The 104,526-nt window shown below is 40.9% G+C and overlaps 1 protein-coding gene across 1 annotated transcript; it reads left to right on the forward strand.

Annotated features, from left to right (window-relative positions):
- Positions 1–3,997: 3,997 nt before the first annotated feature.
- SLC25A12 (solute carrier family 25 member 12) lies at positions 3,998–93,991 on the forward strand. The gene is made up of 18 exons (XM_072121735.1): positions 3,998–4,151; positions 7,307–7,354; positions 33,026–33,168; positions 36,028–36,143; positions 41,394–41,533; positions 43,463–43,609; positions 45,889–46,027; positions 46,439–46,532; positions 46,742–46,826; positions 55,933–56,017; positions 56,698–56,850; positions 70,834–70,886; positions 72,768–72,848; positions 84,795–84,935; positions 85,746–85,884; positions 91,190–91,348; positions 92,557–92,647; positions 93,337–93,991. The coding sequence occupies exons 1-18, from the start codon at positions 4,140–4,142 to the stop codon at positions 93,527–93,529; spliced, it is 2,019 nt and encodes a 672-aa protein (XP_071977836.1). The 5' UTR covers positions 3,998–4,139; the 3' UTR covers positions 93,530–93,991.
- Positions 93,992–104,526: the final 10,535 nt, after the last annotated feature.

Here is a 104,526-nt window from a genome sequence, read left to right on the forward strand (position 1 = left end):
ATATATGGATCCAAAACATGTGTCACCCTCTGTTTTTGGGTGATAATCATATCTTTGTGTCTTTGTATACTTTTGCAGTATGAACATGGGTTTAGCTGGCTATGCTGTTTTGGATTGATTAGTACCTCATCCGTATTAGCTCTGGTATTAGCTCTGGTTCACAGTTACTGAACCCACTGTGATTGAATCATCTGTCCCCTCTATTGTTTGAGTTCTGGTGCAATCACTATTGTGACCGAGTTCTGAGCCTCCTGCGTATCCCCTTTAGGGTGTTGGTTATAGTTATTCTTGGCTAGCTCCTCACCTTGTTTGAGGTCTTGTTCATTGTGTTTCTGGTATCCTGATCTGATATTCTGTATTTGTGATTTTGTGCTTTGATTGCACGCTCTGTTGTGACCTGGCTTGGCGACCATTCTTATTTGTTTGTATCATTTGGGCCTTTTTTAGGAGTTTTGCACTTGTCTGGCTTAGGGAGGGATGGTCGACCAGTTGTCCTGTACCACTTAGGGTACCCGGTACAGAACAACTGGTCAACATTCCCTCTCCACGCCACACAACTGTATAACAAGGAAATGGTGGGTTCGGCATCAGGGCTTACTGTCTCGACTGTGTTCTTGTACCTAGTCCCATAATTACAGAGGATTCCTATAGCTATATATTTGGAAAAGAAAAAGGAATTTATTTGCTATTGGCTATCTAGATGTACTAGAGGATGTGCAGCTACACATAAAAAATGTTTTTATTCAGCTTAAAGCTATGGTACACTTTGTCCTCTGACATTTGGAGCAAGACTGTGCATTAGAGGGACCCCAAGACATAATATTGCTTGAGTCCCCAGAATGGACAAATTTGCCCCAGACTCTAAGACTATATGGTATAAATAAAAAGTATAGTTCATCCTGCCAAAAAATGAGGATACCTAAAAAGTCAAGACACAAAAACTAATGATTTTCATTAGTTAAAAAAATGTGTTCAACAAGAAGAATGCTATATAAATTTGTTATCACCCAGGGCCGATTCTAGCATATTTGCTGCCTGAGGCGAATATTAAAATGCCTGTGTCTTTGCTTAGAACGGAGCGACGCAGCAGCCGGAAAGGCGCTGCATCGCTCCGCATATAAATCGCGCCTGTGTCTTAAAGAGACAGGCGCGATTTATTTAGCTGGTGGGCGATTCGGGTGTTAACGGGCGCCCGAATCGCCCACTTTAGAGCGTCGAATTTCGCCGCCACTTAACAGGGATCCGCATTCTGCCGCCTGAGGCGAGATTTTCATCAACAGATGCGGCCCTGTTATCACCATAATTCTACTCAATGACATAAATGGGATAATATGTTATTTATTCTGTTTGGTGAATGTTGCAAAAATGATAATGTATCATGTACATATTAATACAACTAGACTTTTACAAACAGTAAAACATTTACAACAGAAAACTGGAAATCTATACCAGCCCCAGCTGGAGTAATAATAAATCCTTATAGATTGTGGGAAATTGCTCTGGCAGAAGCTAAGCAGGAATCAGGGAAACAAACAGGTTATAGTCGAAATCAAGTGTTTTATTTGCACACTTCAGCCAAACATACATTCTGTCTTAGCATAGGCATAAACAAAAACAAAACCTACAAGTCTGATTTACCCAATAATAGATCCCTGTCTACACGTGCACCTGGCTGCCAGGCACCCGCTCTTGGTCAGCACTCAGTTACCTTTGCTGTATGACCATAGCCCAGCATTCAGACTCCCAGGTGATGCCTACCCTACTGATTCTGGCCTAAAGTATGTACCAGGCTCTAATAAGTCCTGTGACCTGCACCTGTGGGTGATACAAAAACCCAGAACTGAACCCTTGATGGAATAGGTGTCGCAATACCAGCCTACCCCTACTCCATAATAAGCAAGCCGAGTATGGGCTTTACAAAAGTGTCTGTGCTAGCTAAGTCAATATAGACAAAACAGACTATTCCTGCTCACTACATATCAGTGTTAACCACCTTTCATTTGCCTGTATGTCACATACCTGTCCTCCTAAACTACACCTGTCACTTTCTCACAATATATTTAGCACCATGATATTCCAACATAACATATTCCTATATTCCACCCTGGCATGAAGTAGCACATGTTCAGCTGGAGAGGCGGAGGGATGAGCACTGCTCACCCCTCCCCTCTCCATATGGATGCCTGGTGCCCTAACGCACTTACAGGAAAAGATAGAGCATGCTCTTTTTCCCGGCAATGGTATGGTATGATGACACACCATACCACGGCCGGGTATCGTAGGCGTCTATGGGGACGGATATTCAGCTGCATGTTGCCACAGAAACGCATATACGATTGGGCCGTGGCATGGTCCCATTTGCTTTGATTCCATCCCTGCAGAGGCTACTCCAGGTAATTTACATATTACTTTTAGGGTACAGTCACACGTACCGCTAGCGTTGCCTCAGCCCAATCTCATTAGCATTTCCAGTGAAACGCATGTGATTGCTTTCTGATCCCATGGGTTTTACTGCAAACGAAAATGCGTTCGGGGCGAGGCACACCCCCATTGCCCTAGCACTGCACATGTAAATGCCGCACAAACGGTACGTGTGACCGTACCCTTATAACATTTTTTAAAAGTAAGATTAGGTCTCAAGATTAGTCAAATAAAGATTAGGGCAGATGTAGGTACAGGCAGTCCCCGGGTTACGTACAAGATAGGTTCCGGAGGTTTGTTCTTAAGTTGAATTTGTATGTAAGTCGAAACTGTATATTTTATAATGGAAGTTTTAGACAATTTTTTTTCTTTTGCCCCAGTGACAATTGGAGTTTCAAAATTTTTGGTGTAATTGGACCAAGAATTATCAATAAAGCTTCATTACAGACACCTTACAGCTGATCATTGCAGTCTGGGACTATAGTAAAGCATCCAGAGAGCTTCACCAGAGGTCACATGGGGCAGAGGGGTCCGTCTGTAACTATGGGTTGTCTGTAAGTCGGGTGTCCTTAAGTAGGGGACCGCCTGTACAAGGAATATACCATCAGATCTACTTTTGATGGTGGATTCTTCATGATAGGTTTTCTTTAACGAGAGTCAAAGTTACATGCAGTTAGGGAATGTGAAAAGCCTGTTTGAAGAGAGGGGTTTTTAACGGGAAACTTGAAACTTTTGTAGAGAGCGTAAGTCAGCTCACTGCTAGTGATTTTCCTGGTGCCCAGTATACATCTGGGCCAAAGGACATCAGTATTGGTATCAGTCCAAGAAATGATCCCAGCACTCAGATCGAATATGATATATGGATCAATTTTATATTTTTTTATTTATATACGTCCCCCATACGTTCGTGTGAATGTAGCCTAAGGCCGGTTCCGCACTTGCGAGTGTGATACAATGAACTCGGATCACACTCGCAACGCATGCTGCTCGGATCGCATGGCCCGAACGCTGCACACCGGGACTGAACTGACATGCTGAGTTCAGTCCCGGTTTGCAGCGTTCGGGCCGTGCGATCCGAGCAGCATGCGTTGCGAGTGTGATGCGAGTTCATTGTATCACACTCGCAAGTGCGGAACCGGCCTTAGAGTTATCATTGCTGAAACCACAGATTCGCTGGATCTCAAAATGGACTTTCTTTCCGCATCGAGTATGATTAAAAAAATGTCCATTTTGAAACCTGATCCAAATTTCCTCATGCGAACTAATCCTTACGGTGCACGTATATATTTTACGCCAGAACGTATAGCGGCATCACAAAGGGTGCGCATTACAATCGGTGGAACCTGTGTTTGGTGACACGGCGTGATTCTAACATGTCCGTTTTAGTTGCATTTTCGCAGTACACGGATGAGATTCGTGACTTATCTCATCCACTCTAATGTTCCTGTGGCCATAACCTGTAGCCATGAGAAGTGTCAGTCAGCCTGAAGGAGATGTAACCCTAGCCCTGGTGTGACACAAGCACCGGCCTCTCCTCACCATAGGCACGTATAAATAAACTGGAGGAAGGGGGGAGCTTATAGACGAGCCGGGCATTGCCCGCTGACAGTGACGGGAGCTGGCAGCAGCAGAGGAGAAGGGCAGCCACAGCAGCCGCGCGCGCGCCCGAGCCGCCGGGAGCGCGCCCTCACCCGGCTCTGACATCACACAGCCTCAGCATGGCGCTCAAGGTGACTCCAGTAGCTCCTCTTATTATATAAAAGCTTCTCCATGCTTCGCCGTGTCCTCCTGACCCAGCTGAGACCTCCTCAAGTTGGAGATGCAATGCATGCCATGATGTCTTGTGCTGGGTGCTGGGTGCTGCCCGGGCCCTGCTACATCGCTGCTGCTGCTGCTTTGTACTGTCATGATCTGTGCTTGTATATTATTCTATGTGTCATACATGCCCATTACATGTTAGCAGAGGCTTGTACTTGATCTGTGTGATGCTGCCCTTATCTGTGTCACGTGATGTGTGACCTATAGATCCCATATAGATCCACATCCATCTAATAGGAACAATGTTACCATCCATCTTTATCCTGACTTGTACAAATATTTACTGACATGCATGCAAAACTGTCATATGTGTCCTGTGTGTGCGTTGTAAGATGTGTCCGTAAAACTACAGGTATCCAGAAAGAGTGGGGATAGAAGAGAAAGATGTGTCCTGTGTCACACAAGGACAGAGGTGGCTTTAAGGGGAACTCTGTTAGTTACGGAATTGTCTGGAATCCGATTGTTGCAGAATTTACAGGATATACAGCATATAACATAAGACGGATTTGTTATTTTCTGTTGTGATCTGTTATCATTGACTTGGAAAGTGGCCCTCAGATTTCGCTATCCTTCTTTATTTTTGGGACACTAGTTTAACTTTGTGCTTACATCTGTGTCAGGAACGGTGATTTTAGTAACACATATACAGGCAGTCCCCGGGTTACGTACACTATAGGTTCTGTAGGTTTGTTCTTAACTTGAATTTTTGTGTAAGTCGGACCCGTATACTTTATTATTTTTGGTCTGTGTGACAATTTGATGTTAAAAATGTTGGATTGTCATCAATATCAGACACCTTCAATAACTGTTATAGCTGTTTATTTTAGACTAGGGTTAAAATACAGTAAATTACCAATTACCATAGGTCCGTTTGTAGTTAGGGGTCGTCAGTAAGTGGGGTGTTCTTAAGTAGGGGACCGTCTGTATGTATGTATATATATATATATATATATATATATATATATATATTATATAATTTTTTTCGTTTTGTATAACCAGAAAAAAGATCTATTCTTGCATTGCACATGTGTGCAGAGCCTTAAAAAAATGCATATAGGGTCTAAACAACTGGTTGATGTAAAACCACAACTCCCAGCATGCCCTGACAGCCACAGACCGAATGTGCCATGCAACAGGCTGCAGGCTTTTGTAGTTGGTATTAGTCTTATATTATATGGTAGAGCATTCAAGAGAATTGGTGCAGCTTGGAAGAAGTTGTGAGACATGAGTGGATGTGGTTTGGATTGAAGGGGATTTCCATAACTATAGTAAACCTCCAAGGGAACACATACTTACTCCGCACAGGCCTCCACAGAATTTACTGGTACCATAGTGTAAAATATTAGTCTAAGGGCTCATTCACACAGATGTGTCATTATTGAGTCCCTTTTGTGTCAGTATTGCATCCTTAATTATTTTTTTCACACGTCCATATGGATTTAGTTTATCTGGGTTTTTTTTATGATTGCATTAGATGGCAAAACATCTGGCTTCCCAACATCATCTGAGAAAAAAACACAACACCCATGAATGTCATCTGTGTGATGTCCATTTTTTTTTTTTTTTGTGGACGCTCCTTGTCTGCAAATGTGAAAAAAAAAAAGTTCATTCTCCAGTATCTAGTATCCAAACTAGCCACATAGACAAGAAGGGGCTGTGAAAATCACAGATACTAAAGAAGAAAATGGATGTGTGAATGGGCCTAAGGCTGGTGGCACAGGTGCCATTTTGAACCCGTTTTTGGGCCATATTTAAGCAGTCCGTTAAAAAATGCATGCGTTTTTGACCGCTTTTACCAATTATCTTAATTAAAACAGGTCAAAATGGATGCATTTTCAAAAAACGCATGCGTTTTTCAACTGACTGCTTAAAAACAGCCCAAAAAACGGGTTGAAAATACCACATGTGCCGCCGGCCTAAGGCTGGTGACACACATGGCATTTTTGCGCTGTTTTTAGTTAGTGCGTTTTCAGATATTAAAAAACGTATGCGTTTTTGACAGGTTTCACCACGCATGCGTTTTTTTTCCGATCTGAAAACGCACTACTAAAAACGGCTTAAAAAAGCCACGTGATGCAACACCTCGCGTTTTTGGTCCATTTTTAAGCATGCGTTTTCAGTTCGTTTAAAAACGCATCAGTTTTTGACCGTTTTGTCCGTTTTCCCCAAATATCCTTATAGATAAACAGGTTGTAAGCGGCCAAACGCATGGTAAATGGTCAAAAACTAATGTGTTTTCAAAAACGGATACATTTTTAAACGGACTGAAAACTTGTGCTTAAAAACAGACCAAAAACACCATGTGTGGCATCACCCTTAGGGCGCATTCACAAGATGCGTTGCGTCACGTTTTTTTAATGTGTTTTTGACGCTTTCAAAAGGCTTCAGCCTTGATCAAATGCTAAGGTATTGCGTTTCCACTGCATTTGCTAAAACGCAATGTAACCTCAGCATGTGATCAAGGCTGAAGGCTTTCGAATGCATCAAAAACGCGTAAAAAAGCGTGACACAACGCATTGTGTGAACGCGCCCTGAGAGGTTGTTCACATCTTCATAGTTAAGTTCACAGCAGCATAACCATTACATTGCAGATACCTGACCCAATATCTTCCAAGGGTAGATGACTACACCCGATCTGCATCTGTAGTGAATTTTATTATGTATTTTGCTGAAAATTTCTCCCTTTCCATTTAGGGAGGAGAAATCCTCTGCAGGTCGGCAACAGAAAATTGTCACGCTGCATTTACCCTAATGGGTTCATTAGATTTCCTTTTTATTTCTTACATTTTTTTTTACTACTATTGTTTCTATTGTATGCAGTGGGGCCTCCATTGTATGAGATGTGCCTAGAGCTGTGGATAAGACAAGTGGGATTGTCATATTTTTGATTTAAACCCTACAATATGAATCAAAACCAAGGCCCAGCTCTCCCCGATCCATTGTAATGTGTCTCTACTCCATTGATTTATTTATTGGGGGGGGGGGGAGGGGGGTGATAAAGGGGAGAAAAAAAAAAAAAAAGCTGTGGAACACTCTCAAATCTCTAATTTCTTATTGTTTATTACAGTTTACCAAAAGGGCTGATCCCAATGAGTTGAAATCCATCTTCCTTAAGGTAAGGAAACGAATTGGGAATGAATTTTCACAATCATTAATAATATTATTGGAAATACTTTGTTATTGTCTGTAAATATTTGGACAATGTTTACACTAAATATAAGTTATAGGGGAGGAGATATAGGCTGGAAATAGAAGCTGTGTTACAGAGGAGTCATGTGTTTCCCATGTGCCATATGAACTTCATCTGCATGGAGACGTCTTTATATGAACAATGGCTGTAATAGTTTCCAGTGCTGACCATGGTGCTGGGACAAGGTTCACATGGGGCAGTGTGAACAACATATTTCACCCATACAATTCAAAAGAACCTCTCATACTTCCTGACTTGAGTAACAAATTATATTCCCCACAACTCCTAAGTATTTGTGTTATGCAGTTCCTCTGTTATTCCTCTTAGGGTGATGCCACACATGGTGTTTTTGGTCCATTTTTAAACATCCGTTTTCAGTCTGTTTTTGGCCTTTGTGTTTGGCTGCTTACAACCTATTTATCTATTAAGATAATTGGGAAAAACTGACTAAAAACGGACCAAAAACGCCATGTGAGGCATCACCCTTAGAAGTACATTTACAGCAGGGGTTTTGAGCTAGGGCTAAGTCCGGCGGCACAAGTTGCGTTTTGAACCAGTTTTTGGGCCGTTTTTAAGCAGTCCGTTAAAAAACTCATGCGTTTTTTGAAAACGCATGCGTTTTTGACAGGTTTTACCAAATATCTTAATTAAAACTGGTCAAAAATGCATGTGTTTTTTAACAGGCTGCTTAAAAAATGGCCCAAAAACGAGTTCAAAACGCCACGTGTGCCGCCGGCCTAAGTCCCTGGCCACACTTGCTCCTCTCCAGTCACTGCTGAGACAGTCCAATTGTGTGATAGATACTCTTTTGGCATGTCGAATGATTTATAAATATCTAGGAGGAATAACAGAAGGACAGTGCAGTACACACTATTAAAGGGAACCTGTCATCAGGAGACTTTTTGTGGCTCCTCCATGACCCCATAGAGAATAGTGTACACGCTGCCAAAGAGTTTTTAAAGTAAAACTTAGTAAAAGTTAGGTCAACGTTTACCTTTCTGTATGCAGAGCTGTGTCCCTAGTCCCATCCCAGCGGCCAATGAGAAGTGGTTTCGCCTCCACCCTCTGGAAACCGCCTTGCCATGCATCAAATTCAAATAAAAAAAACTTCCCATGTCCCCCATATCTCCTCCCCCCATTTTTGGACCATATTTACTTTGCTTTGTGCCTTTCCTCTTTTATTCCCATGAAAATATATAAATAAAGATGGGTTCAAATCACATTTTTGTGCATACGTTGGAAGGATACAATGGGCGGATTCTGCCGTCTCCTTACAATGTATGCCACAGACGTATCCCACTGTATGCCTATACGGTGAGATACGTCGCTGTAGGACCCCACCTCAAATGTGGGGAGGGGAGTGAACAACAGCAGCAACTGGTAATCTGCTGCTGCCGATGTACGGGGTGTTTCCCCAGTGATGTCATTGTCCTTACATGGACAGTGACATCACTGGGGTCCTAACTCCTGCTGATCGGATTATCAGCTCAGCGACTGGGGCTCCAGGATGCAATATGCTGCACCCGCTTCCCATAGGCTTGTATTGCCTATGCCGAGCACATACGTCGCTCAGCAGGAGGAATCAGGATGGAAAAACGTATTTTGCTATGACTTTCCATCCTGCCTTTTTTTACCAGAGCTTTCCCGATGTATTCGCTGAGCATTTAGAAAAGATGTAATGTGAACCCAGCCTTACTTAACAAGTGTGTGTTATGGGGGTATGTCTAAGGCTACATTCACACTGCCGCATGGGGGAACTATATACGGCCGATATACGTCCCCCATAGACAGCAATGGGCACACGTGCGGCACAGTACCACTCCGTACCCGGGAAAAAGATAGGACATGTGCGCCATACATTCCTATGGAGAGGGGCGGAGGTGAGCAGCGCTAATCCTCCTCCTCCTCTCCCTGCGCACTGCCATGTGCCCGCTGTGCTACCATACGCCCGGCACCGTCAGTGTGAATCTAGCCTAAGGCTACATTCACACGGACGTATGAAAACGGCCGTATCCGTACCGTTTTTTTTACGGATTACATACGGCCACATTCATTTCAATGGACAATACGTCTGACCATTTATATTGCCGTTGTTAACTCCGTTCCGTACCGTATACTGGCCGTATAAAAATATAGAGCATGTCCTATTTTTTCCCGTATTTCAGTTCCATATACCCTAGAAGTCTATGGGGACGTATAAAATACGGGTTACATACGTGCTGCATACGGATGAAAAACGTCACGTATATAAGGCCCGTAAATACGGGACTGGAGAAATCATACGGTCGTGTGAATGTAGCCTTAAACACTGTAAAATTGCTCACTGACTGACAGACTGTAGGCCGTAAGTCCATCCACAATGAGAATGCCCCGTTCTGAAAATTTCAGAAGTAAACTTGCTTGAGAATTGTGATATCATAAGAATTACATGTAATTACTGAGGCCGCACAAATTATGGCTAGCTAATAGCCCCCATACTGGTCTGTTGTGTATGTTCACATGGTGTAGTGAGCCCACCGTGTTTCACCGTACTGTGACAAAGCCGAGCGGCCATGCAGAAAAGTGACCCTCAGCTCCTATGGAAATCGTAGTCATGTGTATGAGGTCGAAAACGTACTTGTTAGGAGAAAGGACAAATTCTGTTAAATGTTAATCCATATAATAATAAAGTAGGCCTCATTGGTAACAAGTAATGCAGACCAGGGGCATAACTTGAGGGGGGTGCATAGGGTGCGGTCGCAACCTGGCCCAAGAGGCTTAGGGGGCCCATAAGGTCTCACTCTCCCATATGAGAAGACTAGTACTATAAAAAACATACATTATAGTCAGGGGGCCTGTCACAGACTTCGCACCAGGGCCCATCAGCTTCAAGTTACCCCACTGATGCAGACATAAAAAGCTGTTGTCAATAGCAACCTGTTAGCTCAAGGACTATATCCACTAACTTGAATACCTCCCCCCTATAGATCTATATATAGGTTGCTATGGCAACTTCCCAACCTTTATATCTCTACTGGTTACCATAGATGATTCCCAGTTGTATTGAAGGGAGAATTATGGGATTGGTTGCTATGGTAACAAGGCATTTCTGTTTTTTTCTGACATTTGGCCTAGACTCCAACTATCCATCAAAACTTAATGGCCTACATTTAATGTCTGTCTATGACATGAAAGTGCATTAAAGGGGGATCCATCAAGTACACAGACTGGAAGCAGACATTTTGTAGGATGAACCAATAATTGAGTTTTTTTTCTTGAGTTGCTGTTTCCTTTTGGTATTATAGGATAAAATTGTCTCTTGCGATTCTTTTTGTTATATCTGTCATATTTATATGCTAGTGATATACATTGGCCTTCAAGAAGACCTGTGGCCTGTATGTTGCTCAATGGATCAAGCAAAAAGCGTAAAACCTTAAAAAAGAAAAAAAACGTTAGGTCATCTGACATCATGTGGTTAGCCTTCAGAGGTTCCATAAAGGAAATCTCAAAAATCGAGCATGTATAAACCAGGGACACTTACTCATAGATCCAGGCACTGTGGTAATCTTCTTATATTTGTAATCCATGGCCTCCTTCTTTTTTAATATTATGCTGTTGAGCCAGAAAGGATCCCTCTGTTCACAGCTTCACAGGCTGTTATACTGTGTCACCCCCCCCCCCCCCTGCTTCCTCAGCACTCTCTGTAATCTCAAAAGCAGTGAGCACACAGTGGGGGTGGGGGGGAGTGCTTTTGTACAATGAAACAGCCTGTGAATCTGCAGCACAGAGGGGCTCTGGTAACACCCCCCAGGAGCCCTTCAGGCTCATTAGCTTAATTGTAATCACTGATTAACACGGGCACAGGGCCCGGATCTATGAGTAAGTTTCCCTGGTTTATCTTGCCGGATTTTGGTGGTAGATTTCCTTTAAAGGTAACCTTTCAGTAGATTTGGGGCCAAGAAGGGACTTCGAGTGACTTGAGTCCCCTTTGATTCCCTAATGCATGTGCACTGAGCATAGTGAAGCTGAGGTCAGTACACCTGACGTTACTGTGCATGCTCACAACATCAGGCGCATGCACAGTGAGTCAGGTTGGAAAAGCGCAATATGGTGGACTCAATTCTTCCATCACCCACCACCCTCACGAACTGGAATATCAGGAAACCGGTCACCGACACCGGTAAGGGTCCCTTAACCCCAGCGGTGTGATGTTAGTTTATGGGTCCGGAAACTCCTGACAGTTTCCCTTTAAGTAGATGAAAAAATAGTCCCAATCTCCCTCTACTATAGGCAGGAAGGGGATACAGAAGTGTTCACTTTTAAGAATTTTGCCTCTGAGTAAAATTATTAATTCATTTATTTTTGCATTGTCTTCTCTCTGTATAAATGCACAAATTTTTTATATATTTTGACATTCTAAATAAAGGGTAATGTTTTCTATTTCATTGTTGCATTGGTTATTTTCATGGCATCAGTCACACAGGTTTATTAAAACGATTTCATGTTGCAACATGTTATTAACCGGTTCCACCACTTTGATGGTACAGAGCGGTGCCGGCCCACATACCTAAGAAGTCTTATGCAACTTGACTCCCTGCCCGAGGCCTAACATCCTTAGAAGGAAGGACGTCTGAATGTTGTAGCCTTACTAAGATTTATTGCATATTAGCCAGACATTTCTCTACAGTAAATGGATACATATAACAATATATATAACTTTTACTTGTTTCAGTATATTGTATCCATCATATATCCACAGATAATGTTATATAATGTCTAAATAGTATGGACTGAGCTCAGTGCTAGAATCGCTTTTCATTGTTCTGTTTATAACGCTCGCAGCTTTTTTTGGCAGCAGTCTTTTGGTTCTGGATTAGTTTAAAGTTTCCACCGAAAGGACTTTTTGGAAATGTGTGTTATATGAATGAGTTGATGGATAGAAAGCTAGAAGATGAATAGATAAGAGACTATGTAATAAATGAAGTGGATGATCACCGGTCCTATTCTAGCCAGGTGTAAAATAGATATTGCAATATGCTAAGTGGATTTAATAATGGGAGAAATCTGTCTCTTTTTTGGTATTTGCAGGGGGCAGACTCCTGATGTCCCTGTCAATCAGCTGTTTAACCCCTTAACGACTGCCATACATAGATATACCATATATACTCGAATATAAGCCGAGGTTTTAAGCACAAATAATGTGCTGAAAACCCCAAACTCAGCTTATACTCAAGTTAAAAAAAAGAAATTCAAAACAATTCCAGCGCTCCCCGCAGGTCTTCTGTTCGATCCATCCATCAGCGGCAGGCCCGTGCGTCGCCACAGTTTCTGACGTCAGACACCGCCGCTGCAGTAGTTCTGTGTGTGGTGGCAGCCAGCACACACTCTGATGTCAGAGCTGTGCGCTGCACTGATCTGCCGCTGACAGATGGATCGAACAGAAGACCTGCAGGGCGGCGCCGGGAAGGTGAGTATTCGCTTAGTTTTTTTCTTAAAATGAAATTGGCAAACTGGGGCTTGGCTTTGCAACGGAGCAGGAGTTCTGGCTTTGCAACGGGGCAGGAGTTCTGGCTTTGCAACGGGGCAGGAGGTCTGGCTGTGCAACGGGGCAGGAGGTCTGGCTGCGCAACGGGGCAGGAGGTCTGGCTGCGCAACGGGGCAGGAGGTCTGGCTGCGCAACGGGGCAGGAGGTCTGGCTGCGCAACGGGGCAGGAGGTCTGGCTGTGCAACGGGGCAGGAGGTCTGGCTGTGCAACGGGGCAGGAGGTCTGGCTGTGCAACGGGGCAGGGAGTCTGGCTGTGCAACGGGGCAGGGGGTCTGGCTGTGCAACGGGGCAGGGGGTCTGGCTGTGCAACGGGGCAGGGGGTCTGGCTGTGCAACGAGGGAAGGGGGTCTGGCTGTGCAACGAGGGAAGGGGGTCTGGCTGTGCAACGGGGAAGGGGTCTGGCTGTGCAACGGGGAAGGGGTCTGGCTGTGCAACGGGGGAAGGGGGTCTGGCTGTGCAACGGGGGAAGGGGGTCTGGGGGGAATGCTGGCTGGCTATATACTGGGAGAGTTCTGCTTGGCTATCTACGGGTGGAAGGGACTGGCAGGCTATATACTGGGGGAATGCTGGCTAAATATATATCTGGGAAGTGGGCTGGCTAGATATTTACTGGGGGGAAGCTGTGTCCAATGTATTTCCCACCCTAGGTTTATACTCAAGTCAATAGGTTTTCCCAGTTTTTGTGGTAAAATTGGAGGTCTCGGCTTATACTCGAGTATATACGGTACATCCTGTTTGCATATGCCCCATGCTAAAAGGACATTTACAAACCTCTTGGCAGTGAAAACGGCTATTTCTCCTGAACCCTGACACAATTCTGGCATCATGTTAAACAATAACTTGAATATGATATATGGATTGTGTATGGATGCTTCATAGAACCAGAGATATCTACTCTTAAAGTTGTAGTAAAATAATAGATTTGTATATGCGCCTTTATATTTCTAAAACATCCGATAGTAACTTTAAGCGTGGATATCTCCGGTTCTGTGAAGCATCCATACAGAATATATCATATAAACAGGAGATTCTCCTGTTTAATATGACACCAGAAGTGTGTTTCTGGGTGCCAGGGTTCAGGAGATGTAACAGTTTCAAATGTTCCCCCCTTCAGCCTGTCAGCTGAAAGGAGAATGTAGAAATAGCTTACAGATTGCAGAATTGCAGAAGTACATGCACCCTCTGCAACTGTAGCTGAACTTGGGGAAGGTTGATGGAATGATGCTGTACATATTTATGACATATTTTGGTAAAAGTTTATTCAGTTTTACAACTTGGAAAAAAGGACAAAAAAGCATATTTTTCACATTTGTAGTCTTTTACTGGCTAATTTTATAAAGAATAAAATGTGTATTTAAAAAAACTACCCAAGTTAAATTCTCACATGTCAGGATAAAAATAAAGCAAATATTCTTTAGATATGTAAAGCATTTCTAAACATATCGTCATTTAAAGACGTGCAAAACAGAACTGCTAAAATTGACCTGGAGGTGCAGGCATCAATGACCATTAGTCACGAAGGGATTAAAGAAAACCTACCATCAAAATCATGTATGATGAACCAGGGACACTTACTCATAGATCTAGGCACCGTGACTGTGGTAGTCTTCTTATATTTGTTATGCATGGCTTCCATCCTTCTAAAATCTATTCTTAAAATTTTGCTAATAAATCTTAAGGGCTCCTGGGGGTGTTACCAAAGCACCTCTGTGCTGCAGCTTTATAGTGTCTCCACCCTCCTCTCCCTCAGCACCCCCTCCCTTTCCATTCACTGATCTAATCTCTCTGCAGTAGAGGAAGTTCAGCACACAGTGGGAGGGGGAGTTGCTCTTGTAAATCTATAGCGCGGAAGGGCACTGGTAACACCCCCAGGAACCCTTCTGACTCATTAGCATAATTGTAAATGTTTAATCTAGAAGGAAGGATGCCATAAATAACAAATATTAAATGACCCCCATACTGTTCCTAAGGGGACCTTTAATGGCTGTGTCTGCCACTGTATGGATGTGTTGTTATTTTAATAGAAATTCTGAACTTTGCATGGATCTCACATTGACATTTCAACTTAAAAAAAACAACATTTTACTATACAAATTTCTAAAAGAATGTATTATACATTTTAGTGTATGCGGCTTTTATTGAAGCAATGGTTGGAACATGACTGCAGAAACTGCGCCAAATGGACTTTTAATAATACATACAGATGTGCTGTGTGACCTGTTAGTTTTGGGTTCTGGGTGAGAGTGTGTTTGACATTTGAATAAATGGTCTTTAAATGACAGATTTTTTTTGTATATTTAGCATTTAAATGTCGTAACTCCTTGTAGGCCGCGGTTCATAGCGTTCAGTATCTTACGTAAGTGCCAGTTTTATCCGACAAAGTGATATAACCTTACTGACAATGTGTCAGACATACATAAAGGGAAATGAAGAGTAGAAATAGAAATATTTCAAGGGTGAAACACATGTACTGTACGGTTCCAAAATGGAACCTGATTGACATATAATGGCCCACATTTATTAAAGTGTCTGCACCAGTTTTCTGTCTGACTTTGCTCTGAAGAGAACATGCAAACTGCTTGTACATTTATTTATAAGTGTCTGCGCCAGTTTTCTGTACTTCGCATTGGCCACCAACGCAGACAAAGTCACACCTCTGGAACGACCTGATGGTACCACGCCGCAGCAAGTCCAACCTGCTTTGCGGCGGGCTCTGGAGAAAACAAGCTACCACATAGACTCCCAGGTGTTGGCTTAAAGGGAACCTACCACCCCAATTATACCTATAAAGGTAGAACGGGTGGTAGGTGGATGAATGGGACGTGAGGATAGCCCTTTTTAGTCTTTTAGAAAACTTTAATGCAGGCATATGTAATTTTTTATGCGGCTACTGGGGCGTGGAGTAGCCGGACATGAGGCTACTAGTCGCGGCTATTCCACACTCCAGTAGCCACATTACTCCGCATACCATGTAATCTTTGGCCCTCGTCCTAGTCCCCGGCGTTCTGCACATGCGCAGAAGGCCACAGATGCTGTGGGACTCGGACGAGGGCGCGCAGTTACGAGGAGCTGCTCGCCAAAGATTAAATGGTAGGCGGAGTATCGTGGCTACTGGGGCGTGGAGTAGCCGCGACTAGTAGCCTCATGTCCGGCTACTCCACGCTCCAGTAGCCGCATTAAAAAATTTACATATGCCTGCATTAAAGTTTTCTAAAAGACACCTGGGACGTGAGGATTAGCCCAAAAAAGGGCTATCCTCACGTCCAATTCATCCACCTACCATCCATTCTACCTTTATAGGTAGAATCGTGGTGGTAGGTTCCCTTTAAGTAGTCGTCCGCGGTGGTCCAGTGGGTCCACTACCCCTGGTTCCTGACAACAAAGAATAGAGAGGTCTGTAATTTTGTCTGTAAAAAGTTGATTTTTAGAAAGAAGGAGACCATGGATAACAAATATACCACAGTCTCTGTGCCTGGATCTATTAGTAAGTGTCCCTCATTTATCATGTTTGATTTGGATGGTATATATACTATAAATATACACACAGGAAGCTTTTCGCATTGTATTCACTAAACATTTCACTTACTACTACCACCTTCTTTAAAGCATAACTAAACAATTGAAGCATGTTTATATTGTAGACATTAATAGAACTTTATAATTTAGTTCAATAAGTAAAAAAGCTACTCTGTTCCCTTTTTTCTGCTTCTTTCTCCTGTAGTGAGCAGTGTATCTGAAGGCCATTAATGGTCCACCTTCTTTAGATAAATAAGGAGGTTAAAAATTAACTCTTTTCATACCTAGATAATACTTCCAGTGATAATTTAGCTGATTTAAACAAACGACTTTAATAGAGAAGAAAAGAGGACGCAGAGACATATTTCTACAGTAAAGTATATTACAGTTTACTATTATCTGCACTATTCATTTATTCAGTTTTATTAATAGTTTACTTACATTTTACATCCCTGAGATGTCACCTAAGGTCTCTTTTAGGTCTGTAGCTTAATTTGGATTAGTCAACAATATGTATGACAACTTTACAAATATGTATTTAAGAATATTGTGCAATAGGATAAAACATGACATTATGCTAACTCTATCCAGTTGTTGGTCAGTATGTACATCACCAGATTTTATGAGTCTTTTACCTTAGAATATTTAGTATTCTAGGATGAAACACACCTAAATAGAAGGAAATATATCATGTAGACAACTATTGTTCCGTCGGTTATATACACAGTAAACCATTGATTATATTCTGCTACACCTTTCTTCCCTGAGGCAGAGGTGTAACCGGAGGAACTAGCACACCCATGTATCTTACTTGATGGAACCCCTTATATCAATGGCAATTACATATAGTAATATGCCTCCAACTAGAACAGTGGTTCTCAACCTTTCTACTGCTGTGACCCCGCAATACAGTTCCTCGTGTTGCGGTGACCCCAAACCATATACAAGAATATTGTATTTGTGCCAAAAATGCAATAAAATCATGGCTCTGATGGCTTTAGGCGACCCCTGTGTTTTGATCGTTCGACCCCTGCCGGGGTCGCGACCCACAGGTTGAGAACCACTGAACTAGAATGATATTCTTACATAGTATCAGTGGTCATAATATGTGATTTATAAGATTTGAATGGGACTTATATAATGAAGACTTATGGAAGGGAATTGAATTTGTAGGAGAGCCTGATCACAACTGCTCTATTGCCATTAGGCACTATTCACATTTGGTACAGTTTATCACTGGGACTAAAAAAAAAACCTTCTCGAATCCACAGTTTTAAAATCCTAACAGTTATACATTACACCTCCATTATACCAGCCATATATTTATGTCTTTTTAATTATTAGAGATATTCCTAATGTATTATCAGGGTTAATTTACATATCCATATTATACAAATTATAGTGTTTGTTTTAACTTATGTGTTTAGTTTACTGGCCCCAGGTGGGGTAAAAACAATGACTTTACACTTTATACATGCCTCTGTATGATGCCGCCAGCCTCAGTGTGGTATACAGAGGTTCATTGCTGATGTCACATCAAAAGCTGTTCAACAGAGACTTTAGGTGACGGGAGCTGCTGTGTTCCACCAAACCGCTAGAGAAGGGAAATGCAGTTTTGTCCTTGTCCAGCACTGGTACTAAAATATAATTACCGATACCAGACAACCCTTTAAAAGTGAATACAATTTTAGCAAGCTCATGTATACGCTGCTGGGTTTTTTCTTGCAAAATTGACTTGAAGTGCACATAAGAACGAAGACTGGATTATAAAAACACTAGACAGGTCAGAGAATGTAAAATACAGAAGACAAAATGAACGCCAGAGTCTACAGAAGTCTATTGAAAGCAAGGAGAAATAGACTGCAAAACCTTTTATGAGATGTCAGAGTCTTGGCTAAGAAGCTGATTAGATGAATTCTGTGACATCCAGACAGGGCAGCAATATGAGTGGGGAGATTCTGTCCATTGCCACAGATTAACAATTTTCCACTACATAATCTCTGCAGTAAATTTTTGGTGGTTTTTTTTTAACCTAAAGTGGACAAGTGGCTTGTACTGCAGTAGTCTTTATATTATGCAGAACATGTCGATATGATTTTATTTATGACATTTTTTCTTCCCTGTTGGCCAAATGTAGGGTCCAAGCCCTCAATATCCATAACTTTATGTCAGAATAAATACACTATATGTATATATATTCTTTAGGGAAAATTGCAATCGCTTTTTATTCTTCTATATTAATATTTTCCGGATGACTCCTGATGGGGATTGTTCAGAACCGAGCGGTTTTGCTATTGTTTCTGTGCGTAGTTGAGCACAGACAATTGTATTCATCAGTCAGCGAGTGGTCTGAGCCTACATATAAGAAAGAACACACATGCAAAGTTGTTCACAAAAGAAAGATGCAGCTGAACCCGTACATTTTGTACAATAAAGCAGCCGCTGTTCTTTTATAGACATGAAACAAAGGAGATAGATTTTCAGATCGGAGCAGGTTAGTCATTCACATGGCAATATGCTGGAATCGGAGGCTCGTTCTCCAGTACTTAGAGTCGGAGAAGATGTTGTCAAGTGTTTGTCTAAGAACAAAAGGGAGTTTTTATGAGATGCACATGAGAAAATTAACATTTGGACAAACTGCTGCAATTAAGCACATGCACCAATTGTTCCCTTATTTGTACCAAGAATGAGTCTGCATGCTGTTGAGCTAATGATCCGGCGCTTACTCCAAGAGATTCCAGAGATTCTTCCATTAAAGGGACATAATTGAGAAAAGGGTTTATAATGTGTATTTGTATCTTATTCACTCCATTGATCATAACAATGTCTTTTCTGTAGCATTTTCAGGTCATTGTTTTGTATAAAACCATTCTGCAAAAATCCACTGAAATAATTTCAGAAATAAATAGAAATTGTCCTCAGTGACTATATGTAGCTGGCACAGAGATGTGTGGGTACAGTCAGTAGGCACAAGGTTTGAGAGAGTTTGAGAAATCGATTTGTGCAATTCTTTGGTTGTAGACAGATTTATCACATCCCAATTTTTTTAAAAATTTTGCAAAATTTTTAGGCATAAAATAAGCCGCTCACAAATGTATTGCGTTTCTATATGCACTTCAAATGCAATTGGGGGGGGGGGGGATTTAACAATGTGTCTCAAGTTTCTAGCTGGAAAACACTAGTCTTTTGCAGTGCCAGGTTTATCACTGTGATGATGAATTCTGGGGCAGTATAAGACTGCTTTAGACCAACTTTTAGTTTTAAATTGTGCGCCAGAATTTTGGGCGCACGGATGATTTCCCGCAAGCCACACCCCTTTCTAATGAGGCCACACCCATATCTTGGAGGCCTCGTCCCCTTAATCAGATGAGTCCGTAAAGTGCCAAAAAAGGTCTAAAAGCCTTGATAACTGTGGTGCAAGGCATTTTAGACAGTGTTGGCACCAGAATTGTGGCAAAAGTGCATTTATAAATCCCCCCCAATGTGTCAAAGTGATGTAAATGTTAGAAAGTTGTAGGCAAAAGCTTTGTGATAAGGACCTAAATGTTCTATTAAAACAACCTGGCACCTAGACTGTGTGCACCTTCCGTAGTTTCATAATTTTCATATTTTAATATAAAAAAAATTAAGCAAAATATAAACAGGGTCTAAATATCTAACTTGACCATTCCTATTTATAAATTTGTAAAACTATCTGGTGTTCAAAGGAGAATGACTATAGTGGGAACGGTCTCATTTACTTGTTCACATTGTATAACGGATCTGTAGGTCACAGCTCCTTGAGGTCATCACCTGTCAAAGGTCGATGACTTTGTTCTAAAGATAGAAAACAGTAGCGTCTTAAATGAAAAACTCCAGAAGAACTGGGTGCTACAGCTTTGTTCTGTTTTATCATATACCAAGGAAGGCGGACACAGTATAAGCACTAAATCAATTCTCTTTTTTTTAGTTTCTTAAGCTGAATATGAATACCACGGACACAAATATAAAGTGGCTGGGATTTATAAAAATCCGCTCCAGGAGCTGCGATAAAAACATGGAAGTTTCTGCTGCGGGTTTAGAATCTGCAGCATGTTAATTCTAATTATTGTTGTGGATAATGGAGTTCAACTTGAGATCGCCTCCCTCGCAACATCAAATTTGTGAGTTAACTCACCTTTGGTGAGTTAAAAACCTATAGGATAAGGGATAACAAGTTGATAAGGATTTGATTGTTGGGACCCTCACTGATCATCAGAATGGGACTCCAGCAATACAGAGAATGGAGGTACCACGTTAAGCATGCATCCCACTGCTCCAATCAGTAGTCTATATCTATGTTCAGCAATTTCCGGTACTCTCATACTGTTGAAGGGAACAGCAGGACACATGCTTGTCTTGCCGCTCCAACCTTTAGTGAGGGACCCGATTCTCCAGATTTCTGTGGGTCAATTCTCGTAATCGATGGGGGTCCCAACAATCGAACCCTCACTGATCAGCTTTTTATCCCCTTTCTTGTAGATGGAAGATAACTTGCACAAACACTCTAAAGTTAATATTTAGCGAGATGTACTACATTAGGTAAATTACAATGCTGGTAAATTTTTGCCTAATTTAGTGTTAACTTGCAGCACCCATAAATTGGCTAAGTTTATAGTTTTTCATATTTAAAGTGAAATCTACCACTAAATTAGTAAAATGAAACTACACATACTCTCCTATTGTCCTCTTCTCCTCGATCCTGGCGCTGTCCTTCTTTAAGCTTTACACGCCTGGATCAACTGAAAAAAAAAAGTTAGAAAAAAGCTGTGCCGATCGCGGGGGGAAGCAATTTCCAGCATGTCCGGCACGCCTTTCGCGTGACATCACCTCCCTCTCCAGGGGTAGATAGATACATCTCTGTCCCATGTTTGAGAGGGAGGTGACATTACATAGGAGGCGTGAATAATTAACAGACCGTAGCACCGGACACCGCATTGCGTCTTTTTTTTTCAGAGATCCCAGCATGTCAAGCTTCAAGAAGACCATCACCAGGATCAAGAAAGAGAGGATTATCGCTGAGTAGTAACATTTCACTTTATTTTAGTGGTAGATTTCCTTTAAGTAATATCATCCACCTACTACGCACCTTTAAACAAGTTTGAATTCAGATGTATGCACGAAGCAACCATGATCTAGCTGCAAAGACAGAAGCTAGCTCACGGCCGCCATAGACGTGCATAGATTGTCTGAGCAAAAGATATAGCAGGTCCTATTCCTGCCCTGATTTGCGGTGAGGCGGCTCAGCTCCCTATGGAGATAGGAGGGGTGAGGAGCACTCACCCTTCCCTTCTCATCAAGACTTTCGGCTCACAGAACACACACGTGTGCATGTAGCCTCAGACGTGAACTCAAGCAACGCAAACACAAGCACATGAAATTGTCTAACTCGATCAATGAACATGCTATAAGTTATGTACACCATGTACAATTTTCTTTTTATAGTAAAGCTTCCCCAATGCATAAGGTTGATTTCAGGTTAGGAATCATACATAATAATAATTTTCACACAAAATACATTTTATTTTTGGCAGACATGAAAAAATATCTTTAGAAATACTATTGATAATGAGGAGCAGGCAGCTAGGAAGGTCACATGAGCTTGTGTGTAGGACATTTCATGTCCGTGCTCTTAAAGGCCACACATTCCGGCCTAAATTTGGCTCTCCTTCTTGAAGGAGCTCTGTGTAGCGAAGCCTTGCCTTCCTCTGAACATAACTGGACATTATGTCCTTTTACCTCTGGCATTCTGGATTAAAAGTCTATGCCACAGTGGCAGAATCGTTTGTACAAAAATCCTCCTGAAATCACAAAGCACCTTTTACTCTGAGCCTTGATGTCTGTCTGGTTTCTGAGAAATATAAAAAAAAATATCTTACTTTGATTGTCACTGCTTGAAATTACACTGGAGATCAAAATTATAGAACGTTATATGATAACTTCATTTTTTCAGAAATAAAGTTATCTCCATGGATTTTTGTACATTCTTGATATTTAGGATATTGTGTGTTGTGTTTGATTTCCAGTGTATAAGAGTCTGGTTATGTAGGGTAAGTGATATATCTTACTGTACAGTGTCTAGTTATTTAAACATAGGATATATGATAGCAAGAACCTCACTGACCTGGTCCCACTGACCTTGGTTTGTAAGCGGATCCCAAATACTACAGGGAGGTCATTTACAAGAAGTTTCGTTTTAAGATGACTTAAGTACAGAGTATTACTTTAACCATTCATTACTTGACAAATCATATCATATTCATTAAAGCTTTCTTAAAGGGGTTGTTCACTTACAAATCACTGCTTAATTCCTCATAAGCTCTCTCGCTGTGTGTGGGAGTCGGGGCCCAGATGCTGGTTTTTTGTTACTTCAAGGATTAATTATACTGTTCCTTGATATTGATTGACTGTGTTAGAGGCTGTACATTCCCCAAAGATGCCATGATATTCTCCACACGTGGTTGTCCTAAAAGTTCAGAGGTTGTGGAAACCCTCTTTCAACTTATTTAGTGGAGAAAATGGAGACCGGATGTCAGCCGTGTTTCCCAGACTGGACATTGCCCTGCGACCCATAGTCCATGAAATATATCCAACATACCATCTATTTTCATGGACTAAATAAGTCTCTATTAATTGGCTATGTTGTTTTCGTCCATCTGCTCTCCAATTTTTTTTCTGAATATCGCATTAACCCACTATTTTAAAGGACATCTATCACCAGATCAAGGATTGAAAACCAAGCACACTGACATACTAGTATGTGCCTCCTCTGGCAGGATCTGCCCTTGTTTTTAAGAAAAAGGGGATTTAATTATGCAAATTAGCCTGAGGGGCTCCAGGCTCCATTAACTCCTATGAAGCCTGGACTCCCTCAGGCTCATTTGCATAATTGTAAAAGTCTTTTTTTTCTTAAAAGCTAGGGCATAAGCAGACTGATGCTTTTTATTTATTTAATAATTCACCACTTTTAAAGATATTTATATCTACCGTATATACTCGAGTATAAGCCGACCCGAGTATAAGCCAAGACCCCTAATTTTACCACAAAAAAAATGGGAAAACCTATTGACTCGAGTATAAGCCGAGGGTGTAGTATACAGCCAGCTAGCCCCCTGTAGTATACAGCCTGTCCCAAGTAGTATACAATCAGCCTGCCCCCATGAAGTATACAGCCTGCCCCCATGAAGTATACAGCCTACCCCCATGAAGTATACAGCCTGCCCCCATGAAGTATACAGCCTGCCCCAATGAAGTATACAGCCTGCCCCCATGAAGTATACAGCCTGCCCCCAAAAAGTATACAGCCTGCCCCCAAAAAGTATACAGCCTGCCCCAAAAAGTATACAGCCTGCCCTCAGTATAATAAAAAAATAAACTTAATACTCACCCTCCGACGATACTCACCTTTGATTTGAAGTGGCGGCTCCCGGTCCTCGGCGGCGGCTCCTGGTCCTGGGCGGCGGCTCCCGGTCCTCGGCGGCAGCTCCCGATCCATTGTGGCGGCTTCTCTCTTTGATCTTCACGTGCCGGCAGTCGCGTCCATGCGACTTGCCAGCGGGCGCACAGTGCGATGCGGTGGTGTCGCCGCTGATGACGTCATCAGCGGCGACACCGCTACATCATATTGTGCGCCCGCCGGCAAGTCGCATAGACGCGACTGCCGGCACGTGAAGATCGAAGAGAGAAGCCGCCGCAGAGGATCGGGAGCTGCCGCCGAGGACCAGGAGCCGCTGCCGAGGACCGGGAGCCGGAGGGTGAGTATTAATTTTATTTTTTTTATTAACTCGTGTATAAGCCGAGATTAGGTTTTTCAGCACATTTTTTGTGCTGAAAAACTCGGCTTATACACGAGTATATACGGTAACCAGTTTTGGGTGATAACCTGTATGGCCACCATTTCCACACTTGTGTCCCCTAGACTTCCCAGACTATTGAACTACACATCTGTCTATCTTCATTGTTTCTTTTTTTTACATTTTTTAGCATCTGGATGAGATCTATTAATATCACTTTTTTGCAACCAAATTCTGACAAAATCTGCAACATTTTCACTACATGTGAAAGTAGCAAAGCAATCAATGTCGGATTTTTCTATATTCTGTGAATGAAATTTGTTACATTACATCTAAAACTGAAGACGTCAGGTTTTTTCTTCATTCTGAGGATAGCATCACTTGTATAATGCGCTGTGTTGAATTTGTTCTTTGCTTCAGTCCCTTGTGTTGTGACCAGTTCTATACATCTATTATTTCTGATGTTGGACTTGTCACTTTGCTGAACATGTAACGCAATATGTTTGTGTTTGAAATTAACATGTAACTTGAGTTTCCCTTGTGTATTGTCAATTCACTGCAATACGGTGAATACAAGGTTTGGCTGAAGCATCGGCCTATCCCAATCACAGAGTTCCATTACTGGAAACTTACAAAGATTCTCTTTACCAGAGTAAGGAGGAGATTGTGTCCTTGGAGATATGAATAATTTATGTCCAGGCTTTATATAAAGCAAGTGTGGATCAGAACTGATCAGATTGCATCTCTTGACGGTGCAAACCAATGACCTCTCGAAAACAGAAGTTGTTTCAATGCAGCCAGGAAAAAGCTTTCTTTTGCTCATTCTTGTCATTCACGGAGTCTTGTGACTTGTGATCATTTTGATGGATGTCGACAGACTGCTCTGTGTAACACAAGATGCTTTCAGAAAGAGGAAAAAAAGAGTTGTGTTTCTTCTGTGTGCCTGGAAATTGAAAGATCTTTTGTAGATATACATACATTTACTGCATATATACAGGCAGTCCCCGGATTAGATACAAGATAGGTTCCGTAGGCTTGTTCTTAAGTTGAATTTGTATGTAAGTCGAAACTGTATATTTTATAATGGTAGATCCCGAAAAAAAAAATTTTTTGCCACAGTGACAATTGGAGATTCTAAATTTTTGGCTGTAATTGGACCAAGGATTATCAATACAGCTTCAATACAGACACCTTACAGCTGATTATTGCAGTTTGGGACTATACAAAAGCATCCAGAGAGCTTCACCAGAGGTCCCATTGGGTAGAGGGGTCTGTCTTTAACTAGGGGTCATCTGTAAGTCAGGTGTCCTTAAGTAGGGGACCGCCTGTACTATGATGTGGCTATTCTGATTAAATGAATAATCGTATTGATACATTGGAACAGATAATGGTTCAAAACTATTTAAAATAAATCAACTTATTGCTTACTATATAATAAAAACTCACATTCAGAAAAATCTGAAGATATTGTCTGTCATTTATGTGTGGCATATGATTGGAAATTCTGGAATATGGACAGGATTGGCACCATTCCTGAAAAAAAAGATACTGGACTATCGGCGTTAATAACAGGGGTCCAGTTTCCACCTGTAAAGGCAGTGTCTGACATGAGAACATCCAACTTACCAACGTCTCTTAGTTACAAGAACCTCTCCGACCCCTGTGACCTCTAATGAAGATCTCTGGATGCGGGTAGTTTATTGTACTTTAGCTCCAGGCTACAATGATCTATAAGCCCCAATGCAAATTCACTGATGAATGTGACTCATCAGATCATCACTTCTCACAGTAAGTTGTGCTGGGTCCTTTACATATAAATCCTATAGGTCATTGCCTCCTAGTTCCTAGGAGCGTAGCTAGGAGAGGCAGGGCCCTGAATGGGGCTCTCTACCCGCTTAAAAATATATATCAGTGGTGGCGAACCTATGGCACTGGTGCCAGAGGCGGCACTGGGAGCCCTCTCTGTGGGCACCCAGGCCATCACCACAGCATGAAGTTCACTATAAAAGACTCAAAGAATCTTCCTGAAGAATCTTCCTACAATGATAGATGAAATTTCCCTCCTTCTTTCAACTCCGTTGGTGTCTTTAGGAGGCTGAATGATTGAACATTGTCAAAGAACAAGGAGAAATAAATTACTGCTTAAATTGCTGCGCTGGCACTTTGCAATAAATAAGTGGCTTTTGGTTGAAGTTTGGGCACTCAGGCTCTAAAAGGTTAGCCATCACGATATATATATTACAGTCTTATATATACACACACACAAACACACATATATAAAGAGCATGTAAACATCACATAAACACACACATGCAGTGCCATATACAGACGTACAGCATATTAACACAAATGCAGTATACACACACCATATACACATCACATATACACAAACACACATATACAACATATATATTTCACATATATGTTATATGCATATTATGCTGCACAACATCCTCCATTCTTTGGTGTCAGATCAGATGACAGGGCCCCCTGAAACTGTTGGCCCCATGGCGGCTTCTACCACTGTAGTTATGCCTCTGCCTGGGGCTAAAGTGACTTACAGTAGCAGCATATAAAGAACTTCTTTGGCTAGACAAAAGTGTCATAAATGGTGTCCAGAGAATTTAAAGGGACAGAGAATGAGGTGACATCTGTACAAGCAGCAAAATAAAAGTTAGTGTTGTGCACATTGGGGCAGATTTACTTACTGTCACGATCCCCGAGGTGCGTTCTCCGACGAGGATGAAGTCTGGCGCGATTCTTCAAGATTGTGCGTCCATTTTCCTGCATGTGTCGCTTCCCCGCTGACATCCGCTGGAGTTCACCTTCTTCTTCTCGGTGCATGTAAGTGCATGGCTTGCGACACAATTTGAATTCTAAATCCCGCACTTAGTCCGAATCAGTCGGGTTGTCCGACGGCCCGCCCCCTGATTTGTGTCCCCTGTTAAATCGGAAATACTTGGGAAACCCGACGGAAATTCGGTGTGCGGACCCTTAGTAAATGTGCCCCATTGTCTATGCTATCCAAAGCATAGACCAAAAATATTTTGGTTGGAGTTCTTACCAAATACACCTTTTCCAACTTATATATGCATTCACTTTAAGAACAAATCTACCAAATGTATCTTTTTTTATAACCCTGGGACTGCCTTTGAGAGTTTGCATTATTCTTTTACTGAGATGTCTTTTATCCCCGCGCAGTGACATCACTATGTGCATGATAAGATACACTATGATAAGATAGTTTACTTTATTTCTTGTATTGTGATATCACTGATATTACTGATATAACTATCATCATCCCTGTGCTGTAACATCAGCGAGTAGATCAGCCAATTTGTGTGACATCACTGTGTGCCAGAGGCAGATTAAGACGGCCATGGGCCAGTGCTGTATGAATATTATAGCTCCTACAAGTCTGGAATTCACGTCCTACATATGGTACTAGAATTAGCTTCTTGGGGAATGGAGGATGTGTCACTACTTCCTGCTTTAAAGGGCACCTACCACCCCGATTCTACCTATAAAGGGCACCCACCTACCACCCTTCTACCTTTAAAACCGCCTGTATTATAATCCGATACTGTTGTGTGCCCTTTAACTGCAGGGACATCTGTGTCCATTCTTCCTATGTTGTGACACCATTATGTGCATTATAACTATAATGTGATGCCTATGTCCATTGCCCTGTGCTGTGAAGTTACTGTGTGTATTATAACTGTAGTGAGACATCTGTGTCCTATGTTCCTGTACTGTGACATCGTGTTTGCATTGTAACTGCACTGTGCCGATTGTCCCTATTTTTGTGACATCAATGTGCACATGCAAAATGTATGTTCACTATACTGTATTTATTATCCCATTACTATGAAATCACTTTGTGCATTAACCCTATACACTGTGATATCATAGGGATCTTTAACGATGTACTGTGACATCACTGTAACACCAGTGAGTGGATAAAACCCCTTCTGTGACATCACTGTGTTTATTCTTATACTCACACATCATTGTGCGCACTATAACATCTCTGGGCTCATTGTCCCACTTTGTGCATTAACCCTATACACTGTGATATCATAGGGATCTTTAACGATGTACTGCGACATCACTGTGTGAGTGGATAAAACCCCTTCTGTGACATCACTGTTTATTATACTCACACATCACTGTGCACACCATTACATCTCTGTTCTCATCGGGGCACATTTACTTACCCGGTCCCTGCACGATCCCCGATCCGAAATGTCCGACGAGGATGCAGTCTGCCGTGATTCACTACGAGCGTGCACCCGATATCCTGCATGTGTCGCTCCCCCACTCAGGTCCGCCGGAGTTCACCTTCTTCTTCCCGGTGCACGTAAGCTCGCGACAAAATTTGAAATGTTAAATCCCGCGTGTTGTCCGAATCCGTCTGATCGTCCGATGGCCCGCCCCCGGTTTAGTCTCGCCTGAATGCCGGTGCGTTTGCGTCAAAATCCTATCGCTCATGACAATCCCTAGTAGGAAACCTGACGGAAATGCGTCCGCGGGACCCTTAGTAAATAAGCCCCATTATTCCACAGCTGTGACATCACTGTGTGAAATATTCCTCACTATACTATCATTGTGTAAATTATTACTTTACGAAGAGGATAATTAAAGCTGTATATAGCTGGTGTAGGTGATAGACTCCCCTTAATAAGGTCATGTTCAGAAGTCCATGTGTTTGCTGTGTAGTGAAATTTTACTTTCTGGATTATCAGATGGCAGATTAAAAGAATATCACAATCCAGTAAGACTTATTTATAAAGACCTTAAAACTCACTAAAAGTGGGTGTTTGCTGTCCTTAGATGCCCTATAGCATGTTTGTGAGGTGTGAGCAGTCATGTACATTGGCACCGCCAGCAGAATATTGCAGGGCACGTGCTCCTTTTGTTTTGACAGTTTTCAGGCCACACGTCACCCAATACAAATTCCTGTCATTGACACATGGCACTCCCCGCTGTATGGCCATTTAGTGTAGCACATAATGTGACGGTGGAGGCTGAGTCATTCCTGTCGGTACCGGAGTTGGAGCCATCTGTGACACAGTCTACAGAAATAGAATGCGCCAGCAAATTGCTTGTACTCATGTTCAACCCACATTTTATTTTTTTTGTAATGAATGTTTATTACAGTAACTTTCTATAAAAAGGGACTTATTCTAGCCAAATAAAATGTATGATTATAAGAAGTATTCCAAGATTTCCTTTTTGATTTTTCTTTTACAATCAGAAGTACATCATTTCAGTTTGGCTCCATTTAAGTAAACAAGTTTTAAAGGGGTATTCCCACAAAGACTAAATACTTAAATAATACTGAGGATAACAAAAGAACATATTCAATAATTCAATATTATTAACAAAAAGCATTTCACAGATATAATTCCAACCTGTCTCCATCAGTCCTGGTGTTTATATTTTGGTTGTCCCTGGATACGACCATAAACTTCTGACGATGATTAGACAGATTCCTCTAGCTTCTCTAGTAGGGAGGGCCAGGAAATACTACCAGTAGCAGCGGGTAGAGGGGACAGCAGCAGTTTTGGACAAGATAAGCTATTGATCCGAGGGGAGGGGGATTTTATGTGTTTTATTCATTAGGTAAGGTAGCAGAGCTGAATGTGTCACATCCATCACAAGACTCTGATCTGTCTCATCTGTGTTTTTCTATGTGTCAGATATTAGAAACCTCAGAAGCTAAATGAAAGTCTAGCTAAACATTGGACACTGATAACACAGCATTTCATAGAACAGAGGAATCATGAAGTGTCTGCTTAGCTTGTGGCCACTCACAATGCTCAATTTTACACTGCTCCTATCACAACAATAAAACTCACTTAAACTGCAAGGGGTCAAAAATTATCTTTATTTTGTGATCCCAATTCCCAAAATGACATTTTGCACCTTACAAAAGCAGATGCTAAATTTCATATGGAATAACCGCAAGCCTAGAGTAGCCGCTAACACGCTATATGCGTCAAGAGAAAGAGGGGGCATGGGGGTCCCCAACTTGAAAAACTATCATAGAGCAATAGTAACACAACAGTTAAAAAAGTGGTGCACCTTAGATCACAATACTAGCTGGCCCAATATTGAGGCATATATGGTGGGTGACAGACCATTAAAGCATTTGTTAGTGGTGCAACTGGCAAAGCCAAGTGGGTTGGAGCAGGAAAATTGGGGCCCTTCGATTAACTCCTCATTAGAAGGTTGGAAAGAATTGGTAAAAGCAATGCAAAATGATTCCCCGTCCAAGGAAGTCCAAATTCTGCTGAGGGCGATGGAGTTTATGATTCCGAACATAAGATAAAGGCATAAACCATGTAGCAGACATATTCAATAAAAAAGAAGTTAAACCCTTTGAACAATTAAATTCTGAATATGATCTAGGGGTTAAAGAGAAATTTAGATATTTACAAGTTGCACATTGTGTCAAAAGTCTGGCCAAACAAACGGTAGACATCCCGATAGGCCTGGCCAACATGTTCTCAACAGAATCACCTTGTCCGAAATTAGACACAAGTTATCTGTATGAGATATTTCAGAAAGAAGCTAGTGACACATTATCCAGACCAGTAATGAGGTGGCAGGAAGACTTGGGGAGACAGATTCACACCAAAGAGTGGAAGACAGCAAGCATTTGGGCTAAAAAAGCCACAGCAAATGCTAATCTGATGGAAGTCCATCTAAAATGTGTCACTAGATGGTATCTTACCCCTGCCAGACTTTCACAAATATATCCTGACTCAACTGATAGATGTTGGAGATGCCAGAGAGAGAGGGGAACTATCTATCACATTTTCTGGTTATGCCCTGAATTAAAAAATTTCTGGATGGAAATATTCCAGCTATGTTCACAATTATCGAACACACAAGTCTCAAAAAACCCGGCAATGGCACTCCTGGGGTTGGATATCTGTAACATCCCCTATAAACATAGGAGACTAATAGGACATATTATCTTGACGGCAAAACTTATGATTACCAGACTCTGGAAATCTACTACCCCCCCCCCCCTAATATGAGAACTATATGAGACATTTTAGCAGAACATTGCGCATTTGAAAGATTATTCGCACTGAGAAATAAAAGAATCTCAGCATTTCATGAAACATGGGACCCTTGGCTTGTATTACACCCAAACCTGTCTTCGCTGGTTAAAGGGTTGAGCAAATAAGGAGAGAGCAGACGGATGACAATAGCAGGATGAGGGAAATAAGGGTCTTTTTATCACTCCGAAGTGGCACAACTGTTAACTGTCAAGCTTTAACTGTAGTCCAAATCTCTAGGGTATAAATTCACAGATGTAAATAGTACTTTGTGCTGAGCCTGTCATGTTAACTAAGTTTAAAGTTTGTAGTTTGTGGTTTCAATACATGAAAAAGCAAATATAAGTATCTCTACGTACCATGAGTGTTACAACACCACAATGGCATGAATCCGCATGGTATATACACACTGTGCACGAGGAAAAGCTGAAGTATAATGTGATTATATAATATGCAAGTGGTAAAATAAACTGTAAGAGTCGTGACAATTAATGTATTCATGTAAACACAATTGAATTGTACAGCACTGTGGTTATTGTACAACATGTTGTATCACTATATGCATGCTATGTTTTGTAAGAAAAAACCCAATAAAAATTTATACTTTAAAAAAAAAATTATCTTTATTTTGTAAACATCACTAGGGGATTAAAATTTGAGAATTTCTTTCATGGGCAAAGCCGTTTAAGTGCATTACCAAGCACAGACACTATACAGTGTATGTTGCTGTGCTGTAAAAGAGCCACATCACTAGGTCACATGTGCGCTGTTGTTCTATTTCTTTGTATAGGTCACTTTGTATATGATCACTCATCTCTATACTTACTTTTCTACCTGCGGCTTCCCGACAGACGACCAGAGACACTTGCGTGACGTGCGATGCCAGTGTGCACACACTATAACGTAATTGGCCGCGTCATACTGTGTGCCCATAGAAGTGCCTCTGGCGGTCTACCGGGAAGCCGCAGGTAGAAAAGTAGCGTCTGAGGTAAGTATACAGTTTTTCTTTTTAAGTTATTTCGCCTGCGGGCCAAGACCGTTCCATTATCTGGAACATCCAGATAATGAAGTGGCAGCACCTATACTCAACCTCTTATTCAAGATGCACGATGCATATTACGCACATATTTTCCACAATTCCGTGTGGTTTCTGATGCTTGCAGAATTGTTGCAGAATTACCTCTGGGTAAATTACGCAGCCATACCACTATATGTGAAGATAGCCTAAAGGTGGATATTACAGTAGCTGTGGAGTGTAAAGCCTTTCCCTTATGTTTAGGTTTTTTTTCTTGCAATTTATAAAATGACCTGATGTGTTTAATGGAATTATTGCTGATTCTGTATTCCTGTATTTACTGTACCTCTGTGTTGTGCCATTTCCTTATTATCGTCTGTAGTAAATGATGAGCAGTTCAGCAAGAGGATATAGAGCTGTCAGTGGCAGACTTTCTAGATTATCAGATGTGTTAGTAAAGTCAGCTTTAGATATACATAAGGGTCGTAGGAATCAAGTAGGAGTTACAGCAATGGTTATGGGAAAACTGTTTGGGGTGGGGGTCAGGGTGGATTGATAAATGACACTTTTTGATTTATTCAAGCACATTGCTGCTATAAGTATTGTGCACATATATCCCTTATATTTTGCTTACTATTTCTTTTTAACTCCTTTTAGTATGCCAGCGTTGAGCAAGATGGGGAACATTACATGACATCTTCTGACTTTGTGCAGAAGTACCTTGGACTGCACACTGAGCTGCACTTCAATCCCAAGACTGTGGAGCTCTTAGGAGGAGTTGCTGATCAGACCAAAGATGGGTGAGGTTTACATTTTAGGATGTGTGTTTATAGTAACTTTTTCTGTTCTTGTTGATTTTGTTGTTATTGTTCTTTTGATTTTGCATCTTTGTTGTCTTCACAATTTTAAAATAAAGTACAAAAGTCTACTGAACGTACACAGACAGAAACAGATATATTACATAAAGCATATCATATTCTTATATATCCATAGTCAAATGCACATTTTCACTTTTTGCTTGAGATGAGTCACATGGAGAAACTAAAGGGGCAGAAAACAACAAATGTGCCTGTACATTCAGTGCTATGAACCATGCTTCTGGTGTCATTTTAAAGATAGGGATCACGTCCCGTCTTCTCCATCCACGGAGTCAGACGTCCTACATACCTAAAATTAGGGGGCCTGGGGGGACAGATGTATACCGTCCCGATGAGATGTGCGGGAGCTTTAATTCCTTTTACTCCTCATTGTACGCGATAGACAGGCATACCCCATCTCGTAACTCTTCTACATTCATGACCCAAATAGAATCTCATATCAAGGACACTCGCTTGCCTACATTAGACGACGGGGTGGTGGATAATCTAGAACGGGATATTGACGGGGAAGAGGTGCTTGCAGTTATAAAAGATACGCCAACAGGGAAAAGTCCGGGCCCGGATGGCTTTACGCCAGCATTTTATAAGCAATTCAAAGACATCTTATCCCCGCTACTGGCCAAGGTATTCAATGCTGTCTCCATGCAGTCCGGACTCCCTGAGGCCGCTCTGGAGGCTCACATCAGTGTTTTGCCGAAACCGGGGAATGATTTGTCTATCCCAGCCAGTTATAGACCCATCTCCTTGATAAATGTTGATATTTAAAAAAAAAAAAGATAGGGATCACTGCACCAGAATCACAGTTTTTGATGTAGAGCCAGAGATGGGGGCAGTTAAAGACTTGGTCAGTAGTAATTTTTACTAAGGGTCACTCTTTCGATGGATTTTCTGAAGTTTTCGGGATTTGCGCCGCTGTGATGCACGCCATTGGATTGTGGCTTTCTTGCAACACAAAGGGGGGGTGTGGGTGTGGGGCGATCCGACTGATTCGGACTGAGCGGAGGGTTTAACTTTCAAATTGTGTTGAAAGATCAAGCACTTACATGCACCAGGAAGAAGAAGGTGAACTCCGGCGGACCTGAGGAAGCATCACATGCAGGATATCGGGCGCATGATCTTAGTGAATCACGGCAGAGTGCATTCTGGTCGGACAATGTACTTTTGGGGAACGCATCAGGACTGGTAAGTAAATGTGCCCCAATGTTTCTGTTTGGTGCAACCTAGGCGACCCGGACATATTGCCGAATTTGCAGCTCTACAGCCAATCGGAAATTGATGCCCCAAGATACTAGCCTTGGCTGTAATTGGCCAGCCATGGCTAGTTTCTAGGTATATCAGTTGGCTCGCCAATCCAGAAATATGTCCAGGTTGCTCTAAACATAACTGAACCCTGACCCCAAAAGGAAACTTGAGGTCCGCTCATCTCTAATGGTCAGGAATTAGATATTTATCAGCAGCCTGCAGTACCAAATATTTTTGAAACTGCCTGTATCTCTGGTCTGTGACCACAGTGAATGAAATTCTTATCTTTTAAATGACACCCAAATCCTGGTTCTAGGTACATTAGAGCCCAGGATAGGGACTTTTGAAGTAACGCTGTCCCTCCTGCTATTTGACGTGACTCATCTCAGGTAAAATGTGACTCTTTTTTAGATGATTATTATGTAGGTAAATGGGTGTTATTGATTTAGGGAATTCTTGAAAGGACATTCATACCCTACCTGAGCGTGCTGTTGTTTTACTGGCAAAAACACCTGGACAGGTTTCCTTTAAAGAACACCTATCACCAGGATAAAGCATTGTAAACCGAGCACACTGACATGCTGGTGTGTTTGCCCCCCGTCAGGATCTACTCTTCTTTAGGTTCATATGCCCTTGTTTTTAAGAAAAATGTATTTAAAATTATGCAAATGAGCCTGAGTGGCTCCTGTAACACCTATAGATGCTGGTGCCCCTCAGGTTCATTTACATATTTTTTAAAGCCTTAAAAAAACAGGGTGTAAGAAGCCAGGGGAAAAGTAGATCCTATCACAGGGGGCACACACTAGTATGTCAGTGTGCTTGGTTGACAATCCTTCATCCTGGTGGTAAAATTCCTTTAAATAATGCTAAACATGGCACTGAGTAGGTGTTACCATTAGGACAGCTATACTAAAGCGGACAACTGTATCTTCCCATTATGGTCTCAGTTGCTATAAATTTTTAGAGCATATTAAATATACATAAAATGAGACTCTACTGGTTACGCACTAGAACTAGAGAAAAGTTGGCATATGAAGAGATGACATACAGCGACCTCCATTTTTACGAAATTCACTCCGACTAAAATGTGTCCCGTTACAAAGATTTCACCAAATCTATTTGTACTTTCCTATTTCCCAGTATTGACAAAACGTGAATCCGTCTGCACTTTAGCGGCGCAGTCACAAAGCCATCAGTGTTTGAGCTTTGAGTCCACGCCATCAGATAGGCTCGCGAAGCGAAATGTAAATCGGAAATAAAAAGACTATGTTACCTGAGCGGTACATTAGCCTTTCAGCCCGTCTGCTTCCCCTGCTCAGAACTCCATCTGCTTAAATCTCTGTCAACACACGCAGGGTTTGACACTAGATAACACACTGCACTATGCATTAAGTCAAAAGTGAACAAGTACAGAGATTGCCAGCTAGATAATAACACAGTAAATGTTTACAGAATGTACCACTTTGTTAACTCGAGACCTCTGCTGCCTGTTCCCGCTCCCTTCCTTCTGACAAAGTGCATTTATTTTGTTATCCACAGGTTGATCTCTTTCCAAGAGTTTCTGGCTTTCGAGTCGGTGTTGTGTGCCCCTGATGCTATGTTCATTGTGGCTTATCAGTTATTTGATAAGAGCGGCACTGGAGAAGTAACATTCGGTAAGAACACATCAACGGCAAAGTCACACAACACAAAGAAACCGGCTTTTACGTGTATTAGGGAGGTGCATTTCCCATAGAGAATGAAATCTCCTTCTACAGGGGCTTGTGCGATTACAGTGTATTTCTATGGTCTCCTTATCAGAACACTAGCCCAAAGCCCAACTCAAATGCCAAATTTGTCTCTTACTTTTGTTTCATTGTAAGGCATGCAGACTCTGATTTTATTAGTGTAGGGGCATTATGGGTCAAGCATTCATTTATTTGAAGCAGGCAAAGACAGGGAGAAATATCTTGACATGAGATCTGCCTCTACCAGGATCAGCGGGTGCACCCGACTGGGTGCTGGGTAATAACATAGAGCTTTAGGCCAACGAGAAATGCCCATAGGCTCATCTTTGCCAACCCAGTGATTTCACTCTGTAGGTTGTTCAGTCAGTAGCACTTTCTATACCACCTGACGCTGATGTGGGAAATTGAAGTACCATCCACCACACATCCTAGAAGGTCTTAGTGCTCTGCCGATAAAAATAGATTTGGCTTTTTATTCTTGCTTAATAGCGTCCAGTGGTTCTACATTGTGTATGCTAAAGTTTGTGAATTTTGCGACATTTCTTTTTATATAACACATTTTCAAGAGCCCTAATCCAGGAAGGGATCATCCCTCTCTCATAAAATAGCCCCTGAAAAGAAAAATTAAAAGAAAAAATACAACTGACCTATTAAAGACACTTTGGGCAGTGCAGAAGCAGCATATTCCTCAATGGGACATGTCCTATTTTTTCACGGGGTACGGAGTGGTATGGTGCCGCACATGTGCTGCACCTTACCGCACCCGTAAGGCGCCGTGTGCCCATTGCCGTCTATGGGGGACGTATATTGGCCGTAAATACGTCGGCCATGCGGCAGTGTGAATGAAGCCTAAGTTGGCGATTAAAAAATTGTCAGCTTGATGGGTGCCGCGATTGCTCGCTGTGGACAACAAGCGGAGTTGTCACCGTTGATGAAACCTGGATTCATCATTACACACCAGAAACTAAGCAACAGTCAAAACAATGGATTTCTCCCGGTGAATCTGCTCCAAAGAAGTCGAAGAGGGTCCCATCAGCCAGAAAGGTCATGGCGACGATTTTTTGGGATGTGAACGGTGTCATCCTAATGGATTTTTTTAGAAAAAGGAAGAACGATCACTGGACAGCACTACAGTGAGTTATTGGACCGCTTTGACAAAAAATTTAAGGAGACGCGGCCGCATTTGGCGAAAAAGAAGGTGCTGTTTCAGTACGATAACGCACCAGCACGTTCATCCGGAGTTGTCGTCGGCAAACTGCATGATTGCATTATGAATTGCTGCCCTATTTTTTTGAGAGGTAAAAATAATGGCAGGAACGTTGGGAGAAGTGTATATTTCTAAAAGTAAAAATACATATTTTTTTAAATTCATAATTCATTTAGAACACGTGTACTTATTGAACTGCCCATCCTACACCAGGAGAGCTCATGGTATATGTGCTTTATGTATTCAAAGACAGTGGCAGATAGTGGAATCCTTATTGCCTCCGTCTGCACAGTATACTTCCATCCTGCTTCCTCCGAAGCAATGTATATGCTCGGTGGAGGCCAAAATAGCCTATGGAGGAAAGATGCAACCGTATTGCATCCATCTCCGGTCTCCTCTGAACGTATGCTCAGGGACTTCCCCATATATAAGGACAGTTACATTACTGTGGAAACACCCTTAACATCCAAAATCATGTTGGGAATCCAACATACAACATAGAGCTAAATCGAAATAGAGCCCTACAACATAGAGCTAAAACAAGTTTTAAACATAGGCGGTCATTTTAACTTTTTTCTCTATTGTGTTGCTAGTTTTTGCCTGTCTTTTTCATCTATGAGCACATTCTTTTATTATTTTCTGTTTTAGCTTGTGTTAAATTAGTCTATTTAGTTATCTTTTTTTTTTTTTAAATGTCGCACAAATGTCTTGAGTTTTTAATTATACAAACATAGTACATATCCACGTATAAGCTCAAATTTGAGACGATTTGAAAAGCTAAATATCATTCGTGACATTTAGCACATCTGGAATAGAAGATAAATGCGTCTTTCTGATGATAAACTAATGCCCGGCTTACTTCAGTATGCATTTCAAAAATTACCAAAAAAAGGTGCAAAAATGGCAATACGATAACAAAGTTGCAAAAAAGACAAAGAAAATGGAAGTAAAATAAAGATAAATGACCCCCATAGTCTTAATCTCAGCAGCGCCCCGGCTCATAGTTGTATCTTTTACCCTAAATTGATAGGTTTTGTCTGAGGAACTAAGGATACAGTTCCTAATATCAGTCCACTACATGTTTGCTGCTGTAATTGACTCATTATATGTTTATTATTTATCCTAAGGTTTTGTATGTTTTATTTGTTTGTCTGGTTCAGACTTTCCAGACTTCACCCCCAAGGCCCTGACATGACGACTGCTCTCCACTAATACTTTGACCTATGGTTGTGACTCTCACTGTACGTGGTATGCAAACCAAATCACATCCTATAATTTCTATAAAATTTGAAACTTAATTTTATTTTTGAATTGGAGTAATACCTGATGCAGATTAAAATGGTAACTTAAACAATCTGATGTAACAATCTTCATTTGTGGTTTATACAAAGTAAAGTAATTGTACGTGTCAATTACATGGTGCAAAAGATTTCCTAACCTTTCAACAAACTCTGCAAATATGGCTAGTCCAGTGTGAGTAAAACTTTTGGTCATTATAGATTGTATACTGTCTTCGTTTTCCAGCAGCTCCCATCTATGTAGTCTGTATCTCTAGCTGGTCATTGGAGACCTAGCTGCTGTAACTCACTGCTCCCCCTCCCCTCTCCAAAGAACTACTATGTAATTTGACACTTCAATGAGCCTCTGTCTGTCTTGCTATAAAGATGAAATTCAGCAGTGAAATGCAGATAAGAAGGGAAGGAAGGAGGATAATAAAAACCAAAATAAATGGATAAGAAAGCACTTTGCTCTATAATATATAACAATAGTTCCTGTGCTCACTTGTACTATACATTGACGCAAAGTTTGTTGAAAAGTCACTAATTATTTAAAGGATAAAAGCTAACATATGCGCCAACACCAGTTAGAGAATGCACCTGCATTCAGGTAACACTGTATGATTTCCTTGTCCCTGTATATAATGTATGAAATATAATTCATAATCACCGAATATATGGGGAGCTTTGTCATTGGCGGTCCTACTAAAGGAAACCTGTCACCAGATTTTACTCCATTAAATTACAACCCCCCTCCCCCTTAGGAAGGGGATGAATTGCCCTTTCTTAAATTCCCTCTTTTATGTGAAATCACGGACGTTTATAAAAAAAAAAAATAAAAAAATAAATCACATCCAAAATCATGTGAATATGAGCACAGAAGAGTCATGTTATCAGACATTTTTGGATGCTTACTGTATATACTTGAGGATAAGCCAAGTTTTTCAGCACAATTTTGTTCTGCTATGGACATATTAATGTGGGGGCCGTTCTATTGGACATTTTATCAATTGAGGCACTCTGCTATGGACATTTTATTAATTGGGAGTTCTCTGCTATGGACATTTTATTAATTGGGAGTTCTCTGCTATGGGCATTTTATTAATGAGGGGGCTCTATTATGGACATTTTATTAATTGGGGAGGGGGGCTTTGCTGTACATTTCATTAATGGGGGGGTTCTGCTAGGGCAGTGATGGAGAACCTTTTAGAGACCGAGTGCCCAAACTACTACCAAGACCAACTTATTTATCACAAAGTGCCAGCACAGAAATGTAATTAGTGATTTATACTCCCTGCTTTGTCACAGCTTTCATTCATGTCAGCACCCTGAGGACACCAATAAAGCAGAAAATAGGAGAAATTTGGATGATCATTGTAGCTTCCCTCTAGGATCCCGTAAAACAGGAAGAATTGTCAGGGCCAGAGCAGGAGCTACAATGATAAATCCAGATCTGTCCACACCTTCCTACTCCACCAGTAGTCCCAGATAGAGCTGTCACTTTAAAATAGCTCTGAGCGCTGCAAGTCCTGTGCTGTCTGGGACTGCAGGAAGATATCTGGAGTCCTCTCTGGTGATGGCCTGGGTGCCCACAGAAATGGCTCTGAGTGCCACCTCTGGCACCCGTGCCATAGGTTCGCCACCACTGTGCTCGAAGGTTAGGGTTATTGTATTAATGAGAGGCTCTGCTAGACATTTTGATGAGGGAATAATACTGGACATTTTATTAAAGAGTAGTGGCTGCATTTCCCACCCAAGGCTTATACTCAAGTCAATATGTTTCCCAGTTTTTTGTGGTAAATTAGGTGCATCCGCTATCAGATATCCGGGTCAACTTCTACTCGAGTATATAGAAGAAATATTTTTTTGTTTCATATTAAATATAAGAAACTGATCTATCATATTGCATTAGGCTTGTGGATCTGTGATCTACAGAACTGGCAAGTTGGAAATACAAGCTGCAGATAAAAATCTAGTTTTTGCCTAATTTTTAAATTTTCTAGATCGTAGAACCACAAACCGTATGCCATCAGAAAGATTAGATTCTTATATTTAATAAGATGCATGTTTCTAGATATTGTAAAACTGGATATAGGGGCGTCTGATGTCACACTCCCCATTCAGCCTCTAAAAGTAACTCTTCTTTGCTCATTTTCATATAACTTTAAAGGAGATATAGGTAAATGAGTGAGATTTCACATAAATGAGGCAATGCCAGAAAGGATGGTCCATACCCTACCTGAGAGGGTTCAAAGTTTAATGTAAAATCTGGTGAGAGTCCTTTTACGATAATGGAATGCCCACTTTGTGACTCCATATGGAGCTGCAGGGAGCATGTTCAGCAACTGCTTTATTGAACTGCCATACTTTCCTCCAATTATAGGCCACTAAAAGGACAGGTTGCAATGAGCAAAGCATAGATGATCTGGAAAGTGTTTTTAAAGACCCTTTGAGATTTGCGCTGTAAGGTTCTCTACAATTTGAAAACCTTTAAGAATTATGATTTATTATAAGGATTAACAGGGTAAATACCTAAAATGAATCTACATGGCTAGAATCCTGCAGTGTTACCATTAATCCCTGTATAATTAGCTGAGACCATGTGAAATTTTATCCCCATATCCTACACAATATCTGCTGGTGACCTTCCGGCTGTGAAGAGAAAATCTGATTTGCTCATTTATTTTTTTTAAGAGAATGTTAAGGAAATATTTGGACAAACCATCATTCATCACCATATCCCATTTAACTGGGATTGCGAGTTCATCAGACTTCACTTTGGGCACAACCGGAAAAAACAGCTTTCCTACTTAGAATTCACTGAATTCTTACAGGTAAGTTTTTTTTTTTTTTATGACAAAGTTGAAGGGGGATATTTTATTTCTAGAAGTTGTATTATTTAGTGTACACTTTTTAGGTGTTAAGTGATTTTTTTTTTTGTATTTTCTTTATAATAATGAAAAGCAAAGTATAAACTAACAAAGTGGAAAATGTATTAGGGAACAAAAAAGTTTAGATTATTTTTTTTTGCAGCCAGAAGCAATATTAGGCTCAGTTCACACCTTGTTCCACAGGTTCCGTCATCAAATAGTGGAAAAAAATAGAGCAGCAAGCCGCATCTTTTTCCCCTATTATAACAGAAGACATCCTTCCTTAAATGAGAGTCAAAGGGGAACGGAAAGTTAATAGGAGACTTAATATTTACCGTCTGTTCCTTGTTTCTGTTATGCCCTCATAAAAGTGTAATGGAAAACCCTTACACAGGTGTGATCTGAACCGTATTTGCACCTTTAAGAGAGTCTGAGGAACTTAGTTGCCCCTCCACTTCCATGGTGGTGTGTTCTCCATGAAACATAGATGATTTTATGGCGTGTGAATGGATGGGATAATTTGAGAAGGAGATGGGCACTACTACCTCCTTATAGGCCACACCTAAAAAAAACCCCAAATAATGCTAACATTACTACTGATTTATGTAAAGGTTAAATTCAAATCACTGAAAAAAATTCTGAAAATTTGATTTAATGTATAGGAATTATTGCACACATGCACCAGCATACATCATTATGACATCCCATTTCACTTGGGAAATATAAGCTAGATCTAAATTAAACATATGTACAGCAAAAGGGCATTTACAAAAAACTTCCTGAATAAATCAAGAGAGCTCTTATCTCAGCATGTGTTTAATATGACAGAACTTCATAAATGTAAATGACATCATCATTATTGTTCTGTCATATAACTATGATTTATAACTATGATTTAATGTGCCCCTTGTAGAGATCTTAATGCTGATTAAACTAAAAGCATAAACCATGTTAATTTTCACATTGTCAGAAACAACCATATTAAAGGGGTATTCACGTCTGGGCATTGACCTTTAATTTAAAGGGGTTGTCCAATCGTAGCAAGTTAGGCCCTACAAACTTGCATAGAGATGAATTGGGCAGCCCGCGCATGCGCGACCGGCTGCTCCGGTCATCTCTGGGTTAGATAGGCTACTCCGTACCCCCGTTCTCGTGATCCGGGGGGTCGCATCACTGAGACCCCCACCAATCAGTAAGTTAGGCCTGTGGACGGGACAACCCCTTTAATTCAATTGCTGTATACATACATTTCTTCAATTGGATGTTATTAAGAAAATGTACCTGTATGAAGATAATTTCCCATAAATGTAGTCCTATTTTCCCTTAGTAATGGAGGACAGCTGTCCTTGGATACGTCCACCGCTGCTGGAGAGATTGCTCAAAAAACCATGTCCCACAGCCGTCCTGTGGCTATGATCTCTTAATCCAAGTGGTTGGGAAGGGCTCAATACCAAATGTCTGGCCACTGGTGGAAGAGTGCTGTGGTTGTCTGCTATATTATTTATGGCTACATTTATGGGAAATTATCTTCACACGGGTATGTGTATGGCAAATAATTCAATTAAATGTGAATGCCCAGATGAGAATACCCCTTTAAGGAGCTTTTGTGATATTACCAGCCCATCTAAAGTACCAGTAATAAGGTCTCAAGAACATTGGATGAAGAAAATTATATAGAGATGCTTCAAAGGTGGCTCTATAGTCATGCACGGCTCTCCATGTTTCAGGATATTTTTCTTTATCAAAGGGTCGAATATATATATTTTTTTCTTCATATGATACCTTGTAGACATGGGAGTGTCTGTTTAGTTTAAGCATCTGAAAGATATCATGTTGGAGGACATGTTGATGGACAATAAGCTAATAATAACTTCATCTTCCTCTGAATTCTAGGAGCTGCAGCTTGAACATGCCCGACAGGCATTTGCTCTAAAGGACAAAAATAAATCTGGCTTGATAACCGCTTTGGACTTCAGCGATATTATGGCTACTATACGGTCACATATGCTTACACCTTTTGTAGAAGAAAATCTTGTCTCTGTAAGTAGAAGACGTCATCTTCAAAAACAAAACACAGCATTCACAAAAGTGGTTAATTAGTCTAAGAAAATGTGACCTAAAAAAGCTTAAAAACAAACATCAATGTTAATTGGCTTCTCTTTTAGTAAGTTGTGTATCTTTGTGATTTGTTAAACAGGTCAGATCCCACCACTTATATTACCTACAAGTGGTGGGACAAGGACTACAATCCTCGAAAAAATATAGCAACACAAGTAGATCCCACTATCTGCATGTACCAAATTGTACATTGATACCCTTCTACCACTACACATGTGCTGCTTGGTTCTGTCCTTTACTGATCATAACCTTTCTATACAAAACTATTAATTCCTCTAGTCCATGCACTTCCATCTTCAGTTGGGGACTTACCACAACATGGGTGGGATTTTTTTTTACCAGGTTGTTTGGTTTATTGTACAACTTTTTGAGACTTTTTTTTGTTTTGGTTGAGCAGTTGTGACAAAATAAGTCTCAAAATGTTGTTCAATAAACCATACAACCTGGTAAAAAATCCCACCTATGGTGTGGTGAGTCCCCAACTGAAGATGGAAGTGCATAGACCAGAGGAAAAAAAGATTTGTATAGGAAGGGTATGACCAGAAAGGATAGAACCAAATGGAGCAAAAAAAAAAGATTTCAAAAAGTAGTACAGGACACTAGCCAGTTTGTGATAAATCCATCTAAATGTACTACCGTATTTTTCGGACTATAAGGCGCACAAAAAATCCTTTGATTTTCTCAGAAATCAAAGCAGCGCCTCATAGTCCAGTGCACCTTATATATGAACCGTACTTACAGACAACAGCTGCCTTGAACTATGCACAGGTCTGCCATCTGCTGGTCATTCATCCTTATAATCAGGTGTGCCTTATAATCCGGTGCGCCTTATAATCCGGTGCGCCTTATATAGGAACCTAGATGTTTTAGCAGGCATTTATTGATGGTGCGCCTTATAATCCAGTGTGTCTTATAGTCCAAAAAATACGGTACATTGAAAGTGGCATGGCAAAAAGTTTATCTGGTTTAAAGGGGTTTGTTCATGAAAGTAGTCAAAGTAGTGGACGCATAGTGGTCCACTAGGTATGAACCATAATAAAGAACGACACTTCAAGAGCAGGGACCATTCTACCAGACTTGAGCTGGCCGAATATAGCGCGGGTAGTCGTTCATCTGTATAGTTGCTGTAAGAATATCCAGTTGTTTTCAAGTGATGCTGGTGCCGGTGATCTTATCCATGATAAGACAACTCCTTGGATCCAACAATACCTGGAACTGGTTGGTTCATGAGGCCTCTTCTATACCATGACTACCCAGTACTGCATTGAAAGTCTTGATCTTTGTTACTACCCCCCTGTAATCTAAAAACACTTTACAATTTAAGTATGGCTTCTTACTTACCGTATATACTTGAGTATAAGCTGAACCGAGTATAAGCCGAGGCCCCTAATTTTACCACAAAAACCTTGGAAAACCTATTGACTCGAGTATAAGCCGAGGGTGGGAAATGCATTATATAGCCTGCTGGACCCTGCCCCATAGTATATAGCCAGCACATGTCCCCCACTATATAGCCTGCCAGCCCATATCCCCCAGTATATAGCCAGCCCCCTGCCCCAGTATGTAGCCAGTCCCTTGCCCCAGTATATAGCCAGCCGCAGGGGAAGCCGGAAAGGTGAGTTTTGATATATTTTTTTACTCAAGTACTGTATAAGCCGAGTTTGGGTTTTCAGCACATTTTTTTTGTGCTGAAAAACTAGGCTTATACTCGAGTATATATGGTAAAAGTTTATTAGACTGTATTAAGGCCTCTTGCACATGATAAAGATTTACCGATTCGGTTTTCACAGATTCGTTTTTTTGCTTTTTGTGCACGGAAATTAACATCAGGTGCAGATCTGCATAAGTTAGTTAGTTTTCTACTTCAGAATTCCCTTCTAGTACAAAACCAGCATATAACACATTTATACGGATTTTGCTATGGATTTTATACCCTTGGCCAACCCCCGCTATGCCCTTGTAGCCATATATTCGAAACACTACCAGTAACAACAAGTAATCAGTGCATATTCCTGCCTTTATATTTAAGCAACACACTGAACTGAGAATAGAAAATTTAGTGTAACGTAACTATATGAAATATATTTGTAGAATTCTGTAAGGAGAATAAAAGGCTGAAACGGTTGGTCATACTTGTAACCACAGAAACCCTTTTTTGTTTTTGATCATCAATTTTTTTAATTTTTTTAATTTTTTTGCAGGCTGCAGGGGGAACAATCTCCCACCAAGTTAGCTTCTCCTACTTTAATGCTTTTAACTCTTTGCTCAATAACATGGAACTTGTACGAAAGATATACAGCACTTTAGCAGGATCAAGAAGAGACATGGAGGTCACAAAAGGTATTATAGTTTTCCATTCTTGCTTTCTTCCTCGTGTATTATTGTGGACCTCAAACTAGTAGTGAATACATGTTGTAAGTGTTGAATGTCCAGCAAAGAACACTGTTTTTAATCAAGATCACAATGGGTTAACATAATAAAAGAAACCGCAATAGCGGGAATCTTTTGTTGGAAGAGAACCATAATAATTTACTGTTTTGCCTATTCTGCAGTTACTAGATTGGTTCTTCCTTCATAGGGTTGTGGAGATTATGAATACATCACAACTTTACATATTGCGTAACCTCTATTAATGATTATTAATGTTCACTTGATAAATATGACATATAAAGTAGATTTTACAATACTAATATATTCCATTTAATAAAAATAGAGACCAATAATACTAAATGGTGTTCTTGTATTTTGTAGAGGAATTTGCTAATTCGGCAAACAAATTTGGACAGATCACTCCACTGGAAATTGACATTCTTTACCAACTCTCGGATTTATTCAATGCCACTGGGTAAGTGCTATGCTAATTTTCTCTTTCTAGAAATAGATAATGCAACCAGTGTTGTGAATGAAGTTCTACTATATTCAAAGATCGACTATGTACAAAGATCTTTTTTTATAATAAAAACGTAAAACCTTTATTACTCACCTTACTCAAAATTTTACCTGTGTGCAGTTTTGGAACAAATTATTTATATGCATTTTTTTTATTGTTTGCAGACGTCTGACACTTACAGATATTGAAAGAATAGCACCTTTAGAGGAAGGAGCGCTACCTTACAACCTGGCAGAACTGCAGAGACAGGTAGGTGGAGGCGCAGCAGCATCTAGCAATAAGAATATACCCAAATAAACACAAAGGCTACATTGTCACTGCAGTTTGGTGGACGTATATACGTCCAAGGTTTATACAGCGCATATAGACGGCAATGGGCGTTTTGTAGCCGGGAGAAAGATAGGACATGTTCTATCTTTCCCTGGAATACGGCGCAGTGCCCCATGTTTCTCTTTGGAGAGGGGAGGGGGTGAGCGCCGATGTGTTGCCGCCGTGTTACGGTACAAAATGCAAAACAAAAAAACAAAATTAAAAGGAAAAATTTTCATAATCCATCAGTCCATTGAATACATAATGATATTTCGATGGATGATTACGAAAAATCTGTCCCCATAAGTGAGAATGTTCCCACAAAGATAAAACAATCATTGGGTTTCCCGAGACCAGAACCTCCCATTATAAAATGTGCCCTGCATGGCTCATAAAATACTACACGATTTCTTGCGATTTCGATGGGTCGTTAAATGTGTAATATTTAAGTTGGGTTCTCCAAGTTATTTGATCTTTAGATTGGGAACATTCCCAATTTTTTTTCTTTTTTCAAAAAATGTATACTCTGATAAAAGATATCTTAATCTTTTAAGCTGCCAGCACCCCCCTTGCTGGCTAATGCCTCTCCTAAATGAAGTGCATACCTGCCAGTGCTCAGCGCTGCCGAAGTGTTAGGAACAGATGTTCAGGAAGTCGGGTTCTAGCTTATTTTGAAATTGCTCACAACCTGTCGCTCCAGGCTGGTGAATGTCACCGCACTGAAATTCGCAGGCCCACCAACAGAGACAAATGACACCACAATGTAATCTCATTCTTTCCCGCTCCCTTCTCTCCCTACATTTTACAAAAAGATTTTTATTATGATCAGGAAAAGTTATTTAAGGAATCCAAAGTAGGACATGAAGCATAGAGTGTTTTCAGGAGCAGAATGACTACAATGAAATTTTTTTCAGGCAGATTTTAAAGCAAGTTAGAACAGGTCTAGTGGAATTTATCAGGTTAGATAGTCTGAAGAATTTAATATTTAATGGAGATTTTGCTCTGAAAGGTTATCGTTAAGCATCTACATTATTAGCTCCTTCATGGTGTGATCTTTTTAATCAGGGAAGAGGCAAAAAAATTGGACAGATAGGCACCCACGAGGACCAGAATCTCTCCCCTAGGACTGGCTTTGGATCTGAAGAAGAGGGAAGGTTCTCCCTTAAAACGTGTAATCCTTTGTTCGAGAAATACATTTATGCATTTCTCTACTCGTTGGCGCCTATCTGTCCGTTTTTGACCCCGATGTACACATACTGGACTAAGTGTTCCGGGATTTAGGACTCCTTTATAATAACATTAACAGTTTCCTAAATAAGGTACATCCCTGCCCTTTGGGTATTGGGACACCAGCAGGCTATGATCATACTGATTCTATGGGACTGCAATTTTCTGTTTTTTTGTTTATTGTATTAGTTTGTTTTTTTTAAATTGTCCAACAACGAATAGTACTAAGGTTGATGAACAAAGTGAACTAAATGATTGCAGCTCGTTGCTTTTAAATAAGGGCGTCCCCACATGGTGCAACCTGGCCGCAAGCAGATACGGTTCATTGGCAACCTTACACATTTATAGCAAGTATAATGTGTAGCATATTGTGAGATGGTGCGGCCAAGTAACTAGCAGTATTTGCAGTTCCTTTGCACCAAGTCACAAGGCCTTAAAGGGCTTGTCCACTTTCAGCAAATAATTTATATTGTTTGCATAATAAAAAATTATACAATTTTCCTATATACCGTACTTTCAATTCTTCCCTGTTTTCTAGATCTCTGCTTGGTGCTCTACAGGAAGTGTCATTGTTTACTTCCTGTGGGCAAAGAACCTTCTATGGTCACGTGATTTCACACAGGTGTACGGCTCATTAGTATCACAAAGAGTAATCAGATCTGTGTGTTATAACATCACATGACCATGGACCAGAGTTTGTGCTGTTTGAAGAGATCTGAACCCATCAGTGACATTATGTGACTGCTGAGACATGTCCTCAACCGTTATCCACTGAGGCCAGTATTGGACTGTCAAGACAAGCAATGACTGGTGTCTCAATACTGAACTGGATTAAACTTTTTTTTATGTTAATTCCCCAAATAGGGCTCTTTAAATCTATTTTAATATGCTGGTGAACCCCTTTAAAAGCAGATTAAAAAATACATAACATCAATTTAAACTTATAGTATTTTTTTCCTCTGATACGATGTTCACGTATGGCGGTGTGGCGCACCTCGATGTGCTGTTTTGACATGTCGGAAGACTGACAGAATCACGTGGTTGTTGACTGTCTGATGCCTTCTATATATTGCCACTCTGAAAGGCGTTTATGAGACACCTGTTGGGGCACAAAAATTAGGTGTCTGAGCAAAGCCTGAGAGAGAATCCAGACTGATTAATGTCACAGCGGTGATTAATCAAACCTAATTACTGTATTCAAGAAGCAGAATTTCTAACTCCGTCCCCCCTTCTCCCCCATCTTCCCTGTACGGTTGATGGTAAAGATTAACTACGGTGAGGGCATAGTGAGGAAGTGCGGCCTAGCTGTGTCTCCTCTTCTGCTACAGTGGTTTCACTCTTGTCTTACCTCATATATAGACTTACTTCGGTCTCCAAATTTTTGTATTGCTTTACTCCAGGCACTCTGAGGCTGCGTTCACACATGGCATTTGAATTGTGTTAAGAGACACAATTCAAGGGCAGCATGGAGCCCTACAATGATGCTTGTATCAGTGGAAATGCATCTGCGAATAGGCAAGCCCCTGCACAGCAGCCTCTAGTGAGGCTTCAAAACGCAACGCAAACCCTGCCCTAGGGATTTATTACTAGACTGCCATGGGGAGTAATTTTCTCACTTGAGCATTGCCACGTGGAATTTACATTTAATCAACACCACATTTGTCAAAAAGGCATGCCTCTTGAAGAACTTGCTACATAATACAAACTTACCAACAACAAAAGACAAAACCGCCGTCTGAGGACCATGCTTCTGTGTGTTTGGCTGGACTGAAGGAGTGCTCCTCAAAGCCCCTGGTAGGCTGGTCCTTGGTAGAGTGCATCCAGCCTGTCTACTTCTAAACAGGAGTTCCTGAGTAAGGTTGATTACTACTAGTTGAGTACAATTGCTGAATAAAATGGCTATTGATAGGAAAAGTGGGTCTCTCTCTAGTGGGGTCCCTGACTAGATGAACCAGAGTTGGATTTACCTGTGCCATGGCAAGATCATCTTTCTCTGGAAGGATGGTGGCTTTGGCTACGTAGTATTTAGGGGCAGTGCATTAGTTATTTACTTCTTAGTTGCAGGAACCAGTTATTTTGGTGCAGCTGGAATTGGCCCCATGTATCCCCATCTATGGCAGGAAAAGAGAAAAAAAAACAACAAAGTCCAAAGTACCCCATTTTGAGGGTGGCATCATGGTTCCCATAATGCATTGATTCATTACAAATGGAAACCACGAACCAAGTGTAAACATAGTCTAGTCATGGCTACCCTTTCCAGGTTCTATTGAAGCGCCCAACAATATGTTACACAATCACAGGGTATGTGTACCCTCTTACAACTTTAATAATAATAATGATCTTTGTTTATAGATCACCATCATGTACCGTATTGATTTACAACTCAAAGGGGACATATACAAATAAAGTAAGACATTACAGATTAGACTATTTGTGCATGCGTTTTGTTTTTTTTTATACCTCGGGTACAACACATCCGTCAAGGGTAGCAAAGCTCCAATGCAGTCAATGGGAGGATGGTAAAACAGTCCCTTTAAATAAGAAATCCAGCTCTGCTACATCACAGTGGCAAGTTAGCTTGATCAGATGTCAGAATCTGACCACATGTGGCCAGCTGTATAACAAAGACATGACTGGAGTGTAATCAGGAAAGATAAATTTTAGTAATTTCTTCTTCATTGATGTAAGTCACCTGCCATATTTATTTATTTCCTCGTGTGACCTCTTTCCAGATGCTTTACATTATGATTTTTTTTGCGGTTTTAAAAGTCCACCGGCTCCACTGATCTACACCAAAATTCAGCTAACTAAACATTGTGTCTTATCTGCTACTATTAAATTGGACAAGAGACGTATCCTTCAAAGAAAATTACTGTATTTACCAGCATAGAAGTTTTAGCCAAGAAAGTGATTTCAGACAATGTAGAGTATAATCCTCCGGTTTCTGTGTGACTGGAGGAAGCTTACGAGGAAGGGAATTGTCTTTGAAAGGGATAAAGATAAACAGGTGTGCCTAAAACAGGGGATCCTCCTCAGAGATGAAGAAACCGGCACGTCTGCCTTAGCAGATCACCCTCACGAGTCACAGGCAGCCATAAGTCAGACTTCAAGAGACAGTCTTGCTTATTGTAGGATGTGCGGCTACAGATATTCTGCATTTTTTAATCTGCATTGTCTTTTAAGCCTTCAAAAATACTTCAAGGAATACTATAGCCCAAAACCAAAAACTGACTGTTGGTACTTTACAAGGAATTTGCTGAAGTAGTGGTAGATAGCAGGTCGATGCAGGAACATCCTTTTTGGCTTCATGAGCCCTTGGTTGACACTATTGTATGTGTAAGGCTACCCTTTAGCAATAGCATATTTTAGATGGGATATGCTCAAATCTCCTATGGTGGTGGGATAGAGGACATTCCTCACACACTAGATTGTCATTTAAATTAATTGGTTTTAGCCCACCACATTGTGAACCAAACATACATAGCTGTAGAGACACTGATGCAGAAACATATCTGAACTGAGTGGTTTTGCTCAAAAAACAATTGTAAAATTCAGGACCTTGGGAAAGCTGGGTGCAGACTGGCTGACATACATAAAAGAGCTGCATGAACTGTACAGAAAGGACTAATCAACGTGAGCTGGACGACTGGGGGATGGTGCAGCGATTGATTACTATCGGGTCTGTACCAATTACAAATCTTTATTTGTAGCTTGATATGACTGTGTACATCCCACAAAATAATCTACGGATTTAGGCGTTGCACCTTAGTCATGATCCATTATGAAAAAGACACGATGCAGAAACTGATAGATTGTTATATGCAATGCACATGATTTTATCAAGCTTGAAATAAATATTGGCATTTTGTACAGAAACCTAATAGTGCTGGAGGTACAGAGGCTTGTACGTGGACCAGGGTCCTCGAAGGGTCTAAAAACCCCTTCTACCACACTAATTGGCCTTAATATTAAACCACCTGGTTTTCTATTCTGGATGATAAATATGATCAATTTTAAAGGGACATTGTAACCAGATTTTACACAACCAAACCCCCTGAGGTAGGGTATGAAATATCCTTTTTAGAATAAGCAGAATTAGAGAAATCCAGCAGTTACCGTATATACTCGAGTATAACTCGACCGGATTATAAGCCTGGGTACCTAATTTTAGCACAATAAACTGGGAAAACCTATTGACTCAAGTATAAGCCTAGGATGGGAAATGCATTGATCACATACTCCAGCCATTATATAGCTAGCCAGTCCCCCCCCCAGTATATAACCAGCCGGCACCCCTTGCCCCCTAGTATATAGCCAGCCACCCCATGCCCTCTAGTATATAGCTAGCCAGCCCATAACCCCCCAGTATATAACCAGCCAGCCCATGCCCCCTAGAATATACTCTGCCAGCCAGTGCCCCCCCAAAATATAGACAACCTGCTCATTCCTCCTAGTACATAGCCAGCCAGCCCATGCCCCCTAGTATATAGCCAACCCCCCACAGCTCCTGTTCTTTCTTCCGGTGCTCCATCTTTGGCTCATCAAACACTAAGACATCATTGGCTTTCCAACATTATTGTGTGTGCACCGCGGCCTGTGCCAAGCAAGCGGCCGACTTCATTATGTGGGTGCCCGCATTGCAGAGGGACCCTAAGACGGAGACGGAGCACTGGGCGTCGGAAAGGTGCGTACAGAGACTCACGTATAAGCCGAGTTAGTTTTTTTTCAACACATTTTTTTGTGCTGCAAAACCCAGCTTATACTCGAGTATATATGGTAATATGATGCCTGATCTCCAGTGTCTGTGATTTTCCTGTCTGGTCTTTTAAGGGGTTAAATATGTTATTAATTCCAAGAGCAGAATCCACGATTACATGAATGAACCATAGATAAAGATCTCGGTGGGTTTTCTAGCGGGTGTTTCTGTGCCTATAGTGAGAGGTTAAGCATATTACGAAAACCGTGTAACAAAGGGCTAGTGACACCGCAACTCTACAGCTATCATCAGGAGAGCAGGTTTTAATCCCTCTCTGAAAACATAATTATACATGGCCTTTTGAACTTTTGCAATTATCTTTGTTAGTTAGCAAGTGCTGGAGCAAGCTTTGCCAGGGTAGAGCTGCGCTGATGGCAGCATGTCCGTATTGAGTGAACTCCCTTACAGCTGAACTCTTCAAGCTTGACTCGGCCTGATAAAACTAGTGGGGCGTATGTAAAGGAGCTGTCATCGCTCAGATCACATTGATTTAAAGAGCAGCCATGTAACCTTCACTTTCCTATATGTGATGTTTGATGTGAGTATTAATAGCGATATATTAAGACTGTAGTTACGCTGAAATTCTATCCTCGCTAAGATTAACCTCCTAATTTTTAATATACATTCCTATACATATACCGTATTTTTTGGACTGTAAGATGCACAAAAAATCCTTTGATTTTCTCAGAAATCAAAGGTGCGCCTTATGGTCCAGTGCACCTTATATAAGAACCTACTTACAGACAACAGCTGCTTTGAACTGTGCACAGGTCTGCCACCTGCCGGTCATTCATCCTTATAATCAGGTGCGCCTTATAATCCGGTGCGCCTTATATATGAACCTAGACGTTTTAGCAGGCATTCATTGATGGTGCGCCTTATAGTCCGAAAAATACTGTATTCATTCCTGTATATATGATAAAAAGAAAATCTAAAGGCACCCTGATGAAATTGTGGGTGAAAATGTGTTTTTTTTTTTTAATTTTATTTTAAAAATGCACGGCAAATGCAACAAAAAAAAGTACACTGATTTATCACAGTTTGCCAATAAAGTATAACATTTTTTAATAAACAAACAGATTGTAGAAGATTAAAATTGCTTCGGGCAGGGAGTAGCGGAGTCCCTCTTCCTATTTGTCCCGAAGTAGTGTCTACCGTAATTTTAATCTTTTACAATCCATTTGTTTTATTCTTTTGTCTATTAAAGGAAACCTACCACTTGTAGTGGCAGGTTTCCGATGGCAATATCGGGCACCAGCTCAGGGTGAGCTGGTGCCGGAGCTTATTTTAGTTAGTGGTTTAAACCGCGGTATCGCGGTTTAAAACACTTTTTAAACTTTATAGCCGGCGCATAGAGGTACGCGCTCGGCGCTTACCATGCGCGCAGCTCTCATTCACTTCCTATGTAGCCGCGCGCACGGTAAGCGCCGAGCGCGTACCTGCCTGCGCCGGCTATAAAGTTTAAAAAGTGTTTTAAACCGCGATACCGCGGTTTAAAACACTAACGAAAATAAGCTCCGGCACCAGCTCACCCTGAGCTGGTGCCCGGTATTGCCATCGGAAACCTGCCACTACAAGTGGTAGGTTTCCTTTAATAAAAATTCTATTTTATTGGGAAACTGTAATAAGGTACCTTTTGGTTGTATTTTCCGTGCAACTTTTTGTAAAGAATTTTGGATTTATCTTCTAAATGTCCCTCACAGTCACTGGGATCAAGTTAGTAATACTGTCGGTGAAATTATTTTCCAAATGGGAAAACAACTTATTTTGTTTGTTAAAAAAAAAAACTGATGGATCATTAAAGGGAACCTGTCACCAGAAGTCAGAATTTTACAGTTGTGAATAGACTTTCATAGTACACTATATGACACCCTGATTGACAGCTCAGATCCCCTCTGTTCCCATAATATCCCCTTCTATAGATTACCTGGCTTTTTCCCAAAAGTCCTAGTCAAGTTTGGGGAAATCCCAATGCTTGTCTCCTCATTAGGATAATTCTCTGCTTGACCCCCAGAGCTGATGATTCAATTATTTCCCCTCCCACTTCATGTCAAATCTCAGGATGACGTCGGATCACCGCACAGAAACCTTGTGCCTGCGGGGTGAGCAGTATACCCCGGCACGAACTGCGTATGTGCAAAGTCTCTGCACACATCAACCAGGCAGCTCTCAGGTACGCAAACTCCGTACCTACACAGGTGCACGGCTCATTATATCACGCAGTTCTGATTACTCTCTGTGATCCTAATGAGCCGCGCACCTGTGTGACCTCATATGATCATGGACCAATTTCTATCCAGCGGAAGTTAACAGCTTTCTATAGCAGGACAGCAAGCAGAGATCTAGAAAACCATGAGGAATTGATACAGAAAGTATATTGGAAAGTTGTATAACTTTTCCTTACACATACCATATCAATTATCTGCTGAAAGTGGTCAACCCCTTACATGTCACAGCTTATCTTTTTCTATCTTATATATGTCTAGCTTATTTTACTATACATCGACCTCAATGAATTTGTCATGTCAATTGTTGCTTATGACCATAAGGCTGCTGTGAAGTATATCACTAATATTACGGATCATGAGAACGGGGGTCCGTTGCACCCTATAAAAGAATGGTGCAGCATGTTGGACCTGAACCCTGCCATTTCATTCAGGGTTAAGCACCGTGCCATATAGATGACTAGAGCAACAAATCGCATTTACAAACGGCTTCTCTGTTCACTTGGCATACAAGGGACCCATGATTTTCGAGGGGGTTCCATTGCTGAGACCTTTACCGATCAGAAAGCAAGTCCCATCTTCAGGACAGTCACAACTTGTTTGTGCCCAGGAAACACCTCTCTAAGGTCTCATGATGAAGTTTTTTTTAAAGAAATGCATAATTATAAAAATGTATATTCTCTTATTTCTATGTACAATACACAAAGTAAGACATAGTTTTCTGTAGAGACCCCTATGTACATATTATGCCAAACCTGTGGCAAAATCTATTGTTTGGATTGATTTTCTGCAAAACTATTTTTTCCCCCCATAAACTCTTCCATATTGTCTTCTACAGCAATCCTACAGTGACATAGGTCGGCCCATCTGGCTCCAGGTTGCTGAGTCTGCTTACAGATTCACATTGGGCTCAATTGCTGGAGGTGAGTGATATGTCTGCATGCTTGGGTTAATGTAATATAATCTCTGCAGAGCGCCACAGATCTGCTAAGGTGCATTGCATTGTTCAATAGAGCACAAACTAAAGGGCTTTTTTTCTCTCTTTTTTTGGCCATGATCACAAGGCCCCGTCAGTACGCCAGTGCCACCTCTGGCTCCAGACAGTCTTGAGAGTAGGACTTCCATAATAACATGGTACTTCCGGATACAGTCCTCTCCACTCTTGTTAATTATGTGTGGTGGCCGTAGTACAAGCGAAAAAACTCCAGAGATGAAAGAGGAGAGGAGCAAGGAGAATTTGGATTATTAAAAGGAAGGAAAAATATAATGAAATTCAATTAAATGTAGAATTGTAGATGTAAATTATAGAAATGCGTTTTATGTTCTTAGACTTTCAAAAAACTCAGTGTAAGAAATAGTTTCTTATAACATCTATGGCCTAAGAAGTAATTTTAATACACTCACTTCCAATTTTAAGTTTTACAACCAAATTCTTGTAGTCCCTATGATATAATTGGGATTTGCCGTTCTGGAGGGGCGTTGTCTTTCGCCTTTTACTGGAGATTATCAGTAGAATATTGTCCATTAGTACACCTATATTACTTTTATTAACCTGCTTATTGCTGTATCACTGACGCCTATGCTTGTTATACCTTGTGTCTAGCGGTGGGAGCTACAGCCGTTTACCCCATCGACCTTGTGAAGACCCGGATGCAAAACCAACGTTCCTCCTTTGTTGGAGAGCTGATGTATAAGAACAGCTTTGACTGCTTTAAAAAAGTATTGCGCTACGAGGGATTTTTTGGACTTTACAGAGGCAAGTCTTTTATTGTCAAGGCCCATGTTTATGTTACCTTTTTACTTATTGTATTCATTTATACCATTGTTGGATATGGTTGAAATGTATGAAGAGCATGGGGTCCACTGCACAGTCTGCGGTCAGCACAAATATGACTGGAGGGTCTGTCAATCATGTGCCCTGACTCTATTTAATGAATCACATAACCATTTGTGTTGTGCCTTAAATATGGTGGCAGCATGCATGCCGCAATTGCAATTCTAACAACAGTTCTATAACAGAAACAGGGCAAAGCTTGACCTTTGCATTGGATGAATTCTGCAGGAATTCTGAAAAACTGCTTGGGACAGGATTCGCATAAAAAGACAAAATGTACTCACCTTGCTGTGGCGACCGATTCCCATTTTGCTCTATTACCGCCGGTCCTCAGCACCTGTGTCTGGATAGAGCCTATCCAAGGACCAGGGTATGTTAGCTGTGACATCACAGGAAGTGACGCCTAGTGGTCCAAGGAGTCCACGGCTTGTCCAAAGCTTTTACATGACCCCTGAGGAACTTCTAGATGGGAGCAAGTACAGAAGACCAGAAGTACCCATGAGATGAGGGATATTTCTGTTCTTTTGTTTTTTTTTCCCCACCCCTGCTTCGGCCCCAACAATTTTTATAAAATTCTTGGAATCCCCTTTAACATGCTTTGCTGTGTCACTCAGTTTCTGCACATTGGCATTGCACAACATGTGTCCATAGTCTGACTGTGGTCAGGAATGATAGGGTTGGGATATGTGGGGATCAACCACAATGATCTGAAAAATCAAGTTACTTTGGGGTAAACCTTTCATGAAACAAAAATATACTTGTGAAAAAATATATTCCCTTATTCTTGCTCGATCGCAATTAATTAGCTCCATAATTAAAGGGACACTAAAAGTATTTGTGTGACAGTAATTGTTAATCGGTAGCTCCATCAATCATTGCTACCTGCACGGAAGTGCTTTACAAAATGCAACATTTTTCCATTCTGTTGAAATGGTTCTCGGAGAATCTTTCCCTACTTAAGGTCAATGTTCTTCACGAATTCATCAAACTAATTTGGAACTGTTCTATAATATTCCCTATATTTAGCAGTGTTTGGAGTGTATATCTCTTGAGGTGAATTTTAAAGGGAACATTCATTGTTATGCCCTGCATCATTGGCTGTTGTGGAGATGACAAAAGAACGCAGACTACACTGGCTGTGTTCTACAGAGCAACGTTAATGGATGGCGTGGGTGTGCTTGAAAAGCTGCCGAGCTCTATGTAACCTAGCGCATTCAGATGTGAATGTATTGGGTGGTGGTGGGAACAATGAATAGAAAGTCTTATGTTGTTTTATGAGCCTTAATGCTGTTGGATAATATTGGGGACAATGGTAATAATTGTGCCATGGATTTTAAATCGACATTGTAAGCGATTTACTTGAAGTAGTCTTTGTTTTGTGTTTTCTTCATCTATTTTTATATTTGGGTTGCTATAACATTAAATGTGTTTAAAGATCTTCTATTATATTACATTTTATGTCATGAAATATTGTAATGCTATCTAAATTGGAAACAAAATCTGTGAAATATGTACTGGTACATGACCAGGAACGATCTCTTATTCCGGTAAAACGTCTCTGACCAGTCAAGGCATAGACTCTGCATGACCTATAAAGTTGTCCTGAGATGTTTTTAGCAGATCCTTTAAAGCATACCTTACCTTTCATGAGACTTATGGGCATTACATATCTTATATCTTTCATTTTCTGAAAACTTTCCCCTCCTCAACTTCTTGAAACTTCTTGAAATTTGCAGTCATCTTGCTAGTGATTAGAGACCTATGCTGTAAAGCCGGCAGGATTGGCTGGTCACATGACACACCGGCAGTGAGGACTTCCTGTGATGTTTCATGTCCTGCTGGTTTCTGGCGGATGGATGTGGCGTGCAGACGTTAAAATATGATGCAAAGAATAATGGGACGTGCAAACAGTTTTGACTGCACAGCCCCTCCATCCGTCAGAAGCTAGCAGGGCACGGGACGTCAGAGAAGGTTTAGGGTCCTGCTGCCTGGGCTCAAGTGATTCAATGACAAACTTTAACAGGGTAAGTACAATATGAGTGACCCTATTAGGGTCTTATACTTGTTAAAGTGACCAGATGCAGCTCTATTTTTCCAGCATCTCCAACAGTTGCTCAATTACATGGAATTCCCGCAGCCAAATCAGCACCAGGAACTCTTGGTTGTGTTTCTCAGAAAATTCTGCCAGGTTGCCCTCTTCCATAGTGGATCTTGGTGCCATGTCTTTTTCAGATAAGCAATTCACATACACCGGGCTGTCCACATAATGTAGTAATTAGTTATTCCTGTCCATCCTTTTTCTACTTCTCCATGTTCCCGTACTGAAACTCAAGTTCCTCAATGTTGTCACTCTCTGCCACAGACCATTTTCCAGAATGACCTCTCACCAGCTCAATGCAGGCCAGTAGCCTCAAGCTTTTGTTTGGTGCCAGCAACTGGGTTATCAGTTATAGGGGTTGACCAGTAATACCATAGTTCACCGGTGCTAATAAAATCCCCCAATAGGGTCACATATATTGCACTTAAGTTCGACAACTTTAGCCTTCTGAATTCTGCCAAGACTAGCTCAACACCATTCCTATGTCACTGATTGGAATACATGGTTTTCAACCAAGGTTCCCCAAGGACATGAATGCTGGAAAAAAAGACTGTGGTGTCACATACATGGAGAAGAACACAGTAAGTTTTCTGTCTGTGGAGACTTATGAATTGCCCTACGTTACAACATTCAAACTTTTGATTATAATTCTATCTGAAGAACAAACCAGTGATAATCACCGAATGAGAACACCAATTATTATGGCGGTTTTTACATTCTAATGAAGGTTAGCTTCAGCTCTGACACCTGCTCTCCGTGCCCTTACTCCATTCATTGGGTACAATACTGAAGTTCTGATTTTTCCTCTGTAGACTTCTGGTACAGAAGGGGTCTGTTGTCATACCGGAGATGAGAAGGGGTGTGATAGCACTTTGTGACTTGTCTCCCTCATAATATTCAGTGGGTGTTCTCTTCTAACGGTTCACAGACCACGGAGGGAGGATCGCTTTCTTTGTATTCTCTTCAACTCCCCTTGCATCTAATAACTACCTTTCTCCTACACAGAAGTCTTTAAAATTACTGACATGGGGATGGAAATCCAGGCAGTTTCATTATCTATTGGCTGCTTTCCTCTTGATAAATGTTAAAAGAAAAGGCTCATCCCTCTCCTGTCCTTGTACGTCAGTGATTTGTTATTTATATGCTCCTTGAATGGAAGCCAGGAATTCAACAATTCACCATTAGACAATGTTGAGTCAATTCCACTTAAATCCTCTGAACCAGGAATCCACACTGAGCAATGGATAGATCATTAGGTTTCTCACTATTGCTGTAGGTCAATTGGATGCTTTCTAAGTTTTTTAGCTTGAGGCCCTGGGTTCATTCCCTGGCTTCTACACTGTTGTTTTTTGCAATTTCCAAAGGGATCAATAAAGTTTCATTGTATTGTATTGTATTTGTAAGTTTTTGGGAGAGATCAACTGCCTATAGTTTAAAGGAGTACTAAGATGTTTTTTTATTAGATACTTATCCTTAATATAGATGATAGCGGAAATGTTAGAGGTGGGACTTCCACCGATCTTCCACACGGATATTGTTTTTGATCATATGCTAACTGTTGAATAGCACTAGTCAAATTCATTAATATGGGCTCTTACAGATGGCAGTGGTTTCATGTGTGAGCCAAAACTGAGAGCAGGTCCTATTCCTGCCCCTGTTTGCAGGTCCGGTAGTCTTTATTGCAGTCGCTGGCATTAGGGCAGCCCACAAATGCAATGACACATGGGCTGCAAATAATGGAACACGGGTCCATTGTCTGCAGCCCATGATTTGGGGCGGCAAACTGGGCATTTACCCAGGGCCCCCTGTCCTAAAGGGGCCCCGTGCATGTGGACTTTTGGGGACAGAGGATGCATTGCTCTTTTAATACCCCTTGGTTGAATGCTCGGGTGAAGATGCTTCTAATCTCTCTCCTGTCTATATAGCTATCATCTATCAGTCTAGTTATCTATCTCCTAAAATTTGTCTATTTCCCATCTATATATCTGTCTATCTAACCATTTATCTATCTATTTATTTGTCTATCTATCTATATATCTTCTATCAATTGATCTTCTATCACTCTTATACTGTATCTATCTCTCACATCTATCTATCTTCTGTCATCTATCTAGCCATCTTACTGACTGTCACTGTTCACAAAATTGTTTTTTGTTTTTGGACCTCACTTTTGGTTTTGTCCAGGGCCCCACTTTGTCTAAAACCGACCCTGCCCATACACATGTTTGTGATACATCCAATATCTCTGCCCTTTTCTCTTTACAGTAATCCATTCTACATATGTTCCAAAAATTACATTTACCCCTAGATACAAATGTTAAAAGCTATGGGGAGGTGCCCTGATATCTTCTACAAGTCCAATTTAGGCTGGCTTTGGGACAACTTATTTCATAAGAGAAAAATTTAAAACATTCTAAAGTTTTTACTAAGTGTCCAGACATTTAAGTTGTTGGCCCCACACACTATCCGAATACCACAGTGTAACAGATCACTTCCACTATCGGTCATAGGGGGACATGTTTCTTTATTTTTACTCGCTTTTTTCTTCTCTTTACACATCTTTGAGGGGTTTTTTTACAACTTTTTGGAAGTATTTACACAAGCCGACAGCAAACAACATTGAATGGAGGGATCAGAAATACAATGATACATGTTCCCTATAGCCTTGTGCGTTCTTGTGGCATCCTTAGGCACCTGATAATGATTGAATTATTCCATTATTACCCAGTAGAAGAATATATATAGAATCTACCAATGGAAAATAGTTACCATTAGGAAATAAAAAAGTGACCTGACACAATTTTTGAGGTAGAAGCCTATTATCTGCGTTGAGGCAGGAGGTGCCCTTTGCCTTTGGCAGAACACGCCTTTAAAATAACGCCACTTCTGTCAACTACAAAACCATTAAATGTGTGTATATTCAGATTATCATTTCCAATGGCTTGTCATCCGACTTTGTTCTCACCCGCTCAAGAAAATGGAACTTTATATTTTCGTTCTAATCCCCTACTACAACCACTTAAATGTTATAAATGTCCCCGCTGAACCCTATATTGTCTACTTCCACATTAGTAATAATCCGGCTTATGCCTTTCCTTTTTACAATGACAAAATGCATCCTCCTACTCACGCCCTGTCCATCATTTATTAACCTGGAGGAAGGGAGGGAGGTTTAAGTCAGCAGCTAGTCAGACAGTACTTCTATAGATAATCTATAATCTGGATGTGATTGCCAGCCCCCCACCCCACAACATATTTAATTGTCTTAAACTGCTTCATTTGAAATGGAAATTTTTCTTTTTGAGATAATAACCTTGATCTTCTATTCTTCAAAGAAAAGATTATGTCCTATAAAGTTGCATTACTTATCCTGTGGTTCTATGTAGTAGACTTTAGTTTTTACGTTTTTTCTATATTTTGTTAAACTGAGGTGAATTGAAACGTGTTGTTGCGTTGTGTTCAGCAGTGCTTGGTTGGGGACAGGAAATTCAGATACACTTAGCCAGATTGTTATACCGTACCGAGTCATGTGCAATGTCCTAATATAAATGTATATCTTAAAGGACATTTACCCCCAGGATGAAGGATTGTAAACCAAGAAGACTGACATCGTGGTGTGTGCCCCCTCTGGCAGGATCTACTCTTCTTTAGCTCCTAACGATAGCAAACTGTACACTTTGTATGTGATTACATGAGATCACAGCAACCTCCATGGACTTCCACTCTTCTCCATCCTCCATGGAGGCTGCTGTGATCTCATGTAATCACATACAAAGTGTACAGTTTGCTATCGTTAGGAGCTAAAGGACCTGCAATGATGTCACTTTGGTCACATGTCTTAAATGTAACACAAGGCACCTTGTTAAAAAAAATTGACACAGTATTTCCCATATGTACATAGAGCTTCATATGTCTATAGCTGCATATTAGCAGACAATGCCTAATTACAAGAAGGGAAAGCAGTGATTTGAAGGGACACTGAGCTGTCAATCACAATAATGTGGTGTGGTTCACTGGCAGCCTAAGAGAAAGAAGAGTCACAAACACCAGACATGAGTCACAAAAGTTAATTTGCATATCAGAAAAATGTCTGTAATTACGGTACAGTGCCCCACTGGCAAATCATTTTAGGTGATATGGGGAGGACTTGTAACCCTTTATCAGCAGGCATTGTTAGTCAGTGTAGTCAAAATCTAGTGACAGGTCCTCTTTAAGTTCATGGAGAGTAAAACAAATGGGGCCCAGGTGTCACATTTTAACGTTTTTGAGTTAAATTTTTTTTCCCTTTCTCTGGTTACAAAATAGCCTTACCATGTCTTCCCTTTATAAGCTTCTCTCAGCACTAGAAGTCATAGGGGACCATTTGGTGTGATAGGTGATCCAGCCATGAATAAGGAAGCCTTTTCGAAATAAGTAGGATGATTATTACACTCCTTTTGTCACCATGTGCATATTGGTAGAACGCAATAAGTTTTTTTTAATGATGACCTCTTAAACAACCTAGTTTTATGGAATATTTGGTCTCCTGAATCTCAGGATCATCCTCTGTACCACCGCAGAAGTAAGCCGACACCCAGGACCGGAGTCTAAGTGGTACCCGGTTTTCCCCAGAGCCCGCCGCAAAGCAGCTTGAACTTATTGTGGTGTGGTACCACCAGGTCGTTCCACAGGTGCGACTTTGTCCATGGTGGCGGCCAAGACAAAGTACAGAATCGTAAGGCAAGGTCGTGGTCAGGGACAGGCAGGAGGTCAATACATGCGGCATAGGATCAGAGTCGGGAACTTAGCAGAAGGGCGGGACGGGCAGCACAGGAGTGAGGTCAGGAACGGAATTGAAGGCACACCAGGAAATCAGGATTATCGCACAGGGCATCCGGAACAGCTTTCTCTAAAGCTATGAGGCACAAAGATCCGGCAGGGGACACAGGAAGGGGCTGGAATTTATCAGGGTAGGTGGGTGGCCAGCCCCAATTATCGAACACGGGCATCGCGGAGACTATGGCTGGAGCCAGGAAAGGTGAGTTTGTGTGCAGGCTGGCTGGGGCACACGGAGGAACACAGGTGCGCTTGCGACCCGGGATATGGGTCGCAGGGGCATTCCTGACACTGGAGCTGGACTTTCCTCTTATTCTCTTAGGACATCCCTTACAGTCCAGTTCTCTGACTCATTTATTACTTAAAAATTGTGCTAAATTTTTGCATAAGACCAACATATTGCAAGACATAAATGAAGGAAAGGATTTTACATAATTTATTTATTACTTGGACAAAATTTTGTTCGGATGTGTGCAAATTTATCAACATACTGGGGCAGATTTATCAAGCTGTCTGAAAGTCAGAATATTTCTAGTTGCCCATGGCAACCAATCACAGCTCAGCTTTCATTTTACCGGTGCTCATGAATATTTTAAATGGGAGCTGTGATTGGTTGCCATGGGCAACTAGAAATATTCTGACTTTCAGACAGCTTGATAAATCTGCCCCACTATTTTATAATTAGACCAGCCAATCAACAATGCCTAAGAATAGGTGGAATGAGAACATAAACAGGAATAAAAAATGATTTTTGCCTCCATATACATTCTAAATACACAGTTGACTACGGGCTTGTGTTTTTTTCTTTTCTTTATTTGTTCTTAAATGGAATTTGACAACAGGAGGCTGTGATGTATGAATTTTTTTGTTGGGGACCCACGTGGTGTTTTTGGTCACCATCATAGTGGTTCTGTGTGGTCAATTAAAAAGTTAAAATCAATTAGATGTATACTTGCCTGCTGTTTTTGTTTTTTCATGTGAAGAAAATTATTGTTTTGTTTTTGAGAGATTACAACTGATGGGTACTATATCACTAGGTGATGAAATGTTGATCAAGGGATTTATTCTGATTCATGCATTTGGAGTTAAAAAGGAATTCTACCCCTTATATGCCGTATATGTGGTTTTAGTTTTCCTCTGGATCAACATCCTAGATTTCTAGGTTGCACTGAACCTGTGTATTTCAGCATTACAGGCAGTCCCCGGGTTACATACAAGATAGGGTCTATAGGTTTGTTCTTAAGTTGAATTTGTATGTAAGTCGGAACAGTATATTTTATCATTGTAATCCCAGCCAGAACTTTTTTGGTCTCTGTGACAATTGGATTTTAAAAATGTTGGGTTGTCATAAGAATCAGGATTAACAATAAAGCTTCATTACAGACACCATTCATAACTGTTACAGCTGTTTATTGTAGCCTAGGACTAAAGTACAATAAATTACCAATATCCAGTGGTCCGTTTGTAACTAGGGGTCGTATGTAAGTCTAGTGTTCTTAAGTAGGGGACAGCCTGTATATAGGTTAAACCATGTATCTACCTCTTTTTCACAATCTGCCGATAAGAAAGTGTGCATTTCAGAATGTACATTATTTGTCTATTGTAGCACCATTTTCATAGTTCTCGTATGATAAAAATCCTATGATCGAATTCTTTGTTTGCTTGTTTATTCAAACCCTTGTTTCTCCCTGACATTGCTTATAACTCCCCTGAGTACAGCAAACATAAACTGCACAGGATCCCCAAAGTAGAAGCACTGGAGCAACAGAGGGTTTAAGCAAGTAACGACCTAAGAACATACTTATTACCTGCCAGAGGAACAGTCTGTGAATCTACAGCACAGAGGGGCTCTGGTAATGCCCTCTCCATAAAAATTCATTAGCATAATTTTAGAAAAAAGGAGGCCATGCATAACAAATATAAGAAGATTACCACAGTCACGGTGCCTGGATCTATGAGTAAGTGTCCATGGTTTATCATTCTTGATTTGATGGTAGATTTTCTTTAAGGTAAAAAGAACAAAATTTTTAAATTCAGGACTAAGTTTTTTTTTAGTCCCATATACCTAATAATTACTAGTGAATGTCTACAGCCAACTTATGTATAATATTGGTTCCCATTGAATTCCCCGCCTCCCCACAGTGTGTAGGTGACAAGTACACATGAGGTTCCTTAAGATTTTGATTGCTATGAAAAGAATTCTTTTAATTCTTTTTTAACAAAGATTGTAGGTGTTTTATGATTGAGTTGAAATGATTGTGTGACTGTGAATGTGTCGATGATTTATTTTATGCTGGTTGAAGGACATCTGCAGCACAGCTGGGAGGATGCGCATATACTTTTTATTGTAATTTACGATGTTTAATATTACAGATACCAAGTACAGTAGGTAGGGATGTATTGTCAGAAAATAATCTGATCAGATCTACGTTTGCAAACTGAGGAAAACAGATTCACAAGACAATCATAATTGTAATGGGACTAATCCTAACCCATCAGATGGTCCTCTGCTTTTCAAAAAAAAATTGTATACTCCTTGCCACTTAAGTAGATTAGCTAGGGCCAGATTATAGGGAGGGTTCCAGGGGTGCCTGCCCCAGGGCCCCCACCACTTTACTTATAAGGGGGCAATTTCAGACATTCAGCTCCCAGCTGTAAGCTGTCTGTCTCTGCGAGTGATGCACAGCAAAGGTGCACGTTTGTCTGCCTCCATACTGCGACAATAACTCACTGGCTCAGAGCTTTCCCCACTTGGCTCAGTCCCATTCACTCTTAGGTTTACTTCCTTACAGACTACTCGGCTGATCTGTGAGAGGAGGAGAAAAACTCTCAGGGCAGTGACGCGTGGGACTCTAGTGTAGTAATGTTTACCACTGTCTCCATTGGTCTCCACCATATTTTGCACCCAGGATCCTTTACGCACCATAATCCAACCCTGAGACCATCTTATTCCCAAATAATACAAATGCAATAATGAGTATTAATTGCAGACATCTCTGTCATTTTCCATTGTTGATACTGAGTGTTTGTAAGTAAAAAGTCGTAGCTAAATGAGAGAAGGGGCTGCTTGAGCTCGTGCTCACACATTGGACTTGCATTGCGATTTGATAAGCAATGCAAACAAATTGGAGAGGAGTAACTCCCGAATACAGCTCCACACTGGTAAATCTTCAGTAGTAACATACAGTGATACTTACAGGAAGTAAGTTCTTACATAAGGGATCACAAAAAATCTGAGCTCACCTTTACTGTTAAATACAGGATAAAGCTTTATTTTGACAAAATTTCATAATACAAATCAGGAAGTAAGAGTCCTCCTTGCGGGGACTGCCAATTAAGGCCGCATTGTAGGCCTGTGGAGACCTATAGCCATGGGCAGCAGGGTGGCTTAGTGGTTAGCACTTCTGCCTTGCAGCGCTGGGGTCCTGGGTTCGAGTTTGTTTGTTCTCTCCATGTTTGCGTGGGTCTCCTCCGGGTCCTCCGGTTTCCTCTCACCCTCCAAAAACATACTGGTAGTTGGATTAGATTGTGAGCCCCATTGGGGACAGGGACTGATTTGGCAAGTTCTGTGCAGCGCTGCGTAATCTGTGTGCGCTAGTTAAATAAAGGAATTATTATTATTATTATTTATTATTATTATTATTATTATTATTATTATGGACGCTCAACTAGGGGATTCTGTGTAAACATGCAAATAGGTTTTCTAGGATATCCCATCCTGGAAAACCCATTTGCATGTTTTCCTGTAATATATATGTGACGTTTTGACCATGTGGTCTTTCTTAAGTGCAGTCTGCTGTTAATGGAATCACAGAGTAGTGCTGGTGCTTTCCAATGTACCAATTTATCGTGTCGCATTTTCTAGTAAATCCGTCCGATCCAGGTTTGTTGGTCGAGTCTCAATCATGTGTGACAGTCCAACAAGCCATTGTACCTTCATCAGGCTATCAATATGCAGGACTAGGGTGTCCTGGTGAATGAGGCCCAGCTGTGACTCTACATACAATATGCATTATTACATCTACAGACAGGACAGTGATATACACATATCTACATATCAGAGCGCAGCAGAGAGAAGGCTCCTCTATGTAAATGTCATGTAAAATTGCATCTTTAAAGACACCCCGCAATCAGGGGAGATCTGGGCAGAAAATAGCTGCTCTCCATGTGGTACCACGTCAGAAGCGATTCAGTTTAACAAACATCTGCAGTGGGGTTGAGCCTGAGGTTAGAACACACATGCTATAGAATTGCTCTAGTCCCAAAGTGGTTCATCCTGACTATTTTTCAAGATTGATTTAAATAAAATGGAAAAAAAAGCTTTTGACCTGCCATGTGTTCTCGAGATATTCATTCAAGTTGCATGCATTTTAATCAAAATATAAGACATTTTTAAGTAATTTATAACCACCCTGGACATAATTTTACCTTTATAAACACATCTTATCTTTTACATCTATTTCATTAATAACCTGCTGGTATAGTGACATACAGAATTCCATGATTCACAAGGTCTAATAATCCAGAACTGTAATACGGTGGAACCTTGTATTACTAGCATACGGTAATTTTTTTGGGAACATTCTTGCAATTCAATTCTCTAGTACAGGCAGTCGATGGGTTACCTAGAAGATGGGTTCTATAGATTTGTTCTTAATTGGTATGTAAGTTGGAACAGGTATATTTTGTAATTGTAACTCTAGTTAAATTATTTTTGGGTGACAATTGGATTTGAAAAATTCTGGGTTTACGAGGGAACAAAGATTAACACTAAAGCTTAATTGTAGACACCTTACAGTAGACCAATGCAGTTTGGGACTAAAGTACAGTATCAGTAGAGGTCATAGTGGGCAGATACGTCTGTTTGTAACTAAGGGTCCTAGGAAATGATTGAAACACAGATGATCTGTTCCAGACCCCCCAAAAATTTAGTCATGTGTAGTACAACATCTAGCCGCTTTATTTCTTCTCCTTCTTCAATTATGGGGCTCATTTACTAAGGGCCCCGCGGACCGCACTTTCGTCGGACATCCCGACGATTTCCATTTTGCACCGCTGGGACAGGGATTTAAAAGGGGTTTTTTGGCGGAAACGGCGGAATTTAACTTCAAAATTGTGTCGCAAGCCAAGCACTTACATACACCAGGAAGAAGATGGTGAACTCCGGCGGACCTGAGCAGGGAAGCAACACACGCAGGAAATCGGGCGCACGATCTTCGTGAATTGCGGCACAATGCACTTTCAGGAACTCCGAGGGACCGGGTAAGTAAATGTGCCCCATTGTGTTATAGAATTTTGTGAGAGAGGGAGATACAGTACAGTAGAGGGTGGGGCTTGTATTAGGAAATTTTGCTTGTTACAATTTTTGTAAAATACAAGCTTGTCTTGGAGACCAAATTACTTGTAATCCAAGGTTCCACTGTACTATAATGAAGTTCCCTAGCAAAATATTTACTATACCCTTTGCCTTGAAAGTGTGGGTGACCTTTACAATCATCTCCCGCCTTTTTGCCTTATTTAAGGGGGTTTCCAGTCCACCCAGTCACAATGGTGAGCATACCCTATTGCCATAATTTTACATATCTGTTCCTCCTCACAGTTTACACCCCAAATCGAATAGCAGGAACCGCCTTGTCTGCTTCCATTTTGGTGGTTGCGACCGGTGCGCATGCAGCTGCCTCCTGAAGCCAGAAGAATGCGCATACCCTGGAGCCTGGCTCGATGCTCAATTGATCAATGCAGATCTGGAGCGAGTGCATGCTCTTCTGACTTCAGGGGGAGTTCCCCTGAGATTTCCAAACATACTGCCAAGTTTCCCAGTGATGTTACATTTAAATAATTATGCAAATAAGTTTCTTGGTGCATGTGATGAGTGTTGCAGCTATTGCTGTCTCACCATCCCCCCTGCTCCTTCAGCACTTCCCATCTCACTCTGCCTGATGTACGGTAATCTCATACAGTGTGAGGGGCGAGTACTCCTGCACAGTGTAACAGCCTGTGAAGCTACAGCAAATGGGGCTATGGTGATGCCCCCAAAGCATAATTTTAAAAGTTGATTTTAGAAGGAGGCCATTGAAAAACAAATATCAGTCGAAGTGCCCCTGATTTTTCATGCTTGATTTTGATGTTAGATTTCCTTAAAGAGCTAGTAGACTCCCTTTAATTAGGAAATATACTCAAAGGCTAAAATACTACAGTCCATTAGCTGTCTAAAATGTCTCTTTAAATTTACATTAAGGAGCATGTATCCTTTTTATTGGGGAAATCATATTGTCGATACTATTAATGACTTGTGTATTGCTAAATGGCGTGAAAAAAAACTTACAATTTTCCCAGTTTCTTGCCTTTTTGAGACCTAAAATGACTGAATATTCTTGAGCTGTGATTGAATATTATTCCTGTTAATTAATCCATGGAGTGTTGTTGCTTTTTGTTGTGTACATAGCTCAAAAACACACTTCTTGCTGTTTGAAAGAATCTTTTCTACCTAATTGTGTTTCCTTTCTATGGGGGAGCACTGCCTGTAATACTCTCTGAATGTGAATATTTACATTTTATGGGAAGACGGCATGGAAGCATTATTTGATTGGATTAATTGCCTCTTACTGCCAGCACAAACAAAACGATTATTATGGGTGACGTATTGAAAGCCTTATGGGTACATAAAATCCGAAGCAGCATTGAATACATTGAAGTTGAACCTACTCTTTCACATTTCATCATCTAATAGACTTTATTTCCTAACTGTTTATTTTCCAAGTTTGCGAAGAAGTAATCTACAGTAATAGACTTCTATTATCATAAAAATTTCCTGAACGTGGTACCAATGGCACAGATTATTTGGGGCAGCATACTCGATGTTGCGATATATGTACTTTTTATGTCGGAGGTGGCATGCCAGAAGAAAGCTGGTTGGAATAGTCAATGTATGTAAATATATATATATACATATTCACACCACTAAAATGTCTTTTCTTCTCTTTCTTGTTTAGGTCTGCTACCACAACTTGTAGGAGTTGCACCAGAAAAAGCTATAAAACTGACGGTAGGTGACTTGTGGCACAGGTGTTTTACAACATTGATCTTCAAAATGTGCAAATGTGAAAAATTATTTCCACCTAATAAGCCAATTTTGATGGGGATGATTACGAATCTCACAAAATGGAATCTGCCATGTCGAAGCCACTGTCAGAGTTGTCTCTTTTCCTCCCTATTGCGCACACATAAACACTCCAAAAAGTGTTCTATTTGGAAGCGTATACGGCTTCCTGCACGTACAAGGTTGTTTTTGTCTGATACAGTGGTGGCCATGGGTTCCCTGGCTCCGAGTGTGAGACGATTTTCCAGGCCACAAAAATTGGAGCAGGCCCTATTCCTGTCCGGGCGGTCTTTTTTAATCTCATCAATATGTGAGGCCCAGTGATGTATACAAAGGACCATTGTTTTTTTGTTTTTCACAAGTTCATGTGTAGGTAGGGTTTAGAAAATCAGCTGTATGAATGTTTGTTCAACTTCATATCAAAGAATACCAGTGAACAACAATGAAACCAGTGAACATCATTGTGATGTCTTACTTAGCTTTTTTTAATTAAAAAAGAAAAACATTTAGGCAACATTCATATCAGGTTTTGGCCCACCATTGTAAGAATACGTTGGATGGATTCATGTTTTATCCCTACAATGGGGAGCTAGAACGTATTCCACTGTATGCTCCTCCAGTTCAGCACCTCCCACCTGAAATCGGTAGGATGAGTGAACATCAGAGCAGCCAATTCTTCCAAGTAGCTGGCTGTATAAGTAATTACTGGGGACCTTCCAGAGCGTACACTCAGTGTAGACCAGGAACGGATGCAAAACAGCATCCGTCCCCATAGACCATTATGGCTACCATATACTGTATGTTGCTCACAGCAGGAAGCAGAATAGAAAAAAGAAGCCTGCTGTGTTTTTTCATCCAAGCTGGGAGCTCTCCTGGTGTTTATTCTGAATGTATCCAAAAAACATAATGTGAATGAAGTCTTACTGCGGAGAGTAGGGGTGTAACATAGGTCTTTTTGCATCGGAATATCAGATTTTTCTTATTTGGCATTGCATTTTATAACAAAGCAAAATAGATATTCTTCATGCATCTCCGATGACCTCCCGTTAATATTCCAGCCGTTTATCTGTAGGCCACCTAACTCTTTTGTATGTTTTAATCCAATTTTGAAGCAACAGTAAATCTCTTGAGTTTTTCAGACCATAAATCTAATATTCCTGTACATCTTGTAGTAATAATTGTGTAGCCACTGGACAGATGTTGCATGTACAGATCCAACCTTGATCCCTAAATCTTTCAAGATGCCGGTGTAGAATCTGCTCTCACCAGTCACTACCTATTTATCTTTTGTACTTCACACTTGGGGAGACACAGAAAAGATAAAATCATCCCTCTAAAGCCCAAATAATTCCAAAATAAACCTGGGTATCATCTTATAATAAAACCCCATATACCTCATTGTCATGGATCATTTTTCTTGTAATAACAAAATTGGGTTTCGGCTCTGCTATCCCTCTGAAGTTGACAATAGCAGACATATGTTTGCAAAGTTTGGTGTCCCACAGACAATAATTTCACCTATTTCTCTAAATTCACTCGCATATTGGCTCTCATTTGTAACATCAAGTGAAAAAAAAGAGAAACCAGTTGCGTGTTTTGTCAGTTCTTCGGCTACAAGATGGGCCTGCCGAGCTCATTACGGGAGCATGAAAGGCGGATTGCATCATGTAGTGGCTCTTGTTTATAGATAGCATTATAAATTGTTATGTCTGTTTTATAAAAGAGCAGCGCTGCCAATAATCTGCTGGAAGAAAGCGCAGCCCGGGAGATGTTCACTGAATGTAATCATTTTGTTTACTTATGTCACAATTTCCCTTCTTTATGTAGGTTAATGATTTTGTTCGAGACAAGTTTACTCAGCGAGATGGTTCAGTTCCGCTCCTGGCTGAAATCATGGCTGGCGGTTGTGTGAGTATCTTGTTTAGTGATGCAATTGGGGAAAGAAAATGTTGATGTCCCGAGGAGAAACCTGATCTTATTTATTTTGTGTAGTAAAAAATAAAAAAAATTACACCTACAAAATCAAAAGAAAAACACATATAAAAACTATTGATGTGGTTTACATGCAGTTTTTTCCTAAGTGTGCAAATACCCTTATACTCTACATATTATACTCGAAATTATCAGATATTTTGGGCATTATTAAGCACATTTTATGCCCCCTTCCATTGATGTTTATGTGTGGAATCTGCCAGATGGTTGCATTCAGATTATGGAAAAAGGGATCGACTGCCCCCTCTTCAAATAAATTCAAATAATTAAGTGTTGTTTTACACAATTTTTTCCAGAAGAAAATTCATACTGATGGAGCCACTCTTAAATGTTTTTTTTTTTTTTAAATATTAGTGTATGTAGAAAGTTTAAAATGTTATTCCTAAATTTCCACGGCAGGGACCTACATTTAACAGGGTCTATGTCGAGAATGGCAGCCGTCCTCTCATCTGGTGGGACACAGGCCCCATCATCGAAGGAAACCTATCCTTTATAATCCAGCATCACGGCCTGTTAGATCTGACCACCGATATTGCAGTGATGTTTTTATCTTCCTTTTTTAATTAGCTTGTTCCTATATAAAACAATGTTTTATAATAATGTAAAAGAGGCAGAAGTGCTTCAGGGGCTCTGATTTAACTGTCTAATAGATGCCCGCCGGAGCTCTTCTACAACAGCCTCTGCCTTCGCCTCCTGCACAAAAACATGATTTTCCATTTTTGTGGCTTGTGTGTCAATGGTATTTCAACCCCTGCGGCCACCATATTGCCTCACAAGTGAGCCGTCTGTCACTTGTATGTCTTCCATTTTTTCAAATCCACAAAAAGAACGGGAGGTTGCCAATCGCAAATATGGTGACACACTGTGTGTCAGCCATGTTTTTCACAGCCCCATAGACGTCTATGGGAGATCAGAGCCACAAACACGTTTAATAATAGAAAGTTCTTAATTTTTTTTCTCAGAAGCACTATGCTGACACACAGGGTCCCGCTGCCGCATTTCCGTAGGGTTTTCCGACTGTTTTGGGATCGCGGCGCAGGGACAGGGATTTAGAAGGGGATTGTGTCGCACATGATCGGATTTTGCCGCATCGCCGCCGGCTTTCATGCAACAAAAATCAGTGGGGCGGGCCGTCAGGCGATTTGACGGATTTGGGCTGAGCGCGGGATTTAACATTTAAATTGTGTCACATCCGATGCACTTACATGCACAAGGAAGAAGAAGGTGAACTCTGTCGGACCTGAGCGGGGAAGCGACACATGCAGTATATCGGGCGCAAGATCTTAGAGAATTGCGCCGGAGTCCATGATCGTCAGACAACGCACAGTGGGGATCACGACCGGATCGGGTAAGTAAATGTGCCCCACAGGGTTGAGGAATCCTCAGCTGTGTGTATAATCCCATAAACCTACATGGAGCCGCAACGCAGCCGTATCACCTGAGAAAACAATGATTGTGTGCATTAGGCCTTATCAGGATTTTCCTCTAATCGGTGACATCAAGGACCAGAAACTAATTACACCAGCTGAGGGGTAATGTCAAGATGAGGCTGCTGTCAGACGATAGCATTTTGACTCAGTTTTGAAACGGAATTCAAAGCGCACGGGGGCAGCCATGACCGATCACATGTGCCTTTCTATGCAAACTCATGCGATCAGTAACAGTCACCCGGTGTCTTGTATTGCCTAAATGCGAGACACCGGTTTCTGATTGACGGTCACATGAGTTTGCATAGAAACGTATAAGCGTCAAATTGCTATCGTCTGACAGCAGCCTTAGGCAGAAGTGCATGTAGAATTGCTGCAAGGGGTGTGTATTAGCCAGTGAAGCCGGAGCCTGGAGGGGTTCTGGTAAAGCATTTCCCACACATGCATCCCGAGGAACTTCTACCTGATTTACTTCATTATAAAATGTCTTTTTATGTAGAAACAAGTTCACTCAAAGGGGAGATAAAACATCATTGCAAAATACATGCTCAGATCTATCAGGCAGTGATGCTGATGTATCAAGGTAAATTTTAATGATAGATATGACCTATAAGATCCAATAATTGTTTAATATTCACTGTTTGAGGCTAATTTTGTAATTTTATGGCATTATTACATTTTGTTGAAACGTATAGGGATATTATGCAACTGTAAAAATTCTGAGCCTCTAATAAAGTCAATATTAATGAAGATTAAAGGTGGAGTAAAACATCTCACTGAACATGTAGATACTTACCATGTGGACAGTGAGTCTTGTATAACTACGTCCCTTTTGGATGCATTTCACTGTTTAGATGGACAGGCTTATTCTTAAAAACTCTACTACTGCTTGTTTGTCCTTGTTCTTCTTGGGAATATCTTAGATGTCACTTTTTTTTTCTCCAGCTTTTGATTTCTAATGATTTCCATTTGAGTGAAGCTGACAAGCTGGGATTACATAAAAAAATACTATCCACTCCCAGAACTCAGGGCAGTGGGGTTAATGACCCCTACTGGTTTTTAATTCACAGACACGTCCCTAGGGGGCCCCTGAAGGAGGCTGCTTCTAGTCTGGTCTGATTGGATCTGGCAGCCTTGTGCATACCTAGGCCTTCACCTGTCACTACACAGAGTTTGCATTCAGCGCCATATGAGAGGGACAGTGTTGTGAAAAAAGTAAAAAAAAAATTATCAAAGACTGTTTTTTTTGTTATTTCTTCCCCATACTTCTACAAAAACTTTACATGTCTAATATAAGTATTTTTGGTGAACTGTAGGTGTAATCCAGGTAACTACCCCCTAAACCTCAGATTTGTGCATCACAAATGTGCACCAGTTTTCAGTGCCTCATATAACATTAGAAAAATCTGTTCATAAATATATGCACATGGCAGTGGATTTTTTTTTAACATATTGGAGCAAATTTTGTAGCTGAATATCTTTCACGTTTAGACCTAAGTTGGTCATGTACTAGTTCTTTCCTGACGTCCCCATATACCGGCATGCTCGTCTCAGCCCAGTGTGCAAGTATTTTGAATAAGTAGGAGGTCTCCCAGAGAAGAAATGGATTGAACACTTCCAAATCCAGTTGTCTGACATTTATCTCCCATAAGTTCTCCCGAATTTTCAGTAGGCCTCCCATACACAATGGTTGGTTGACTAGTCTCCCTGAAATCAGTGTGTTTGGCCAACATAACACTTATGCACAATAGTGTATTATAATACAGCCGATTTGGACAGAAGCCTGGGGCCCATAACCACCCAGAAAGCCCACTACATTTTATACTGAGAAGGACCTTCACCTTTGAAATCCTCATACATCTGTTCCTGCTCTCAGTACACATGCACACAAGAGCCATTTCAGGACCTTTAAAGGTCCTCCAAAGTCCTGAAACCACAGATTAAAAGCAGGCAGAAGGGACTCATCCCCAAGAAGCTGATTCTATTCCCATATGTAGGAAATGATTCCAGACTTGTAGGGGCAATAATATTCATACAACCTAGAGCCCAGGGCTGTCTTAATCTACCCCTGCTTATCCGTCACTGTTAGCTTTAGCCTGTGGCTACATTAACATGCCTGCGCCAAATCACAGGTGCAAATTCACTATGAGTGCATACTCTACGGATTACCCACACGGTCCGTTAAAAAGAAACAGGTGTGTAGATAGATCACGTTTAGTTTTTAAGGTTGCCATGGCCATGGCCTTTAATCTACAAAGCAAGCAGCCACATTTTCTGGCCAATTTTTTTTTTTTTTAGCTCTAACATGAATATTTTGCACTTTATATTTTTTTCCCCCTGGTGGCTACTATTGAAATCAATATCCCTTGTTGTGATAGAGTGATCTCATATACCAACCATCCAACCAAATACCACTTATTATTTTTTTTTAAAAAGTGTGAAATCTCGTTGTTACCTCCTTTAAAAAAATGTTTTTGGACTTTAATGTTCATGATTTCTTTATATATATATATATATACCTTTGAATTTTTTAACACTAATTTCTCAGAAAATGATTAAAAAGAAAAAAAAAACTATTACACAAAATTCTCAATGCTGAATTAATTATGCAAAATTTCTACCAAATGAGTCTTTCCTAGTTTACCTGAATTAACGATTAAGGATCTTTCAGAGATCTGACACATCAAAGCTGTTAAGTAATAAAATGATGAAGGATTCCGGATTGCAGACACTTAATTTTTTTTTTTTCTTCTTCAGACAAAGTCCCTTCACCCACACAGTGCATGTAATTCATTGCTGGAAGTGATGTTGATTGAGCTCTACAGATTTGATCAACTCTTTGTTCTTGAGATCATCATGGTGACATCTGTCCTGATATTATTAGTGGAGAATATATATAAAATAAGTGGGGCCCTGTAATCTGATTTCTTGTGCTTGTGACCAAGATCCAATTAAATTATCAGATGGGAACACTGTACAGACATAACATGTATATCACTTATGGGCTATGTCTGCATTTTCACCCGACCCTGTCTTGTTTAATTCTTCACCGGAGCTGTAGGCCAAGATTCAGGGAGCAGATATACTCTAATATAGGATGATGGTATCACCCGTAAAGATGTCACACAAAAAAAAAAAAAAATTTCTCTCTTAAGCCATATTTGTAAAGCAGATGAAACATTGAACACGTTACATTGCCCAAAATAAGAGGCATCACATATTAGGACTATACTAGCTTCATAAGGAAAGATCTATTACAGCCCTAAAACCTGTAGAATTGTTGGAACTTGTAGAACAGGGTTGGAGCCTGGTGCCTCAGGCTGTATTTATACCTTGTGTTTGGATTGCATTTAGAAATGCAATTCAAATGCAGTAGGAAGGAGCATGACATTTTCACATGGTTTAGACCCAAACACTTATGATGGGGAAGGAGCAACACGTGTTTTGGGGGTAAACAATGTTGCTGGTTTTACAGGTTTTTAGGTCTAAACGCATCTGCGTTCTGGAGATTTCCTACCAATTGAATTGAGTTTTTATACTAACACAGCCTGAGGCTATATACATACATTTGGTCAGTACAACCCTGGAACAAATTGCACAGTCAACCTGGCTATTTAGGGCCGGATTACGGGTAGGACTCACAGGGCACTAGCCCCTGTGCTCCAACCACTTTGCACCTAAGGGGGCCCCAACCAATCAAAGGTGAATTACAGTGTTGGCCATTTAAAAACTCAAAGACTGGTTGGGAGCTGCGATCTCCATACAGCCCTGGGCCCATGGTAGTCTAAATCCACCACTGTCTGTAATTGATAAGTTTCGATTTTTATTCAGTATCAATCTGTGGGCAATTGTGATATCTGGGATGTCTGGAGAAACAATATTCTTTCTTGGTAGAAACATCCGGCCCTGTTCCTATTACTAAAGAAGAAGTCAACTTGGTAAACATTAGTGGTCAGTAGGTAAGTTTTCAATAAAATTGCCCGATCCAGAGGTTGAACATCTCTCCTGTATTTACAACAAGTCCTGTGGCTATGTCATCAATATTGTTCTTGCGGCTATAAGTAGAAAGAAAGAATTCAATTCATATTTTTATACATCCCGGGGTCCAAAACTAACTTTACTTACCTTTCTCCAATGCTCCGGTCCAGTGGCTGATGGTGACAGGAGATGCAGCGCTGGATTGGTGTGATTGGGAGAGATAAGTGTAGGATTTTTTTTTTTTACACCCTTGGGGCAAAATATGAAAAAATCCTAATCCTCGACAACCCCTTTAAATTTCTCTTTGTGAAGTAATTTGAAAGACATTTTTGAATAGATACTCATTCATCGTAAATACGAACATATGAGTTTGCAGACAGAACAATGAGGGTCCTGGTTCCGTGGCATACAATAGGGGGCGCTGTACCTTTATGCATCACAGGAATAGAAAGGAAGTATGGTATACCACCACCATGTGACCTAGTATGGTGAGCTAGCCCTGTTATGACCAGCTAATGTGTCTTGCATATAAGATTTCATATATAAAATTTTGTATACATAATTGGATTATTTTTATATTCTTAAGCGCATTATTTGTTGTTGTGTAATGCTACAAAAACATATATTTTCGATTAAAGCGAATCTTAAAATGTGTCTTTACATGGATGAAAACAGACTCGATACTCTGCAGTAATGCAGGTTCCCATAGAATGTAACACTGCTGCCCCTATAGGCAGAAACTAAAATTGCATCTTTCTAAAACTAAACAATAAAAATAGTTCATTGACAGGGAAGTGTAGGTTGGAAGTAAGAGGCTGAGATTGACTTTCTTTGGGACATCCTAATGTTTGGAGGATTTGCCTTGGGTGGAATTAGAAAGGGCAATAGGTCTAATGCGTAGGGTCACACGTTATACGCCCTGCAGCAATAAAGTGGCATAGGGTGCTGTCTGCCGGATATCAGTGTGCATATTTTGTTTTCTGCCCAGTCCTTTTTAGTTTTTTGCTTAATTGTTCATTGTGGGCGTTTTACCCCATTCAGTTGACACGGAGGTTAAACAGATGACTCCTGCTATTTATACTGATGCTCTGGGTAATGAGTATTTATAGTGTAATTTGTCAACACATCTGAAGGTGTCTGTTACCAAACAGATTTTAAAAAAATGTTAAAAATGGACCTGGAAATTCTGTATATTTTTGGAAAATTTAATTTGAACTATTAACTGCTGTATTATTCTACCAATATGGTCGATATTACCGCATTTGCATGGGTTGTTTTTCAGATTTTCTCCATTTCAGAATGTCAGATCTTAGTATTTATTCCACTTCTTCGAGTCACATATTATTGCATGATATGGTAGGTTTTTCATTCATGTGTATAGAAAAGTTGGGTGATGAAGTAATAAATTACAATTGTCATATTGTTACTATGTTGTCTGGCAGTTTGGGACCACCACATTGGCATCATGATTGTCTACAGCCTTTAGGGTCCAAACACATCAGGAATTATAAAGAGGAACTGTTCACCAAGACATGGCAACCTTGGCTGAGTTACCAGTCTAAAAAAGTTAAAAGTTTTAAGGTGTCTCCCCCCCCCCCCCTCCAAGATTCCCCTTCCTCTTCCACCCCTTTCGCTCCTCCCCCTTTAGGGCTGTTGAGCCCTTTTCATTGTACATGTTTTCATTGCACATAATATCTGTATCTTTCTGTAAAAGTATATTTCTCAATATTTTTTCATTTATCACTTGTTGCTCAAAAGTTCTGACATTAGTGTACAATCCTTTGCCCGCCTTGGTTACTTCCCTGCTGTGCCTACAATTTTAAAAGGGGCAAAAGGCAAGAAAAATTGCAAATTCCATACAAAAAACCGCATGAACAAGGAGTGATATACTGGCCCGATTGAGCTCACCACTGCCTGTTGCCACGCAAAGAGTAAACCACATGTAAAGTTGGCCTAGGTCCGATGGGATGGGTTCTGCATACGCTTGTAAAATTATTTATAAATTTTGAGGAGGATTAAAGGAAACCTACCATTAAAAACCTACCTGTTAAGGTAGATCTGATGGTAAGTTGCTAGTAACGTGCTAAACCCACATCTATTTTTACCTAAAGCTAAAATACTTTCTAAACTAAGATAAACTTTATCTTACTAATATGCTAATTATCTGCAAAGACTACTGGGGCGGGCAGTGGGAGCAAAGGCTACTCCATGCCGCAGTAGCCTATGCTGATAATTAGCATACTAGTTAAAGTACATCTTGGTTTAGAAAGTATGGGTTTAGGTAAATATAGATTAGGGTGTAGCACATTACTAGCAACTTTTCATCAGATCTACCTGAATAGATTTTCGATGGTAGGTTTCCTTTAACAGAATTGCAGTAGAGTACACTGTAAAAAATTCAGGCATGTCAGAAGTGGTGGCAGGTAAAACACAAATCAATGCATATATATATTAGTGTCTTTCTTTTACTCATTTTATTTTATTTTTTCTGTGCATACTCGTTTCTAGGTAATTTTTTGTACAGGACAAATCTAAAAAATATAGGCCAGTATATAGGTATAGGCCTCCCCCCCTCAGTATATAGGTAGCCACCACGCTGTAACCCCTCCCTTCCCCCAGTATATAGGTAGCCAACACCAGGGCCAGCGCTATCACTAGGCATACCTGGCCAAGTGCCTGGGCCCAGGGCTGCTGGGGGGGCCCACATAAGGCTGTACTTAAGGAATCCATGGGTGTGAGTTGGGCTTTTTCTAATGAATACATAGGGGTAAGGGGACTATATGTCAAATAACTATGAGTGGGCTGTTTGGTATAATAAACTAGGGAATATTTTAGGCCCACGGGCCTACTGAAACTGACCCTAGCCAGCACCCTCCAGCCTATCGAGTACTCGCCTTCTGGCATTCCCCGCGGCTCATCGTATCCCCTCATCATCTTCAGCAGTAGTACGACCCAGCGTATGGAGCTGAGTCGCGCTACTGCTGAAGAGGGGGGGAGACAAGCCTTGGGGAGTGCCAGAAGGCAAGTACTCAGTTTTTTTTTTTACTGGGGACAGTGGAAGGCTGCTGGCGCCCCCTGTTTCTTCCACCGGGTTGCGCCTGGGGCCGTCGCCTGCCCGCCTAGTGGAAGAAACGGCCTGTTTGTGTGTGTGCAAATTATTTTATTTACAGTGTAAAAGTTTATGGGAAACCAAAATTGACCTATGAATGGTTCTGTTAACAAATGTACATGAAATAAATATATTGGATGAAACTAAAGACATAAAATATACAATGAAGTCTTCTCAGAGCCCTCATTATTATAAAGCATTATGTTCCTGTAAAAACTTGTTTCATGTAGTGGACGACTTTGAACTTCCAGAGGTCACTAGGCCACTTTAAGCCGTAATTGTAAATGACTTATCCTGTGATGATATCACTCATAATTCTGTTTAATTGAGATGAAGTCATACAAAGCCCCTCCCTCTTTTCAGTACTTCACTCTACAAAAACAGGAACAATCTGGAGAGTTGGGTCGATAGTAGTTAGGAAAATTATAGAGAAAAAAGATTACTGCTCGTAGTGAAAGTCCTTCCTTCAGAAACTATATAGAGTCATTGTAGAATTTATTATAATTCCCTGAGATGTTTTACCATGGAGTCTATCACTTCACTCCAGACAGCAGCAGCCGGTCAGGCTCAAGATTTAATATATGTTGTGTCAAATTAAAATCTACATAGATAAACATAGAACAATCACTGTCTTGTGTATAGAAGTAACCTGTGGACAATGTGCTGACCCTAGAAGGTCAGGGGTCACCACACGGCTACTCATCTGCTCAGGGCGGACTGATGATGGCTAAATTGACCTCTGTGCATTTTATCCTTCTAAGACAAAATGCATTTTTTATATTATTTTAGATTTTGTATGTTTGAGTTTTCCATTCATCTATTGACCTAATTTAAGTTAGGAACAAGATGAATTAAAAACACAAACATCAAACTAATAAAACGTTTTCTTTGAAAAAAGAAAGGTTAGTATGCAGTTAGACACAATACAAAACTATATTTATATTTGACAATATTTTGCACCAAAAGAACAAAATCTTAACAAAAATATTTTCTCGACTCCAAGTAGTTGTGTCTCCCATTTTCTGAACACAGCTGTATTGAATGCAATATCTTTTATAGTTGTGGCACTTACACATTAAAGGAATATACCATCAGATCTACTGATCGTTACCACACTGCATGTTACCTGCTCCTGCTGCAGGATATTGTTTTATTTAGCTCTGCAACGGCATGATGAAAGAACTGTGTAAAAATATGCTAATGAGCCTGAGGCGCTCAGGCCGACGTCACCTGAGCACCTCTTGGCTCCAAAGTGTTGTAATATATTCACGTCCCCATACCCATTATTCACCGTCTGTCTGCGATAAGCGGGCGGGACTGAGGAGTGATCTGCAATAAGTGGGTGGGACTGAGGGGTGATCTGTGATAAGTGGGCAGGACTGAGGAGTGATCTGCAATAAGTGGGTGGGACTGAGGAGTGATCTGTAATAAGTGGGCAGGACTGAGGAGTGATCTGCAATAAGTGGGTGGGACTGAGGAGTGATCTGCAATAAGTGGGTGGGACTGAGGGGTGATCTGTGATAAGTGGGCAGGACTGGGGTGATCTGTGATAAGCGGGTGAGACTGAGGGGTGATCTGTGATAAGTGGGTGGGACTGAGGGGTGATCTGTGATTAGTGGGTGGGACTGAGGGGTGATCTGTGATAAGTGGGCAGGACTGGGGTGATCTGTGATAAGCGGGTGAGACTGAGGGGTGATCTGTGATAAGTGGGTGGGACTGAGGGGTGATCTGTGATAAGCGAAAAGGACTGAGGGGTGATATGTGATAAGTGGGCGGGACTGAGGAGTGATCTGTGATAAGTGGGAGGGACTGAGGGGTGATATGTGATAAGCGAAAAGGACTGAGGGGTGATCTATGATAAGTGGGAGGGACTGAGGGGTGATCTGTGATAAGCGGGTGGCTGAGGGGTGATCTGTGATTAGTGGGCGGGACTGAGGGTTGATCTGTGATTAGAGGATAGGACTGAGGTGTGATCTCTGATAAGCGGACATGACTGAGGGGTGATCTGTGATGAGCGGGCGGGACTGAAGAGCCTCTGGCTCATTAGCATCTTTTTAAAAGTTCTTTTTTTTATGCATACGGCCGTTCCGGAGAAACAATATCCTGCAGCAGGAACAGGAAACATGCAGTGTGGTGTGGACAGTCTACCCTCAGTAGATCTGATGGTAGAAGTCCTTTAAGGTGTCGGTGCCTACAACTGTGCAATCAGTCCATCAAAAAAGAAGAGCATGTACTAGTCAGAACCATTTTTAACAGTTGATTTTGGCACCAGTCGTGTGCAGGTACCCTAATAATTAAATATCAGGTACAAAGCATAAAAAACAGTTAACTTAACAAGAATACAGTCTAATATGTGTCGTCATTGACACAACCTAGTTTTACTTTTAGGGCTTATTCAGATATCCGTAAGACAACTGCAATATTGAAACCGTAGTGTGATGACACATCCGATTTCATCTACCGTTCACCCATGCTAGATTACAAGGGTCTATGACGCGCTAATTTGGGGTCAGTAGAACTGGTATTGGCCATAATGTATTTTATATGATGGAAAATCGGGGTAATCCCTAAATGGCCTTAAAACACACTGGGCCACATTTACTTACCTGTCCTGTTGTGATCCCCGAAAGTGCATTGCCCGATATCCTGCATGTGTAGCTTCCCCGATCAGGTCCGCCGGAGTTCACCTTCTTCTTCCTGGTGCATGTAAGTGCATTTTCTTGCGACACAATTTGAATCTTAAATTCCGCGTTCAGTCCGAATCAGTCGGATCGTCCGACAGCACGCCCCATGATTTGTGTCGCATAAAAGCCAGCACAGCTACGCCCCAATCTGAAAGCATGACACAATCTCCAGTTAAATACCTGTCACAGCGGCGCAAAATTCGAAAATCCGACAAAAGTGCGATCCGCAGACTCTTAGTAAATAAGCCCCATTGTATTTAAAAAAAAGGAGCTGTATAGAATGACAGCGCATAAGAGGTCAAAGAGCAGTGATGCTTAATACCACAAATCGGTGCATATAATTTATTTATTTATTTTTATCACCTGTAAACTATCTGCTTTTCCGGCCACATTCCAATATTTATACACTTACCTTGATATTTTTTAAAATAAATTTTTCCCTTTTAAAAGATGAGCTTTCCTCATTCATAATGACATCTGAAGGGATCTACATCCACACAGTTTATGATACCAGACTTGGTAATGTTATTAGTATTTAACTGCTGTATATAGGGCACTGGAGGCGAGGGAATTCATTTATCTCAGCATTCCCCTTACACAATCTAAAGATCTGCTGCCATAGCGGCTGGTAAAAGATCTGATGGAATTGTCTATTTGTGTGCAGGCAGGAGGCTCCCAAGTCATTTTCACAAACCCGCTGGAGATTGTCAAGATTCGCTTACAGGTCGCAGGAGAAATTACCACAGGTCCCCGAGTCAGTGCCGTCACCGTAATCAGAGACCTGGGCTTCTTCGGCCTTTATAAGGTGAGTCGCTATATATATGTTATATGGTATAGGTTTTTTTAAAATCACATTAATGGGGTACTCACATAAATTATTTATATACAGACCTAAAAAATATGGATAACACAATAAAATCTGTATGCAATGTGCTTTATTATATTGGTCATTCTTTCTCTATAAACCAATGCCAGGAATAGGCCAAAAAAGGGTCTGCCGCGAAATGTATTAAAAGTGAAACATCTTAGCAAATAGTCTTTAAAAATACCATTTGTAGAACTCTTGTGCATCTCCATGGTAACAGACAACAATCAAAGCCATATGTAGTCTGGTGTTGGAGATAATTTTCCATCTGTTTCCTATGACTTAGTATATGTGCGTTATGTAGTACACTGAGAGAAGGGGATATGACGGCAGGATCAGAATACACACGGATTGGTCTTCGGTCTGTTGCTATACAGCAGCATGGATCTGCATAGGACCTTTAGAAGTACAATGCTAGGAGCCTAGAAACCCCTTTTCTTCTGTTTTGGGGAGAGGAAAACCCCACGTGTATAGGGATCATATGTTAGATGATGACAATGAGTTGTCAAGGTTGAAATGTTGGACACAATTGAACCAAGTGACCGCCAACTTCTTATGGAAGTTTTATTGCTCTCAATACTACAGATTAGTTCACGTTAGAAGGACCCATACTTCAAACTATGAAGTTCACTCAGACGTCTTAAGGACCTACGATAGAAAATTGGGACAGAAAACAGCAAATGCTTTGAATAGTTTTTTTTGTAAAATCAAAAAAGTTAAATAAAACCTAAATTTGAATGTTTGTTGCAGGGTGCCAAAGCCTGCTTCCTGCGAGACATCCCGTTCTCCGCCATCTACTTCCCTGTCTATGCGCACTGCAAATCTCAGTTTGCCAACGAAGAGGGGCACATAGGAGCGTTACAGCTACTGACAGCTGGTGCCATCGCAGGTAACACCCTATTTTTAGATTTATTTTTCTCCCTTCGCTAGATAACTCTGTTTTTGTTAATAGAGAACACGAAAATTGTCCTCATCAGCCCGTTTATACAAAAGCAGTATCAGTCACCACCAAGGAGCAGTAAATATATGCTCTCCGTAGGTGATGTCGTTGTTTTAATGAGCACTAATTACATTAGCATAACTGGTGTAAACAGCTTAATGTCGTTCAGCGATTTGGTGCAGCATTAAGGGTGTCCATCTGTAGCTTCTGTCAAAAGCAGATCCTGAGATGTTCAGGTCGCTGGAAAATATTTTGGTAGGAAAAAAAAAAACAGGCGACTGATTACCTGATGTGTAAAGAGCTGAAAACTCACATTGTGAACGTAAGGCCACCACTCATCACAGAACTATACGACACTCCTCATAGGTTGACTTTGCCCATTTCGGTAGAATTTTTTACTGTGAGAATGACATTTCTTTGGAAGAAAACTGGTGGGAATGTTTTTATTTTTAAAAAAATTACCTTTGGAGAAGTGAGCAGCTGTTTAAAAAACTTTTCATAAATCGGTGATACTAGTATTGTAGTAGATCAAGTCCAACCTATAATCCTACGGTGTTGATCCAGAGGAAGGCAGAAAACCCTACAATGCTAATGCCAACTGACCCTTAGTAGGGAAATATTCCCGACCCAAAATATAGCAGAAAAACTTTATGGATCAAAACCACATTAACAACATTTTTTGTTGCCGTAACTTTTAACATTTTTTTGCTTTCCAGAAAATCCTCCAGACCCCATAATGAATGTTTAAAATGAATATAAGAAACTTTGTAATGTAGCTTATTGAAAGATATGCAAGAACCACATCAAGGTCTCCAGGCACTGGTTAAGAACATGTTTACTTTCAACCACTATAACCTTGTCGGGCAAAATAATTAATTTATAACCGTCCATGTATATAATAATATCTAGGTTGGGACCAATGGTCTATGTTTTGTCTGATACGTTCCGATTCTTCTTCCAAAGTTGATAGTTAGTATTGTGCATTTTGTTGTTAATGATGAGCCTCAACCAAAGGTGTCCGACACCAATATACTAACCCTACTACCACTTAGCAATTAGATTGTGTATGGAGACTTGGTGAGGAGTAACTATTGACCAAAACTATCGAGGTTTAGGACCAGCTTTAGACTTAACACAATAGAAAGTACAGGCGGTCCCCTACTTAAGAACACTCGACTTACATACGACCCCTAGTTACAAACGGACCTCTGGATATTGGTAATTTATTGTACTTTAGTCCTAAGCTACAATAAAAAGCTATAACAGTTATCACAGGCGTCTGCAATGAAGCTTTAGTCTTAAAGGAGTTGTCCGAGTTTAAAAAAAAAAATATATGTGGCCGGGAGCGGGGTTACTAAAACAATAAAGCTGTACTTACCTCCCGGTGCCCTCCCGTATCCAGCGCTGCTGTCGCTCCGGTCCGGGGGCCATGTAAACAAACATGGCCGCCGGAGCAGCGCTGGATTCAGCTTCCGGCCGGATGCGACAACCTTCCGGTCCCCATACACAATGCAGTGTATAGGGACGGATGGCGTACCCGGCCACGGGCGGCCGGAAGCTGAGTCCAGCGCTGCTCCGGCGGCCATGTTTGTTTACATGGCCCCCGGACCGGAGCGACAGCAGCGCTGGATACGGGAGGGCACCGGGAGGTAAGTACAGCTTTATTGTTTTAGTAACCCCACTCCCGGCCACATATTTTTTTTTTTTTAAACTCGGACAACCCCTTTAATATTGATTCTTATGACAACCCAACATTTTTAAAATCCAATTGTCACAGAGACCAAAAAAGTTCTGGCTGGGATTACAATGATAAAATATACAGTTCCGACTTACATACAAATTCAACTTAAGAACAAACCTACAGACTCTATCCTGTATGTAACCCGGGGACTGATTTTATAAGAAACTTTTTCCCTACTTCGGGCAGTTGTAGATAGTTTTGTTAAACTTTTGTGGCCTGATGTTTTTTTTTTTTTTAAGGTTAAAAACTCCCAACAACATTGGCCATCTTTTAAAAAAACGTATTTTAATTAAATTTTTTACCAATTTAGCCCCATATTGCTTGACATTTCATCCTATAGTCACTTGTACCATAGATTGTGGATGGAAATGCATTTTATCCACTGCAAAGTAAGACCTATTTTTATGACCTATTTAATACTTATTTTTATGTGCCCTTAATTTATATAAAAAAAATCATTGATTTATATTTACATAATCGATCTCTGTTTCTTGTTCGTGATCCAAAATTAACACTTACATTAATTCTATTAAAATCTGTGCAGTGAACTAAAGCTTAATACATTCTACATTTTTAGATGCCACTTTTCCGGTGAAGCACTAAACCATTTGCCTTCCCTCTCTGCAAAAATGTGTTCTCAATAGGCATTGAATTACTAGACGTGTCTTAAAGGGATTTGTTTATTTTATTGTATGAGCCAATCTGGAAGATTAAACAAACTCTTCCAGCCATCACACACTAAAATCACCCTGTCCTCCCTTCTTTATGTGCACAGGGTATTAGTGGGTGGACAGAGGTCTTACTATTTGCTAAATATTCTCATGGCCCCGAAAAAGCAAAGCGTCAAGGGTTTGCCCACCTTGGACAATCCCTTTTTGTGAAAAGTTTTCCTCCGTATTAATTCAGCTGTGCTTAAACTAACTTGTAACTTAGTTCCAATAATAATAATAATAATAATTCTTTATTTATATAGCGCACACAGATTACGCAGTGCTGCACAAAGCATGACAAATTGGTCCCTGTCCCCATGGGGCTCACAATCTAATCAACCTAACAGTATGTTTTTGGAGTGTGGGAGGAAACCGGAGGACCCGGAGGAAACCCACGCAAACATGGAGAGATCATACAAACTCTTTGCAGATGTTGACCTGGGTGGGATTCAAATCAAGGACCCCAGCGCTGCAAGGCTGTAGTGCTACTCACTCAGCCACCGTGCCGCCATAAAATTATTAATCTGCACATTTCTCGTGTGTGTTGATACCTTTACACAGCCCTTCATATGTTCATATGTTCACATGTTCTGGATTTTTTGCAAATATAAAAAAAATTTGAAAGATTGAACATAAATAAATCTAGTATTACAGTTTGGCACTATTGTTCCCGCCAGCTAGCAGAGACTGCTTTATATATCACTATGATCCAAGGAGTCCTGTCCCGGAACTGTGCTGGGTCCATGAAATCTGCCCATGGTCCGTTTTTCAGTACAGACGTGTGGTGTCTGCCAACAAAGGAAGGCTTTCTGTAGCCACATACATGGGTTTAGTGTTTTAATGGTTTCCTCCGGGTCCTCTGGTTTCTTCCCACACTCCGCAAACTTATCTGTCAGGGGATGACCTGGCTTTTGGTATCTCCAGGAACAGCCGTTTGGGACGTCTACCATCAGTAAATCTGATTTAAGTTTCGCAATGCAGTTAAAACACCCCTGAAAGGTTTAGCAAAAAACAACAGCCATTATTGGAATTCCACATCATGTCTGTCCAGCATGTCCCTGTCCATAAGGAAACTCTATCCACTTTTTAAATATTTTTACAGTATGGTTTTTGATAAATATGTTTTTAAGCCAGACATACATTCAGGAAGGAAATCTATCACCAAAATTAATCATGAAAAAACAAGGAACACTCATAGATCCAGCACCGGGACTGTGGCAATATTCTTATATTTGTTAACCATGGCCTCCTTCCTTCTAAAATCAAACTTTTCAAATTATGCTAATGACCAGAAGGGAGTTACAAAAGCCCTTCCATACTAAAGCTTCACAGGCTGTTACACTGAGCAGGAGCACCCCCACTGTGTGCTGCAACTTCTTCTGCTGCAGTAAGATTACATCAGGCAGAGGTAGTGCGGAACTGCTGCGGGAGCAGGTGGAGGGCCAGTCTGTGAATATGTAGCACAGAGGGGCTGTAGTAACACCCCTAGGGCCTTTCTGAATCATTAGCTTAATATTGAAAGTTGATTTTAGAAGGAAGGAGGCCATGGATAACAAATATAAGAAGGTTATCACAGTCACCGTGCCTGAATATAGAAGTAAATGGCACTGGCTGATGGATTTTAATAGTATATTTCCTTTTAAACTGCTTATTTTGCAGCTAGACAATGGCTCCCTTTAAAACAACTACTTTTTTTTATCATAAACCCACAAATTCATGCCAATGGCTTGTAATACTATCAAATACATAAATCTTAATCTCTAAAGCACAGATGACTGTATAGAGATCTGTGTTTATGGCTCGTTATTCTGTACACGTGAATGATGCCATCTATGGGAATAGTTACAGACCCACATAGAAAGTGCCGCCTGTATATTCATGACATAAGACCTATATCAATTTCTTCTTCCTCTCTAATTAATTTGTACCCCCCCCCCCCAAACCATTAATTTCATGGAAAATTAAATCATTCATCTCATACCCCTTCCATATGTCACATTCTGTTTCCCAGGAGTCTATGTGACATATTTGAAGACAGTCGAGGGAAATAGGTGGCGCAGACAAGGGTCTGTCCTCTCATATAAACCGCATTGTGTTCAAGTTATGGAACATCCTGACTTGCAGGCACAGCAGGGCAAAAGCCACCTCATGCCCGGGGCCAAGCTGATGGCAGGATGCAGCGTCCCGGCTTCCTGCTGACCAGTCATAGAGGTGGCATTGTCAATGTGTAAAGCAATCTATTCATCTCCCTGCTAGCCATGCACAATCCCCCCGGCTCCATTGAGTGCCACTAAATAACGGAGACCCCTATGGATGTAGAAGTAAAGCGAGGGCAGCCCGGCCATGCGCTTGGATGGAAAATGATCCAGGTAACAAAATACCCGGCAAGCGTTCTAGACGGATCCATCATCGGAATTCTCTTCTTACGGATTTGCCATAGATAAGCCATTCACAGCTCCTCGGTGTGTGACACAAGCGTGCTAATCCATTTGTGTATTCATTAAGCACACTTTGTTTAATGCCTGGTGCATGGAGCAATCCTAACAAGCATGTAATTTGCTATCCAAGGAAAACGTCTGGAGACACATGGAATTGTGTCCCGGGAGAGCGTGCTCTAGATCTATAGACCTGTCAGCGCTGGTGTCACTGGACAATACATTTTCACCATCAAGTACCATATAACTTCCTTATGTAATGTATATTCCTCTCTAGTGTAGAGATCTGAACAATTATCTGACGTCCCAGGATTTTCCTGAGATCCGTTTATGTTCTTTGTGAGTCAATCTCGTTTTTTTCCGGTTAGGTGTACCTGCGGCTTCCCTGGTAACCCCTGCTGATGTCATCAAGACGAGACTGCAAGTGGCAGCTCGGGCCGGTCAGACGACTTACAATGGTGTTATCGACTGCTTTAGAAAAATCCTCAAAGAAGAAGGAGCGAGGGCATTATGGAAGGGAGCCGGAGGTTTGTATCATCACTATTAAAGCTTCAAAAATAGACCCAGATTATAATATTTTACGTCTCATTAGATCGCAACAGTAGAGAGGAGTCAAGGGATGCCCAGGCCTGCAGAATTTGTTTCAATTTGTTTCCACGCAGGCTGAGAATATCGCATAGATGCTACTGTCATTTGTTTTCAAATTATAGAGGTTCATCCTTTAAAAATTATTAAAATTGTTAAAATATTATCATAAACTCTATGATATAAAGCAAAAAATATTAGTTAGTACTTTCGTCCCTAGGCGATAACAGACGATGTTCAGCCAGAGGAAAAGGACCTGTGTACTGGTCATAAATATGATGTAAGGACTTGAGTGTCTTCCGGCTGGACAGCAGCGCTGGCGCTGTAACAGTTAATACAGTGCCAGTGTTGCAGTTCGGATGGCAGACAGGGAGTCCTTGCATCATATTTTTGTAAGGAATCTCGTCCAATTCAGTACACGGGATCGGATCTCCATAGCGGTCCATTTCCACCAGCGGAACACGATTGAACTTCTATAGCTGCAATGCTGGAAAGAAAAAAATCATATAGTTTGCACATTTTTTGTATACATTTTTCAAAAACCTTATGGTTTTTAGAAGGTTTTGGCAATTTTAAGCAAATTTTATGAAAAAAAAAGAAAATGGACAAGGCTAAAGGAATTCAGAGCTGCATCACATGATCACCCCAGGAAGTTGTTGTGTAGCTTATACTTGGGCATTGTTAAAAACAAAATGGATAACTTCTTCAAGGGATTTTACGGCTCAAAAATGTAAATTTTGTTAATATGAGCCCTTTTTTTAATAACAAAAAATTACTGATAATAATTTTTACAAAATGAATGACTGACTTCTGTTGTCCCTCCTGTTTGTCAGCTTCTGTGGAGCTTACTACACTTTTTTACAACAGAAAAGGATCAGGAATTGGAGATGTCCAATCCTTCTCTAAGGAGATGAGTCCCTGTCATGGGAGTCTAGCAGTAGTATATTCAGCTGTATGTTCATGTGTATCAGTTTTCGGAAGGAATGGTTGCCGGTTGAATAAGTAAAATTTTGGCTGTGCCCTTCATGGCAACCTGGTCTCATTCATGACATCGAAGACAGGTTCCATAGACTACGGTGATACTGTAAAAGTTTTTTTTTGGCCCCCCTTCAATTCTTAAATTGATGAATTATGTGCCGTCTCTCCCCAGCTCGAGTGTTTCGTTCCTCTCCACAATTCGGTGTGACGCTGGTAACCTATGAACTTCTGCAGAGGTGGCTGTATGTTGACTTTGGAGGGGTGTAAGTATTTTAGGACTTCTTCTCTGTACATGGTGCATTTTATATATAGCTGGATACAAGTCTGGTTTGTTAAATCCTAGCATAGCCAGTCTGTGCTTTATAAAGAACATTTTTTATTCCTCTGGTGATTTCATCCTAGACATATGACATTAGGGTCTTGTCTCTCTGAAAAGTCTGGATTCCTCTGCAGAATGATATCAATTCATAGGCTGGAAAAAAAAAAGCTATCATTGAGCCGAGCAAATCTCAAATCGAAAAACTCTGTCCTTTAACTAAACCCATTTCCGTTCTTGTGTCCGCTCCATACTAATGAGTGTCTGAAAACTTCCCGAGGTTACAGAAGTAAATCTTCCTGCTACATCATATGAAAAGATCCTCATGGTCCTGTCTTAGACATAAATGTAGGAAGTTGTGTGTGAATAAATGGGGTATTCTAACGAGGAATTAAACTCGTTATTGCAGGTTCCCAATATCCTTGAGAACTGCCTAAGTAAATCAGCAAGTCTCGTGTGTAAACGTTCCATGTCCCGGCCTCCCTGGGAGCCATATAATAAGACTTGTGAGCTTAGCCCGCCCAATAAAATAAACAGTTATGTAACACACCACGTACTGATTGCCTTATGTCAACGTCTCGCCGCGTTGTGCTACTTGTTTATTGATAAAGGTTCTTTCCTTGTCTCTCCATACAGCAAACCTTCCGGGGCAGAACCTTCTCCGAAGACGAGAATCTCCGACCTGCCTCCTGCACAGCCCGATCATATAGGAGGCTACAGACTGGCAACCGCAACCTTTGCCGGGATAGAGAACAAATTTGGCCTTTACTTGCCAAAGTTTAGATCTGATGTGGCCCCTGCTAAAGCCAAAGCTCCCCCCTCTGTATAATACAGACACGTCTATGGGCGCAACAAGTGTTTAAAGGTGCAGCGCAGTGCAGTATCACTGGTCAATTGCATGTGAGTTTATCCGAGTTGCTTGTCCCGTTTTCTATAATATATTCATTTGTTGAGAGGTGAATCACCTGTTTGCACCGAAGAGGTTACTGGTTGCATTCAGCACATAGAATGTATCTTCGTTTGCCAAAAAGAGTGCATGTGTTTTTGTTTTTTTTTCTAATAGACGGCTTTACGTAGCTTTGCACTTACTGTTACTGTACATATTGTACATCTGTACAGACACCGCGGCACATAGGACATCTGTTACTCTTTGTATAAGGGGTGGCGGAGAATGTACAGGACATACTGGAGGTGTTTTATTAAGAACCATGGGTTAATATATAATGTATTATGATTTCATCATTTACGCATTTTATTGTATTTTATGGAAAATAAATCATTAATGTTTGAAGATTGTCTTGTTTCTACATGTAAGCTTAGTATTAATAACATCCTTGATGGACATCCTTGTCTTGATGGACAAGTGTCTTTTTTCAACCGTAGAAACTATGTGTGAACTATGTGTACTCTTAACCAAGTACAGGCGGTCCCCGTGTTACGTACAAGATAGGGTTCATTGATTTGTTCTTAACTTGAATTTGTATGTAAGTTAAAACTGTATAATTTATAATTGTAGCTCCAGACAAAATTTAGTTTTTTGCCCCAGTGACAATTAGATTTTCAAAATTTTAGCTGCAATGGGACCAAGGATTATCAATATAACTTAATTACAGTCACTTTATAGCTGATCATTGCAGCTGGGGACTAAAGTAAAGTATCCAGAGAGCTTCACCAGATGTCACAGTGGGCAGAGGGGTCCGTCTTTAATTAGGGGTTGGCGGTAAGTCGGGTGTCCTTAAGTAGGGGACCGCCTGTATAGGTAGTGGCTACACTTATCCGGTGAAGCTGGAGGGAGTTATGGATTTAGACTTCCCAACACTATAAATGGACAGTCATGCAAACTGCTGCTTCTGTACTTTGTTAGTCCCATAGTTTATTAAAGGGAACCTGTCACCAGAGGGCTATTTTTCACTGGGGACAGGTTCCCGTACAAACTGTAATTTAGACATGCTTTTATAATACATTGAAATAATTGTTCTTCAAAGGGAACCTGTCATTGGGAAACTGATTTCTGGCTATGTCCCCATAGAGAATAGTGTGCAAATAGGAGGGATATGGGCGTTTTTAAAATTTGAAACAGACGCATGACGGAGCCGTTTCCTGAGGGTGGGGGGGGGGGGCACTCCTCACTGGCCACTCTCACGGGACACAGCTCTGCAGAGTAAAAGGTAAACTTTCATCTTACTTTTCTTTTTACAGGAAAAAGCCATTTTTATAATAAAAACACTTTGGCAATGTATACAATATGTTCTATGGGGACTTGATGACAAGTTGACAAGTGTACCTGGATTCCTGCCAACATCATCCTTCAAGTCCCGGGGTAACTGAATTTCAAAATGTCTCCCACATTCTCCCTCTGTTCATCGCTCCCCTTCATGACGTAGACTTACTCTCACAAGCAAACCTCTTGCTTGCACGATGAGCTTTCTACATCGCTATGCAGTTTGCGTACCTCCTCTCTGCCTAGTAAGACAGCGTAGGGACGGGACGCATGCACAGTGAGCAGCAAGGAGCAACATGGCAGCACAGAAAATGGCTGCAAGCAACCCATACCAAACTGTTGTGTTACAGGTTGCATACATTCCCATGCCATGGGGGGGGGGCGGGGGGTTGGGGCGAATGATAGATCAGGTTCTATCTTTGGTCAAAAACAAAGCACAACAAAGTGTCAAATATGGTGGTTGAAGGCTGATAGTTTGATGCCATGGTCCTGTGGCTACAAAACAAGACCAAAGTAGTCCTTGAGTTAACCATAAACTCCACTCTATCCTCAAGTATTCACATGTGGGGTCATCTATCCAAAGCTAGTCCAAAACCAAGTCAAATAAGCAAATCTATAACAGAACAAAAGCTGAAAGATGCTTTTATAGTCCACATCGAAGAACGTTCTCTAAGGGCTCGAGGGTTAAAGAATAAAAAAAACAAATGGAATTTGTCCAATTGCATCCAATTGGTAAGATCAAAAAAGGTTTATTTTGCTTTTTATTGTACACTCTGCACCTCATCTCTACAGGAAAAAAAACAGAAATGTAGATATTTTTGCTAAATTATTAAACAAGAAGAACTGATTGGACTTGATTAGGAAAGGCACACACCTGTCTATATAAGACCTCACAGCTCACCGTGCATGTCAAAACACATGTGAATAATGAGATCTAAGGAACTGCCCAAGGAGTTACATAAGAATTTCTGTAGCACTCAAGGTTCCTAGGAGAACAGTGGCCTCCATAATCCTTAAATGGAAGAAGTTTGGAATGACCACAACTCTTCTTTGACTTGGCTGTCCAGTCAAACTAAGCAATCATGGGAGAAGAGTCTTGGTGAGAGAGGTAAAGAAGAACCCCAAGATCACTGTGGATGAGCTCCAGAGAGGAAAAACACAAAAACAGAAACTGTCTGTATCGAGGATCATTTAATAGACTTAAGTGTAGTACCCTTCATGTATAAACCGCATACAGCTGGCCCCAGAATACATGTATACATCTAGCTTGTGAATTCTGTGGTGTGTTATCTATGGTAATGCAGACTTCAATTCCAATATCTGTAATTTTGGCCAGTTGTATACATTTGGGGTCCTCCTTGAGTCTAAGCCTGTATTAGGGGAAATAATCTATAGGGCTTTTGCTCTATACATAAGCCTAACTTTTAAGAGTACTTAAATATACTTGAATATTTTTTAAATGATCCTCGATACAGGCAGTTTCTGTTTGTTGTGTTTTTCAATATTTGTTTAGGGGACATAAACTAAATTTTGGGACTAGAATTTCCTTCTGCTTAATTTGCAAGTTGAGTTTCAGAGATGCAGTAGGGAGAAAGTTCCACAAAGTCAGTTGAAGCTTTATGGCAGAGTCTGCCGACAGAATTCTGACCCGTATGTGTGGAGAAAACGAGGCGCTGCCCATCACCTGCCAAATACAATCCAAACAGTGACATGTGGTGACTGCATTATGCTATGGGGGCAGGGAGAGGAGGAGTAAGCCAACACCTGGGAGCAGAGTCTGAGTGGTACCCTGTTTTCACCATAGCCCGCCACAAAGTAGGTTGGACTTGTTGCGGCGTGGTACCACCTGGTCGCTCCACAGGCGTGACTTTGTCCGCTAGGCAGCCAAGGCGAAGTACAGTAAGAGACGTTGAGCAGAATCGTAGTCGGGGACAGGCAGGAGGTCAGGATAGGATCAGAGTCCGGGAACATTTCATTTTATCTTACCAATTGGCTGCAATGAAACAAAGAGTGAAAAATTTAAAGAGATCTGAATACTTTCCGTACCACTGTAGGAGTTATATAAGAAGGAAACCAACCGGCAGAGTCTAGGTGTAGGTCATCTAGAGCCTCCTACTGAAGGGGACACATTACATCCCTAAGAAGCATGTAATAGCTGCTGATATCTGTGATATTGGAATTATGTTGCCAGTCAATCTTAATAATAAGCGTAACTAATCGATTATATTGAACAGTTATAATGAGTGGAATAACACTGATCCCTCTTACCATGGATTTATACAATGGACGCATTATTCATATATTGTGGCCATATTATTCCTTATTTTACAAATTAAGGGTTTTTTACAAGGCAATAACAGAGATGTCCAATCTATTACATCAGCTCCACTTGCGCTGAACAATGTCATGCTGGGCCTTCTGACTGAAAGTAATTATATTTGACATTATGTATAAGTGTAATGGCCTAAGAGACCTGTTCACACAAAGTCGTGGACCAAAACACTTCTAAATATTATTTTAGACTCTACATTTCCTCGCCATTTCTAAAATCTCGAATTCACTAGCGGCAAACACTCATTCAACAGTTGACGGTAGAGGAGGGGACGGCTGAGATGGTCGCTGTTTAGGCTTCCAGTGACCGATTTGATCTAACTAGTGTGATGTTACAAGCATTGTGCATCGTGTCAGCACCAGCAACAAATGAATTCCTGCTGGGATGCCAGTACTAGCAGAAGTAATATAATAACTTGTGTCTCTGTAGCGCCTTTCAATTCCAAAGTACATTTAGATTTCTGCTTCAGAGGAATTCACTCAACCATCTCAGAGCTGGAACACTGCGAGATCTCCTCCTGGAAACTGGAGAACTCAATCCCCAGGTAACTACCTGCCGTTCTCATATAGATAATCCAGGATTAGGGTCATTAAACTGTAATTGCCAACTGTCGGCACATTTCAAGGGTTTGTCCATAGAAAACACCGGTATCTTGAAATGCCACCTTTTTTTTCCCATAGATTTATTTCTACTAGGATTTGTCTTTTATTTTGTTGTTCACAAAATGCTAAAGCATGACATACAAGGCTAAGGCTCCATTCACTCCACTGGTTTTCGCAGCTGTGAACAAAATCCAATGTGTTCTATTTTTTACGAATTGTGAATTTGGCCCTGACTTCCATAATTGAATTTGAAAAAATGGAAAACAAAATTGGCTTCTATATAAAATTTTTGACTGGTGTTTAGTAACTGAAATAGACTGTGTGACGGCCATATTTCTTCTATATTTTTCGAAGGCAGGACTTGCAGTGTCAGGTGTATGACGTCATCTATGACGCTGTGAGTCATAAAAACATAACACTGGAAGTTCTCCCTACACAAAACTTGGTCTGGAAATATGTCCTGTTTATACATTGTTACAGACATAATATGGCCATGTCAATAAGCACTAAGGCCAGATGGTGACTTAAAGGGCTACATAGTACTAAGCACCTAATATGGTGAATGTAGTTACTTTGCAGCCTAAGAATGACTGTTAACTTGAAATAAGCTGCCTGCCTAGCAACACAGTCCCGATACCTCCGCCATCTCTTAGAATGGTGACCAATTTCCACTCCTACTTGGTATACTAGGCAAAGGCTCAAGACAACCGGTGATATCCAGCCCTGTTATGGTTGGGGAAGGTATTATCAAATCCACAGGAATCCACTAACAACCCACGATGTGTCAATACTATATGTCCCTAAATAACTTTGCAGACTGGAACCTTGTCTCCACTTCACAACCAACCCATTTGTCGATATGACTGTGCATGTCATTTGGCCAGTGCAGTAGTTACATGTACCAACACGTAAACAACCAATCAGGTAAAATGACGACCTTGGGAGACCCACCTTCTATAAACAACTGATGGATTCCCAGCCCTCTCCCTCTGAGAGAAGTTTCCATGTATGGCAAAGAGATATCCCTGACTTAGAGGACCATCATCTCAAAGAAATTGCACACAACTGGCGCTCAACAGTTATTAGTGCCCGAGACCAGTTGATACAAGTTAAGTGGTTATACCGAGTGTACTTGACCCCTCGGCTGTGTGTTCTAGGTGCGGGGAGGATACAGGTACCTTCTTCCACATGGTTTGGGAATGTCCGTCCATTCAGGACTATTGGAGGGGCATTCATTCTTACATCAACGAGCGTCTGGGTCTTCCGGGTGTCTGCTCCCCTCAGGTGTGTCTCCTGGGCCTAGTAGGAGACGTCCACCAAGCAAAATTTGAGAGGGTTTTGTTCCAGCTACTAATGTTTTATGGTAGGAAGGTTATCCTGCTAAATTGGAAGCCTCCTAAGCTCCCCACGTTGGCCCAATGGATTTCGCTGATTAATGCAGAACTTCCAATGTACAAACTCACTTACACTGCTAGAGGTGCTCCGGACCGGTTTTCCTTGATCTGGGATGTGTGGGTGACTGCTTTGGGAGAGGAGGAGGGATATCTCTGTGTGTGTGAGGTGTGAATGGGAGAGTGAGTGAGTCTCCCTGCCTTGGGAAGTGCAATGCCTTCTGCGAGACAATATACGGGCTTGGTATTGCATTACTGATGTGTTTCTCTAATATTGATTTCTTTGTACTGCTAACCCTAACTTTATGATTGTGCCTTATACTTTCCTGAGGCGGATGTTTTGTTGCCTATTGCGCATTGTTGTAATTTTGAAAAATGAAATCTTTAAAAATTAGGTAAAATGACCCCAATCCTCTTCCCCACTAAGTATTCCCAACATTAGTTATCCAGTCGCAGCCCAAATAGTCTGCCCCCACCTGTTCTCCAGGTATAAATATCCATTGTCAGAAGAATTTTGTAGAACTATTTTCCTTACGGTGTCTGTCTATGTCCAATACTACCTTAAAGAAAATCAACCATTTAAAAAAATTAAAAACACCTACAAATGCTCACCTGCAATCCTCTTCATCTCAATCATGGCGCTGTCCGTTGCCAATCTTGACACGCCGGGATCACCTAGAAAAGAAACATAATTAGCATCCTGGAGCACAGGGACAAGATGTCCAGCTCTCCGGGCTGCTAATTATGCTTGCCCCCGCACCTCCCTGTCCCATGCTGGGATCAGGATGAAGAGGAACGCAGGTGGGTATTTGTAGCTGTCTTTTATTTTTTTATATGTTTGATTGTGAGCAGCAACATTAATTGCTCTATTAAAAAGGATATACTTAACCACCAGTAGAATTATGGTATCTCCTAGTGAGACATTGTGCAACAAAAGCTCCAGTAAACTTCTGTTTGGAGGACTTCAGAATTTGTAGTGATACACTTCACAACGCCTTGCCAGAATTTTTCTTTATAAAAGAACATCCTCATCGAACCTCAATGTATAGTATCATCCTACCTTGTTTTTGTTCTTCGTTACTAGCGTTCATGCAGATCCCTACTATAGAGGTATTGCATTCTTTTACTGGACCGTACAGCCTCTGTTTTGCTCTCAACTTGGCCGACATGAGCTAATCACAGAAATAGCAGATAGCTTACCGCCACCATTGACTTCTATTATACCGACGTACCTCACCGCTCTATGATCCAGCTCCTATGGAGATGGCTCTCATCTACAACCACCCAAAATGGGCCTCAAACATTTCCCCTGTTTACAGCCCATTTCAACTCTGTCCAGGAGGCCTAACTAATTCTTTTTGAATTGTTTAAAACACTTGCATGGTCACGTATCACTTGTTACAATGCGTCAGGAGATCTTTTATGTGAGCAGGAGACCGAAGAAGGCTTGAGTCTTGGGCCTGGTCACAAATTGGATCATTTTTATATCCTGGACTTTGTTTGAAGTTTTTTAGCCTTTTTTTTTTGCAACTTTTATTTGGTGTCTGCACCTCAGTTTTTGCAATCTGAATATGTCTACCCCCGGGACAGCGGCTCCTAATCTACCTACCTACAAGCTTCATATTCTACTCTTTCTTCTATCTGTCATTCTATTCTTAATGTATTGAGGTCTAAGTTTCCTAATAAAGAAGACGTCTCATACTCCGGTAGATCAAGACGACTGCAATTGGGGACACAAATCTTGAAAAAATTCCTGCAGTCTATGAAAGGAAAAATTAAAAAAAAACGTTAAGTTGAATTTGAATGCTAAGGCCTCGGGCTGTAATTTACCCGTCGTACTGTACATTCTTATATTATTATAACATAAAAGAAGTAGATTGGATTATAGAACATATATAGTTTCCAAAAGCTTTAGATTGATAGCGTCCCACTACAACTCCCAGCATGCCTTGTCAGCCTTGATTTTCCAGAGCAGCTGGCATCTCCTTAGTTAAAAATAAAAAGACCCAAGGAATTACTACGGTAAACAAGTGAATTACCATGAAATTCCACATTTCGTTTGGACGTTTGCCACGGTGCTGTTAGTACAGCCCGGGCGCCACAGGTTTTTTTTTTTTCAGCCTTTGTATTAGAAATAACATGCATTATGTTCCTATTTACTAAAAAACGATAGGTCATGACACATAGGGGCTACACTAAAAATTAAAAAACAAAACAAAAAACAGAACAATAACCAATGGAAAGCGTCTTTGTTGTCGAACGAAAGGGTTAATTTAGGTCTCTGCTGGACAGCAATTATATGCAAATTATGAGGTCAGAGGAGCGGGAGGCGAGGGGCTGTCTCTTCCGAGTGACTGACTTTCAGAACTGCTGGTAAGTGGGGGAAAAAAGAGCGAGGAAGGTGATGAAAACACACAGGGCAAATGTCAAATTGAACAGCGGTGGTTTGGGATTGGAAATAGAGGGGATGGTTCTGATGAAGTAACCTGTTGGAAAGCCTGGAGCTAGGCCTCTTCAAACCTATTCAGCGAGGCCAACCACCTGAAGACACAACTCTGATTGCCGGAGAAGGACACCGCATGAGCTTCTTCTAATGGAATTTCAGAGGGTTTTTTTTTTTTCTTTTTAGTTTGTTTTTTTCCTCTCCACATATTATTGTTTACTTTGCCTGTCACGGTGGTGACCAGAAAATGCCACGAGATTTCTATTAATGGAAATAAATGTCACCTTGGGATTTAGAGAAATGGGTCAAAATAAAATAAAAACAATTGGCAATTTAAAGACATATTTGTCCAATACAGTGGAGTTAAAGGGGTGTTCGGCTAAAAGCGTGGATAATAATAAATCTTTATATAGCACCAACATATTCCACAGCGCTTTACAGATCATAGGGGAAATTTATTATATGAAAAAGTCTCTGGACTTCCGGAGCAGAAGAGGGGTAGAATCTGCATAACAGTGCCATATCCATAGAGGTCATTGTACAGGGAGGGGGAGGAGATAAGCTGTGACATCATCTATTGTCAGTAGTGATGTAATGATGGGTCAGTGTTATCTATATAGAGGTCATTGTACAGGGGGGGGATAAGCTGTGACATCATCTATTGTCAGTAGTGATGTAATGATGGGTCAGTGTTATCTATATAGAGGTCATTGTACAGGGAGGGGAGGAGATAAGCTGTGACATCATCTATTGTCAGTAGTGATGTAATGATGGGTCAGTGTTATCTATATAGAGGTCATTGTACAGGGAGGGTGAGGAGATAAGCTGTGACATCATCTATTGTTAGTAGTGATGTAATGATGGGTCAGTGTTATGTATATAGAGGTCATTGTACAGGGATGGGGAGGAGATAAGCTGTGACATCATCTATTGTCAGTAGTGATGTAATGATGGGTCAGTGTTATCTACAAAGAGGTCATTGTACAGGGAGGGGGAGGAGATAAGCTGTGACATCATCTATTGTCAGTAGTGATGTAATGATGGGTCAGTGTTATATATATAGAGGTCATTGTACAGGGAGGAGGGGATAAGCTGTGACATCATCTATTGTCAGTAGTGATGTAATGATGGGTCAGTGTTATATATATATATATATATATATATATATATATATAGAGGTCATTGTACAGGGAGGGGGAGGAGATAAGCCGTGACATCATCTATTGTCAGTAGTGATGTAATCATGTGTCAGTGTTATCTATATAGAGGTCATAGGAGGGGAGGAGATAAGCTGTGACATCATCTATTGTCAGTAGTGATGTAATGATGGGTCAGTGTTATCTATATAGAGGTCATTGTACATGGATGGGGAGGAGATAAGCTGTGACATCATCTATTGTCAGTAGTGATGTAATGATGGGTCAGTGTTATGTATATAGAGGTCATTGTACAGGGAGGGGGAGGAGATAAGCTGTGACATCATCTATTGTCAGTAGTGATGTAATGATGTGTCAGTGTTATCTATATAGAGGTCATAGGAGGGGAGGAGAGGAGATAAGCTGTGACATCATCTATTGTCAGTAGTGGTGTAATGATGGGTCAGTGTTATCTATATAGAGGCCATTGTACAGGGAGGAGGAGGAGATACGCTGTGACATCTATTGTCAGTAGTGATGTAATGATGGGTCATTGTTATCTATATAGAGGTCATTGTACAGGGAGGGGGAGGAGATAAGCTGTGACATCATCTATTGTCAGTAGTGATGTAATGATGGGTCAGTGTTATCTATATAGAGGTCATTGTACAGGGAGGGGAGGAGATAAGCTGTGACATCATCTATTGTCAGTAGTGATGTAATGATGGGTCAGTGTTATCTACAAAGAGGTCATTGTACAGGGAGGGGGAGGAGATAAGCTGTGACATCATCTATTGTCAGTAGTGATGTAATGATGTGTCAGTGTTATCTATATAGAGGTCATAGGAGGGGAGGAGAGGAGATAAGCTGTGACATCATCTATTGTCAGTAGTGGTGTAATGATGGGTCAGTGTTATCTATATAGAGGTCATTGTACAGGGAGGAGGAGGAGATAAGCTGTGACATCATCTATTGTCAGTAGTGATGTAATGATGGGTCAGTGTTATCTATATAGAGGTCATTGTACATGGATGGGGAGGAGATAAGCTGTGACATCATCTATTGTCAGTAGTGATGTAATGATGGGTCAGTGTTATCTATATAGAGGTCATTGTACAGGGAGGGGGAGGAGATAAGCTGTGACATCATCTATTGTCAGTAGTGATGTAATGATGGGTCAGTGTTATCTATTTAGAGATCATTGTATAGGGAGGGGGAGGAGATAAGCTGTGACATCATCTATTGTCAGTATTAATGTAATGATGGGTCAGTGTTATCTATATAGAGATCATTGTATAGGGAGGGGGAGGAGATAAGCTGTGACATCATCTGTTGTCAGTAGTGATGTAATGATGGGTCAGTGTTATCTATATAGAGGTCATTGTACAGGGAGGGGGAGGAGATAAGCTGTGACATCATCTATTGTCAGTAGTGATGTAATGATGGGTCAGTGTTATCTATATAGAGGTCATTGTACAGGGAGGGGGAGGAGATAAGCTGTGACATCTATTGTCAGTAGTGATGTAATGATGGGTCAGTGTTATCTATATAGAGGTCATTGTACAGGGATGAATTGTAACTGTTGCAATGCAAAGGTTTATATCTTTGGATATTAGAGCTGCTGTGATTCCTGTAGTGAACCTGCCACAAAAATATGCCCCATTCTGATTTTTTTTTTTTCCTAAAGTTTATTTTTGGACA

Source organism: Engystomops pustulosus, chromosome 8, assembly GCF_040894005.1.
Source record: "Engystomops pustulosus chromosome 8, aEngPut4.maternal, whole genome shotgun sequence".
NCBI lineage: Eukaryota > Metazoa > Chordata > Amphibia > Anura > Leptodactylidae > Engystomops > Engystomops pustulosus.

Coding starts and splice junctions, on each gene's coding strand:
- SLC25A12 (XM_072121735.1), top strand. Junction 36,144..41,393: donor CACTGGAGAAGTAACATTCG/GTAAGAACACAT, acceptor ATTTTTTTTAAG/AGAATGTTAAGGAAATATTT. Junction 43,610..45,888: donor TAGAAGAAAATCTTGTCTCT/GTAAGTAGAAGA, acceptor ATTTTTTTGCAG/GCTGCAGGGGGAACAATCTC.